The following is a 144,179-nucleotide window of genomic DNA, read 5'->3' as shown; positions in this document are numbered from 1 at the left end:
GTCTCTAGATGCCGCGCGCCAGCCGGAGAACTAACTACCCCTGGTAGAAGAAAACACAGTCCTGGCTTGCCTCCAGAGAATGTCCCCACAGGAGATAGCAGCCCCCCACATATAATAACGGTGAGAGCAGATGAAAAGACACACGTAGTATGAAAGCAGATTTAGCACAGAGAGGCCCGCTAACTAAATAGCAGAAAGATACAACAGAGGACTTCGCGGTCAGCTGCAAAACCCTTCAAAACACCATCCTGAAATTACCTTAACTCATGTGACAACTCATGCCACTGGAGTGGTAATTTCAGCCCAATAAGAGCTTCCAGCTGCAGAGATTCACATAAGTGCAAACTGGACAAAACATACAAAAATAGACTTAAGGACTAAAGTGTCCGACTTAGCTGAGCAGAAAACTGGGAGCAGGAACATGCAACAGAATCACTCTGGAAACATTGATGGCCAGCATTAGAATGACTGAGGAGCAAGGTTAAATAGGATACTCCCACATCCTGATAGGAACAGGTGAACTGAGAAGGCAAAGCTTGCAGGACACCAGTACCACAAGAGACCACCGGGGGAGCCCACGAACCGAATCACAACAGTACCCCCCCCCCTTAAGGAGGGGGCACCGAACCCTCACAAGAACCACCAGGGCGATCTGGATGAGCCCTATGAAAGGCACGGACCAAATCAGAAGCATGAACATCAGAAGCTGTAACCCAAGAATTATCCTCTTGACCGTAGCCCTTCCATTTCACCAGATATTGAAGTCTCCGTCTGGAAACACGGGAGTCCAAGATTTTCTCCACCACGTACTCCAATTCACCCTCAACCAGCACAGGAGCAGGAGGCTCAACAGAAGGCACAAGTGGTACCTCATACCTCCGCAATAATGACCGATGGAAGACATTATGGATAGCAAAGGATGCTGGGAGGTCCAAACGAAAAGACACAGGGTTAAGAATTTCCAAAATCTTATAAGGACCGATGAACCGAGGCTTAAACTTAGGAGAAGAGACCCTCATAGGGACAAAACGGGAGGACAACCACACCAAGTCCCCAACACGAAGACGAGAACCAACACGACGATGGCGATTAGCAAAACGTTGAGTCTTCTCCTGGGACAACTCCAAATTGTCCACCACCTGCCCCCAAATACGATGCAACCTATCCACCATGGTATCCACTCCAGGACAATCCGAAGACTCCACCTGACCAGATGAAAAACGAGGATGGAACCCTGAATTGCAAAAGAAAGGGGAGACCAAAGTGGCAGAACTGGCCCGATTATTAAGGGCAAACTCAGCCAACGGCAAAAAGGAGACCCAGTCATCCTGATCAGCAGACACGAAACACCTCAAATAAGTCTCCAAGGTCTGATTAGTACGTTCCGTCTGGCCATTTGTCTGGGAATGAAATGCAGACGAAAAAGACAAATCAATGCCCATCCTGGCACAAAACGCCCGCCAAAATCTGGACACAAACTGGGATCCCCTGTCGGAAACGATATTCTCCGGAATACCATGCAGCCGAACCACATTCTGAAAAAACAGGGGCACCAACTCAGATGAGGAAGGCAGCTTGGGCAAGGGCACCAAATGAACCATCTTAGAAAAGCGGTCACACACCACCCAAATGACAGACATCTTCTGAGAAACAGGGAGATCAGAAATAAAATCCATAGAGATGTGTGTCCAAGGCCTCTTAGGAACAGGCAAGGGCAACAACAACCCACTAGCCCGAGAACAACAAGGCTTGGCCCGAGCACAAACATCGCAAGACTGCACAAAAGTACGCACGTCCCGAGACAGGGAAGGCCACCAGAAGGACCTAGCCACCAAATCTCTGGTACCAAAAATTCCCGGATGACCTGCCAACGCAGAAGAATGAACCTCCGAGATGACTCTATTGCTCCACTCATCCGGCACAAACAATCTACCAGGCGGACAACGATCAGGCCGATCCGCCTGAAACTCTTGTAAAGCACGTCGCAGGTCTGGGAAGACAGCAGACAATATCACCCCATCCTTAAGTATACCCGTAGGTTTAGAATCACCAGGGGAATCAGGTTCAAAACTCCTAGAAAGGGCATCCGCCTTCACATTCTTAGTACCTGGCAGATACGAAACCACAAAATTAAACCGGGAGAAAAACAACGACCAGCGCGCCTGTCTAGGATTCAGACGTCTGGCCGACTCAAGATAAATCAAATTTTTGTGATCAGTCAAGACCACCACCTGATGTTTAGCACCCTCAAGCCAATGACGCCACTCCTCGAATGCCCACTTCATCGCCAAAAGCTCCCGATTACCGACGTCATAATTTCGCTCGGCGGGCGAAAATTTTCGAGAAAAGAACGCACAAGGTCTCATCACTGAACAATCTGAACTTTTCTGCAACAAAACCGCCCCCGCTCCGATCTCGGAAGCATCAACTTCCACCTGAAAAGGAAGAGAAACATCAGGCTGGCACAACACCGGAGCAGAAGAAAAACGGCGCTTAAGCTCCCGAAAGGCCTCCACAGCAGCAGGAGACCAATCTGCAACATCAGCACCCTTTTTAGTCAAATCAGTCAAAGGCCTGACAACGCTAGAAAAACCAGTTATGAATCGACGATAAAAGTTAGCAAAGCCCAAAAATTTCTGAAGGCCCTTAAGAGAAGTCAAAAAAAAAAATGAGACAAAACCAGCTCACCTACTAGGCATTTGTTGTGGGGAAGCCCGGATGACGTGCAGTCTTCACGTGAGGCAATAGAACAAATAGAGGAGAAAATCCAGCTTCCAAAAATATCAAAATTTATTAAAGATAAAATCCAAAGTCCAAAAACATGGTTCACAGGAGAAGAAATAGCAGCAAGCTACATGTTTCGAACAATAAGTTCTTTTTCAAAGCTGCTCACCATGCACCAGAGTGAGGTTTAAATAGCAGCTGTGAAAATCACAGAAAATCACTCCACCACCTGATGCAGCAGTGATTATATACAATAAAAACGCAAAAATATCACAAAAAACATCACAAAAAAACAAAGAAATATATAATATACATATGTGAAATATATAGTACAACTAGACAATGTGAATCTCTCAGTAATGAAACATGATTTCCTTGCGAGCATTTAAGCCCATGGGATGGCAAGTGTTAAGGTAAAACATCCAATAAGCTTCACGCGTCATAAGACGTCTCTTCAAGTCTCCTCCTCTGGCTGTCACTCCAAGCCTCTCAATGCCGACAACCCGAAGGAATGCAGTATTTCTTTGATGACTGGTGATAAAATGCTTAGACGCATGAGACACAGAACGATTATTATTAGTGGACACAACAATATCAGTGATATGTTCAGAGATACGCGTCTTTAACATGCGAGTGGTACAACCTATGTAACTTAATTTACATTTCATGCATGTTATCATATAAACCACATTCTTACTATTGCAGTTAATAAATTGCTGGATTTTATGTTCTTGTTTATCACTGCTATCAGTAAAAGAATGCGTGACAACAGAATGGGCACATGTGCGACATTTAGAAGCACCACAGTGATAAAAACCTATATGGTGTAACCATGTATGGGAGACTTTACTAGATTTAAATAGGCTGGGTGAGAGAATGTCAGACAAAGTGGTAGCCTTTTTTGCAATCACCTGACAGCCTGAAGATAGAATTTCAGAAAGAATCTCGTCCTCATATAAAATAGGAATGTTTTTCAAGATAAGAGATTTAATATCGTTGTATTGAGGACTATATTTGATAGAGCAAAAGGTTTTTTGATTTTGATACACTTTTTTCTCCTTATTTTTTGATACCAGCATATCGCTGCGTTTTTTTTGTTGTACTATATTTTTAGCTCTATCAAGAGACCAATTAGAATAGCCTCTTTTTTCTAATTTTTTACAACACAGATCGGTCTCTTGCTTTAAAATACTGGCATCATTACAATTCCTGGTTATTCTGGTAAGCTCGCCCACTGGTATGGACTTTATTGTATGTCCAGGATGGCTGCTGGACGCATGTAAAATGCTATTGCCAGAGAGGGGTTTATGAAATGTGGAGGTGGTAATAACATGGCCCACAGTACTGCACAGTGTCAAGTCCAAAAAAGAGATCATGTGCGGATTATGACTGCATGTGAAGCGAAGATTGAAGTCATTAGAATTGAGATGGACAAGAAACTCTGGTATGGCAGACACATCGCCACTCCAGATGAGGAGTAAATCGATTTTATCTTTAATACATTTTGATATTTTTGGAAGCTGGATTTTCTCCTCTATTTGTTCTTAAGAGAAGTCGGTTGCGTCCAGTCACAAATAGCCCGAACCTTCACAGGATCCATCTTAATAGAAGAGGGGGAAAAAATGTACCCCAAAAAAGAAATCTTCTGAACCCCAAAAACACACTTTGAACCTTTAACAAACAGAGAATTGGTCCGCAAAACCTGAAAAACCCTCCTAACTTGTTGAACATGAGATTCCCAGTCATCCGAAAAAATCAAGATATCGTCCAAATACACAATCATAAATTTATCCAGATATTCACGGAAAATATTGTGCATAAAAGACTGAAAGACCGAAGGGGCATTTGACAGACCAAAAGGCATCACCAAATACTCAAAATGGCCCTCGGGCGTATTAAATGCGGTTTTCCACTCATCCCCCTGCTTAATTCGCACCAAATTATACGCACCGCGAAGATCAATCTTAGAGAACCACTTCGCCCCCTCAATGCGAGCAAATAAATCTGTCAGCAATGGCAAAGGATATTGATACTTGACTGTGATCTTATTCAAGAGTCTATAATCAATACAAGGTCTAAAAGAACCATCACTTTTAGCTACGAAAAAGAACCCCGCTCCAAGAGGAGACGAAGAAGGACGAATATGTCCCTTTTCCAAGGACTCCCTAATATACTCTCGCATGGCAGCATGTTCAGGTACAGACAGATTGAATAGACGACCCTTAGGAAATTTACTGCCAGGGATCAAATCTATGGCGCAATCGCAATCTCTGTGAGGAGGAAGAGAATTAAGAGTAGATTCCTCAAAAACCTCACGATAATCAGACAAAAACTCAGGAATTTCAGAGGGAATAGATGAAGCAATGGAGACCAAAGGTGTGTCCCCATGATTTCCCTGACATCCCCAGCTTAGTACAGACATTGTTTTCCAGTCAAGGACTGGGTTATGAGTTTGCAACCATGGCAATCCCAGCACCAACACATCATGTAGATTATACAGTACAAGGAAGCGAATCACCTCTTGATGGTCTGGAGTCATACGCATAGTCACTTGTGTCCAGTATTGTGGTTTATTACTAGCCAATGGTGTAGAATCAATACCCTTTAAAGGTATAGGAACTTCCAGAGGCTCTAGATCAAACCCACAGCGCCTGGCAAGGACCAATCCATAAGACTCAAAGCGGCGCCAGAATCACCATACGCATCCGCAACAATAGAAGATAACGAACAAATTAGAGTTACAGACAAAATAAACTTGGACTGCAAAGTGCCAATAGCAGAGGATTTATCAACTTTCTTTGTTCGTTTAGAGCATGCTGATATAACATGAGTAGAATTTCCACAATAGAAGCACAAATGATTTTTGCGCCTGTAAATCTGTCGTTCGCTTCTGGACAGAAAGCTATCACATTGCATACTCTGTGGTGCCTCTTCAGAAGACACCGCCAACTGGTGCACAGGTTTGCGTTCCCGTAAACGCCGATCAATCTGAATTGCCATTGTCATGGACTCATTCAGACCAGTAGGCGCAGGAAACCCCACCATGACGTCTTTTACAGCATCAGAGAGACCTTCTCTGAAAATTGCCGCCAGAGCGCACTCATTCCACTGAGTAAGCACAGACCATTTTCGAAATTTTTGGCAATATATTTCGGCTTCATCTTGCCCCTGAGAGAGGGCTATTAGGGCTTTCTCAGCCTGAATCTCCAAATTTGGTTCCTCATAAAGCAACCCCAAAGCCAGAAAAAACGCATCCACATTGAGCAACGCAGGATCCCCTGGTGCCAATGAAAATGCCCAATTTTGGGGGTCACCCCGCAGTAAAGAAATAACAATTTTTACTTGCTGGGCAGGATCTCCAGCAGAATGAGATCTCAGCGAAAGAAACAATTTACAATTGTATTTAAAATTTAGAAAACAAGATCGATCTCCAGAAAAAAAACTCCGGTATAGGAATTTTAGGTTCAGACCGAGGAGCATGTAACAAAAAATCTTGTATATTCTGAACTTTAGAGGCAAGATTATTCAAATTGGTAGCCAGACTCTGGGGATCCATATTTCAACAGATAAAGTCTGAGCCATTCAGGGGTTAAGAGGAGAGGAAAACAGGAGACTGCAATTAGAGCTGGAGTGCAACTTCAGAGGACGGAAAAAAAAAAAAAAAGGTTTCACACAGTTCCTTTTCTCTCCTGCTTCAGCCTATAGATTAAACATTCGGGCTGGCCATACTGTTATGGTTTCCAATGGCAAGGAAACATCAGAAGCATAGAATAAACGGACAAGCTCTCGGGTGATGGAAACTAGAGCTGACCGCGATGCTAAACCTACACACCACACTAGAAGTAGCCAGGGGGCATTCCTGCGTTGTCTCTAGATGCCGCGCGCCAGCCGGAGAACTAACTACCCCTGGTAGAAGAAAACACAGTCCTGGCTTGCCTCCAGAGAATGTCCCCACAGGAGATAGCAGCCCCCCACATATAATAACGGTGAGAGCAGATGAAAAGACACACGTAGTATGAAAGCAGATTTAGCACAGAGAGGCCCGCTAACTAAATAGCAGAAAGATACAACAGAGGACTTCGCGGTCAGCTGCAAAACCCTTCAAAACACCATCCTGAAATTACCTTAACTCATGTGACAACTCATGCCACTGGAGTGGTAATTTCAGCCCAACAAGAGCTTCCAGCTGCAGAGATTCACATAAGTGCAAACTGGACAAAACATACAAAAATAGACTTAAGGACTAAAGTTTCCAACTTAGCTGAGCAGAAAACTGGGAGCAGGAACATGCAACAGAATCACTCTGGATACATTGATGGCCAGCATTAGAATGACTGAGGAGCAAGGTTAAATAGGATACTCCCACATCCTGATAGGAACAGGTGAACTGAAGGCAAAGCTTGCAGGACACCAGTACCACAAGAGACCACCGGGGGAGCCCACGAACCGAATCACAACAGGTACCCAAGTGATGAAGCAATAATCAGAGAGACGGACTGCTCGTTGTCTTTCCAAATAATCTTGTTAATGGGGGGTTAGGGTGTTTCTTTTATAGTACAAGATCAAAGGAAAATGAGGCATTACACAATAATCTGGCAGAAATGTGAGTCATACAATGGATTGTCAAACACATCCTGGGATACGAGATAAATTACATAAGAGAATGTGGGGGTACTTCCCTCATGTCATTGTGTTCTAGTTCAAAAGTTGAAGTTCTCATGAGAATCTGGCTGAAGGAATAGAGTTTCTGGGTGGTTACAGACCATATCGCTAAATTTGACATACAACAACATATCTTTGACAATTTCTGGGAATCTAAAACTGACCACCGGCAGAATAGAAAGTAACCACTTCCTTCACAACTCTCCTCTATCATCTGATCTACCTTGCCCTAGCTAATCCCTTCCTATTACTCAGGTCTGCAAGACAACCACAGCCCTTGCTTCACAAAATATATGGCTTCTCCTATGGATATCATGGGATACCAGTCTTGCTGCGTATCCATTCAAATTATACTTGTAACAGACCTTCTGTTACTTCTAACCCTGTTCCTATCAGGGGATTATTATGAGGGGATGATATAGATACATTTTTATGGCATTATATAATATAATAATAATAATAATTTTTATTTATATAGCGCCAACATATTCCGCAGCGCTTTACAAATTATAGAGGGGACTTGTACAGACAATAGACATTACAGCATAACAGAAATCACAGATCAAAACAGATACCAGTAGGAATGAGGGCCCTGCTCGGAAGCTTACAAACTATGAGGAAAAGGGGACACCAGAGGTGGATGGTAACAATTGCTTTAGTTATTCGGACCAGCCATAGTGTAAGGCTCGGGTGTTCATGTAAAGCTGCATGAACCAGTTAACTGCCTAAGTATGTAGCAGTACAGACACAGAGGGCTATTAACTGCATAAAGTGTATGAGAACATGACGAGAGGAACCTGATTGTTTTTTTTTGGTTTTTTTATGAATGGGCCACACAGGGATGGTTAGATTAATGCATTAAGGCGGTAGGCCAGTCTGAACAAATGAGTTTTTAGGGCACGCTTAAAACTGTGGGGATTGGGGATTAATCGTATTAACCTAGGTAATGCATTCCAAAGAATCGGCGCAGCACATGTAAAGTCTTGGAGACGGGAGTGGGAGGTTCTGATTATTGAGGATGCTAACTTGAGGTCATTAGCGGAGGGCACGGGTAGGGTGGTAGACTGAGACCAGAGAGGAGATGTAGGGTGGTGCTGAGCCATGGAGTGCTTTGTGGATGAGGGTAGTAGTTTTGTACTGGATTCTGGAGTGGATGGGTAGCCAGTGTAATGACTGGCAGAAGGTAGATATAATAATATCTAAATAATAATACAATATAGACATTTATATTAGTATATTAAAATATGTGTTAGAAAATAGAATATAGTTTTTATTTGTTAGTATAATTCATAGAGTCCATATTGTTAATGAGTCTTTGTAAGTTCTCTGTCGGTTCTTTATCTTTTATCAGACCATTGGTCTTCCGCAATACATCCAACCAGCCAGATCTACTGAAGTTTGCTTGTTGCAGAATATGTATTCACGTTGGAGTGCAGTTATAAAGGTAGTTATCATTTGGGTTTGCTTTATTATCAAAGTAGTCATCACTTGAGTTTGCCTTATCTCAGAGTCAGCATCGATTTTACCTTTACGTTTACCTGGAAAACAATTACAATTAGAACTGAGAATTTTCTTTAAAAGCATAACAAATAACTTTATCATCCCTTTATCATTTCAACTTGTTCTATATCATGAGTAACTCATTAGTCCAGAAGTATCCATATAGTGGCAACAGGCAGGTCCTACCACCTGACAGAATCCTCCTTGAGAGGCTGTGAGATAATTATGTACCATGGAATGCAGATTAAAAAATAACTATAAGCTGTTTCATGTAGGCTGATTCAACATTTAGAGCATCAAATAATCAGTTATACTATCAAAAATGTCACCTAGTCGATGCATTAAAAAAACACATATTCATAGATGCCTACCTTTAGAAGCTGTATGAAATTAATTTGAGTTAGCTGAAGCAGGTACAATGGTCAGGCGGTGCACAAAATAATATTTTTCACAGATAAATCTTTTCTAGCTCCAAATTTAGCATTTTTATAAGGGTAACAATAGAAATTGCTCCATACAATTTGTTGTGCAATTTCTCCTGAGTGCGCAGATACTCAATATGAGGAGGAAAATAACTGGGAGCATGGCAGGGTTTGGAAGGGAAGGAGCGCCATTTGACTTTTTGAATGTAAAATATGCTTGAATAATTAGCGGTTGCCATGTCACGTTTGGAGAGCCCCTGATGTGCCTAAACAGTGGAAAACCCCCACAAGTGACACCATTTTGGAAACCAGACCCCCTAGGGAACTTATCTAGATGTGTATTGAGCACCTTGAACTCACAAGTGCTTCCCAGAAGTATATAGTATAGAGCCGTGGAAATAAAGCAATCAAATTTTTCCAAAATAAATATTTCCTAGCTCCATATTTTGCATTTTCGGAAGGGTAACAGGTGAAATTGTGCTAATTAAAACCTGAATTGAACCTGAAGGGAACTGAAGGTAACTGGCCAGTCACTGCAAACAATGTTTCCGTTTGTTTTCACTTTTACCCCTATAATAATAATAATAATACTAATAATAATTTTTATTTATATAGTGTCGGGACCACACTCAGTCGGAGCAGCCTTTGGAAGTGGGGAATCACCAGAAATAATACACAAGACACGTCTCGTATAGTATATCACTGGGAAGTCTCTGAAGCACGCCTGCCTTCAAGGTGCTATCCCCTCTTTATATAGTTGTACAGGTAGTTTCAGTGGTTATACAAGTTTTGCTTGTTTAAACAAAGAGAGAAAAGAGAAGACAAAAAAAACAGTTTCGGCTATGTGATAGTTTCACAACAAACAAAACAGTACAGTTTCGCCTAAGTGGCAGTTTCACAAACAAAAAATAGGATTTCACACTATAGCTAAAATGTCCTTGAATGGACAGGTCAATATTGATCACAAATTCTTTTTGGTTCATTGAGGTAACCATTTTTGTTTCGCTCTTCACAATCCCCCCTTTGACATATTCCATTCAAAACCTTGTCATATAGACGATTATTTTAGTCATTATTTTTGTGATATTACAAAAAAAAAAATTTATATTCTCGCATCCATTACACAAAATTTTGTTTGTGCATACCGAGATACCCTTGAGTACAACCTTAAATAATACATATATAATTACAATAACTATAACTGTATGTATTAGGCTTTGCATAATCCCGGTAACCCACCCACCGATCCCCCTGAACCAATTGGCCGGGTTAAGAAAAGAAAAGGTATCTGACCACCAGCTATCCTTATTTTGGTCATTGTCTTTGTCATACTGATCCCTGAGTCGTTGTACGTCTTCTAATTTAAATCTCATACTCATAGTACTATTCGGGTCTATATAATGACAGCAGGTGGGTCCGATGATTTGACACATACCCCCTTGTGAGGCAGTTAGGTAATCCAATACCAGGGTATGTTGGTTAGTGACTATTATAAGCTGATACTGTACAGCTATACTAGTATTTAATATGTCCAATATATCCCAAATCTGGTCATCTAGATCAGTGATTTTCAACCTTTTTTGAGCCGCGGCACACTTTTTATACTTAAAAAATCCCGAGGCACACGACCAACCAAAATGGCACAAAATGGTGCGTCCAGGTTTGAGATGAAAGTCTGCAGTCATTCTATGTGACTGCAGGCTTCTGAATTCTCACAGCGCAAGCACTGCACACTTTCAGGATTCTCCCTTGCCGGTGGCCAGAGTGGACGGTCATGACAGCACAAGTATGTGATTTGGATACTTCTGGTCACATTCTAACTAGACGTGTCCGGCCTCAGTCAATTCATTTTCATTGAATGAGGCCACACATGTCTAGTCAGCACGTGACCGCATGTATGTAAATCACCAACATCAGAGAATTATGATAGCAGTGTGCACTGTGAGAATTCAGAAGTCTGCAGTCACATAGTATGACTGCAGACTAATCACAACCTTGGACATCCCCTTTAATGTTCCTAACAAATAAAAATGAGAATTAGTATCACAAAAAAAACACATTTACATCCATGTACCTGATAGATGACGTTGTTTGTGGAGTCGCCTCTTTCTTTTCATCTTCACCTTGTCCAGATGCCATGATGACTCTTCTCATCCACCGGCAGAGCTCGTTTCTGCAGACTTCCATCTTCTCCTGTCTTCTGCAGCACATCCCGACACAACACCCTTAAAGATAGCAGTGTTATTATAATGCTCCGGAATAACAATATCTGCCCTAGGCTGAGCCTCTGAGTAAATAATTGCCCCTCACTTTATTCCCAGCACATAATATGACCCTCACTGTCCCTCTTATGGTACATGCCATCCACACTACCCTCTCTCTCTTTTCCATACTTCACACTGCCTTCTCATACGGTGTCCCTCATAGAGAGCCCAGTCTCTCTACTGTGCCCCTTCATTACACTCCTCCTACTTGGCATACTGTCTCCTCCTGGCTGTTACCCTCACACTACTCAGTATCTATTATGTGTCCACTCACACTTTCATCCCCCCATACTGTCTGCACACATTTCTAATAGCCTCCTCCTGTACATCCCCCCCCCCCTGCTAACATACCCCTTTGCTCTCTCCATATTTCCTCCTCACACATTCCCCCCTCACACATTCCCCCGACTCCCCATACTGTCCTCACACATCCCATCACCGTTGCTCCCAGTACTGTCAGCACACATTTTTCCCCTCGCTACTGTGTCCACCCCCATCTCCCCACTCACCCCCACAGAATATATCCACTGCCCTTCCGATAGAATAAATCCATCCCCTTCCACAGAATAAATGCACCCTGCCCCACACATGCTAAATAAATTCCAGCCCCCCCCCCACGTACACACTGAATAAATCCCCCACACACACTGAATAAATCCCCCCACACACTGAATAAATCCCCCCCCCACACTGAATAAATCCCCCCACACTTAATAAATCCCCCCACATACTCCCCATAAACCCACCCCACGCTGAATCTTCGGTGTCTTCAGCTCCACAGCACAGGAGCACTTACCACCAAGTCTCTTCTTTCTCCTGCGCGCCGGATAGTGACGTCAGCAGCGTGATCACATGACTTGATCACGCTGCTGGCGTCGCTCTGACCCGGCAGTCAGAGCCTCAATTGTACTCGCAGCTGGTAGATGTCTGCGAGTACAATTGATCTCCGGGATCCGGCGCGCTGCAGCTTCTCTGTGCCGGCTGTCAGCTTGACAGTCGGCACAGAGAACAGCTGACTCCCGTTCCCCGCGGCACACCCGACCATGTGTCGCGGCACACTAGTGTGCCGCGGCACACTGGTTGAAAAACACTGATCTAGATAATCCGTGGCTCTAACTAATTTATCCCACATCTGTGTTAACATAGGATAAATAAAAATGGTACTAGCAATTTTGTTGGGAATTCCCATTTGTACTATATGTGGCCTCCCCGAGGGACGTGGTGAGTTATCTGCAGCTCTTTTATACAGTGTGTGCTTGGGCACGGCTTGCATATTCACTTGTTTGTTCGAAATTATGAAAGTAGCCGGGGTTAGGCGTCCTAATGTACAAGTACCCTTTATACCTACGGGAAGCCATTTATATGCTCCTTCTCCGCATATCCAAAATGTACCCTCAGGCAGATCCCACAAAGCTGAGTGCTGCAATACCAATCTGTGAGCCAAATCCACAAAACTAGATACATTCTGAAGCATACACCAAGAGGGTTTTTGTCCCAAGGGGCTACAGTACCCGGCTGCGGGATTCCCACATACATGCATTCCGTTGACATACTCATCGGATTCATTACAAACCAGGTTCCCCGGCTTACTTGTACAACTGTTTGCATCACCTTGGGGGAACAACTCGGAATGTTCCCATTTTCTATTATGTATGTACCTTTCCAATACTGTAGGTTTGAAAGCATCAGAGGAAGGGGTGGTTGTACTGAAACTGAGCTGTAGATTTTCAGTGGGGACCTGTCCTAAATCAGTTAATCCAGTCTTATTCCTAGGTACCCATGCTCCTCCTCTGAGTGCTAAATATTGTAAGTTGCCTATTTTTCCTGTAAGATTGCCCTGCCACCAAGGAAATTCTACCCATCCCACAACTGGTATGGCGATTGTAGTATTCCATAGTCTAGTATTGCCAGGTTGGTTGTTGGCCAGGTTGTCTGAACAATTAGGCCAAGCGAATATTTCTTCAGCTGACACGGGAACTGCTAGAAAAGGTATACTTGTGGCTGATACTGGTGAATGGGTACAGATCCAACAATCTGCCAGGGGTTGCGTATTATTTAACAAATCATGCACTAATTTTCTATGATGTTGTACGAATCTATTGTTCAAAGGGGCTAGAGAATTCAATCTTTCCCATGCCTCCGTTGAGGTTAACATTATTAACATCAATATCATGAGTCTTATACTGCTTTTTTGCAATGGCTTGCATGTATCCATGATGCCTTTCCTTCAAGCTTGACTGCTGTTGGAGTTGTTAACAGGACTTGGAAAGGTCCGTCAAATCTCGGTTCCAGAGTCTTTCTGGTGTGTCTTTTCACGTAGATTTGATCACCAGGTTCCAACTTGTGGCCTCCTTCGAGATTTTCTGGATCTGGAAGGGAAGCAAAAACTTGCGAATGCACTTTAGTTAAACGTTTTTGTAATTCTTGTACATAAGCAGTTAAAGTCTCAGTATTCAACATCAGTTGTTGTGGAAAATAACAACCCAAGTTTGCTGCTCTACCAAAAAGAATCTCATGTGGTGACAGCTTAGCCTTCCCCCTTGGGGCGTTTCGGATGGAATACAGGGCAAGTGGTAGACACTCGGTCCAAGGCTTTCCTGTTTCTGCCATGGCCTTCTGGATTTTTAATTTTATTGTTCCATTTAATCTTTCCACTTTACCTGAACTCTGTGGGTGATACGGAGTGTGAAACTGGTTTTCTACTCCCAACATTTTCATAACATTCTGGAATATTTCTCCAGTAAAATGGGTACCCCTATCTGACTCGATCACCTCAGGCATGCCGTAACGGGGTATCAGTTCATGTGCTATTTTAATGGCAGTAGTTTTTGCTGAGGCTTTACGAACTGGATAAGCCTCTGGCCACCCTGAGAACATGTCCACACACACAAGCACATATTCGTATCCATTGTACCTAGGAAGCTGGATGTAGTCGATCTGGAGTCTTTGAAAGGGATACAGTGGTCTTACATGATGCTTGGTTGGGGTTTTAATGGTCTGACCTGGATTGTGTGCCAGGCATATAGCGCATGCAGCACACATGTTCCGAGCGAAATTACCAAAGCCTGGAGCCAACCACCTTTCTTTTACCTTGAGCGTCATACCGTTTGCCGATACATGCGTAGGTAGGTGGAGGTCACTCGCCACTGCGGGGTACCAGGCTCTGGGTAAACACAACAAAGTTCCTTTTTTCCATAATCCTTGCTGATCTTCTGCCCCTTTTTTCTGCCACTGCCCTCGTTCTTCATTGTCTACCTGTTTCTGAGCTTCCTTCAATCTCTCCTCATCATCTTCAGAGCTATCTAGTGTGTGGGCATGATGTAAGGGTTTACGTGCTGCCTGTTTTGCTGCTTTGTCGGCTTTATCGTTACCCCTGGCTTCCTCGGTGTCGAGTCTCACATGTGCAGCTACCTTTATCACCGCTATTTCTTTAGTTTCTTGTGCTGCCTCCAGAATCTGTCTAATGAGGGAGGCATGTTTAACAGGTTGGCCTGAAGCAGTCATATAACCTCTGGCTCTCCATATTACGCCAAAATCGAAAATAATGCCATGTGCATATCTAGAATCAGTGTATATGTTTGCTGTCTGATCTTTGGCTATTTTTAGAGCTTCAACTAATGCCGTAAGTTCTGCTTCTTGTGCAGACTGATTAGCAGGGAGAGGTTCTGCTTTCAGCACTTCATGCTGAGTTACTACCGCATAACCTGTATGAAATTGTCCATTCATATCTGCATATCTACTGCCATCTATGAAAAGTTCAAATGTAGCATTACAGAGTGGCTTGTCACGTACATTACGTAAGCCCTGAGTCTCTTGTTCCATTAATTGTACACAATCATGCATTGACTCTGATGGGTCAAAGGAGTTGGAGAGTGCAGTTTCCTCAGGTATGGTACCCCCCTCAGACTCTAAAGGGAGCAAAGACGCGAGATTAAGAGTCTGAACCCTGGCAAAGGAAATGTTGGGCGGCAGTAGTAGGGAACATTGGAGACGGAGGTGTCTGGCCATTGAAATATGTTTAGGTTGGACCTGGTTAAGAATGCCATGTACATCATGAGTGGTCTGAACTAGAAGTGGGTGATCAAGAACAATCTCAGAAGCTTTATCTAATAACAGTAAAATTGCGGCTACTACTCTTAGGGTACCGTCACACATTGAAATTTCCATCGCTACGACGTTACGATTCGTGACGTTCTAGCGATATCGTTACGATATCGCTGTGTCTGACACGCTACTGCGATCAGACACCCTGCTGAGAATCGTACGTCGTAGCAGATCGTTTGGAACTTTCTTTCGTCGCTTGATCACCCGCTGACATCGCTGGATCGTTGTGTGTGACAGCGATCCAGCGATGTCTTCGCTTGTAACCAGGGTAAACATCGGGTAACTAAGCGCAGGGCCGCGCTTAGTAACCCGATGTTTACCCTGGTTACAAGCGTAAACGTAAAAAAACAAACAGTACATACTCACCCGTCGGTGTCCTTCAGGTCCCTTGCCGTCTGCTTCCTGCTCTGAGTGCCGGCCGGAAAGTGAGAGCAGATCACAGCGGTGCTGCGCTCTGCTCTCACTGTACGGCTGCACTCAGAGCAGGAAGCAGACGGCAAGGGACCTGAAGGACACCGACGGGTGAGTATGTACTGTTTGTTTTTTTACGTTTACGCTGGTAACCAGGGTAAACATCGGGTTACTAAGCGCGGCCCTGCGCTTAGTTACCCGATGTTTACCCTGGTTACCCGGGGACTTCGGCATCGCTCCAGCGCCGTGATTGCAACGTGTGACCGCAGTCTACGACGCTGGAGCGATGATTATACGACGCTGCGACGTCACGAATCCCGTCGCAGCGATGAAAATTTCAATGTGTGACGGTACCCTTACACAAGAAGGTGCGGCTCTAGCTACAGGGTCCAGATGAGCTGATATGTATGCCACAGGTCTCTGTTTGTTTCCATGTTTTTGTGTGAGCACCCCTGTAGCATGTGAGGATATCTCAGCTGCCATCAATTGAAAAGGTTTAGTGTAGTCTGGGAGTCCCAAAGCCGGAGCTGATACCAGTGCTGTTTTCAAAGAGGAAAATGACTGTTTAGCCTCTTCACTGAGTGAATATGGCGTGTTGGCAATACAGTCATATAAAGACTGCATGAGTTGACTTGCATGTATGATCCACTGTCTACAGTGTGAAACAATACCCAGGAAAGCACGCAGCTGTTTGTGATTCCTGGGTTCAAGCATCTTACGTATGGCTTCCGTACGTTGAGGTGTGAGGTGTCTGATGCCCTGTGATATGCAGTGACCTAAGAACACGACTGTTTGTTGACAAGCCTGGAGTTTCTGTCTATTTACTTTACAGCCTTCTTGCGCTAGGAAAATTAAGAAATTAACAGTTGAGGTAACTGCCGTCTGCTCATCAGGGCAACAAATAAGTAAGTCATCTACATACTGTAGAATGACTACTCCTGGTTCTGGGGTGAAATTTTTCAGCCATACCTTGTGGCAATCTTGTCCATGCTAATTGTTTACCCTTGAATGTAAAGGCAAACAAATGCCAACAGTTCTTATGTAGTGGCACAGAAAAAAATGCGTTTGATAAGTCAATTACCGTAAAATATGCAGCAGTGCTGGGAATTTGAGACAGTAAGGTATGAGGATTCGGTACCACAGGGGTGACCGGTGCCAAAACCTTATTGATTTCCCGTAGGTCGTGCACCATGCAATATTTCACCATAGTTTCTTTGGAGGAAACTTTCTTTTTAACAGGATATAAGGGTGTATTGGCGGGTGATCTGATTTCTACCAAAACACCTTGTAACACATAATCCTGAATTTGTAGAGAAATCGCCAGTTCTTGCTGGGCGCTGATGGGGTATTGCCTAAGCTGAGGTAAAATGGTTCCCGGGGCAGTTTCTAACAGTATAGGAGCTACTGATAAGAATCCTACATCAGTGTCTCCTTTTGCCCATAGGCTGTCAGGAACCCGAGACAAGTCAATTTTTGCTTGTTGAGTGTAAATTTCGGGAAAATCCTCCATTGCCTGTATTCTAACATATTGTTCCAGAGTTTCTGCATCTTCAGGGATGGTCAGCATAACTGTGCCATTTTCTCTAAAATGGATGTTTGCATGCATTTTACTTAAGACATCAGTACCCAACAAGCAGGTAGGTGCACCTTTAGCAAATAAAAATTTGGATACAAAGGTTTTAGGGCCAAAGCTCACATTTAAAGGTTTTGTAAAGGGCAACGCCTGAATTTTACCATCATACCCTTCTGCATATGTTACCTTTGAGGATATATTGTCAGGATATGGTAAAAAGTCTTGATTTAAAACGGAGGATGTTGCTCCCGTATCTATCAGAAAAGGTACATTTTTACCCTCAACCTCAACTTGTATTATTGGTCTTCTAGAAGGAAGAGAGACCTGCATAACCTTCAGTCATTCTGAGCTGTCTGTTTGATCAGGCGCTGGGTTATTTATCCTATTTTTGGGTACAAAGGTTCCTGAATCTATATCTGCTTTTCTCTTCCTACATTCCCTTTGGAAATGTCCTGGCTTCTTACAGTAATGACAAGTAAACTTTTGATTAGCAGAGCCAGTATTAGCCTGTGCAATTCTTACTGGCTTAGAATTTTCCCTTAAGTCCATTTCTATCCCTACAGCTTTCTGTCTAGCCAGGTGTGGGTCTTCCAAGGTTCTCCAATCAGGGGTTGCGGCCTTAAGCTTTTCCTTCACTTTTGGAGACAATCCATCTATAAAGGTTTTTGTAACTAACCTCATCATTCCTGAAGCGGTTAGATCCATGCCTTCATCTCTGAAATTATTTTCTACACTTAGATAATATTCGTCTACTGATTGTCCAGATTTCTGAGCCACCACTCCCGTTGTTCCTCTCTGCCTCTGTTTTTCCCTCATAAAAACCATTAAGTGATCTACAAATTGCGTACCTGATTCTATCGTTTGTAAGGCACCATCTCCTGCCTGGGGCCTATGTACCTGTAGATTTGCTAATAGCTCCTGGAAGAGTCCAGGAGTCATTTTCATTCTACATAATTCTTCTCCATCTGCCCAAACTCCAGCGTGAGTCTGCATAATTTGCTGTATATATTGTGCAAATCTAACTGGACACTGGGTGGGATCTGGTGCGTTATGCAAGAGAGACATGCCTTCAGCGGGGGACCAAGGGAAATATTGTCGAGTTTGGTGATATCTAGTTCCCATTACTCCGTCAGCACCAGGTTCCCTAAAGGGTCTTGGTACTACCGTAACAGGGGCAAGTACAGCGCCATGTCTAGGTGTACCACAGGCTAGGCAATCATTTCTCCAGTCTGGATTTTGTTGTCCACAGTGCGGACATACCCATCCTCCTGGTCCGGCTAAACTTTGAGGTGGTGTTTGGAGAAAAGATGGGGCATGTGGGTTAAGGTATGGGGGTGGGGTGTTCTTATATTCCACATTTTGTTTTTCTCCATAGCCTGCGGGTCTAATACACCACTTTTTATTCTGTTGATTATATGTCCATCCCTCTTTTTCTGCTACCCTAGAGACATCAATCAACGCTTGGATCTGATCTATCCATTTCTTGTCTCTGATTATGCCTTTTTTTTTTTCCTGAATTCCTTCCCATTTTTTTCTACTAAAGGCTTCTGCCTTAGTAACTCCAAACTTACTAAAAATCTTTCTCAGCCCCTTAGTGGCATCTTCACCACTTCTCTCCTTTATGATAGTATAGATATCTAATTCTTCTGGTTCCGACTTTGTTTGCTTATTCCCCATTTTCTTATCCTGAGCTTTTTTCTTTTCTTGCCCTAGGTGGCGTTTGGGTATGAGAATACCTCGTTACCTTCTTCCTAAGGAGCTAGGATGTTTTTTTTTTTTCAATAATGTTTTTATTAAACTTTCTTAACAATACAAATATAAAATTTAGACAAAAAAAAAAAGAAAAATTTGCACATTCTTATATCAATCAGTCAATGTTACGTTACATCACGAGCAATACAATGTAAGTAAATAGAATAATTTGCATAAACATAACAAATAAGTAAAATGGCTAATTTGAAAGATCTGTTCTTGGTCCTTAATATCTGTCACTGCCATATTTTGACGTTATGCCGGAATGGGCAAAAAAAAAAAAAAAACCACAGAGAAGCATGAGGAAAATACTTAGGAAAATAAAGGGGGGGGGGGGGGGAGGAGAACACCTGAGGAAAATGGAGGAAGGGGGAAGGGGGGAGAGCACACGGCTTCCACTCCCACATCCGCAGGTTCATATGTCCCAAACCGCAAATCATCCTCACAGAGGCGGACGACCTGCTATTGTTTGTTCCAAGAACTAAGTAGTCATCTTAAAACAATCTCTGATTCCTTGCTTAGTGTGAGCCGGAAGAATCGCTATAAATGGTTCCCATGTGTCAAAGAATGTCTGAGTTCTTTTCTCTTTCTGGAGGGAAGCGTCTATCCAGTCCATTCTAAACAGAAAAGCAAGTTTCTCTAGGAAAAGTCGCAATGTGGGCACTTTAGGCGCCAACCAGTTGGAGCTAGGATGTTTAACGGCTTCTGCGTACCGTGTTGATGTAAGAAAATCCTGATTCCTACACCTATAGCAAACAACACAAATGCAACCAGACAGAGGATCAAAATACAACGTATCTTGTCCCAGGCTAATTTATCTGTCCTGTGCTCATACTATCATACACTTATCCGTCACCAGGTTTTCGTCAAAGACAGGATCAGAGATTGAACATAGGCGCGGAGGTCTCCCCGAAAGGACGCAACCACGTTGCCCAGTGGGACAGTCACTTCTTCTGTTTCAACACCCTGGGCGGCTTATAGGGCTATTCCCAACTTCCACACACCTTCTATTCACATTCACTCTCATTCAATGCCGTACTCCGTGAGGTGGTCAATTCCTAAGTAGTTCAAGAACCCGAGCTATAGGTATCCTCCTCTACTAGAACTACCCGCTAAAGGACACGACACAGAAAATCTTACGGACAGTGCAGGGCAGATATAAGAGATCTAACAGTGTCTCTTACCTGGCCAGGTTTTTTTTCATCTGCCGTCCATTATCCCAGATTCTCTTTTCGTTCGTATTCTGCCGGTGTTCTTGAAGGAGTACACAGACCTCGGGTCCCTGTTCAGGCGCCAGGAAATGTCGGGACCACACTCAGTCGGAGCAGCCTTTGGAAGTGGGGAATCACCAGAAATAATACACAAGACACGTCTCGTATAGTATATCACTGGGAAGTCTCTGAAGCACGCCTGCCTTCAAGGTGCTATCCCCTCTTTATATAGTTGTACAGGTAGTTTCAGTGGTTATACAAGTTTTGCTTGTTTAAACAAAGAGAGAAAAGAGAAGACAAAAAAACCAGTTTCGGCTATGTGATAGTTTCACAACAAACAAAACAGTACAGTTTCGCCTAAGTGGCAGTTTCACAAACAAAAAATAGGATTTCACACTATAGCTAAAATGTCCTTGAATGGACAGGTCAATATTGATCACAAATTCTTTTTGGTTCATTGAGGTAACCATTTTTGTTCCGCTCTTCACAATAGCGCCAACATATTCCGCAGCGCTTTACAACTTATAGAGGGGACTTGTACAGACAATAGACATTACAGCATAACAGAAATCACAGTTCAAAATAGATACCAGGAGGAATGAGGGCCCTGCTCGCCAGCTTACAAACTATGAGGAAAATCGGAGACACGAGAGGTGGATGGTAACAATTGCTTTAGTTATTTGGACCAGCCATAGTGTAAGGCTCGGGTGTTCATGTAAAGCTGCATGAACCAGTTAACAGCCTAAGTATGTAGCAGTACAGACACAGAGGGCTATTAACTGCATAAAGTGTATAAGAACACGATGCAAGGAACCTGATTATGTGTTTTGTTTTTTTTTTTCTATTTTTAATAGGCCACACAGGGATAGTTAGGTTAATGCGTTGAGGTGGTAGGCCAGTCTGAACAAATGCATTTTTAGGGCACGCTTAAAACTGTGGGGATTGGGGATTAATCGTATTAACCTTGGTAGTGCATTCCAAAGAATCGGCGCAGCACGTGTAAAGTCTTGGAGACGGGAGTGGGAGGTTCTGATTATTGAGGATGCTAACCTGAGGTCATTAGCGGAGCGGAGGGCACGGGTAGGGTGGTAGACTGAGACCAGAGAGGAGATGTAGGGTGGTGCTGAGCCATGGAGTGCTTTGTGGATGAGGGTAGTAGTTTTGTACTGGATTCTGGAGTGGATGGGTAGCCAGTGTAATGACTAGCACAAGGTAGAGGCATCGGTGTAACGGTTGGTGAGGAATATGATTCTGGCAGCAGCATTCAGGACAGATTGGAGCGGGGAGAGTTTGGTAAGAGGGAGGCCGATTAGTAGAGAGTTACAATAGTCCAGACGGGAATGAATAAGAGAAACAGTAAGAGTTTTTGCAGAGTCGAAAGTAAGAAAAGGGCGAATTCTAGAAATGTTTTTGAGATGCAGATAAGAAGAGCGAGCCAGTGATTGGATGTGGGGGGTGAATGAAAGCTCGGAATCAAGGATGACCCCAAGGCAGCGGGCATGTTGCTTTGGAGTAATGATTGAACCGCACACGGAGATGGCAATGTCAGGCAAAGGTAGGTTAGTAGAGGGAGAGAACACAAGGAGTTCAGTTTTTGACAGGTTCAGTTTCAGATAGAGGGAGGACATGATGTTAGAGACAGCGGTAAGACAATCACTGGTGTTTTCTAAGAAGGTCGGAGTGAAAGCAGGAGAAGAGGTGTATAATTGGGTGTCATCAGCATAGAGATGGTACTGGAACCCTAATCTACTGATTGTTTGTCCAATAGGGGCAGTATATAAAGAGAAGAGGAGAGGGCCTAGGACTGATCCTTGAGGAACCCCAACAGTAAGGGGAAGGTGAGAGGAGGAGGAACCAGCAAAACATACAGTGAAGGATCGGTCAGAGAGATAGGAGGAGAACCAAGAGAGAACGGTGTCCTTGATGCCGATGGAGCGGAGCATAGTGAGGAGGAGCTGATGATCCACAGTGTCGAATGCTGCGGAAAGATCCAATAGAATTAGCATGGAGTAGTGACCATTAGATTTAGCTGTTAGTAGGTCATTAGAGACTTTAGTGAGGGCAGTTTCAGTAGAGTGTAAAGAGCGGAAGCCAGATTGAAGAGGGTCGAGAAGAGAGTTATCTGAGAGATAGCGGGTAAGACGGGAGTGGACCAGGCGTTCCAGGAGTTTAGAGATGAAGGGAAGATTAGAGACAGATCTATAATTAGCGGCACAGTTTTGGTCGAGGGAGGGTTTTTTAAGTAATGGATGTATGATGACATTCTTAAATGAGGAGGGAAAAATACTGGAAGTGAGGGAAAGGTTGAATATTTTTGTTATGTGAGAGGTGACAGCCGGGGAAAGGGACTGGAGGAGATGTGACGGAATGGGGTCACTGGTGCAAGTGGTCGGGCGAGAAGATGCAAGGAGCCTGCTTACTTCTTCTTCAGTAACTGGTTCAAAGTCAGAGAGTGAACTAGATGCAGTGGGGGAGGGAGGACAGTGCCTGGTATGAAGAGATTGGGAGATGATTTCCTGTCGAATGTGGTCAATTTTTTCTTTGAAGTAGTTGGCCAGATCGTCAGCGCGGAGATCTGTGGTTGGGGCCTGCTCTCTTGGGTTGAGTAGGGACTGGAAAGTGTCGAAGAGACGTTTAGGGTTATTGGACAGTGAGGTGATGAGGGTGTTGAAATAGGTTTGTTTGGAGAGGTGAAGGGCAGAGTTGTATGTTTTTATCATGAACTTATAATGGATGAAATCTTCGGGTAGATTAGATTTTCTCCACAGACGTTCGGCGCACCTGGAGCATCGCTGCAGGAAGCGTGTTTGCAGCGTGTGCCACGGTTGTCGTCTGTGTCGAGTTGCTCTATGTATAGGAGGAGCAGCTTCATCCAGGGCACTTTGCAGGGTTTCATTGTAATGGTTCAGAGCAGAATCAGGACATGAGATGGAGGAGATTGGGGCCAATGAGGACTGCAAGTTCTTCATAAGTTTCTGGGTGTTAATGGCCTGTATGTTTCTATAAGTGTGGAAAGTGGGGGTGACCTGAGCGGGATGGCAGTTCTTGATAGAGAATGAAAGAAGGTTGTGGTCAGAGAGCGGAAGAGGAGTGTTTGTGAAATCTATAATCTTTCACTTTCTGCTACCTCCCCCAATCCCCACACCAAGTAAGGAACTGTTCATCTCCTCTTCAATCCTCCCCATCCATCTCACCTCCTCCTCAGAACTGTTCCTTAACATACAATCCTCTGTCTCAAAGCTCAGGCAGCCCCCTCATGCCCTCTCCTGCTCCCACCTGCTAACACTATCTCTGCTCCTTCTCACTGCTGGTGATATCTCTTCAAATCCTGGTCCTCCTCACCATATTCCCACAGTCACTTCTACCTCCCATCCACGCTCCATCACAAACTTCCGTAAACTCTCTATCCTTATACCCATTCGCCCAGCCCCCACTTCCCCAGTCCCACTAACAGGAGCTCTGTGGAACGCTCGCTCTGTCTGTAACAAGCTTTCCTACATCCATGATCTCTTTGTTACTACCAAACTTTCCTTCCTCGCCATCACCGAAACCTGGCTCACCCCTTCTGACACAGCCTCCCCTGCTGCACTCTCTTACGGTGGCTTCCACCTTTCTCACACACCCCATCCCAGCAGCAAGCATGGCAGAGGAGTTGGTTTTCTCCTGTCAGATAACTGCTCCTTCACCCCAATCCCACTGCCACCCTCTGTTACCCTCCCTTCCTTTGAGGTGCACTCTGTGCGCATCTAATCCCCCTCCAACCTCCAACTGGCTGCCATTTACCGCCCCCCAGGGCCAGCCACCACCTTCTTTGACCACTTCACCACCTGGCTACTTCATTTCCTTTCTGCGGACATCCCCACTATCATCATGGGCGATTTCAACATCCCCATTGACACTTCCCTCTCAGCTGATGGTCAAAGATGGTCACACACTGAACCTCATCTTCACCCGCCTCTGCTCCCTATCTAACACCTCTCTAACTCACCTCTTCCACTCTCTGACCACAACCTTCTCACATTCTCATCTCTCTCCACTCCATGTCTACAATCTCCACCCGACAAACTTTCACACCCTCGCAGAAATCTTAAACATCTTGACCTACATTCATTCTCCGAATCCCTCCTCCCTCTCACAGACATAAGTTCCATACACAATGCGGATGATGCTGCCTGTCACGCCGCTGCCGCCTCTCGCCGCCTCTTCCCATACTTACTTGTCCTCGGCGTCGCGGCGCGGCTGTTCCTCTGCAGCGTCCTCCTCTCAGCGCTCCCTCTCTCCTTCTGCTGGTCGGCTTGTGCGCACGCGCGCCAGGTTCAATTCCGCGCGTGCACACTTCTAAACTTCTTTCCTACGCCTCCTGCTCTGTCCTCTCTATCACCTTGGAGGACTTTCACCCGGAGGTAATGCGCAGCACTCCTATTTATATCCGCCTCTTCCTCTCTCCTGTGCCTTTGGTCGTTTGTGCTACATTTTGCCCTAGGCCCTCTCTGCGTTCCTGTGTTCAGTGCTTGTCTCCTGATCTTTTGTTTTCTCTTCCTTCGTCCAGTGCCCTGCTTGTTCCTGTGTTCCTGTCCAGTGCCTGCCTGTCTGCCAGCTCTTCCGTCCGTCCAGTGCCCTGCTTGTTCCTGTGTTCCAGTCCAGTACCTGCCTGTCTTCCAGCCCCTCCGTCCGTCTGTGCCCTACTCATTCCTGTGTTCCAGTCTGTTCCAGCCCGTCTTCGTCCGCGGTACCCTGTTTGTCCGTTACCTGTGTTTCTTGCTCCGTATCCGCCAGTCCTTCCACCCGGCTCGTTCCAGTAGTTCCTGTCCAGTCCTAAGCCTGTCTCCACGTCCTCAGTATCTTCCGAATCCTATACTCCTGTGGTATCCTAGTTCGTCTCTGTGTCCTAGCCTCCCCTGGGTTACCTTTCCTTGCCCCTACTCCTTCCCTAGCCTCTGTCTCCTTCTCCAGCTAGGAATATCTTCCTTTATCTTGGTCCCCCAGCTCCCGTGGCAATAGTCCCTCTCGGGCCTGTCCCTAACTCTCCCTGTATAGGGGGAGGTCCATCAGGTCAACTCGTCCGTGAGGGGTTCGTTGTCACGGTCCAGAGGGTCCACTCCTTTTCGCTCTAAAGAACGTCACAGTACCAAAGGCCATGGACCCCGCTGGTGTCTCGGCCACTCAGAAAGAGTTGCTTTTTTTGCGAGAGAATCAAACCAGGATCATGTCCTTTCTAAAAAGTTTGGAGTCTCGCCTAGCAGCTTTACAATCTTCGGATCCTGGCAATGCCTCTCAGTTGGCTGCTCTTCAACAGGAGCTCAGCCAACAACGGGACACTCAGTCCCATATTTTGAGTTTCATGGCTTCTGTGGATGCTCGTCTCTTGTCCCTCCAGGGAGCCACTTCTGCTCCTATTTTGGCATCTGCGCCGCAGCCTTCACCCCGCCTTGCCAGGCCTCCTCGGTATAGTGGAGACCCAAAGTCTTGCCGCGGCTTCTTAAATCAATGCCAATTGCACTTTGAGTTGTCTCCACTACTCTATCCCACTGATCGAGCTAAAGTAGCCTTTGTGGTGTCCCATTTGGAGGGCGAGGCTTTGGCTTGGGTCAATCCTCTCTGGGAGCGAGACGATCCCTTGGTCACCCAACTTAACTCCTTCTTTGATGCCTTTCGCAAGGTATTTGATGAGCCTGGTCGGTTGGTTTGTACCACTGAGTCTCTTTTCAATCTCCACCAGGGTACTCTCTCCGTAGCTCAATACGCCATTCGTTTCCGGACGTTGGCCTCTGATTTAGGCTGGAACAACGAGGCTCTGGTTGGCGCGTTTTGGCGTGGCTTGTCCTCTCGGATTAAAGATGAGCTTGCAGGACGAGACACTCCCACCATCTTAGACGACCTCATCTCCTTGGCAATACGGATAGACTTGCGTTTCCAGGAGCGCTCTCGTGAGATTGTCAGGGAGAGAAAACCTCTCCGTCCGTCTACTGCCACACGAGGTGCTTTTTTCCCTCATGCTGCTATGTCTGCTCCTACTGCTTTACCTGAACCTATGCAGGTTGATCGTCTCAAGCCTGCCGAGCAACGTCGCAAGGAGAGACTTGCTCAAGGTCTTTGTTTTTATTGCGGCAGTGCCTCCCATCTCCTGCGTTCCTGTCCTTCGAAGCCGGGAAACGCCTCCACCTAGGTCAGGTAAGAGAGGTCTCCCTAGCTACATGCAAATCCTCTCTACCCTTGATTCTATCTATTATTTTGCATTTGGGTTCTTGTAAATTTTCTTCTGAAGCCTATATTGACTCTGGAGCGGCTGGGAATTTTATTCAACTTGAGCTAGTTAACAAACTTGGAATTCCTGTTAGGTCCTTGGAGACTCCTAGACAAATAGCTTCTGTCGATGGTAGGCCATTGCAGGAGACCGTCAACCTGGTCACGGAGGAGGTTGATTTTCAGATTGGAGCTCTACATCGTGAGAAATTGGTTTTCTTTGTCTTACCCTCTCTGTCTCATCCGTTTCTTTTGGGGCTTCCCTGGCTCAGAGACCACGAACCCACTCTGGGCTGGCGTACTGGGGATGTTTTACGGTGGGGGCAGTCGTGTCAAAATAGATGTCTACTCTCCATCAAACCTACAAATGTTCTCCGGTCCACTGCAGTCTCTGAGGATATACCGTTGGTCTATCGCTCCTTTTCTGACGTTTTTAACAAGAAGGAGGCGGAAGTTTTACCACCACATCGTCCCTATGACTGTCCCATCGATTTGGTCCCAGGTTCCTCTCCCCAGAGAGGTCGTATTTATCCTCTATCCCCTACTGAGACGCAAGCCATGTCCGAGTATGTCCAGGAGAATCTTGCCAGAGGCTTCATCCGTAAGTCTACCTCTCCTGCTGGAGCTGGTTTTTTCTTCGTCAAGAAGAAGGATGGTTCTCTACGTCCCTGTATTGACTACCGAGGCCTCAATAGTATCACAATCAAGAATAAATATCCTCTCCCTCTTATTTCCGAACTTTTTGACCGCCTGCGAGGGGCACGAATTTTTACCAAGTTGGATCTCAGAGGAGCCTATAACTTGATTCGTATCCGTTCGGGAGATGAGTGGAAGACAGCGTTTAACACCAGAGATGGCCATTACGAATATTTGGTCATGCCTTTCGGCTTGTGTAATGCACCAGCAGTTTTCCAGGAACTAGTGAATGATGTCTTTCAGGACTTGCTGTACTCCTGTGTCGTTGTATACCTGGATGATATTCTCGTATTCTCACCAGATCTGTCTTCCCATAGGAGAGATGTCCGGCAAGTACTTCTGCGTCTGAGAGAGAATCGACTTTACGCAAAACTTGAGAAGTGTGTCTTTGAACAGTCATCTTTACCCTTCTTGGGTTTCATCATTTCTGATGCTGGTTTGCGTATGGATCCAGAGAAAGTTTCTGCGGTTCTCAATTGGCCGCGTCCTCTCGGAGTTAAGGCTATTCAACGATTTCTGGGATTCGCAAATTACTACCGGCAATTCATTCCTCATTTTTCCTCGTTGTCTGCTCCCATCTCTGCCATGATTCGTAAGGGTGCTAATCCTCATTTATGGCCCCCGGAGGCTGAAGAAGCTTTCCATAACCTCAAGCAAGCTTTTTCCTCCGCTCCTGTTCTTCAACGTCCTGTAGCCAACAAACCTTTCGTCCTGGAGGTAGATGCTTCTGCTATCGGAGCTGGAGCTGTGCTCTCTCAAAGATCCTCTTCTGGTCATCTTGTACCCTGTGGCTTTTTCTCCAAGATTTTCTCTTCCTCTGAGAAAAATTATTCCATCGGAGATAAGGAACTTTTGGCCATCAGATTGGCATTGGAGGAGTGGCGGCATCTTCTAGAGGGAGCTCTACATCGTTTTGTGATCTACACAGATCACAAGAATTTGGCTTACATTCGTTCTGCTCATAGATTAAATCCCCGACAGGCCAGGTGGGCCTTGTTCTTCGCCCGGTTCGACTTTGAGCTTCGTTTTCAGCCTGGTCATAAGAACTCAAGAGCCGACGCCCTGTCTAGGTCTTTTCTGTCGAAAGACGTTGAGGAGGAGCCTACTCACATCATCGATCCGGCCAGAGTCATCATGGTAGCTCCAGTTTCTCTCTCTCCTCTGCCACCAGGGAGGACGTTCGTCGCCAAGAGAGATAGAAAACGCATCCTCCTTTGGGGTCATGCCTCCAAACTAGCCGGACATGCTGGTTTCAAAAAGACTTTGCATTTGATTTCTCGCCACTATTGGTGGTCTACTTTGTCTAAAGATGTCCGAGGTTACGTTGCCTCTTGCCCTTCCTGTGCCAAGAATAAAATTCCTAGACATTTGCCTTCCAGGCTTCTACATCCTCTACCGATACCTTCTTCTCCGTGGCAACATTTGTCGATGGATTTCATCACTGATCTGCCTAGCTCTTCTGGCTGTACCGTTATTGTTGTGGTCATGGATCGCTTCTCGAAAATGGCTCATTTTATCGCTCTCCCTGGTCTACCTTCTGCTCCCGAATTGGCGAAGATTTTCATTCTTCATATTTTTCGCGCTCACGGTCTACCCCAACATATTGTTTCTGATCGAGGAGTTCAGTTTACCGCCCGATTCTGGAGATCCCTTTGTAAGTCTATGAACATTTCCCTGGACTACTCTTCATCTTATCATCCTCAGTCCAACGGCCAAGTGGAACGCACTAACCAGACTTTGGTGACGTATCTCCGTCATTTTTCTAATGCCCATCAGAATGATTGGGTGGACTTACTACCGTGGGCCGAATTTTCTTACAATAATCATCCCAGTGAAGCTTCCAACAAGTCTCCATTTTTCATCGTTAATGGTCAACATCCTGGTCTTCCTCTACCGGTTCCTCCTGTCTCGGCCGTACCTGCAGCAGATCTTCTGTCTAGTGAGTTCTCCAGGATTTGGCAGGAGACCAAGTCCGCTCTTGAGTCAGCTCAACTTAGGATGAAGAGACATGCCGATAAAAGACGTCTGGATTCTCCTATATTTCATCCCGGGGATAAAGTCTGGCTTTCTTCCAAATTTGTTCGTCTGAAAATCCCTTCTCATAAGCTGGGTCCCCGCTATATAGGTCCTTTTGAGGTGTTAACACGCATTAATGATGTTTCTTATAAGCTTAAGTTGCCCGTCTCTCTCCGCATTCCCAATGCCTTTCATGTGTCTCTCCTCAAGCCTGTAATTTTTAATCAGTTTCATCCTTCTACTCTTTCCTCCCCCTCTCCTGTTTCCGCAGATAACGTCTTTGAGGTAAAAGACATTCTTGCCGTTAAAAAACTGAGAGGTAAAAATTTATTTCTGGTTGATTGGAAGGGGTTCGGTCCCGAGGAGAGGTCCTGGGAACCCTTGGAGAACATTCAGGCTCCTCGAATTCTGGCTAGATTCTGGTCCAATCTTAAAAAGGGGGGGCGTAAAGGCGGGGGTACTGTCACGCCGCTGCCGCCTCTCGCCGCCTCTTCCCATACTTACTTGTCCTCGGCGTCGCGGCGCGGCTGTTCCTCTGCAGCGTCCTCCTCTCAGCGCTCCCTCTCTCCTTCTGCTGGTCGGCTTGTGTGCACGCGCGCCAGGTTCAATTCCGCGCGTGCGCACTTCTAAACTTCTTTCCTACGCCTCCTGCTCTGTCCTCTCTATCACCTTGGAGGACTTTCACCCGGAGGTAATGCGCAGCACTCCTATTTATATCCGCCTCTTCCTCTCTCCTGTGCCTTTGGTCGTTTGTGCTACATTTTGCCCTAGGCCCTCTCTGCGTTCCTGTGTTCAGTGCTTGTCTCCTGATCTTTTGTTTTCTCTTCCTTCGTCCAGTGCCCTGCTTGTTCCTGTGTTCCTGTCCAGTGCCTGCCTGTCTGCCAGCTCTTCCGTCCGTCCAGTGCCCTGCTTGTTCCTGTGTTCCAGTCCAGTACCTGCCTGTCTTCCAGCCCCTCCGTCCGTCTGTGCCCTACTCATTCCTGTGTTCCAGTCTGTTCCAGCCCGTCTTCGTCCGCGGTACCCTGTTTGTCCGTTACCTGTGTTTCTTGCTCCGTATCCGCCAGTCCTTCCACCCGGCTCGTTCCAGTAGTTCCTGTCCAGTCCTAAGCCTGTCTCCACGTCCTTAGTATCTTCCGAATCCTATACTCCTGTGGTATCCTAGTTCGTCTCTGTGTCCTAGCCTCCCCTGGGTTACCTTTCCTTGCCCCTACTCCTTCCCTAGCCTCTGTCTCCTTCTCCAGCTAGGAATATCTTCCTTTATCTTGGTCCCCCAGCTCCCGTGGCAATAGTCCCTCTCGGGCCTGTCCCTAACTCTCCCTGTATAGGGGGAGGTCCATCAGGTCAACTCGTCCGTGAGGGGTTCGTTGTCACGGTCCAGAGGGTCCACTCCTTTTCGCTCTAAAGAACGTCACACTGCCGCTCTATATAACACCACAATAGCTGCAGCTTTGGAATCTGCTGCCCCACTTACACATACCAAAGCTCGCAAAATCAACAGACAGCCCTGGCACACCAGCCTGACCAAAGAACTGAGGTGAGCTTCCAGGGCTGCTGAGCGCAGATGGAAAAGATCCCACTCCAACGACCACTTCATTGCATTCAAACAGTCCCTCACTACTTTCAAGACCACACTCACCACAGCTAAACAAACCTACTTCTCATCTCTCATATCCTCCCTGTCTCACAACCCTAAACAGTTATTCAACACCTTCAATTCTCTCCTCCGTCCCCCAGCACCTCCTCCCTCCCCACTTATCTCAGGTGAAGACTTTGCCTCATTTTTCAAGCAGAAGATTGATAGCATCAGAGACAGTTTTGGTCAACAAGCCCCAGAGCCCTTCCTCCCGACTTCCCAGCCCTCCACCTCCAAAACCAACTTCTCCACCATTACAGAAGATCAACTCTCCACTCTACTCTCAAGATCGCATCTCACCACCTGTGCACTTGACCCGCTCCCATCCCACCTCATCCCAAACCTCACCACAGTCTTCATCCCAACCCTAACCCATCTCTTCAACCTATCACTAACAACTGGTGTTTTCCCCTCAAGCTTTAAACATGCCTCCATCACACCTATCCTCAAAAAGCCCTCTCTTGACCCATCCTCTGTATCTAGCTATCGCCCTATATCACTTCTCCCTTATGCCTCCAAACTACTGGAACAACACGTCTACCTTAAACTGTCCTCCCATCTCTCTTCTTGCTCCCTCTTTGACCGCTTACAATCTGGCTTCCGGTCACACCATTCCACTGAAACTGCCCTAACTAAGGTCACCAACGACCTCTTAACCGCCAAGAGCAAGCGACACTACTCTGTTCTCCTCCTCCTCGACCTGTCGGCTGGCTTTGACACAGTGGACCATTCCCTATTATTACAGACCCTCTCATCCCTTGGCATCACAGACTTGGCCCTATCCTGGATCTCATCATACCTAACAGACCGGACATTCAGCGTCTCCCACTCACACACCACCTCCTCACCTCGCCCCCTATCTGTCGGAGTCCCGCAAGGTTCAGTCCTTGGGCCCCTGCTCTTCTCCATTTACACCTTTGGCCTGGGACAGCTCATAGAATCTCATGGCTTTCAGTATCACCTCTATGCTGATGACACACAGATCTACATCTCTGGACCAGATTATCACCTCCCTACTAACCAGAATCCCTCAATGTCTGTCCACTATTTCATCCTTCTTCTCTGCTAGATTTCTGAAACTTAACATGGACAAAACAGAATTCATCATCTTTCCCCCATCTCACGCGACCCCCCCAACGAACCTAACCATTACAGTAAATGGCTGCCCACTCTCCCCAGTCCCACAAGCTCGCTGCCTCGGGGTAATCCTTGACGCTGATCTCTCCTTCAAACCACATATCCAAGCCCTTTCCACTTCCTGCCGACTTCAACTCAAAAATATTTCACAAATCCGTACATTCCTCAACCAAGAATCTGCAAAAACCCTAGTCCATGCCCTCATCATCTCTCGCCTTGACTACTGCAACCTCCTGCTCTGTGGCCTCCCCTCTAACACTCTCGCACCCCTCCAATCTATTCTAAACTCTGCTGCCCGACTAATCCACCTGTCCCCCCGCTATTCCCCAGCCTCTCCCCTCTTGTCAATCCCTCCACTGGCTCCCCATTGCCCAGAGACTCCAGTACAAAACCCTAACCATGACATACAAAGCCATCCACAACCTGTCTCCTCCATACATCTGTGACCTCGTCTCCCGGTACTTACCTACACGCAACCTCCGATCCTCACAAGATCTCCTTCTCTACTCCCCTCTTATCTCCTCTTCCCACAATTGTATACAAGATTTCTCTCGCATATCACCCCTACTCTGGAACACTCTACCACAACACATCAGACTCTCGCCTACCATCGAAATCTTCAAAAAGAACCTGAAGACCCACCTCTTCTGACAAGCCTACAACCAGCAGTAACCACCGATCAACCAAACCGCTGCATGACCAGCTCCATCCTCACCTACTGTATTCTCACCCATCCCTTGTAGATTGTGAGCCTTCGCGGGCAGGGTCCTCACTCCTCCTGTACCAGTTATGACTTGTATTGTTTAAGATTATTGTACTTGTTTTTATTATGTATACCCTTCCTCACATGTAAAGCGCCATGGAATAAATGGCGCTATAACAATAAATAATAATAATAATAATAATATACAAGCAGTTCTCAATATAGTTTTGTGTTAATTAGTGTTCTAAAAGTTTGTTCATAGCTTGATTTTTGCACTAACTTTATGTTGTTGTCTGTTTTCCAGTGAAAAGCATGAACTTATCAAGAAGAAGTTGTCTTAACGATCCAGACTCATTCTGTTACATTTGTGGTGAATACACACTGCCAAAACATAGAAGAAACATAACAGACTTCGTAAAAAAAGTGTATTTTGCCTATTTTGGGGTTATGCTTGGGGACCAAGACAAGTTTTGGGCACCACACATAGTGTGCAAAGCATGTATCGAATTATTACGAAAATGGAGCAAAGGACAAAGAAAAAGCTTCAAATTTGGTGTTCCAATGGTGTGGATAGAGCCAAAAAATCATCATGATGACTGTTATTTATGGTAAACACAGGTACAGGCACATCTTCACAATGAGGGACAGGCCTTCTTGCAGATTCCATGTTACTCCCATTTTCGTTTCTTATGCTTATTGAATCCTTGCACTTGCACTGCACAGAAATAACAGTCATCATGATGATTTTTTGGCTCTCTCCACACCATTGGAACACCAAATTTGAAGCTTTTTCTTTGTCCTTTGCTCCATTTTCGTAATAATTCGATTCATGCTTTGCACACTATGTGTGGTGCCCAAAACTTGTCTTGGTCCCCAAGCATAACCCCAAAATAGGCAAAATACACTTTTTTTACGAAGTCTGTTATGTTTCTTCTATGTTTTGGCAGTGTGTATTCACCACAAATGTAACAGAATGAGTCTGGATCGTTAAGACAACTTCTTCTTGATGAGTTCATGCTTTTCACTGGAAAACAGACAACAACATAAAGTTAGTGCAAAAATCAAGCTATGAACAAACTTTTAGAACACTAACATTAACACAAAACTATATTGAGAACTGCTCAGTTCAAGTACTAATCCAAAGAAATTAATGAGATGATGCGTCGCATTTACCAACAAGTGCTATAAATAAGATACCAAAAATGTCATGGGCATGTAACAGCAATATAGGAGGCGGCGCACAGACGCAAAAGGGAGATGATGGACGGCTGGGAGGTGGCTGAAATAGGGGGAGACGCCATACCTCTGGGACTCAATACAGGTATGGGGCGCAATTTATAAAAGTCAATATTTCAGTGTTACTAGGGATCAGAACCATAAGAGCCACCTTCACAGAATGCAGCCTTAGTGCTGCTGAAGGTGGCTCTTTTATTTAAAAACGCCCTGGTGGGGTGACAAGTTCCTTTTAAGAAATGATTCCTGCACAGCACAGCTAGTGTTTATAGTGGTGGTTTCTAGAACAAAAAAAACCTGTGAATTGGTGAATTATTAAATTATTATAGCTGGCTACAATACATGCAGCATAATAGTTTTTGAGGCATGACAGATGTCATTTTACAGGTATTCAGACTGTGACTATCACCTTTATTATGGTTTACTTTTCACATTCCCCATGATGAGATCCTCATTGCAGGATGTCTAGTGACTGTTATTTTGCTTTAGTTGCAGTATTATCGATCATAATTTGGTAGAGTTGCATTGATAAAATTATTCTGTTGGAGCTCTGGAATTGTGTTACTTGTAGGCACAGTCTTTCCATAATAATAATATTCTTTATTTTTATATAGCGCTAACATATTCCGCAGCGCTTTACAGGTTGCACACATTATCATCACTGTCCCCGATGGGCACACAATCTAAATTCCCTATCAGTATGTCTTTTTTTTTTTAATGTGGGAGGAAACCGGAGTGCCCGGAGGAAACCCACGCAAACACGGAGGGAACATACAAACTCTTTGCAGATGTTGTCCTTGGTGGGGTTTGAACCCAGGACTCCCGCGCTGCAAGGCTGGAGGCTATCCAAGGCTATCCACTGCGCCAACGTGCTTTCCATATCATTTAGAAATGGTTGATGGCGGTTGAGTCCATATAAGGTGTCAAATGGCCTCTTGGTGGCGGTTTAGGAGTCATATGGAAGTTGCGGACAAGATAAGACGGACTCATTTTAACTAATGGAGGTAAAAACCTCATGGTGGTGAACAGGCTATGCTTTGGTGGCCAGCCTCAAGGACGTTGTATGGTAATGTCAATCAGGGGCTGGCACATTGGTGCCCTGAAAGTTTACTGCCTATGCTTGAATGGCAAGCCAGTGTGTGCCACCACTTTTATGGCTCTCTGTCCTGGTGCTATATGTCAGACAGCTGGGGGTATCACAGTACTTGTGAATCCCAATGTACAAGCACTTCACCTGACTCCTACTGTGGTTGTTTTAATCTTGTGATTTAAATAAAGCTGTGGCCAGTTTGACAACCAAAAAGAGTGTGTTTTGTGTATTTATTCTAGTGCCTAGGTTTACTGTAGTTATTGTTGTTTTCGTTTCAATAGATTTTTATTTAGAAACTTATAAAACTAAGTTTAAATATTTTCCCGTGCAAGGGACTATAGAATAACAAATTCACAAACATAACAACAACTAATATAAGGGGGAGACAAGACAAAGACAGGGTAAGGTACATAGGATTTATCTAAATAATATTTAAAATTACGTCAGCAAGCAGTCTCCGATAGATAAGACAATTACATAAATCGTTCTTATGGAGTCTTTATCATAACTCTTTACAGGTTTCAATCATTTCACAATTGATTATGGGGAGAGTCTCAGTGCCTGAACAAGTCGAGTATCTGAGTGATGTTCTATCCAGGGCTGCCAAATCTTAAAGAAAGAGTCCCACGTGTCATTCCTTGTTGCTTCTATTCTCTCATACAACATAATATCATTCATTTTCTCTTTCACCGTATGAATAGACAGACGTGATTTCCACTGTACTGCAATATGAATTTTAGTAGCCATGCATAAATAGTTTATTAACTTCTGAACGCTTTTCGAGGTCTGGGGTGGTCTGGCTCCTAATAAAAGGAAAGAGGGATCTAGATCAACTGGTCCTCCAAACATCTATGTGATTAAGTGTTTAACCTTTTCACAAAGTCCAGTTACTACCGTACATGTCCACCAAATATGTTTCATGTCACCAGTTATTCCATAACCTCTAAAACAGTCTCCCGAGATATTAGAGAAGATATTGTGAATTTTCTCCGGTACATAAAAAGTTCTATGTAGTAATTTTCGGGAGGTCTCCACAAGAGAAGTCTGATGGCTACCCCTTGAAAGAGTGTCACAACTACGAAACCACTCATCTAATGGCTTTTCAGACGCCAGATCCTCCTCCCACTGTAGAATGTACTTCAGTTTTTCATAGTCTTGTGGGGAGTTTAAAGTATGGTAGATCAAAGAGATTGTTCCTCTACCCATTGGGTCATTCAGACATTTATTTTCAAAGATTGTCGGCTTAAGGGTGCTACCGCTTGGGAGGAACTGTTTTGCAAAATGAAATATCTTGTTTAACCGCATGACCTCCCTATTTGGATGATCAAGTTTCTGAACAAATTCTTGTCTTTCAAGTAAAACATTAAATGGGGACCATAGGTGTTTAAGTGTACGAATACGAATACCTTTCAGTATCCACCAAGAAAAAATCCCTGGCTTAATACCTGGTGGAAACATTTGGTTTTGTAGGATAGCTATTAGTGAAGAAGGATGCGACTGTAGTTTATATTTGAACCGGACTTTCCTCCAGAGGAGCAGCGAATGGACCGTAAAGGGCGCCACATTCTCTAGTCCCCTTGGGAGTCGGTCAATGGTCCACATTAAACCTGGCAAAGAGTATGGTTTAGAAAGAAATGATTCTAAAGTAACCCATCTCAGACTATTAGGGTGTACACACGTATTCATTAATTGAGCAATCTGTGCTAATTTATAGTAAAGTATAAAATTAGGTAGGGAAAAACCTCCTTCCTTTATATGGCGACACATGAGTTCTTGCGCAATTCTGGGTCGCTTTCCTAACCAAAGGAACTTTATCAGGGAATGTTCTAGCTGTTATTATAATCAGGAGGGACCTAAATAAATATAAGAAACGAGGTAGTGATTTCATTTTCAAAGCATGTAATCTACCAAGCCAGGATATCGTCATTAAAGCCCATCTATCCAGATCTTTCTGAAAGTTTTAGATTAGTGGGGTATAATTCCATCTAAATAAGGTAGATCTTCTGGCTGTTAGATTAATACCTAGATATGTTAGATAGTGCTCATTTTGTATAAACCCAAAGTGGGACGCTATATTAGTTTGTTCTGTTTTAGAAAAATTAACGAATAAGGCCTCGGACTTGTCAATGTTAATCTTCAGCCCTGATATTTTCTCAAACTTTTGGAGAAGGGAAAACAAGTGTGGAAGGGTAGTGTGGGAATTTATCAATGTTAATAAAAGGTCATCTGCTAAGAAATGACTCCAATGCGGAAGGTGATTGCGGGGCTGAATATAGTTTCTGGTAGTAGTCATTAAAGGTGTTATAAATGACATCGGGGTAAGCCGAAATCTGACCCATAGGATCTTTTATAGCGGATATTATGTTAAGTGACTCTAAGCTTTTGTGCTAGCATCCTATTAGGCTTATTGGAATGTTTGTAGAACATAGCTTTGGTCCAAGTTAGGGCCCTTTCCGTTTTGGTAGTGAGGATGGTGTTTAGCTGTTGTTTCGTGTCTTGAATCTGTTTATATAAATATATGGATGATGAGAGGTATGGTTGTTTTAAGATGGAGTGGGGGATCCGTCCCATATCCAAAAGTCTATGACAAAACTTGACCAGAAAATTTGACAGAGCTGCTGTAACTAACGATTTTTTTGGCCTTCCAGATTGTGCATGTAGGGAGGAGAACCAAGTTGATGCTCTCTCCTGCACATCTGGGCCAGAAAAGTCAGGGCTGTCACCAGTGTTGCAGGGAAAAGAGATTGTTGACCGGAGCAGTACAGGGCACCTGACTGATGGGGGCGGGGCAGGTCGGTCTTAAATAGCAGTCTGAGCGGGAAGACAGGACACTTGGCGGAGACCGAGCTTGCGAGTAGTAAGGCTGGTTTCACACTTGCGTTTTTGTCTGCAGCGTTTTTTTCCCCTATATTTAACATTGAAAACGCATGCGTTTTTTTGTTTGCGTTTGGTCGCGTTTTCAAACGCATGCGTTTTTTTTCCTGCATGCGTTCATTTTCAAAAATGCAACCTGTAGTATTTTTTTGCCGCGAAAAAACGCATGCGTTTTTTCGCGGCAAAAAAATGCATTGCTGTCTATGTAAACGCATGCGTTTTTAAGCACATGCGTTTGTTTGCGTTAAAAACGCATGCGTTTTTATAGAAAAAACCCAGAAAACAGACTGAAAAGCCACCCACCACCATCAAGGTGATAAAAGGGATCCAAACCCTAACCCTAACTCTACCCCTAACCTCACCCCTAACCGTTTAATGAACATTTTCTGACAGTCATAGTGCCACGTATTTAAGTGCCACGTATTTAAGTGCCACGTATCACTTATTTCAGTGCCATGTATTTCAGTGCCACGTATTTCAGTGCCACGTACCACGTATTTCAGTGCCACATATTTCAGTGCCACGTATTTCAGTGCCACGTATTTCAGTGCCACATACCACGTATTTCAGTGCCACGTACCACGTATTTCAGTGCCACGTATTTCAGTGCCACGTACCACGTATTTCAGTGCCATGTATTTCAGTGCCACGTACCACGTATTTCAGTGCCACGTATTTCAGTGCCACGTATTTCAGTGCCACGTATTTCAGTGCCACGTACCACGTATTTCAGTGCCACGTATTTCAGTGCCACGTATTTCAGTTACGTTTAGGGGTTAGGGGTAGGGTTAGGGTTACAGTGACCAGGACATTCTTCTAATAAAAAGCTACCCCTAACCCTAACCCTAGTTAATTCTACTATTAGTGGATTTTCTAGTTGATTTTTTCATGGGGGAAAAAAAAACGCATGCGTCAAAAAAAACGCGGCGTTTTGCCGCGATTACATGCGTTTTTTCACACATGCGTTTTTTTAAAAAACGCATGCAGATAAAAACGCAAGTGTGAAACCAGCCTAAGACTGTTAACTCCCTCTTCACGGACCCACGCCCGCTAGCTGTGCCTATACCCCCATCTAGCCAGACTGCAGACACTTCCTACCCTCTGCCCAGAGAGACTTCACCGGGTAGTGACCAGGATAGAGTACGGACCTTTGCTCCTCATCTGCGGGACCGGATCAGAGATATCTCATGCCACCTGAGGCGCCGCCGTAGGATCGTCCAGTCGCCTTCCTCCAGCACACAGAGACTGATAAGTTAACCTGTTACATTCTATTGCATTTGACTTTCCCCCTATCCTCCAATCACATTCCTTACTCCCTGCTTGTACCATTACTGTTCCTAAACATAAAGAACCTGTTAACCCTTGTTCTGACTCCTGTGTGTCACTGCATCCAATGCACCAGCTAGCTTCCCACAAGTGGCGTAGATGGCAGGATGCAGTCCAATAGCATGCAGGCAAAAGACGAAGCAGTTGGGGGTGGCCTGAGGACTAGCCTTTCCTTGGGGGCCATGCTGAGTAATTTGCCCAAGTTCACAGGGAGCAACACTGCTTTGGAGCTGGACTAAGCGCCTTAGAGGCATGATGAGAATGCACCCCATGACCCCCACGCTGGAGGTTGAGGTGGCCATTAAGGGCCTGAAGGAGAAGCCAGGGATTCAGTAGGGTTACAGACCCCACGAGACCGGGATACCTTTAATAAGGTGCTACAGATCTTGGAGGAGACCCACAGGGACCCCACAGACGTAGAGGAACTGAGAACACAACTTTTTAGTAGTATGCAGAAGGAGGAGTAGACCGTGATCCAATATATGAATTCCTTGCAAGAGCTACAAACCGCAATTATTAGGAAAGACGGCAGGGGAGTAGGACCCACAGACATAATGCTACGAGACATCCTAGTGACAGGCTTGAGAGACGTGCTGAAAAAACAAGCCCTGCGAGAACGTGTACGGGTGAACCCCCAAGTGACATTCCTTAAAGTAGGGAGTGAGGCACACGTGTGAACAGGAGCAGGGCGTGACAGTCCCGGTGAGGAAGGTCCAGAGCGAGGGGGTGTCCGTAAATGCTATTGCTGAATCCCAGTGGGTAGAAGAACTGAAAAGAGAACTTCTGAGTGTGAAAGTAGAACTGGCTGACATCAAGAGAAAAACGGAGGCTACCAGTAACCCTTCAGAGGGCAGGGAGGGCCCGGAGCCCCGCCATGACTCCAGAATACCTCGCCGGCGAGGCTTACCACGTGTTACAACTGCAGAGAGAGTGGACACATTGCACGGGAGTGCACTCCTCACATAAGAGTGACGTCTCGTCGCCCATTAAACTTGAGGGCTCCGAGCTGGGGGGGCACCGCCCGGAGACAGAACAAGTAAGGAAGAGCAGTGGAAGTCCCGCAAGTTTAGTGTCAACATGCCCCGATATGGGCAGAAATGGACGGACGTGCAGTGCGATGCCTGGTGGACACGGGCTCGCAGGTGACAACGATGCCAGAGTCTTATTACCGGAAACATTGTCCCCGGGCAAACCGACCCAAATGGGGCTCTGAGATAAAATTAATGTAGGCCAACCAACTATCCATCCCGGCCGCAGGAGTGGTATAAATGCAAGTATCCATCTGTGGAAAAGACCTGGGACGGAAAGGTGTGGTACTGACACAGAGAGGCGAACTATGTTTGGAAGCGTTCTCCTCAGAGACCCCTCTAACGAGACTTTGAAACAATGGGGCCCACACACACCTCAGAGGAGAATTTTCCAGCAACCGACACAAGTGGTACAAGCCTAGGAGTCCAACTGTGAGGGGGAATGTTAGGGAAAGTAATTGTTCCAGCTTCAATCAAGATTGTACTTCCACCAGGACAAACAGCGCTGTCCCTGCCCTTTTGTGCTTGTGTCTCCCTGGAGGGGGTGGAGGTCCAAATTGAACCATCCTTTTCTGAACAACTACCCACGGGACTCCTGGTGGCGTATACGTTGGCCATTGTAAGGGAATGAACTGTTCCAGTGCGGTGCATTAACTTAGATCAGGCCATTACTGTCATTCCCAGAAGTGTGGTGGCCTGAATCATGAACCTACTGGAAGAAGTAATGCCCCCTCAAACAGTACAATTGGAAGTACAACCTAGAGACCCCTGGACTGTGTCAGTAAACTCCATCTCAGTGTCACAACCTCATTACATCAAGGAAGGCCGTTCATATTGGAACAAATGTGGGCTGAACTGGCCGAACTCGAACCCGCTCAGGTACAACAGGTAGAAGCTCTGCTGGGGAAGTATAAGGTAGTCTTCCACAAAGATGACTTTGGCTGCACCGCGGCCATTGCACATGAGATACCAACTGGAAGTGCCACGCCTGTTATGATCCGGTGACCTTGGAGCCGCATGAAACTTTCTCTGGAGTAGGTGGAAAGTGTACTGACCGCAGATCCTGAACTAACACCGCAACTAGAAGTAGCCGTGGGGTGTGCCTAACAAATCCTAGACACCTCGACACAGCCGGAGGACTAAATACCCCTATAGATGGAAACAGGAATACTACCTTGCCTCAGAGCAGAACCCCAAAGGATAGGCAGCCCCCACGAATATTGACTGTGAGTAGGAGAAGAAAAGACACACACAGGCAGAAAACAAGATTTAGCAAAAGAGGCCACTCTAGCTAAATAGGAAAGGATAGGACAGAATACTAGGCGGTCAGTATTAAAACCCTTCAAAAAATATCCACAGCAGATAATACAAAAAATTCCACAATCTAACTAAAGACGTGGAATGAATATCTGCAACCCCAGAGAATCCAACAAGACTGAGAAAATACTGACACAATCTGAGCTGGACAAGAAAACACAAAAGAATAGCACTGAATTATGAAGCACACAGCATGTGTGCCACAGAAACAAAACCAGACACTTATCTTTGCTGATTTGGTAGAAAGGCAGGAGGAACCAGGCAGAGATCCAACACCTCCCAACAACAATTGACAACTGGCAAGGACTAATGAATCCTGCACACCTAAATACCCCAGTCAGAGCTGCAATCAGCAGAAACACCTGACCAGGACTGAAACCCAGGGACAACTGCATTACCACCTACCACCACCGGAGGGAACCCAAAAGCAGAATTCACAACACACGCCCATATGAGAGTGTTACCAACAAATTCCCCCAGTTGTACCAGAAAGTGAAAAACATGCTGAATCAGATGTTGCAGGCCGGTGTGATCTGGGAGAGCCAGAGTCCGTGGACTGCCCCAATTGTGTTGGTGCAAAAGAAAGATGGCACCTTGCGGTTTTGTGTGGACTACCGAAAACTTAAAGCCTGTACGGTGAAGGACTCGTAGCGCTGCCCCAGATTGAGTAGTCCCTGTCTGCTCTGGGGAAAGCCAGGTTCTTCTCTACACTGGACCTCGCCAGCGGCTACTGGCAAGTCTCCATGTCTGAACAAGATCGAGCAAAGACTGCCTTCATTCTTCCTATGGGTCTATACAAGTTCAACCGCATGCGTGTTTGCCTAGCAAATGCTCCCGGAAATTTCCAACGTCTTATGGAGAGGTGCCTGGGGGAATTGAAATTTGAGTCGACACTTATCTATCTGGACAACATTATAGTCTTCGCAGCTTCATTTGAGGAACATCTGCAAGGCCTGCAACAAGTGTTGGCCCGACATCAGAAGCAAGGACTAAAGATGAAGCCCCAGAAGTGTCATTTCTTCCGCACAGATTGAATACCTGGGTCATGTACTTTCTGGCGAAGGGGTGGAACCCTGCAGAGAGAAGGTCGCTGTGATTCAAGACTTGCCCACTCCAGAGACCATGAAAGATGTGTGGGCGTTCCTGTGACTGACTGGTTATTACAGGTGGTTGGTGAAGAATTTCGCTCAACGGGCAAAGCCATTTCAGGAACTGTTGAAGAAGGTACCTCCTGGGGGCAAGAACTGGAAAATCTGTTGGCAGAAAGCTCAAGAAGAAGCCTTCAAAGATCTCAAAAGGGCACTCACAGAAGCTACCATCCTGTCCTGAGTGGATTTCTCTCAAAGGTTCATTCTCCACACTGATGGGAGTCTGCTGGGACTTGGGGCTGTGTTGTCGCAATGCAGGATGGAAGAGAGGTGATTGCTTACGCCAGTCTGTCCCTTCACGATTCCGAACGCAATCCGGACAATTACAGTTCCTTCAAGTTGGAGCTGTTAGTGTTGGTGTGGTGTTGTGAATTTACTTTTTGGCTCCCTCTAGTGGCTACTAGTGATTTGACTCTGGGTTTGTCAGTCATTCCTTTTATGCTCACCTGGGTCGTTAGGTCAGGGGTGTTGCTATATAAGCTCCCTGGACCTTCAGTTCAATGCCTGGCAACGTTGATATCAGAGCTAATCTGTAGTGCTCTTGTCTACTGATCCTGGTTCCTGCTTGATTAAGCTAAGTCTGCTTTTTTGCTTTTTGCAATTCGTTATTGTTTGCATTTTTTGTCCAGCTTGTATATTATCTGTATCCTGACCTTGCTGGAAGCTCTAGGGCGGCTGGTGTTCTCCCCCCGGGCCGTTAGACGGTTCGGGGGTTCTTGAATCTCCAGCGTGGATTTTTGATAGGGTTTTTGTTGACCATATAAGTTATCTTACTATATTCTGCTATTAGTAAGTGGGCCTCTCTGTGCTAAACCTAGTTCATCTCTGTGTTTGTCATTTCCTCTTACCTCACCGTTATTATTTGTGGGGGGCTTGTATCCTACTTTTGGGGTCCTTTCTCTGGAGGCAAGAGAGGTCTTTGTTTTCCTCTTCTAGGGGTAGTTAGCTCTCCGGCTGGCGCGAGACATCTAGCGACCAACGTAGGCATGTTCCCCGGCTACTTCTAGGGTTGGCGTTAGGAGTAGATATATGGTCAACCCAGTTACCACTGCCCTATGAGCTGGATTTTTGTACTTTGCAGACTTGCTGATATCTCTGAGACCCTCGCCATTGGGGTCATAACAGTTTGCCAGGCCAGTACTAAATGTTAAATGCATTGCAGAAGTGGGATTATAAGAAAGAAAGTTCTGAGTTTTTTTCTCTCTCTCATTTTTTTGTTTTTTTCTTTTCCCCTTTACCTTTGAGTGGCTTGTGATTGCTGCAGACATGAATGTCCAGACCTTGATTACAAGTGTGGACCAGCTTGCTGCTCGTGTGCAGGGCATACAAGATTATGTTACCAGAAATCCTATGTCAGAACCTAAGATACCGATTCCTGAACTGTTTTCCGGAGACCGATTTAAGTTTAGAAATTTCAGGAATAATTGTAAATTGTTTTTGTCCCTGAGACCCTGTTCCTCTGGAGACTCCGCTCAGCAAGTGAAAATTGTTATTTCTTTTTTACGGGGCGACCCTCAGGATTGGGCTTTCTCGCTGGCGCCAGGAGATCCGGCATTGGCTGATATTGATGCGTTTTTTCTGGCGCTCGGTTTGCTTTATGAGGAACCCAATCTTGAGATTCAGGCAGAAAAAGCCTTGCTGGCTATGTCTCAGGGCCAGGACGAGGCTGAGGTGTATTGCCAAAAATTTCGGAAATGGTCCGTGCTGACCCAGTGGAACGAGTGTGCATTGGCTGCAAATTTTAGAAATGGCCTTTCTGAAGCCATTAAGAATGTGATGGTGGGTTTTCCCATTCCCACAGGTCTGAATGATTCCATGGCCCTGGCGATTCAAATTGACCGGCGGTTGCGGGAGCGCAAAACCGCAAATTCCCTCATGGTGTTATCTGAACAGGCACCTGATTTAATGCAATGTGATAGAATCCTGACTAGAAATGAGCGGAAAATTCATAGACGCCAGAATGGCTTGTGTTACTACTGTGGTGATTCTGCACATGTTATCTCAGCATGCTCTAAGCGTCTTACTAAGGTTGTTAGTCCTGTCGCCATTGGTAATTTGCAACCTAAGTTCATTCTATCTGTAACTTTGATTTGCTCACTGTCATCGTATCCTGTCGTGGCGTTTGTAGATTCAGGTGCTGCCCTGAGTCTTATGGATCTGTCATTTGCCAAGCGTTGCGGTTTTGTTCTTGAGCCATTAGAAAATCCTATCCCTCTTAGGGGTATTGACGCTACGCCATTGGCAGAAAATAAGCCGCAGTTTTGGACACAGGTTACCATGTGCATGACTCCTGAACATCGGGAGGTGATACGTTTTCTTGTTCTGCATAAGATGCATGATTTGGTTGTTTTGGGATTGCCATGGTTACAGACCCATAATCCAGTCTTGGACTGGAAGGCAATGTCAGTGTCAAGTTGGGGCTGTCATGGAATTCATGGAGATTCCCTGCCCGTGTCTATTGCTACTTCTACGCCTTCGGAAGTTCCGGCGTATTTGTCTGATTATCAGGATGTCTTCAGCGAGTCTAGGTCAAGTGCATTGCCTCCTCATAGGGAATGTGACTGTGCAATAGATTTGATTCCAGGCAGTAAGTTTCCTAAGGGAAGACTGTTTAATCTGTCGGTACCTGAACATACCGCGATGCGTTCATATATCAAGGAGTCTCTGGAGAAGGGGCATATCCGTCCTTCTTCTTCCCCTCTTGGTGCGGGATTCTTTTTTGTGGCTAAAAAGGATGGATCTTTGAGGCCTTGTATTGACTATCGGCTTTTGAATAAGATCACTGTCAAATTTCAGTATCCTTTGCCGTTGTTGTCAGACTTGTTTGCCCGGATTAAAGGTGCCAAGTGGTTCACCAAGATAGACCTTCGTGGTGCGTACAACCTTGTGCGCATTAAGCAAGGAGATGAATGGAAAACCGCATTCAATACGCCCGAAGGTCATTTTGAGTACTTGGTGATGCCATTTGGGCTCTCTAATGCACCTTCAGTTTTTCAGTCCTTTATGCATGACATTTTCCGGAAGTATCTGGATAAATTTTTGATCGTTTATCTGGATGATATTCTGTTTTTTTCTGATGATTGGGACTCGCATGTGGAACAGGTCAGGATGGTTTTCAAGATTTTGCGTGAAAATTCTTTGTTTGTTAAAGGCTCAAAGTGTCTCTTTGGTGTACAGAAGGTTCCCTTTTTAGGGTTCATTTTTTCCCCTTCTGCTGTGGAGATGGACCCAGTCAAGGTTCGAGCTATTCATGATTGGACTCAACCCTCGTCAGTTAAGAGTCTTCAGAAGTTCTTGGGTTTTGCTAACTTTTACCGTCGTTTTATCGCTAATTTTTCTAGCGTTGTTAAACCGTTGACGGATATGACCAAGAAAGGCTCTGATGTGGCTAACTGGGCTCCTGCTGCCGTGGAGGCTTTCCAGGAGTTGAAGCGCCGGTTTACTTCAGCGCCTGTTTTGTGCCAGCCTGATGTCTCACTTCCCTTTCAGGTTGAAGTGGATGCTTCGGAGATTGGGGCAGGGGCCGTTTTGTCGCAGAGAGGCCCTGGTTGCTCTACTATGAGACCTTGTGCCTTTTTCTCTAGGAAGTTTTCGCCGGCAGAGCGAAATTATGATGTGGGCAATTGGGAGTTGTTGGCCATGAAGTGGGCATTTGAGGAGTGGCGTCATTGGCTCGAGGGTGCTAAGCATCGTGTGGTGGTCTTGACTGATCACAAAAATCTGATGTACCTCGAGTCTGCTAAACGCCTGAATCCTAGACAGGCCCGCTGGTCATTGTTTTTCTCCCGTTTTGACTTTGTGGTTTCGTATTTACCAGGTTCTAAGAATGTGAAGGCCGATGCTCTGTCTAGGAGCTTTGTGCCTGATGCTCCTGGAGTCGCTGAACCTGTGGGTATTCTTAAGGAAGGAGTTATCCTGTCAGCTATTTCTCCAGATCTGCGACGTGTGTTGCAGAGATTTCAGGCTGGTAGGCCTGACTCTTGTCCACCTGACAGATTGTTTGTGCCTGCTAAATGGACCAGCAGAGTCATTTCCGAGGTTCATTCCTCAGTGTTGGCAGGGCACCCGGGAATTTTTGGCACCAGAGATCTGGTGGCCAGGTCCTTTTGGTGGCCTTCCTTGTCAAGAGATGTGCGGTCATTTGTGCAGTCCTGTGGTACTTGTGCTCGAGCTAAGCCTTGCTGTTCTCGTGCCAGCGGGTTGCTCTTGCCCTTGCCTGTCCCGAAGAGACCTTGGACACACATCTCTATGGATTTCATTTCGGATCTTCCGGTGTCTCAGGGCATGTCTGTCATCTGGGTGATATGTGATCGTTTCTCCAAGATGGTCCATCTGGTTCCTTTGCCCAAACTGCCTTCCTCTTCTGATCTGGTTCCTGTGTTCTTCCAGAACGTGGTTCGTTTGCACGGCATTCCTGAGAATATTGTGTCGGACAGAGGATCCCAGTTTGTTTCCAGGTTCTGGCGATCCTTTTGTGGTAGGATGGGCATAGATTTGTCGTTTTCGTCCGCTTTTCATCCACAGACTAACGGACAAACGGAACGAACTAATCAGACTCTGGAGGCGTATTTGAGGTGTTTTGTCTCTTCTGATCAGGATGATTGGGTGACCTTCTTGCCGTTGGCTGAATTTGCCCTTAATAATCGGGCTAGTTCTGCCACCTTGGTTTCGCCATTTTTCTGCAACTCTGGTTTCCACCCTCGTTTTTCCTCGGGACATGTGGAGCCTTCTGACTGTCCTGGGGTGGATTCTGTGGTGGATAGGTTGCAGCGGATCTGGAATCATGTGGTGGACAACTTGAAGTTGTCACAGGAGAAGGCTCAGCGTTTTGCCAACCGCCGCCGCGGTGTGGGTCCCCGACTTCGTGTTGGGGATTTGGTATGGCTGTCTTCTCGATTTGTTCCTATGAAGGTCTCCTCTCCCAAATTTAAGCCTCGATTCATTGGTCCTTACAAGATATTGGAGATCCTTAATCCTGTATCCTTTCGCCTGGATCTTCCGGTGTCGTTTGCCATTCACAACGTATTTCATAGGTCCTTGTTGCGGCGGTACGTTGTGCCTGTGGTTCCTTCTGCTGAGCCTCCTGCTCCGGTGTTGGTTGAGGGCGAGTTGGAGTACGTGGTGAAGATCTTAGATTCTCGTCTCTCCAGGCGGAGGCTTCAGTACCTGGTCAAGTGGAAGGGCTATGGTCAGGAGGATAATTCCTGGGTGGTCGCCTCTGATGTGCATGCGGCCGATTTCGTTCGTGCCTTTCACGCCGCTCATCCTGATCGCCCTGGTGGTCTTGGTGAGGGTTCGGTGACCCCTCACTAAGGGGGGGGTACTGTTGTGAATTTACTTTTTGGCTCCCTCTAGTGGCTACTAGTGATTTGACTCTGGGTTTGTCAGTCATTCCTTTTATGCTCACCTGGGTCGTTAGGTCAGGGGTGTTGCTATATAAGCTCCCTGGACCTTCAGTTCAATGCCTGGCAACGTTGATATCAGAGCTAATCTGTAGTGCTCTTGTCTACTGATCCTGGTTCCTGCTTGATTAAGCTAAGTCTGCTTTTTTGCTTTTTGCAATTCGTTATTGTTTGCATTTTTTGTCCAGCTTGTATATTATCTGTATCCTGACCTTGCTGGAAGCTCTAGGGCGGCTGGTGTTCTCCCCCCGGGCCGTTAGACGGTTTGGGGGTTCTTGAATCTCCAGCGTGGATTTTTGATAGGGTTTTTGTTGACCATATAAGTTATCTTACTATATTCTGCTATTAGTAAGTGGGCCTCTCTGTGCTAAACCTAGTTCATCTCTGTGTTTGTCATTTCCTCTTACCTCACCGTTATTATTTGTGGGGGGATGGTATCCTACTTTTGGGGTCCTTTCTCTGGAGGCAAGAGAGGTCTTTGTTTTCCTCTTCTAGGGGTAGTTAGCTCTCCGGCTGGCGCGAGACATCTAGCGACCAACGTAGGCATGTTCCCCGGCTACTTCTAGGGTTGGCGTTAGGAGTAGATATATGGTCAACCCAGTTACCACTGCCCTATGAGCTGGATTTTTGTACTTTGCAGACTTGCTGATATCTCTGAGACCCTCGCCATTGGGGTCATAACAGTGTGGGCTATGATGGAGAGATTCGCAGAATATCTGTCCGGCTCTTAAGTGCTGGTGCAGACAGATAACAACCCGCTTGCGCACCTGGAGAATGCCAGACTGGGGGCCTTGGAACAGTGGTGGGTAGCCAGAGTTGAAAAAATTCCGTTATAAAATCGCCTAAAGAAGGGGGTCAGAAAATACCCAAGCCAATGCCCTGTCCCAGAGGAAGAGTACCAGACCCGTGTGGGACAGAGATGAAGAGCTAGAGGATGAAGAGGTCCCTAGATTTTGGAGGTCCACCAGGACGGTGGTGGCAACGCAGGACAGATACAGTACAGACCAAAAGTTTGGACACACCTTCTCATTTAAAGATTTTTCTGTATTTTCATGACTATGAAAATTGTACATTCACACTGAAGGCATCAAAACTATGAATTAACACATGTGGAATTATATACTTAACACAAAAGTGTGAAACAACTGAAATTATGTGTTATAGTCTACGTTCTTCAAAGTAGCCACCTTTTGCTTTGATGACTGCTTTGCACACTCTTGGCATTCTCTTGTTGACCTTCAAGAGGTAGTCACCGGGAATGGTTTTCACTTCACAGGTGTGCCCTGTCAGGTTTAATAAGTGGGATTTCTTGCCTTATAAATGGTGTTGGGACCATGAGTTGTGTTGTGCAGAGGTCTGGTGGATACACAGCAGATAGTCCTACTGAATAGACTGCTAAAATTTGTATTATGGCAAGAAAAAAGCAGCTAAGTAAATAAAAATGAGTGGACATCATTACTTTCAGTCTGAAAAATTGGGGAAACTTTGAAAGTATCCCCAAGAGCAGTGGCAAAAACCATCAAGCGCTACAAAGAAACTGGCTCACATGAGGACCGCCCCAGGAAAGGAAGACCAAGAGTCACCTCTGCTTGTGAGGATAAGTTTATCCAAGTCACCAGCCTCAGAAATCGCAGGTTAACAGCAGCTCAGTTTAGAGACCAGGTCAATGCCACACAGAGTTCTAGCAGCAGACACATCTCTACAACAACTGTTAAGAGGAGACTTTGTGCAGCAGGCCTTCATGGTAAAGGAATGGACATTAGACCAGTGGAAATCTGTGCTGTGGTCTGATGAGTCCAAATTTGAGATCTTTGGTTCCAACCACCGTGTCTTTGTGCGACGCAGAAAAGGTGAACGGATGGACTCTACATGCCTTGTTCCCACCGTGAAGCATGGAGGAGGTGCGATGGTGTGGGGGTGCTTTGCTGGTGACACTGTTGGGGATTTATTACTATTATTTCCTTCATCCCATCCCCTACCTTCCCATCCATCACCATATATGCACGGTATATAACCACGCATTAGTCTCCCTGTTCCATTATGGAATTTTGTTAAAATTTCATGTAGAATGATTTTCTATTTTGTTGTTCTGTTTTTTGATGTTAATGCAGTACACTGAAGGTGGTCAATAACACTGACCGAAACGTTTGTACAAGTGGCTGCCAATAAAAATTATGACATACTAAAGTTGAGTGCCAAAGTTTATTTCTGTTAAATATCAGTTTGAGCAGGAAGACAGGACACTTGGTGGGACCGAGCTTGTAAGACGTTTAACTCTCTCTTCATGGACCCACGCCCGCTGTGCCTATACCCCCAGCTAGCCAGACTGCCAATGCTTCCTACCCTCAACCCAGAGACTTCCTCACCGGGTAGTGACCAGGATATAGTACGGACCTTCACTCCACTCACCACCGCGGAGGCACCGCTTAGTCCCATCCTTGCGGTGCCTGAGGACCGGCCCGTGTCTGTGTCCGCTGGACTGTGTGTTGCTACTGCAGCATTGCTCACTGAACTCTCTGCTTCTTCTTTTGTGCCGCCAACCATCACCTCTGCCTCACTGTGTGCACGGATCAGGAGATCGCGTGCTGCCAAAGAACCCGGAGGATTCGTCGTCGCAAGAAGAAAGTGCATTGCTCATCTGCGGGACTGGATCAGAGACATCTCGTGCCGCCTGAGGCACTGCCGTGGGATCTTCCAGCCGCCGGATCTTCCAGCCGCCTTCCTCCAGCGCACAGAGACTGATAAGTTAACCTATTACATTCTATTGCATTTTACTTTGCCCCTATCCTCCAATCACATTCCTTACCCCCTGCGTGTACTATTACTGTTCCTAAACATAAAGAACTTGTTAACCCTTGTTCTGAATCCTGTGTGTCACTGCATCCTACGCATCTGCTAGCATCCTACATGCAGACGTATTTGGCTGAGCCATGTTTTCACCAATCTTTACTGTAGACCATAAGCATTGCATTTTGGCAAACTCAAATCCTCTGAGGGCCGTGCCACACACATTTATAACTAAAGTGCTTAATTACAGACATCAAGTCACAGTGCTCAAGTTGACTAGACAACTGGGCCACCTTTCATTACAAAATGTAGGCATCCCAGTACTCCAGGTTTCTCAGCAGCAATTCAGAAAGACAAAGTCAAATTAACAGCAGGTAAGAGGAAGCTTCAAGACCTGAATATCAAATGTGCCATTTATATCCCGGCAAGATTCGCTTAGCTCACAGAACCAGTTTCACAATACAGAAGAGGTCTTTAACTGTATGTAACACTGAAGCTTTGGGAACCATTAACCACAGAGAAGATGGCCACAGGATGAGTGGAATATACAAAGGGCTTCTTACCATTCTATTTGTATATATCTTACTGGGCTCTGCTATACTGCTGCGCCATGCACCTGCTCTGCTATAAGATATTACCTTTGCTGTTCATCAATCTAGAAGCAGAGGCAAGTGACATCATATAAATGTGTATTATGGAGATTTAACTTGGAATAGAGGATGTGGCAGGACTGTCCTTTTCAAACATGTGGAAGCTTCCTGCTTCTTTGACCAAGCCCCTTTCAACTCTCTATCCCTGCACTAATCATGTCTAATACAGTGCAATGGCAATATACATTGACATGACAGATTTAAAACATTTCACATTACACAGTACATATGAGACATGGCACATTATCCCAAATAAACATAAGGAAACCATTCAGATGCCGCACGGGCTACATGTGCCTGGTATGCAGGAAGGCACGTGAGGTTCTTGCCACCTTCTTACACTCCACGCTCCTTGAAATATGGTCATCCTCGACCATAGTGGCACCTGAAAACTCAAAATTGCATATAAAACATAAGTAAGGTCAATACAGTCTCGATTTAACACTTCTGGTGGGTCAACCTGGCTCTACTCGGTTAGAGCCCTGGAACAGCAGAGTTCAGTTTTTTCAATGTGGGTCTACCTGACCCCGGCCCCTGGTTCCTGGGACCCAGACACATACGGTGTCAAACAACAACAGATCAGGCCTACGGGCCAGTGCTTTCATGCTCTGGGTAGCCAAACACAGGAAGTTACTTACAATACATGTCCCAGTGGCCAATTCAGCAGTCCATTCAGTCCTGACCCAGCTCGCTCCTCGGGTCCTCCTGATCAAGTTCTCCCCCTCCCACGTTTAACCAGCCCACGAGCTTAGCAGCAAAATTTGTGGACAAACTTGAAGGAGGAGGAAAAACAAACACAGTCCTTACTTGGTGACCGTGATGGCCACTCCTGACTCCTCAGTCCTTTAGCGCCATACAGGGCTCCCTGCCCTCTCAGGAATGCAGAACAGTCCCTGGTACTTTTCACGGGTGCAACCGGCACAACACAAAATTTTTCTTTTGGAAACAGGACCACATCATTTGATGCCAGATATCGGAGCAGCATAATGGGCTGCATTCAGGCCCTGCACCACTACGTACATGTGGCCCAAAGATTCACTGAAAGAGGATTTCCCGCTGTTCCTTCTGCTTCTCACACCCTTCAGCTGTGAGCCCACGGTCTCCAGAGCTTCCGGCTTCTTTCCTCCATCAGTGGCCGGCTCTGCAAACTTGGAGCCTCCCACTCCTGTGACCTGACTGTGACCACCAATTTCTTTGAGGGCGACTCTTCCCTCTGGCTTACTGTGGGGGTAGCGACCATTGCAGGAGGCTCCATATAACACCGCACTTCCCTCCTCGATGCTGGAGAGCACTTTTACTGCCACTGCATAAGGTCCCCGGGATGGAATAGGTGCGGGGACTGGGTTGAGGGTAAGCATCGAACTCACTGTGACTGCATCCAGCTGCAACGGTTCTCCACTGCGGTCGCTCAAACTCAGGATCATGGCTGCAACGGTCCCTCTTTCCACTGCTTCCGCCTTCTCGACTGCTTCTCCACACCCGCGGTGCTCCTGCTCCCAGCATTCCTCCACGGTATTCAGACAGGTATCTCACTGGGCAATGGCGTCTCTCTTCCAGACAAGCCATCTTATACTTCTGGGTTCCACCAATTCATGGGCGGTATCCCACTTGGCTGTTCCACCCATTTCCTTGAGTTCTGATGTACAGGTGGGAACTTCCTCTTCGCCTGCACCCATTTAAGAAGGGCCTCTTTCACAAAGGGACATGGCTTTCTTCTTTTTGGCGCTAAGATGCTTCTTTGACATCCAAGAAAGGCAACCTTATCCTTAGTTCTTGCACCAACGGCCACCATCTTCTAGGTAGCGGTTGGCGCCATCTTGCAATCTGTCAGCCGCCATCTTTAATTCCTTCATGGCGGGCAAAATATCACAAATCTCAGGTTCAAAGTCACTGTCAGCCGCCATCTTTAATTTTTTCATGGCGGGCAACAATTCACACATCTCAGGCATTTCCTCCATCAGTCTTTAGGTTGAAGGGCTGATGAGGTCGGATCCTGCCAAATATGCCAAGTGTTACAAGGTGGCCCAGGGCGGTAGTCCCAGCCGAGTCATCTAAGTCACAGTCAGTAGACACCCTGGGACCTTGTACATAAAATAGACAGGACAGATGCAGCCGCCAGACAAGTTACCTCTTCTCCTCAGTCACTGCAGTCCAGACAATCAGGATCCAGGAACACAGTTATAATCCAACAGGGAAACTATTTTGTAGGATAAACGGGGTAAGAAAAAGGTAGTAGCAGTAAATATAGCAAAACTTCCTGTTTTTTCCCTATTCCTCTTCACTGCAGTGTCAGCAGTAGTGGAGATGCTTCCGTTGCCAGTATCTGGACACTTACAGTCCCTTCAGCGGAGCACTCACACAGTCTTGGTGTAATACTATTGTAGGAACTCAAGGATTCTGATAGCGTGGGGCAATGAACAGACAGAGACGGGTTTCTTTAGTGCAAATAGTGTATTTGTACAACAGCAATAACACCCAAAACAATATACTGATAACCCACAGTGTCCTGGAATGAAACGAGTCCTTGAAACATATACAGAAATCGGCGGAGTTCTTAACCCCTTCACCCCCAAGGGTGGTTTGCACGTTAATGACCGGGCCAATTTTTACAATTCTGACCACTGTCCCTTTATGAGGCTATAACTCTGGAACGCTTTGACGGATCTTGGCGATTCTGACATTGTTTTCTCGTGACATATTGTACTTCATGTTAGTGGTAAAATTTATTCGATATAACTTGCATTTATTTGTGAAAAAAACGAATATTTGGCGAAAATTTTGAAAATTTCGCAATTTTCCAACTTTGAATTTTTATGCCCTTAAATCACAGACATATGTCACGCAAAATACTTAATAAGTAACATTTCCCACATGTCTACTTTACATCAGTACAATTTTGGAACCAAAATTTTTTTTTGTGACGGAGTTATAAGGGTTAAAAGTTGACCAGCAATTTCTCATTTTTACAACACCATTTTTTTTTAGGGACCACATCTCATTTGAAGTCATTTTGAGGGGTCTATATGATAGAAAATACTCAAGTGTGACACCATTCTAAAAACTGCACCCATCAAGGTGCTCAAAACCACATTCAAGAAGTTTATTAACCCTTCAGGTGTTTCACAGGAATTTTTTGAATGTTTAAATAAAAATGAGCATTTAACTTTTTTTCACACACAATTTATTTCAGCTCCAATTTGTTTTATTTTAGCAAGGGTAACAGGAGAAAATGGACCCCCAAAGTTGTTGTACAATTTGTCCTGAGTACGCTGATACCCCATATGTGAGGGTAAACCACTGTTTGGGCGTATGGCAGAGCTCGGAAGGAAAGGAGCGCCATTTGACTTTTCAATGCAAAATTGACTGGAATTGAGATGGGACGCCATGTTGCGTTTGGAGAGCCCCTGATGTGCCTAAACACTGAAACCCCCTACAAGTGACACCATTTTGGAAAGTAGACCCCCTAAGGAACTTATCTTGATGTGTGGTGAGCACTTTGACCCACCAAGTGCTTCACAGAAGTTTATAATGCAGAGCCGTAAAAATAAAAAATCATATTTTTTCACAAAAATGATCTTTTTGCCCCCAATTTTTTATTTTCCCAAGGGTAAGAGAAGAAATTGGACCCCAAAAAATGTTGTGCAATTTGTCCTGAGTACGATGATACCCCATATGTGGGTGTAAACCATTGTTTGGGCGCATGGCAGAGCTTGGAAGGGAAGGAGCGCCATTTGACTTTTCAATGCAAAATTGACTGGAATTGAGATGGGACGCCATGTTGCGTTTGTAGAGCCCCTGATGTGCCTAAACATTGAAACTCCCTACAAGTGACACCATTTTGGAAAGTAGACCCCCTAAGGAACTTATCTAGATGTGTGGTGAGCACTTTGACCCACCAAGTGCTTCACAGAAGTTTATAATGCAGAGCCGTAAAAATAAAAAATCATATTTTTTCACAAAAATGATCTTTTTGCCCCCAATTTTTTATTTTCCCAAGGGTAAGAGAAGAAATTGGACCCCAAAAAATGTTGTGCAATTTGTCCTGAGTACGCTGATACCCCATATGTGGGTGTAAACCATTGTTTGGGCGCATGGCAGAGCTTGGAAGGGAAGGAGCGCCATTTGACTTTTCAATGCAAAATTGACTGGAATTGAGATGGGACGCCATGTTGCGTTTGGAGAGCCCCTGATGTGCCTAAACACTGAAACCCCCTACAAGTGACACCATTTTGGAAAGTAGACCCCCTAAGGAACTTATCTTGATGTGTGGTGAGCACTTTGACCCACCAAGTGCTTCACAGAAGTTTATAATGCAGAGCCGTAAAAATAAAAAATCATATTTTTTCACAAAAATGATCTTTTCGCCCCCAATTTTTTATTTTCCCAAGGGTAAGAGAAGAAATTGGACCCCAAAAAATGTTGTGCAATTTGTCCTGAGTACGCTGATACCCCATATGTGGGTGTAAACCATTGTTTGGGCGCATGGCAGAGCTTGGAAGGGAAGGAGCGCCATTTGACTTTTCAATGCAAAATTGACTGGAATTGAGATGGGACGCCATGTTGCATTTGGAGAGCCCCTGATGTGCCTAAACATTGAAACTCCCTACAAGTGACACCATTTTGGAAAGTAGACCCCCTAAGGAACTTATCTAGATGTGTGGTGAGCACTTTGACCCACCAAGTGCTTCACAGAAGTTTATAATGCAGAGCCGTAAAAATAAAAAATCATATTTTTTCACAAAAATGATCTTTTTGCCCCCAATTTTTTATTTTCCCAAGGGTAAGAGAAGAAATTGGACCCCAAAAAATGTTGTGCAATTTGTCCTGAGTACGCTGATACCCCATATGTGGGTGTAAACCATTGTTTGGGCGCATGGCAGAGCTTGGAAGGGAAGGAGCGCCATTTGACTTTTCAATGCAAAATTGACTGGAATTGAGATGGGACGCCATGTTGCGTTTGGAGAGCCCCTGATGTGCCTAAACACTGAAACCCCCTACAAGTGACACCATTTTGGAAAGTAGACCCCCTAAGGAACTTATCTTGATGTGTGGTGAGCACTTTGACCCACCAAGTGCTTCACAGAAGTTTATAATGCAGAGCCGTAAAAATAAAAAATCATATTTTTTCACAAAAATGATCTTTTCGCCCCCAATTTTTTATTTTCCCAAGGGTAAGAGAAGAAATTGGACCCCAAAAAATGTTGTGCAATTTGTCCTGAGTACGCTGATACCCCATATGTGGGTGTAAACCATTGTTTGGGCGCATGGCAGAGCTTGGAAGGGAAGGAGCGCCATTTGACTTTTCAATGCAAAATTGACTGGAATTGAGATGGGACGCCATGTTGCGTTTGGAGAGCCCCTGATGTGCCTAAACATTGAAACTCCCTACAAGTGACACCATTTTGGAAAGTAGACCCCCTAAGGAACTTATCTAGATGTGTTTTGAGAGCTTTGAACCCCCAAGTGTTTCACTACAGATTATAACGCAGAGCCGTGAAAATAATTTTTATTTTTTTTCTCAAAAATGATTTTTTAGCACCCAGCTTTGTATTTTTACAAGGGTAACAGAATAAATTGGACCCCAAAATTTGTTTTCCAATTTGTCCTGAGTACGCTGATACCCCATATGTGGGGGGGAACCACTGTTTGGGCGCATGACAGAGCTCGGAAGGGAAGGAGCGCCATTTGGAATGCAGACTTAAATGGATTGGTCAGCAGCCGTCACGTTGCATTTGCAGAGCCCCTGATGTACCCAAACAGTACAAACCCCCCACAAGTGACCCCATATTGGAAACTAGACCTCCCAAAGAACTTATCTAGATGTGTTTTGAGAACTTTGAACCCCCAAGTGTTTCACTAAAGTTTATAGCGCAAAGCCGTGAAAATAAAAATTCTTTTTTTTTTTCACAAAAATGATTTTTTAGCCCCCAGTTTTGTATTTTCACAAGGGTAACAGGATAAATTAGACCCCAAAAGTTGTTGTCCAATTTGTCCTGAGTACGCTGATACCCCATATGTGGGGGGGAACCACTGTTTGGGTGCATGACAGAGCTCGGAAGGGAAGGAGCGCCATTTGGAATGCAGCCTTAAATGGATTGGTCTGCAGGCGTCACGTTGCATTTGCAGAGCCCCTGATGTACCCAAACAGTACAAACCCCCCACAAGTGACCCCATATTGGAAACTAGACCTCCCAAGGAACTTATCTAGATGTGTTGTGAGAACTTTGAACCCCCAAGTGTTTCACTACAGTTTATAACGCAGAGCCGTGAAAATAAAACATCTTTTTTTTCCCACAAAAATGATTTTTAGCCCCCCAAATTTTTATTTTCCTAAGGATAACAAGAGAACTTGGACCCCAGAAGTTGTTGTTCAATTTGTCCCGAGTACGCTGATAACACATATGTTGGGGTAAACCCCTTTTTGGGCGCACGGGAGAGCTCGGAAGGGAAGGAGCACTGTTTTACTTTTTCAACGCAGAATTGGCTGGAATTGAGATTGGACGCCATGTCGCGCTTGTAGAGCCCCTGATGTGCCTGGACAGTGGAAACTCCCCAATTCTACCTGAAACCCTAACCCAAACACACCCCTAACCCTAATCCCAACGGTAACCCTAACCACACCCCTAGCCCTGACACACCCATAATTCTAATCCCAACCCTAATCCAAACGTAAATGTAATCCAAACCCTAACCCTAACTTTAGCCCCAACCCTAACTTTAGCCCCAACCCTAACTTTACCTCCAACCCTAGCCCTAACCCTAACCCTAACCCTACCCCTAACCCTAAACGTGACTGAAATACGTGGCACTGAAATACGTGGCACTGAAATACGTGGCACTGAAATACGTGGCACTGAAATACGTGGCACTGAAATACGTGATACGTGGCACTTAAATACGTGGCACTGAAACACGTGGCACTGAAATACGTGATACGTGGCACTGAAATACGTGGCACTGAAATACGTGGCACTGAAATACGTGGCACTGAAATACGTGGCACTGAAATACGTGGCACTGAAATACGTGGCACTGAAATATGTGATACGTGGCACTGAAATACGTGGCACTGAAATACGTGGCACTGAAATACGTGGCACTGAAATACGTGGCACTGAAATACGTGGCACTGAAATACGTGATACGTGGCACTGAAATACGTGGCACTGAAATACGTGGCACTGAAATACGTGATACGTGGCACTGAAATACGTGGCACTGAAATACGTGGCACTGAAATACGTGGCACTGAAATACGTGGCACTGAAATACGTGGCACTGAAATACGTGGCACTGAAATATGTGATACGTGGCACTGAAATACGTGGCACTGAAATACGTGGCACTGAAATACGTGGCACTGAAATACGTGGCACTGAAATACGTGGTACTAAAATATGTGGCACTGAAATACGTGATACGTGGCACTGAAATACGTGATACGTAGCACTGAAATATGTGATACGTGGCACTGAAATACGTGGCACTGAAACACGTGGCACTGAAATACGTGGCACTGAAATACGTGGCACTGAAATACGTGGCACTATGACTGTCAGAAAATGTTCATTAAACGGTTAGGGGTGAGGTTAGGGGTAGAGTTAGGGTTAGGGTTTGGATCCCTTTATCACCTTGATGGTGGTGGGTGGCTTTTCAGTGTGTTTAAATGCATGCGTTTTTAACGCAAACAAACGCATGTGCTTAAAAACGCAAGAAAATACTGCAGGTTGTATTTCTGAAAATGAACGCATGCAGAAAAAAAACGCATGCGTTTGAAAACGCGACCAAACGCGTACAAAAAAACCGCATGCGTTTTCAATGTTAAATATAGGGAAAAAACGCATGCTTTTTTTGTGCAAAAAACGCTGCAGACAAAAACGCAAGTGTGAAACCAGCGACGCTTTTTATAGCAAAAAAGTTTTTGCGTCTCCACATTTTGAGACCTATAATTTTTCCACATTTTGCTCCACAGAGTCATGTGAGGTCTTGTTTTTTGCGGGACGAGTTGACGTTTTTATTGGTAACATTTTCGGACACGTGACCGTTTTTGATCGCTTTTTATTCCGATTTTTGTGAGGCAGAATTACCAAAAACCAGCTATTCATGAATTTCTTTTGGGGGAGGCGTTTATACCGTTCCGCGTTTGGTAAAATTGATAAAGCAGTTTTATTCTTCGGGTCAGTACGATTACAGCGATATCTCATTTATATCATTTTTTTATGTTTTGGCGCTTTTATACGATAAAAACTAAAATATAGAAAAAATAATTATTTTCGTATCGCTTTATTCTCAGGACTATAACTTTTTTATTTTTTTGCTGATAATGTTGTATGGCGGCTTGTTTTTTGCGGGACAAGATGACGTTTTCAGCGGTACCATGGATATTTATATCAGTCTTTTTGATCGCGTGTTATTCCACTTTTTGTTCGGCGGTATGGTAATAAAGCGTTGTTTTTTGCCTCGTTTTTTTTTTTTTTTTCTTACGGTGTTTACTGAAGGGGTTAACTAGTGGGGCAGTTTTATAGGTTGGGTCGTTACGGACGCGGCGATACTAAATATGTGTACTTTTATTGTTTTGTTTTTTTTATTTAGATAAAGAAATGTATTTATGGGAATAATATATATTTTTTTTTTATTATTTATTTAGGATTTTTTTTTTTTTTTTTTTTACACATGTGGAAAATTTTTTTTTTAACTTTTTTACTTTGTCCCAGGGGGGGACATCACAGATCATTGATCTGGCAGTGTGCACAGCACTCTGCCAGATCGACGATCTGCTGTGCAGGGCTGCAGGCTTAACAAGTGTCTGCTCTGAGCAGACACTCGGTAAGCCACCTCCTTCCCTGCAGGACCCGGATGCCGCGGCCATCTTGGATCCGGGACCTGCAGCCAGGAAGGAGGTAGGAGACCCTCGCAGCAACGCGATCACATCGCGTTGCTCCGGGGGTCTCAGGGAAGCCCGCAGGGAGCCCCCTCCCTGCGCGATGCTTCCCTATACCGCCGGTACACTGCGATCATGTTTGATCGCGGTGTGCCGGGGGTTAATGTGCCGGGGGCGGTCCGTGACCGCTCCTGGCACATAGTGCCGGATGTCAGCTGCGATATGCAGCTGACACCCGGCCGCGATCGGCCGCGCTCCCCCCGTGAGCGCGGCCGATCGCGTATGACGTACTATCCCGTCGGCGGTCATACGGGCCCACCCCACCTCGACGGGATAGTACGTCAAATGTCGGGAAGGGGTTAAGGCAGAGTCCTCAGCAGGGTGAGTGTGATAGGTGACGTGGTGCAGATCCAAACACTGGCGGCACAGAAAGAGTCAAATCCAGGTATGAAGTAAATACAGGGAAGTCCAGAACAAGTTCACAAGTTCATCCCAGGTGTGGCATGAACACGGGTAAGTCCAGAACTAGTTCACAAGTTGATCCCAGATGTGGCATAAACACGGGTAAGTTCAGAAACAGGTTCACATTTAAGTATTATACTGGTGTTGTTTCCAACAGCTCCCACCGGGGGGAGTAAATGAAGGATTAAATAGCAACACACAGTCCCGAAACAAAGTTCCAAACACACAGTTCTTACCAGAAGGAGTGAACCGAGGGTTAAGTTCCAAGTCAGCAGACTAATAATAACATAGAGAGTGTAGCTTACATATGCAGGAAATGTCCAGAGCCAGAGACACACTCAAAACCAGCAGCTGAGCTGAAGGAGAACAGAATCAGAATGCTCCAGCAAAGAGGCTGACACCTGACCCGGGTTTTAAACAAACAAACAAGAAGTAGGGCAGACAAAAAAAGCAAACTTCATCTTAACAAAGGGCAAAATCATTCACAAGGTGACTTAGAAAACCCGGAATACTGACACTCGGTGCCTGACAGTCATGGAAGCAAATTTTTTCCCCAGCAGGGGTGTCCCTTCTGTCCCGCCAGGGGACACACTCATGCCCCAGACGGGGGCTCCTTCTGATCCGGATGGGGACGCACATATGCCGGAATCTAGAGGCTTAAAGTCCCTTCGGCGGGGCACCTATGTAGGCCTGTGGCCGCTTCACTGCCCGTCAGTCCGGGGACAGCACTTTCTCTCCCCTCCAGGGGAGTCTTTTGTCTCCAGACACAACTGGAGACAAAACTGGAACACAACTTGCCACGGCCATGCCTGGCCAGGCCCTGCTGCTGGAAGCAGAGCTTCCTGCTTCTTTGAGGCTGCTAACCCAGCCCCTTTCATTAACTCTCTCTATCCCTGCACTAATCATGTCTAATACAGTGCAATGGCAATATACATTGACATGACAGATATAAAACATTTCACATTACACAGTACATATGAGACATGGCACATTAACCCAATTAAACATAAGGGAACCATTCAGGTGCCGCACGGCTACATGTGACTGGTATGCAGGACAAACACAGCACAAAGACAGAATTTAAGGTGTTGGTGAGAGGGAGTAGGAATAGGTGTTGGTGGTGACATCTTTCAAAATCTAGTATACGATTTATTATCTGCTTTGGAAAATGGAACATTTAATGAAGTTAGGTCCGGACCACTTACTGTTTGGCTGATCCATATCTCTGTAAAGAAGCCCTCACTTTGTATACATCTGGGTGGAAAACTGGACCCCACCTAAACTACTACATCTAGATGGGTTTGAAAATTGGACGTCATCAGTTATTACAAGACTCAGACATCTATTGTACAATAATACTCTCTGTTCATCTCAGCAATTACAGGAGGAATAGAATCTCCTTACAGATGAATTTATTGTTATATTCAGACACAACAAACTTGTAATGCACAAAACAGGATTAAGAAACTTTAAATGCAGTCAGACATGTTGCTGAACACAATAGCAAATTCAGGGGGAACGTCTGGAATGATTTCTGGACTTTATAAAATGTCGCCATCTGAAAATTTGGAAAATTATCCCCTTGTAAGTGTGGGTAAATGGAAAAGGGACATGGGACCAGTTACTGATGACCAATGGACAAACATCATTGAAGTGGTCAGATCTATATACAGTACCTAAGGGAAAGTAGCAGTCTGTCATAATTATATTATCCATAGGGGATATATGACTCCTCTTTTTCTCCACAAAGTTTGAATACGTATGGAGGCTAAAGGTCTGGAGTGCTGCGGGATTATAAATACTTTTTTTTTTTAGTTAAGTTATTACAAATTTGTAATCATAATTATCAGGTTTGGTTGAGGTGTTTTTATTAGGGAATGTAGAAGAGCTGACACTGAACACACACGATAAAATTGTGGTAGGACATTTATTGTTTCCTGCACATTAATTGATAACATTTATATACATTCAGACAAACCCTCCTACAAAATGAGATTAACAAAGTCATTACTACAGGACTGCATGAAAAAGCGATTTATTCTTAAAGAAACGCTAGAGCCAAAAAATGAGAGAATTCGGGCCCCATGGCTGGCTACTTCGGGCTTGGCTTCCAGCGTGTTTGGCCTTCTCTACTCGGTATAAAGAGACTCACTGATCTGGTTGATATGCAAAGCGTTTGAGTAAAATAAAAACTACTAAATATGAGGACATTGTCTAATCTACAGAACAGACCAAAATTTGGACACACCTTCTAATTTAAAGATTTTTCTGTATTTTCATGACTATGAAAATTGTACATTCACACTGAAGGCATCAAAACTATGAATTAACACATGTGGAATTATATATTTAACAAAAAAGTGTGAAACAACTGAAATTATGTCTTATAGTCTAGTTTCTTCAAAGTAGCCACCTTTTGCTTTGATGACTGCTTTGCACACTCTTGGCATTCTCTTGATGAGCTTCAAGAGGTAGTCACCGGGAATGGTCTTCCAACAATCTTGAAGGAGTTCCCAGAGATGCATAGTACTAGCTGGCCCTTTTGCCTTCACTCTGCGGTCCAGCTCACCCCAAACATCTTGATTGGGTTCAGGTCTGGTGACTGTGGAGGTCAGGTCATCTGGCGTAGCACCCCATCACTCTCCTTCTTGGTCAAATAGCCCTTACACAGCCTGGAGGTATGTTTGGGGTCATTGTCCTGTTGAAAAATAAATGATGGTCCAATTAAATGCAAAACGGATGGAATAGCATGATGCTGCAAGATGCTGTGGTAGCCATGCTGGTTCAGTATGCCTTCATTTTTTAATAAGTCCCCAACAGTGTCACCAGCAAAGCACCCCCACACCATCACACCTCCTCCTCCATGCTTCACGGTGGGAACCAGGCATGTAGAGTCCATCCATTCACCTTTTCTGTGTCGCACAAAGACACAGTGGTTGGAACCAAACATCTCAAATTTGGACTCGTCAAACCAAAGCACAGATTTACATTGGTCTAATGTCCATTCCTTGTGTTCTTTAGCCCAAACTAGTCTCTTCTGCTTGTTGCCTGTACTTAGCAGTGGTTTCCTATCAGCTATTTTACCATGAAGGCCTGCTGCACAAAGTCTCCTCTTAACAGTTGTTGTAGAGATGTGTCTGCTGCTAGAACTCTGTGTGGCATTGACCTGGTCTCTAAACTGAGCTGCTGTTAACCTGCGATTTCTGAGGCTAGTGACTCGGATAAACTTATCCTCAGAAGCAGAAGTGACTCTTGGTCTTCCTTTTCTGGGGCGGTCCTCATGTGAGCCAGTTTCTTTGTAGCGCCTGATGTTTTTTGCCACTGCACTTGGGGACACTTTCATAGTTTTCCCAATTTTTCGGACTGACTGACCTTCATTTCTTAACCCCTTCATGACCTTGGGATTTTTCATTTTTCCGTGTTCGTTTTTCACTCCCCTCCTTCCCAGAGCCATAACTTTTTTATTTTTCCGTCAATTTAGCCATGTGAGGGCTTATTTTTTTTGCGGGACGAGTTGTACTTTTGAACGACATCATTGGTTTTAGCATGTCATGTACTAGAAAACGGGAAAAAATTCCAAGTGCAGTGAAATTACAAAAAAAGTGCAGTCCCACATAGTTGTTTGGCTATTTTGCTAGGTTCACTAAATGCTAAAGCTGACCTGCCATTATGATTCTCCATGTCACTACGAGTTCATAGACACCTAATGACTAGGTTATTTTTTTACCTAAGTGGTGGAAAAAAATTCCAAACTTTGCTAAAAAAAATAAATAAAAAATTACGCCATTTTCCGATACTCGTAGCGTCTCCATTTTTCATGATCTGGGGTTGGTTGAGGGCTTAATTTTTGCATGCCGAGCTGGCGTTTTTAAGGATAGCATTTTGGTGCAGATACGTTCTTTTGATCGCCCGTTATTGCATTTTGATGCAATGTTGCGGCGACCAAAAAAACGGAATTCTGGGGTTTCAAATTTTTTTCTCGCTACGCTGTTTAGCGATCAGGTTAATGCTTTTTTTTAATTGATAGATCGGGCGATACCAAATATGTGTAGGTTTGATTTTTTTTTATTGATTTATTTTGATTGGGGCGAAAGGGGGGTGATTTAAACTTTTATATTTTTTTTATTTTTTCACATTTTTTTTTTACTTTTTTTTTTTTTTTTACTTTTGCCATGCTTCAATAGCCTCTATGGGAGGCTAGAAGCAGGCAGAGCACGATCGGCTCTGCTACATAGCAGCGATCTGCTGTTCGCTGCTATGTAGCAGAAAATCAGGTGTGCTGTGAGCGCCGACCACAGGGTGGGGCTCACAGCTGCCGGGGATCTGTAACCATAGAGGTCTCAAGGACCTCTATGGTTACAGTACTGAAGCATCGCCGACCTCCGATCATGTGATGGGGGTCGACGATGCCGTCATTTCTGGCCGCCCGGCCGGATGCGGTAGTTAAATGCCGCTGTCTGCATTTGACAGCGGCATTTAATTAGTTAATAGGCGCGGGCAGATCGCGATTCTGCCCGCGCCTATTGCGGGCACATGTCAGCTGTTCAAAACAGCTGACATGTCCCGGCTTTGATGCGGGCTCACCGCCGGAGCCCGCATCAAAGAGGGGCTTCTGACCTCAGACGTACTATCCCGTCCGAGGTCAGAAAGGGGTTAAAGTAATGATGGCCACTCGTTTTTCTTTATTTAGCTGCTTTTTTCTTGCCATAATACAAATTCTAACAGTCTATTCAGTATCACTATCAGCTGTGTATCCACCAGACTTCTGCACAACACAACTGATGGTCCCAACACCTTTTATAAGGCAAGAAATGCCACTTATTAAACCTGACAGGGCACACCTGTGAAGTGAAAATCATTCCCGGTGACTACCTCTTGAAGCTCATCAAGAGAATGCCAAAAGTGTGCAAAGTAGTCATCAAAGCAAAAGGTGGCTACTTTGAAGAACCTAGAATATAAGACATAATTTCAGTTGTTTCACACTTTATTGTTAAGTATATAATTCCACATGTGTTAATTCATAGTTTTGATGCCTTCAGTGTGAATGTACAATTTTCACAGTCATGAAAATACAGAAACATCTTTAAATGAGAAGATGTGTCCAAACTTTTGGTCTGTACTGTATATATCATTGTATAAAGAACGCTGAGATTGGGAGTTAGGAAGAAGAGGGAGAAGGAAATATTGGGCATTTTTGGAAGGTTTAAGGGGAGATGTTGCAATACTCTTCTCCATATAGTGAATAAATATGTAGCTGTGAAATATTCAACGGAATATTGCATTTAATTTTTAGATAACAAATGTATATGAATAACTTCATATTTTTTAATTCACATGTAAATTATAACTTTGTAGTTTATTTCTTAGTCATTACTTTGACTCGCTGTTATGTGTTTTCTTGCAAAGTTTGTCAAAAATATATGGCTTATACCTGTGTGAGTTTTCCTTTGCAGTCAATAAATTGTAATTTTCAAGAAAAACATTTCCCACCTTTTAGGTATGATAATGGCTTTTCCCTTGGGGAGATATTAGATGTTTATCAACACTCCATTTGTTGGTAAAATCTTTCTCAAATTCTGAACATGAAAAAGGCTTCTCCACTGTGTGAGTTCTCTGATGTGTAACAAGATATGAGCTATCTGCAAAATATTTCCCACATTCTAAACATGAAAATAGCTTCTCTCCTGTGTGAGTTTTCTGATGTTTAACAAGATATGATTTATTTGCAAAACATTTCCCACATTCTAAACATGAAAATGGCTTCACTCCTGTATGACTTCTCTGATGTACAGTAAGACGTGATCTATCTGCAAAACATTTCTGACATTCTGAACATGAAAATGGCTTCACTCCTGTGTGACTTCTCTGATGTCTATTAAGAATTGATTTTTCTGCAAAACATTTCTCACATTCTGAACATGAAAATGGCTTCTCCCTTGTGTGAGTTCTCTGATGTGTAACAAGATCCGATTTACATGCATAACATTTACCACATTCTGAACATGAAAATGGCTTCTCCCCTGTGTGAGTTCTCTGATGTGTAACAAGATCTGATTTACATGCATAACATTTCCCACATTCTGAACATGAAAATGGCTTCTCCCCTGTGTGAGTTCTCTGATGTGCAACAAGATATGATTTAGTTGCAAAACATTTATCACATTCTGAACATGAAAATGGCTTCTGCCCTGTGTGAATTTTCTTATGCTTATTAAGAGTTGATTTATCTACAAAACATTTCTCACATTCTGAACAAGAAAATGGCTTCTCTCCTGTGTGAATTTTCTGATGTTTAAAAAGTTCCGATTTATATGCAAAACATTTACCACATTCTGAACATGAACATCTCTTCTCCATTGTGTGCATTTTCTCATGTTTAAAAAGAGTTGATTTATCTACAAAACTTTTCTGACATTCTGAACATGAAAATGGCTTTTTGCCTGTGTGAATTTTCTGATGTCTAATAAGAGATGATTTCTGGTTAAAATTTTTCCCACATTCTGAACATAAATATGGCTTCTCCCCTGTGTGAATTCTCTCATGTGCAATTAGTTTTGACTTAATTGCAAAACGTTTCCCACACTCTGAACATGAATATGGGTTCTTCCTTGAGTGAACTCTTTTTTCTGTAACAAGCTCTAATTTTGGGTTAAAATATTCCTCACATTCTGAAGAAAATCTTTGCTCCTCTTTGTTAGTTTTTGGATGTGTAACAAAGGAAGTTTTGAGGGAAAAACTGTTTTCAAATTCTAAACTTGAAAATGGCTTGCTTGATGTAAGAGCAGTTAGATTATTGTCATCTCTTTTGTGACTTTTATTTTCCTTAATCGTCTGTGATGAATCAAAAGATAGGACTTGTTTAAAAGTATCAGATGATAGATCTTTGCTGTGAAACGATGACTGCATTTCTGGAATAGTGGCACAGACGTCAGGTATATCTTGAGTGATATCAAGGTCATCTGATTTAAAAATCGAAAATGTCAGCTCTCCCCCTGATTTCTTGGTGCAGTCACCTGCCAAGAATAAAGATTATTTTGAATAAATTATGCTGAATTATACTTTTACAACATTTCTAAAATACCCAAAGAAATTGAAAGTTATGTAAGAAATGTCATGCTGTGACGGTCTTTAGCAAGGGAGAGGGGCCTCAAACTGTCCCTGGATTTGGGAACCTAACTACCCCATCCCAAGGGTATTCTTGAAGGTAGAGAGGCCCGGGTCTCCAACCTTACTATGCTCCTGTTAAACCCTGATCTGTCCCCTCCCCCACACCTATGAGGCATGATATAGAAATGTAAAATAAGCAAGACACAAATACAAAATAGGAATACCGTATATACTCGAGTATAAGCCGATCCGAGTATTAGCCGAGACCCCTAATTTTGCCACAAAAAACTGGGAAAACTTAATGACTCGAGTATAAGCCTAGGGTGGAAAATGCAGCAGCTACTGGTAAATTTCAAAAATAAAAATAGATACCAATAAAAGTAAAATTAATTGAGACACCAGTGGGTTAAGTGCTTTTGAATAACCATATTGAATCAGGAGCCCCATATAATGCTCCATACAGTTCATGATGGCCCCATAAGATGATCCATATTAAAATATGCCCCATATAATGCTGCACAAATGCTGATTATGGCCCCATAAGATGCTCCATACAGATATTTGCCCCATATAATGCTGCACATGGCCCCATACAGATATTTGCCCCATATAATGCTGCACATGGCCCCAATAAGATGCTCCATACAGATATTTGCCCCATATAATGCTGCACATGGCCCCATACAGATATTTGCCTCATATAATGCTGCACATGGTCCCATACAGATATTTGCCCCATATAATGCTGCACATGGCTCCATACAGATATTTGCCCCATATAATGCTGCACATGGCCCCATAAGATGCTCCATACAGATATTTGCCCCATATAATGCTGCACATGGCCTCATACAGATATTTGCCCATATAATGCTGCACATGGCCCCATAAGATGCTCCATACAGATATTTGTCCCATATAATGCTGCACATGGCCACATAAGATGCTCCATACAGATATTTCCCCATATGCTGTTACTGCGATAAAAAAAAAATAAAAAAAATGACATACTCACCTCTTAGGCCCCCGGCACTTGCTATATTCACCTGCTCCGCGTTCCACCGTCGAGGCCGCTGTGTCTTCCCCGTCCTCTGCACTGACTGTTCAGGCACACTAATCGCGTTATCGCGCCCTCTGACCTGAGCGTCGTGGAACGGGGAGCAGGTGAATATCGCACACTGCGTTATACTCACCTGCTCCTGGCACGGTGTCTCTGGTTCTCCGGCGCCGGCAGCTTCTTCCTGTATTAAGCGGTCACATGATACCGCTCATTACAGTGATGAATATGCGGCTCCACCCCTATGGGAGTGGATTCGGTTCCATATTCATTACTGTAATGAGCGGTACCATGTGACCGCTCACTACAGGAAGAAGCTGCCAGTGCCAGAGAATCAGGGACACCGTGCCAGGAGCAGGTGAGTATTATTACACAGCTGCCGCTCCCCCTCCCCTGCCGACCCCTGGGTATGACTCGAGTATAAGTAGAGAGGGGCAATTTCAGCCTAAAAGGGCTGAAATTCTCAGCTTATACTCGAGCATATACGGTAATATAAAACCACTATCCTACAAAAGCACTCACCAACAATAGGGAGGAGGATAGGGATAGGGAAGAATAAACTAAATAGGAATAGGGATCACGAGATAAACTCAAGTACAACAGAAAAGTACAGATCACTACTACTGCAACTCCACTCCAACTACTCAGCTTTAGCACAGGAAGACAAATCTTTCACCGGCAAGGACTACATGCCCAGAGCCAGTATATATAGATAGCGTAAATGGTAAGTAGTTGCAGTTAAGAACAACCAGGCTGTATGGTCTCAGCCAGAATGTAAAGAATCCTTAACCCTCTCAGCACTGAAGGAAGGAAATCCATTTAAAATAGGACATGAATCACACCATCTCTAAAGAAGACCTTCAATTCATTACCCAACGTAACCGTCTAACTCCAGGTTTTCCAGGGGTATGTCAAAACCCCCTCTTTTACGAGGGACCACTGGTCCCTTGGTACCAGGTTTATCCGGATGGGCTACATGTAAGGACCAAATTAGTTTACTGTCATTAACCTCAGATACTGGTACCCACATTCTCTCTTCAGCACCATACCCCTTCTAGTGCAACAAATATTGTAAAGATCGGTGTACCACATAGGAATTCACAATTCTTACCACGTTGAACTCCAAATAACCATCAACAATAACCGGTGGCAGCAGCAATGGCGACAGCTCCACCGCCACAGGATTAATTACGGCGACCACCTTGTAAGGACCAATAAATCTAATAAATAATAATAAAACCTAATTTCTAATAGGGAATTTTCAGTTTAATATGTCTGGTAGACAGCCATATCAAATCATTCACTCCCAGGTCCGAACCTGACAACCGTTTCTTATCCGTCATGCATTTGTGTCTGTCCCCCAAGATTTTAAAGTTGTTTTTAACACCTTGCCATAAAGATAAGAGAAGAAAATCATTCCTCTCCTGGAACATCTGAAGTCCCCTCTGTACTGAAGGTACAGAACTGCGAATGGAAGCCATATGCACCTAAAAATGGCGACTTACCATTGGACTCACTGCAATGATTGTTCAAGGCAAACTCAGCTAATGGTAAAAAAAGATTGCCAATCCCCCTGATTATCTGATACAAAACACCTAAGGTATGTCTCCAAAATCTGGTTTAAACTTTCAGTCTGACTGTTAGTTTGAGGATGGAATGCAGAAAAAAAGGATAGATGCATCCACAGGACGACAACAAAATGCACTTTAGAATTTAGATACAAGTTGGGTCCCCGATCTGACACCACATCAGTGGGAACACCGTGAAGCTTCACGATCTCAGTGACAAACACCTAAGCCAGGGTCTTCGCATTAGGAAGAGCAGGTAAAGCAATGAAGTGTGCCATTTTAACCCCTTTCTGACATCGGGCGTAAATGTACGCCAATGTCAGACTCCCTACCTTTGACGTGGGCACCGGCGGTGAGCCCATATCTTTCCCATCACGTCAGCTGTTTTGAACAGCTGACATGTGCCCGGAATCGCGATCCACCCACGGCTATTAACCCGTTAAATGCTGCTCTCAACATCTGACAGCGACATTTAACATGTGCTTCCGTCAATCACGCTGGAAATCCGCCCACCGGTGACCGCCGTCACGTGATCAAATAACCTTTAAACCATTTCTAATTCACAATGCCCGCAACAAAAAGAACAGATATACCTAGGAAGGTCTGCAACACCGTCTCCTCTCCCCGACGTGCGTTTCGCCACTGGCTTCTTCCTGGGGGCATTGCCAGGTAGAAACCAGTGGCAAAAGGTGCGTCAAGGTGTTCCAGACCTTTCTAGGTATATCTGTTTGCTCATTTTGTTGCAGGAATTGTGCAATAGAAATGGTTTAAATGTTACTTCATTCCCCTTTCACTGATGGTCATTTTCTTACAGATGGGGTTACTTTAATTTACTATTTACATTTGTTTAAACGTAACGTGACCTACCTGCTATTTCTATCTTATTATACATACTGTGAGTTACTGATATACACTGTGTTCCAAATTATTATGCACATAGAGTTTAGGAGTGATAAGGTTAGAATTTGTTTGTTTGTCATTTAAACTCATTGATCGTGATGTGTGTCAGGGCTCTTTATTTATCACTGAAAGCAATTGCAGATACCTGTGCAAATTAGTTTGGCAGGTGTGTCCAAATAAAGGCAAGACTACTTAAAGGGAACCTATCACCCCGTTTTTTTCGGTATGAGATAAAAATACTGTTAAATAGGGCCTGAGCTGTGCATTACAATAGTGTAGTTTGTGGACCCCGATTCCCCACCTATGCTGCCGAAATACGTTACCAAAGTAGTCGTTTTCGCCTGTCAATCAGGCTGGTCAGGTCGGATGGGCGTGGTTTCTTCCCCCAGAAGGTCGCATGTCCAAGGTCCCGAATCCTGCACAGGGGTGTGAAAATAGCAGCGATGTCCGTTATTCCATTGGTGATCGGTGGGCGCGGCCATCTTGCTTTGGCCGCGCGTGCGCAGAAGCGGCGCTCTGCTGGCCGCGGCTTCAGGAAAATGGCCGCCGCGATATCCATCTGCGCACGCGCGGCATCCCGCGGCCATTTTCCTGAAGCCGCGGCCAGCAGAGCGCCGCTTCTGCGAACGCGCGGCCAAAGCAAGATGGCCGCGCCCACCGATCACCAATGGAATAACGGACATCGCTGCTATTTTCACACCCCTGTGCAGGATTCGGGACCTTGGACATGCGCACACCACTACGCCACCAACGGAAAACTACGCAATATCTGGGGGAAGAAACCACGCCCATCCGACCTGACCAGCCTGATTGACAGGCGAAAACGACTACTTTGGTAACGTATTTCGGCAGCATAGGTGGGGAATCGGGGTCCACAAACTACACTATTGTAATGCACAGCTCAGGCCCTATTTAACAGTATTTTTATCTCATACCGAAAAAAACGGGGTGATAGGTTCCCTTTAAGAAGGCTGTTCCACATTATTAAGCAGCCTACATTTTTTGCCAAAATGGGAAAGAAAAAGGATGTGTCTGCTGCTGAGAAGCAACAAATTGTGGAGTATTTAGGTCAAGGCATGACTACAATCAACATTGCCAAGACACTTCATCGTGATCATCGCACAATCAAGAAGTATGTAGCTGATTCCCAGCACACACGTGTGCGTGCTGATAAGGAAAAATTGAGGACTCTTTCCAACAGGCAAATGCGTAAGGTTAAAAGAGCAGCTGCAAAAATGCCTTGACATAGCAGCAGACACGTTTTTGAAGCTGCTGGTGCCTCCAACGTCAGCAGAACAACAAGATGCAGGGTCCTTCAGAGGTTTGCAGCTGTGCATAAGCCATCCTGTCGACCATCTCTATCCAGTGCAACAAGCAGAAACGGCTCCAGTGGGCCAAACGATACATGAAGACTGACTTCCAAACTGTTTTGTTCACCGATGAGTGCCGTGCAACGCTCGAAGGTCCAGATGGATGGAGTGGAGGATGGACACCCCATGAAAACACGGCTAAGGCGCCAACAAGGAGGAGGTGGAGTAATGTTTTGGGCTGGAATCATGGGGAGAGAGATTGTCGGCCCCTTTATGATCCCTGAAGGGGTAAAGATGAACTCCATAATCTATGTGGAGTTTCTAAAACAACACTTCCTGCCATGGTTCAAGAGGAAGAACCGTGCTTTCCGCAGCAAGATCATTTTCATGCATGATAATGCACAGTCTCATGCTGCACAAAACACATCTGCATCTCTGGCTGCTATGGGCATAAAAGAGGACAAACTTATGGTGTGGCCACCATCTTCCCCTGACCTCAACCCCATTGAGAACCTCTGGAGCATCATCAAAAGGAGTGTCTATGATGGCGGGAGGCAGTTCATATCTAAGAAACAGCTCTGGGAGGGTATTCTGTCCACATGCAAAACAATTGAAGCAGAAACCATCCAAAAACTGACAAATTCAATGGACGAGAGAGTTCAGAACCTTCTTTTGAACAAGGGGTCCTACGTGCAAATGTAACATCACCTAGAATAAAGTTTTCACTTGAAAACTGTTTGATTTCATTCTGTAATAAGCTGATAATGCTTATAACTTCATAATTGACCATTTTTTTGTTCAAAATAAAAAAAAAGGTTGAAAACTCTGCTGTGCATAATAATTTGGAACACGCATTTTGAGTGTTTATTTTTTTTTTTTAAAGACACTGTTTTCATAGGCAGTTTGTTCCAAAACATTGCAATTATACTAGAATAGTAGATGACTGGAAAATAACAATGACTGCAATTCAGATAGGTAATTTAGAGAAAATATGAGGAAATATTATTTGCATAATAATTTGGAACACAGTGTACTAGGCATGTATACCTATTACTACTTAGGCTAACCACTAGGGTATTACAGCAATATATTGGATTCAGGGCATTAAAATTGATAAAGCACTAGGCATTTTCTATTTGCACTAATAAACTGATTATCTCAGTTACCATTTTGAGCTATATTGTTTCCAGTCATACTTATTTTCCAATCATACTTATTATCTTGTGACGCCTTTTAGAATTGTATAGATCCTATTTCTGGTATACTTATTTCCATAATTGATTGTGATCTATTTATGGTCTGGGCCGTCTCCTAGGTAAGGCACTCTGCTGTTTTAGCATTCATGCATTTAGTTTTAAATTACTAATAAAAGTTAATTTTTATTCAAATCAATCTCTTCATTTCCCCATGTCTATTTTTGCACTGGGGTTTGTGGACAAGGCATGGTAAATTGTAGAAGAGCCCTAGAGAGACAAGTATGTAGGGTCTTTGAATGCACACAGACAAAACACGAAGACACAAAGTCAACTATATCCCAATGCAACCTTGGCCTCGAAAAACGTTGAGAAAGGAGGCCAAGGTTGCTTTACTACTTGGACGACCAACCAGAGCTGAGCTATAGCGTGCCCCTAAAACTTTGAGGTGCAGATGCAATAGTACAATTTCCCTGAGGAGTAAGCAGGAGCATCCCTCTGATCCTTCAATACCTCTCCCTCCAGCTCAGAACCCACGGCGGAGACGACCACTCCTTCTTGTTAAATTGGAAGAGTCTTCCGACTACCACCCCATGGAAGCTCTGAGATAAAGCATCAAGTTTGACTTTCTTAATTTCAGGACGGTAAGTGACATTAAACATAAACCTGGTAAAAATAGAGACCATCAAGCTTGTCTAGGATTAAGACGTTTAGTGGATTTGAGGTTTAACAGATTTTTATAATTAGTAATGTCAGTGACAGGATGGACTGCCCCCTCCAAAAAACAACGCCGGGGGCGTGACCGGATGTGGAGCTGAGCGGACGTGCGAGGCTCGAGCTCCCTAACCGTCAGCTATCATAAGTGGCCCTAAGCACAGTGGAGTGACCGGAGGAGGTCAGATCGGGAGATAAGGGAGGCGGTGCGGGAAAACGGAGCGCAGCAGAAATGACACGAGGGAGAAGGAGGGGGCAGACGCTGAGCAGGGTCCCGGTCTTTGAAGCGTCGGGTAGCCGGATCCAAGATGGCGGCCGCAGGTCTCACCACGCGGTCGCCGGCAGCAGCAGGTGTAACAGCAGTGTGCTGCAAAGGTCAGAGCTGCACACTGAAACACTCCATCAGCCCCACACTCCCAACAAAGCTACAAGCTCCCTGACCACGAAGCTCCCTGACCACACAGACATATTCCCCCCCACTGCAGTCCCTGCTCCTCCCCCCTGCTACGAATGCTGAAAGTCCAGAGCCTGAAGATTAAGGCCATGTGCACACGTTAAGTATTTTTCGCGTTTTTTTCGCGTTTTTTCACTATAAAAACGTGATAAAAACGCGAAAAAAACGCTTACATATGCCTCCTATTATTTTAAGTGTATTCCGCATTTTTTGTGCAAATGTAGCCTTTTTTTCCGCGAAAAAATCGCATCGCGGAAAAAAAAGCAACATGTTCATTAAAATGCGGAATTGCAGGGGATTCCGCACACCTAGGGGTCCATTGATCTGCTTACTTCCCGCACGGGGATGTGCCCACGATGCGGGAAGTAAGCAGATTATGTGCGGTTGGTACCCAGGGTGGAGGAGAGGAGACTCTCCTCCACGCACTGGGCACCATATAAGTGGTCAAAAAATAAGAATTAAAATAAAAAATAGTCCTATACTCACCCTCGATGTCTTCCCGCCTCCACTGCATGCTGTCGCTTCGGTTCCTGTAGCTGGTGTGCGCCGCGGTGAAAGACCTGCCGATGAAGTCACTGTCCTGTGATTGGTCGTGAGCGGTCATGTGACCGCTCACGTGACCGTGACGTCACGGAAGGTCCTGTGCGCACAGACCAGCTATAGGAAGAGGAACGGACGCCGCTGAGGAGATCGTCTGGGTGAGTATAAGCATTTTTTTTATTTTTTAATTATTTTTAAACATTCTATCTTTTACTATAGATGCTGCATAAGCAGCATCTATAGTAAAAAGTTGGTCACACTTGTCAAACGCTATGTTTGACAAGTGTGACCAACCTGTCAGTCAGTTTTCCAAGCGATGCTACAGATCGCTTGGAAAACTTTAGCATTCTGCAAGCTAATTACGCTTGCAGAATGCTAAAAAAACGGAAAAAAACGCAAAAAAAAAAAATGCGGATTTCTTGCAGAAAATTTCCGGTTTTCTTCAGGACATTTCTGCAAGAAATCCGCAACGTGTGCACATACCCTTACAACTACCAAACACAGCCGGGACCATCCCCTCAATCTCTCTTATCAAAGATTCCAATTCCCACACTCAGATCCCTGCTGGGAGACTTGAAACAAGCCAATCATACGGATATCACAATGGCTTTCACTGCGCTACATAAAGAAATTACGCAGATTGGCGACAGAACCTCACACATAGAAGGGAAACTAGAGAGATATACCACGGCGCACAACCATATAGTAGACGCGCATAATGAAGCAAACGAAGAAATCATGGCCTCACACTAAACAATATCGCTAGCGATCCGTGACGTTGCAGCGTCCTGGATAGCGATATCGTTGTGTTTGACACGCAGCAGCGATCAGGATCCTGCTGTGATATCGCTGGTCGTTGATTAAAGTCCAGAACTTTATTTGGTCGTCAGATCGCTGTGTATCGTTGTGTATCGTTGTGTTTGACAGCAAAAGCAACGAACGATGCCAGCAATGTTTTACAATGGTAACCAGGGTAAATATCGGGTTACTAAGCGCAGGGCCGCGCTTAGTAACCCGACGTTTACCCTGGTTACCAGTGTAAAATGAAAAAAAACAAACAGTACATACTCACCCTCTGATGTCTGTCCCACGTCCCTCGCCGTCCGCTTCCTGCACGGACTGTGAGCTCCGGCCGGCCGCAAAGTGAAAGTACAGCACAGCGGTGACGTCACCGCTCTGCTGTTAGGGCCGGCGCTCAGTCAGTGCGGGAAGCGGACGCCGGGGGACGCGAAGGTGAGTATGTACTGTTTGTTTTTTTACATTTTACACTGGTAGCCAGGGTAAACATCGGGTTACTAAGCGCGGCCCTGCGCTTAGCAACCCGATGTTTACCCTGGTTACCCGGGGACCTCGGCATCGTTGGTCGCTGGAGAGCGGTCTGTGTGACAGCTCTCCAGCGACCAAACAGCGACGCTGCAGCGATCGGCATCGTTGTCTGTATCGCTGCAGCGTCGCTTAGTGTGACGGTACCTTTAGACTACATGCACACATTGCAGATTTACCTGCGGATTTTTCTGCACTCTGGGCAGAAAACGCAGGTGCGTTTTTGATGTGTTTCTTTGCGCGGTTTTGATGCGGTTTTTTAATGCGGATTTGTATGCGTTTTTGAAAGCTTAATAAAGATCTCTTATTGAACAAAAAAAAAAAAGATTTGTGATGCCATTTCTTGTCCAACCTCCTCTTTTACATTTGTCCAACCCACAATCCATTACACACAGATAGATAGATAATAGATAGATACAAGGAATTAGATAGATAGATATAGATAGATAGATATGGGATAGACAGATAGATCTATAGATAATATCTATCGATCTACGTATAGATCTATCTCATTCCTTCTATCTATCTACCTATCGCATTCCTTCTATCTATAGATAGAAGGAATGAGATAGATAGATAGATAGATAGATAGATAGATAGATAGATAGATAGATAGATAGATAGAAGCAATGAGATAGATCTATAGATTCATAGATATATCTATTCATATATCTATGGATAGATATATCTATGGATAGATATACCTATGAATAGATATATCTATGGATAGATATATCTATGGATAGATGTATAGATATATGGATAGATATATCTATGTATCTATAGATATATCCGTCTATCTATAAATAGATCTATAGATAGATCTATAGATATATCTATCTCTATACATATATCCATAGATATATCCAGAGATATCCATCCATAGATATATCAATAGATATCCAGCTATAGATATATCCGTAGATATATAATAGCAAGGCCGATGCTTATTAACGAACAATATGTTTAATTTTGATTTAAAAAAGGGCAAAAAAATGTCTTGGGCTCCCGCGCAATTTTCTACGCCAGAGGGGGAAAGCCGACGGCCGTGAGCCTTATATTTGTAGCCTGGGAATGGGGTAATACCCATGGAACTTCCCAGGTTATGAATATCAGCCCGCAGCTGTCTGAATAGCCTTTATTGGCTATTAAAATCGGGGGACCCCAAAAAAAATGACGTGGGGTCCCCCTATATTTTATAGCCAGAAAGGCTATGCAGACAGCTGCAGGCTGATATTCATAGCCGAGAGAGGGGCCATGGATGTTGGCCCCCCTGGCTACAAATACCAGCAAGCAGCCACTCCAGAAATGGCGCAAATGTAAGATGCGCCAATTCTGGCACTTAGCCCCTCTCTTCCCACTCCCGTGTAGCGGTGGGATATGGGGTAATAAGGGGTTAATGTCACCTTTGTATTGTAAGGTGACATTAAGCTCGGTTAATAATGGAGAGGCGTCAATAAGACACATATCCATTATTAATCCAATAGTACGAAAGGGTTATAAAAAATATACACAGCCAGAAAGAAGTATTTTAAGATTCTTAATTTCACCATACTTACCATACTCAATCGCCTGCAAAAAATTAAAAATAATAAACCAACCGTATATTCCCTGTCCGACGCAGTCCTATTAATAACGAGTGTCCCACGACAATCTCCCCTATAGAACAGTGACATCGGGTGATGTCACTGCTCTATAGACCTTCAGTGACACACTGACAGGAGAAAATGGCTCCTGCAGTGCATCACTGAGGTTACCTTAGTTCAGGCTCTCACTTTATGGCAATGCTGTGTTGAAATTTTCCCACACAGCAGTGCTGCAAGTGACAGTATAAACTATACTGTACTTACAGCGGCAGATGGATACAGTGCGGAAGGATACCTTCCGTCATTATATCCCGGAGCCCCTGGAGAACGGTCGCATCAGCTGATGTGGCAGCTCTCCATGGGAGATCGTCGCGGGACACTCGTATTGATTGGATTTTTATATTGTTTGTTTATTATTTTAATATTTTTTACAGGTGATCAATGGCTTCAGGATCAAGGTGATTGGTGAGTATGTACTCTGTTGTATGTACTGTATGTCTATGTGTGTGCTGTATGTACTGTATGTTGTATGCTGCATGTTCTGACTGTATGTTGTATGCAGTATGTACTGTATGTTGTATGCACTGTATGTACTCTATGGAGTATGTACTCTATGTTGTATGTACTGTATGTTGTATAAATTGTATATGTTATGTTCTGTATGTACTGTATGTTGTATGTACTGTATGTTATATGTTGTAAGTTGAATGTTCTGTATGTTGTATGTACTGTATGTTATATGTTGTAAGTTGAATGTTCTGTATGTTGTATGAACTATGTTTTACGTTCTGTATGTACTGTATGTTGTATGTACTGTATGTTATATGTTATATGTTGTATGTACTGTATGTTGTATGAACTATGTTTTACGTTCTGTATGTACTGTATGTTGTATGTACTGTATATACTATATGTTGTATGTACTGTATGTTCTGTATACACTGTATATTGCATGTACTGTATGTTGTATGTACTATATGTACTGTATGTTGTATGCAGTATGTACTGTATGTTGTATGTACTGTCTGTACTGTATATATGGGTATGTGTTTTTTTTTTTTTTATTTTACATTTAAGACATTAGCTGGATGATGGGACTACTACTGTCCCATCATTGGCTAATGTGTCAAGCACTGTCACTGTAGCAGGCATAGCCGGATGGGACTTGTAGTCGCATCGGACGATGCCTGCACAGACACACACGCACACAAAGACACCCTCCCCGCACAGCCCTGCCGACCCCGCGCACAGCCCCGGCATACCCCGCACACAGACACGCAGACTCCGCCCACACAAATACACGCACACAGTAACCGCCGACATTCCGCCCACACACTTCCCTCTTTCTGGGCCGCAGCGTTTCTCGCACCCACATCCGCAGCAAAACCGCTGATCTTTTTTACATCTGCGGTTTTGCTGCTGATGACCCCTACTCAATGCAAGTCAATGGGTGCAGAAACGCTGCAGATCCACACAAAGAATTAACATGCTGCGGAAAAAACACTGCTGCATTTCCGCGTGGTTTTTTTCCACAGCATGTGCACAGCGGATTTGGTTTTCCATAGGTTTACATGGTACTGTACACCACATGGAAAACTGCTGTGGATCCGCAGCGTCAGAAACCCTGCGGATCCGCGAGTAAATCCGCAACGTGTGCACATAGCCTCAGAAGATCGATCCAGGCGCAATAACCTACGTTTCAGAGGAATCCCTGAGAGCGTGTCAGTGGATACATTAAAAGGAGTTTCTAATGGACTTTTTTACAATTCTAGTGCCGTCAGCAGAACAGAGAGACCTGCTGATTGACAGGGCACATTGGATCCCCAAACCAAAGTCTGCTCCTGGCTCCGCACAGGGAGACGTGATAGCCAGGCTGCACTTCTACCACTTCAAGGAGGCAGTGACCAAGGCAGTGACAGCAAAGCAAGAACTTCCAGAAAGATTCCAGAACATCCTAGTGTTCTGCGACAACCCTGAACAGGAGGCGGGAATTCTCATCCACAACCAAGATTCTGCGGGAAAACAATATTGTCTACAAGTGGGGATATCCAGTAAAGCTCATCGTGTCGAAAAATGGAGTTTCACATGTCCTCGTTCTCCCAGAGAGGCCATGACCCTGCTCCAGGAATGGTCCCTGACGTCAGTGGATAAAGACACCAGCTCCCCACTAAACAAAAGACCCCCGACGCTGAACAAAGAATGGACCTGATTCTCACGCAAGTACTCTGTAACTATATGTATCCCCTATGTGCCTATGCCAGGACAACATACTGCTATTTTTTTTTTTTGCCTTGCTGGCAAGTTTAAGGGACATGAGAATAACGCTTTCGTTTTTTCTATTCTCTCCCCTCTTTAATACTAGATAGGAACGATTATCCAGTTGGTTCACTTAGAACCGGACTCTGAGTTGTACAAGTTGTACTTGTTGCAGTTGTGGTTAATTACTTTAACCCCTTTGATTCCATTATTATTATCCTGCATTTGGTGACTGATTGAATTTTTTTTTCTTTTTTGTAACCGATGGTATTTCAAATATCTAGCATTAATGCGAAAGGTCTAAATAGCCGTTTCAAGAGATCGTTATTATGGAAAGCCCAGGCGCTCAAAGCAGATATACTATGTGTCCAAGAAACTCATTTAAATCGTGAAGATACACATAGATTACAACATAAAAATTACCCCCATATCTATGTGTCATATGCGGCAAAAAAGAAGAGTGGGGTAGCGATTGCAATAAAAGACACTATAGCGTTCTGGATGATGAAGGCAGATATGTAATATTGATACGTAATATCAATAGTAAGATGTGTACAATTGCATCTATATATGCACCCAATTCAGGTGAAATCACTTTTATTAAAGACCTTAAAACCATATTATCCAAAATAAAACAAGGATCCCTGGTAATCTGTGGAGATTTTAACATCATCCCGATCCCTAATATAGACAAATCTTGGTGTTCAAAAAAAAGTCCCAATCCCATGCATTGTCCCAGTGTCTTATGTCAGAAGAATTGTATGACACGTGGAGGGTCCTTCATGCTTCTGAACGGGATTATACATATTACTCCCACCCACATAAAGTATATTCAAGAATAGATCTAATAGTAGTGGATAAATGGCTCCTGCAAAATATACAATCAGAAAAAATTGGGAACATAACCTGGTCGGACCACGCTCCTGTAACATGCCAAATTAAAGAGACGTATAATAATTTAACTTATTCCCCGTGGAGAATTAATACCTTCTTAATAGCCTCAGATAATATCCCAACTAAACGACCTTCTCCAGGAATTTTTTAATATCAATAGTACCCCCAACATATCCCCGACCACAGTGTGGTGCGTCCATAAGGCCTATATAAGAGGGCGGCTAATACAGATAGCAGCGCAACACAAAAAATTAAGAATGCAATAAATAGAAGAGCTTAATAAAAATATAGCAACACTGAAAAACATCCATAAACATAGCCCCTCACCCACGGTATATAGAAAACTACAAAATGCAAGATACAAACTATATCAGCTATTCCAATATAAATAGGAGCGTAATTTGAGGAGGAATAAAGCAAAATACTATTGGCAGGGGAATAAAGCGAGTAAAATACTTGCCAATAAAATTAAAGCGAGATTAACAAAGCAAAAAAATAGTCCACATACAAGATGATCACAAGAACAAAATACACAACCCTAAAGAAATTGCTAATACTTTCGCAAGATATTACTCCTCACTCTATAATCTCAAGACCGATAACCTTATCCCACAACCCAACGCTGAGATAATTAATAATTTCCTGAATAGCATATCCTTACCCCAAATCCCAGATGATAAATTGATGGCAATAAATCAACCTATAAGCCAAAAAGAAATCCAACAAACCATTCAAACAACAAAAAATAATAAATCCCCAGGACAGGATGGTTTAACTAATGAATACTTGAAGTTATTCAACCAAATATTGTCCCCACATCTATTATTAGTTTTCCAAAATATATTTGAAACGGGCAAAAAAGGAGAAGAAATGTTACAAGCGCCTATATAATCCCCCCAAGCCAGGAAAAACGCCCGACCACCCAAGTAATTTCAAGCTAATATCACTTCTAAATACTGACCACAAGCTGTACTCCAAAATCTTAGCAAATAGAATCTACGATGTGATCCCTTCCCTGGTTGGATTTATCAAATCTAGACAGACATTGGAAGGCACCAGACGAATGATTGACCTCGTCCATGAGGCGGAGAGGGACCGGATGCCTTCTCCGCTCCTATCCCTGGACGCGTTCGATCGGGTGCATTGGGGATACCTGCTTGAGCTTCTAACCAGATTCGGATTTACGGATAATATTGTTAAAGCATTCACTCTGCTCTATTCTCACCCATCAGCGTCAGTTTCTGTCTCTGGAATGATGTCATATTAACTGGACGAGACATGGGTTTCCGCTTATCACCTCTTATATTCGCTTTGGCGATTGAGCCTCTAGCGGAGAAAATTAGATCACACTCGATGATATCAGGAATTCAGGTGAATAAAACAGAACACAAAATAGGTTTATTTGCGGACGACATCATTCTAGAGTTTACAAACCCGACCGAGTCATTACCGGCAGCAATGCAAATAATCGAATCATATACTAAAATATCATATTATAAACTAAACGTGTCTAAATGCCAGGTATTAAACCTAACCCCATTCATAAAACACCCAAAAAACTTTGAGAATAAATACCCTTTTAAATGGGAAAATGACAATATTGAGTATTTAGGTATTCGGCTGACACTCTGAGCAGATAAAATGTTATCATTGAATTATGAGTCTCTAAGGAAGAAAATCCAAACTGACATGTTACGCATGAAGAAACACGAACTATCATGGCTGGGCAGGATTGCGTCGGTGAAAATGTTCAGTCTCTCACAAATACTGTATTTGTTCCGCAATCTCCCAGCCATATTCCCAATGAAAATATTAAAAGAGATTCAAACAATGCTTTTATAATAAATAAATAATAATAATTTTATTTATATAGCGCCAACATATTCCGCAGCGCTTTACAACTTATAGAGGGGACTTATACAGACAACAGACATTACAGCATAACAGAAATCACAGTTCAAAACAGATACCAGGAGGAATGAGGGCCCTGCTGCTCGCAAGCTTACAATCTATGAGGAAAAGGGGAGACACAAGAGGTGGATGGTAACAATTGCTTTAGTTATTTGGACCAGCCATAGTGTAAGGCTCGGGTGTTCATGTAAAGCTGCATGAACCAGTTAACTGCCTAAGTATGTAACAGTACAGACACAGAGGCTATTAACTGCATAAAGTGTATGAGAACATGATTTAGGAACGTGATTATGTTGTTGTTTTTTATTAATAGGCCACACAGGGATAATTAGGTTAATGCGTTGAGGCGGTAGGCCAATCTGAACAAATGAGTTTTTAGTGCACGCTTAAAACTGTGGGGATTGGGGATTAATTGTATTAACCTAGGTAGTGCATTCCAAAGAATCGGCGCCGCACGTGTAAAGTCTTGGAGACGGGAGTGGGAGGTTCTGATTATTGAGGATGCTAACCTGAGGTCATTAGCAGAGCGGAGGGCACGGGTAGGTTGGTAGACTGAGACCAGAGAGGAGATGTAGGGTGGTGCTGAGCCATGGAGTGCTTTGTGGATGAGGGTAGTAGTTTTGTACTGGATTCTGGATTGGATGGGTAGCCAGTGTAATGACTGGCACAAGGTAGAGGCATCGGTGTAACGGTTGGCGAGGAATATGATCCTGGCAGCAGCATTCAGGACAGATTGGAGCGGGGAGAGTCTGGTAAAAGGTAGGCCAATTAGAGAGTTACAATAGTCCAGACGAGAATGAATAAGTGAGACAGTAAGAGTTTTTGCAGAGTCGAAAGTAAGAAAAGGGCGAATTCTGGAAATGTTTTTGAGATGCAGATAAGAAGAGCGAGCCAGTGATCGGATGTGGGGGGTGAATGAAAGCTCGGAATCAAGGATGACTCCAAGGCAGCGGGCATGTTGCTTTGGAGTAATGGTGGAACCGCACACAGAGATGGCAATGTCGGGCAAAGGTAGGTTTGTAGAGGGAGAGAACACGAGGAGTTCAGTTTTTGACAGGTTCAGTTTCAGATAGAGGGAGGACATGATGTTAGAGACAGCGGTAAGACAATCACTGGTGTTTTCTAAAAAGGTCGGCGTGATAACAGGAGAAGAGGTATATAATTGGGTGTCGTCAGCATAGAGATGGTACTGGAAACCAAATCTACTGATTGTTTGTCCAATAGGGGCAGTATACAAAGAGAAGAGGAGGGGGCCTAGGACTGATCCTTGAGGAACCCCAACAGTAAGGGGAAGGTGAGAGGAGGAGGAACCAGCAAAACAAACAGTGAAGGATCGGCCAGAGAGATAGGAGGAGAACCAAGAGAGAACGGTGTCCTTGAGGCCGATGGAGCGGAGCATAGTGAGGAGGAGCTGATGATCCACAGTGTCGAATGCTGCGGAGAGATCCAAGAGAATTAGCATGGAATAGTGACCATTAGATTTAGCTGTTAGTAGGTCATTAGAGACTTTAGTGAGGGCAGTTTCAGTAGAGTGTAAAGAGCGGAAACCAGATTGAAGAGGGTCGAGAAGAGAATTATCTGAGAGATAGCGGGTAAGACGGGAGTGGACCAGGCGTTCCAGGAGTTTAGAGATGAAGGGAAGATTAGAGACAGGTCTATAATTAGCGGCACAATTTTGATCGAGGGAGGGCTTTTTAAGTAGTGGATGTATGATGGCATGCTTAAATGAGGAGGGAAAAATACCGGAAGTGAGGGAAAGGTTGAATATTTTTGTTAGGTGAGAGGTGACAGCCGGGGAAAGGGACTGGAGGAGATGCGACGGAATGGGGTCGCTGGTGCAAGTGGTCGGGCGAGAAGATGCAAGGAGCCTGCTTACTTCTTCTTCTGTAACTGGTTCAAAGTCAGAGAGTGAACTAGATGCAGTGGGGGAGGGAGGACAGTGCTTGGTATGAAGAGATTGGGAAATGATTTCCTGTCGAATGTGGTCAATTTTTTCTTTGAAGTAATTGGCCAGATCGTCAGCGTGGAGATCTGTGGTTGGGGCCTGCTCTCTTGGGTTGAGTAGGGACCGGAAAGTGTCAAAGAGACGTTTAGGGTTATTGGACAGCGAGGTGATGAGGGTGTTGAAATAGGTTTGTTTGGAGAGGTGAAGGGCAGAGTTGTATGTTTTTAACATGAACTTATAATGGATGAAATCTTCGGGCAGATTAGATTTTCTCCACAGACGTTCGGCGCACCTGGAGCACCGCTGCAGGAAACGTGTTTGCAGCGTGTGCCACGGTTGTCGCTGTCTGTGCCGAGTTGTTCTATGTATAGGAGGTGCAGCTTCTTCCAGGGCACTTTGCAGGGTTTCATTGTAATGCTTCAGAGCAGAATCAGGACAAGAGATGGAGGAGATTGGGGCCAATGAAGACTGCAAGTTCTTCATAAGTTTCTGGGTGTTAATGGCCTGTATGTTTCTATAAGTGTGGAAAGTGGGGATGACCTGAGCGGGATGGCAGTTCTTGATAGAGAATGAAAGAAGGTTGTGGTCAGAGAGCGGGAGAGGGGAGTTTGTGAAATCATCCAGTGAGCAAAGCCGGGAGAAGACCAAATCAAGGGAGTTTCCATCATCATGTGTTGGAGAGTTAGTATGCTGCGAGAGGCCGAAAGAGGAGGTTAGAGATAAAAGGTGAGAAGCAGATGGGGAGAGGGGAGAAGCAATTGGGATATTGAAATCACCCATGATGAGGGTGGGGGTGTCATAAGAGAGAAAGTGTGGAAGCCAGGTGGCAAAATGATCCAGGAACTGGTGAGAGGGGCCGGGAGGACGATACACCACCGCCACTCGCATGGAGAAGGGGACGTAGAATCTGACAGCATGGACCTCAAAGGAAGGGAATACAAGTGAGGGTACTTGGGGGATAACTTGGAAGGTACATTTGGGTGAAAGGAGCAGACCAACGCCTCCACCTGCTCTGTTGTCTGATCTTGGGGTATGAGAAAAGTGTAGTCCACCAAATGAGAGAGCAGCAGCAGCGGTGGTGTCTGACTGCTGGATCCAGGTTTCAGTAAGAGCCAGGAGATTAAGAGAGTTAGAAAGGAAGAAGTCATGAATGAAGGAGAGTTTATTACACACAGAGCGAGAATTCCAAAGAGCACAATTGAAAGAGACAGAAGGCATGCATGGAATATTAATAAGGTTAGAGGGGTTTCTGGGTGTAGCAGTTGGGAGGTTTGACTGGCTATAACATGGGGGGCCGGGGTTCGGAGAGATGTCTCCAGCAACTAGGAGAAGGAGGATAGAAAGAGTGAGCAGATGGTTAAGTGATTTGTGAGAGCGTCTCTTGTGTTGGATGGTGGGACTGAATGGATCTGTACTGTTAAGCAATGTGAACAGAGCATGAGTGCTATACATAGGAGAGGCCAGGACAGAGGGGCCAATATGGATGGAGTGTAAAGAGTTGATGCAAGGGCGGTGATTGTGTGTGAAAGCAGCAGCCATGATATAGATTATACAAATACATATGGTGAGTATTTGCTGTGTGCCAACTGAATAGGGAATAGATTTTGATTGTCTTACCTGTCTCCTGCCCTGTCTAACTGCCATGTTATAACTGCTGAATACTTAGAAAAAAAAAGTACTTTGAAAAAAAAAATGTACATGAATAATAGTGCACGAATGCCCCCTGCATGAATGCTTCCCCAAGCTATATCTACATCTTTTAAAATAAATTTTGCAAGAGAAAAAAAACGAGAGTCCAAGGGGACACGCTTTACATCCCTATGAGTAAGGGTGGCCTGGGATGCCCCTCAGTGGTCCGTTACTACAGGGCCGCATTATTCGATCAGTTACGATTCATGTAGAATAATAATGATGATCGGCACTGGATAGCAATTGAAAAACATCTGATGAGAACCTCCAATGTCTCAGCTTTTTACCATGCACATCAAACTATAGTCCCAAGTAGAAACCTAAAAATATCACCAACAATAGACGCGGCTCTGGAGCTATGGAGAGCGCTGACTAATAAAATAGGACTTATACAAACCGCATTCCTCAAAGCTCCCATAGAGACACTGGAGTATTTTATCCTTGGAAATTAATCACTAATGACCATTGTTAATGTTGTTCTCATTGCGATTTTTGGTTTTATTGTTTTGTACCTTGTATTTGGTTAAATAAAAATTTATCTGATTTAAAAAAAAAGAATATACTGTCAATAAGATGTAATGCTTGACACAATTTGTAAATAAAATTTAAGTTTCAAAAAACAACGCCACTCCTCAAAAGCCAACTTGATGTCCAAACATTCTCTATCGCCTATGTCATAGTTCCTTTTGGCTGACGACCATTTTTTTGGGGGAAAAAGGCACAGGGATGCAGTTTAGATCTTTGAGACTACACAGGCCTGACCCCTACCTCAGGTGCATCAGAAATAAATGGTTGGGAAACATTGGGTTAAAAGAGTACAAAAGCAGTGGAAAAGCATTTCTTCAAAGAAGAGAAAGCCTGATTAGCACAGTTGGACCACTTTGAGAAGTCCGTAGCTTTCATTGTCATGTCTGTCAGGGGTTTGACCATCGACGAGAAGTTTTTTCATAAACGTCCGACAATAACTATCAAACCCCAAAAAGCATTGAAACGCTTTTAAATTTTCTGGCACATCCCATTTCAGAACTACATGGACCTTATCAGGATCCATACGGAAACCTGCAGCAAACACTAGAAAACCCAGGAACTGCACCTCTTATATGGCGAATACACATTTTTCTAATTTGGAGAACAGTTTATTATCCTACAGAACCTGTAACACCTGTCTGACAAGTACTTGAGGTGACCTGAGATCAGGTGAGTATATCAAAATATTGTCATGGTACACATCACAAACCTACCCACAGGGTGATGAAAAATGTTTTTAACACAATGTTGGAAAATGGCTGGGACATTAGTCAAACCAAAGGGCATGACAAGGTTTTTAAGGCCCCGTCTCACTAAACGATTTACCAACGATCACGACCAGCGATATGACCTGGCCGTGATCGTTGGTAAGTCGCTGTGTGGTCGCTGGGGAGCTGTCACACAGACCGCTCTCTCCAGCGACCAACGATCAGGGGAACGACTTCGGCATCGTTGAAACTGTCTTCAACGATGCCGAAGTCCCCCTGCAGCACCCGGGTAACCAGGGTAAACATCGGGTTACTAAGCGCAGGGCCGCGCTTAGTAACCCGATGTTTACCCTGGTTACCAAAAAAAACAAACACTACATACTCGCCTTTCGGTGTCCAGGTCCCTTGCCGTCTGCTTCCTGCTCTGACTGAGATCCGGCCGTACAGTGAGAGCAGAGCGCAGCGGTGACGTCACTGCTGTGCTCTCACTTCTCACTGTACGGCCGGCAGTCAGTGAGAGCAGGAAGCAGACGGCAAGGGACCTGGACACCGAAAGGCGAGTATGTACTGTTTGTTTTTTTTGGTAACCAGGGTAAACATCGGGTTACTAAGCGCGGCCTTGCGCTTAGTAACCCGATGTTTACCCTGGTTACCAGTGAAGACATCGCTGGATCGGTGTCACACACACCGATTCAGCAATGTCAGCGGGGCCTCAACGACCAAAAAAAGGTCCAGGCCATTCCGACACGACCAGCGATCTCGCAGCAGGGGCCTGATCGCTGGTACGTGTCACACATAGCGAGATCGCTATGGAGGTCGCTGTTGCGTCACAAAACTTGTGACTCAGCAGCGATCTCGCTAGCGATCTCGCTATGTGAGACGGGGCCTTTATAATGCCCTGCCCTTCAGGAGTGTTAAAGGGCGTCTTCCACTTATCCCCCTCCTTGATCCTAATCAGATTATAGGCTCCCCTGATGTTCAACTTGGAAACCATTTTGCCCCAACAATCTGATTAAAAAAGTCAGGAATGGGTGGGAGCAGATACGGGTCTCGGATAGAAATTCAGATTAACTAATGAAAATGTAAACAGGGAATGCAAGCCCCCAACAAAGGAGAACCCCGCCACTACGAGCAAAGAGGAGGGTTCAATATGTCCCTTAGCAAGACTCTCATAGATGTAATCTTTCCTGGCCTGCCTTTCAGGGTCAAACAGATTGTATAATCTGGTTTTGGGTAATTATGTTCCAAGAAGGAAGTTTATGGTGCAATCCTATACACGGTGAGGAGGCAGCTCCTGACGCCCCTCTTCTAAGAATACATCCACAAAATCAGCCAGAAATGAGGGTATGGTTTTAGTAGAAGCAGTAGAAAATATTACCGTATATACTAGAGTATAAGCAGGGGCATAGCTAGAGCTTTTGCCGCCTGAGGCTGTTCCCGAGTTTGGCGCCCCCCCCCCCCCCCCGGCTCAATACACACAAAGGTCTGCTTACCTGACCGCGCTCCTGCTCTCTCCACGCAGCTGAAGCGTGCACTCGCCGGCAACTGACAATGACGTCAGACGCCGGCGACATGCACGCTGGGACTGACGTCAGCTGCCAGCCTCAGATTGGCTGGCGGCTGTTAACTATTGACGTGCGGGCGCGGGCCTGCACGTCAATAGCGTTAAACAGCTGCAGCCTGCAGCGCCGGCCGCGGCCTGGTGACCCACCCCCGCATTGTGCCGCCCGGGGCGGCCCGCACCCCCCTTCCTACGCCACTGAGTATAAGCCGACCCGAGTATAAGCCGACCCCCCTAATTTTGCAACAAAAAACTGGGAAAACTTATTGACTCGAGTATAAGCCTAGGGTGGGAAATGCAGCAGCTACTGGTAAATTTCAAAAATAAAAATAGATACCAATAAAAGTAAAATTAATTGAGACATCAGTAGGTTAAGTGTTTTTGAATATCCATATTGAATCAGGAGCCCCATATAATGCTCCATGCACTTCTTTATGGCCCCATAGATGCTCCATATAATGCTCCATGCAGTTATGACCCCATAGATGCCCCATATAATGCTCCATGCAGTTATGGCCCCATAGATGCCCCATGCAGTTATGGCACCATAGATGCCCCACATAATGCTCCATGCAGTTGTGGCCCCATAGATGCCCCATGTAATGCTCCATGCAGTTATGCCCCATATAATGCTCCATGCAGTTCAGTATGGCCCCATAGACGCTCCATATAACATTGTGCCACATTATGCTGCTGCTGCACAAAAAAAAAAATAATTACATACTCACCTCTCGTCGCTGCCCGCTGCTCCTAAACGTCCCGTTTCTCCGCACTGACTGTTCAGGCAGAGGGCGGCGCGCACACTAATACGTTATCGCGCCCTCTGACCTGCACAGTCACAGCAAGAGGACAGGAAGACGGGGCGGCGGTGGAATGAGGGAAGGTAAATATGACATGCTCACCTGCTCCGGCGCTCCTGAAGCGGTCCCTGCATGTCCCATGGTGTTTGGCGCGGCAGCTTCTTCCTGTAGTGAGCGGTCACATGGCACCGCTCATTACTGTAATGAATATGCGGCTCCGCCCCTGTGGGAGTGGAGTCCATATTCATTACTTTAATGAGCGGTACCACGTGTCCGCTGAAGAGGGGAAGAAGCTGCCGCGCTGATCACCGTGGGACATGCAGGGACCGCGTGAGTATTTGACAGGCGTCGCTCCCCCTCACCCGCCGACCCCCCCGCCGACCATGACTCGAGTATAAGCCGAGAGGGGCACTTTCAGCCCATTTTTTGGGGCTGAAAATCTCGGCTTATACTCGAGTATATATGGTACTTTTGCAGAAATCACTCCACTTAATTTATCTGGACTGCTAGTCAATAACCGGATTGCGCACAGTTAGCCAGGGAAATCCTAACACAATAGGAGTAGTGAGACCTTCTAAGGCATAACAAGAAAGGAGCTTCCTGTGAAGAGCCCCTATGCGCAGATTCACATTATGCACAACGTGCGTAAAATTTCCCTGACCGAGAGATGCAGATTCAAGAGCAAATATGGGGATGGACTTTGCCAGCATACTACAGGAGAGACCATGCTCCCTAGAGATCCGAGCATCCACCATATTAGCTCCCACCCCACTATCCAAGAGGATAGATATCTTCTCAGTTTTGTACTGGGGTAGGTTGACTCACTCGACTTCTTATAGAGGTAGACACAGGAACAGTCCGCTTGGTTTATTGCAATCCTCATAAACCACGCCACCAAAAAAAGTAAATACAGCCTTTGTCTGGCAGAAGGTAAAGCAAAAAGTAACAAGTCCATACAATACTGCTGGTTAGCCCACCCAGATGAGATTCCAGCTTATGTCCTTTAGCAAAGGACATTCAATCCAGGAGATCTAAAATCCCCATACATCCAGCTTTCCTTAACACAAAAACACATCTCTAGAGCTTGCACCTCCAGACCACACTCAAATTGCTCTAGAAAGCTGGGTATTTATCCTCTGGACTCATCTCACTCTACAGCTGTTCAATCATCCTAGCACTAAATAGGATCATCCTAGCACTAAATAGGCTGATTAACCCCTCTCATCACTTAGTGTGCTGGATGACTTTTCCTAGGCTTATATTACTGAAGCTAACAACCTCAGTGCTACATATCTCCCCTATAGTACTTTGCCAGTGACTTTGTCACAGTACATACAACCACTTCTGCAGGTAAAAAAAAACCTGAGATACACATGTGGAGGAGATATATACAGCGAGGTTGTTATCTTCCATCCAACCTGGGGTAAGAAGTTTTTTGACAGCTTTCTGGTGCCTTGGTAAAGAACAGACCTCAATGAAATGACCCCTTTGACCACAAAAAAACACAACCCCGCTGGAGACTCATACCGAGGGGAGGCCCCTTAACTGCATCGGTTTTTCAGATCACATAGGGAGGACTTTGGTTTTAGGGAGTACCATAGGGGGCGGAGTCACAACAGGTCTATCCCTGAGGCGTCTATCTACACGTATGGCCAGAACCATGGCGGCCTGTAACAACTCAGCAGTTTCGTAAAGCGTCTTTTAATCTTTCAGACAGGCACTGTCAAAACTGACTCCTAAGAGCAGGATCACTCCACCGGGTGTCGGTAGCCTATCTACGAAACTCTGGGCAAAATTCCTCTGCTGGTCTGTCTTCCTGAAGTAGGGAAATAACAATCCCAACCAGTTGCTCCTCACTCCCACATGAAAGCAGACAAAGCCTAAAATAAAGATTGCAGACTTCACTGAAAGAAATTAATTGTTTAAGTGATAAGAAAATGTCCCTAATATTAAATTAACAAAATTTCACTGACTAATCCAATTGGAGTAATACATTTTAAAATTTAACTTATTCATCAAAAGTAATTTCGTCCCCCAAAAATAGCTTTTGTAAATTTCCTTGAACATATAATTGGCTGTTTAAGCCTTTTAAAGTTCTAAAAATATAAAAGGAAGTTTGAAATATGCTGCCGATGTAAAGAAGAAATACGATAAATGTTATTTATTAGATATTTTGTGTGGTATCACTAATTGTTTTAACGGCATACAAAATCAATCTTTGAACTTTTCTAATTCTCCACACTCTTGGCAAATTTCCAATTCTTTCTTCATGAAATTCAAAAAGTTACCACTAACTAAAAGTACAATGTTTCGTTGAAAACAATATAAAAATCTTAGAATCACTTGGATCAGGCTAAGCATTTTATAGTTACCGTATTGTTCGGACTATAAGACGCACCCCAAATTTAGGGTGAAAATTGCAGAAAAAAAGATTTTTTATAAGATGGGGATCCGTCTTATTGTCCGAATTTACAGTATCTTACCTGAGGGCTGGCGGTGGCAGAGCAGGGTCACAGGAGGCATGGTGTCGGCAGAGGTGGGGTGATGTGGTACGGCGTGCACCTGAGCAGGGTCCCTTCCTGCTTAGGTGGGCGACGCCACGGCCTGGTGTCCATGGGGGGTTGCAGCAGTGGTGTGGCGATGGCAGAGGTGCGGGGATAATGAGCGGTATGGCGTGAGCAGGTTCCCTTCCACAGGTGAGGTGACGCAGCGGCCCGGTATCCAATGTGAGCAGCAGAGCCGGGTTAATCACCGGTTTCTCGGTGGCGGCGGCCATCTTCCTGAGGCCGCGCGTGCGCAGATGGAGTGATCTGCTTCCCGGGGCTTCAGGAAAATGGCCACGCGTGCGCAGATGGAGATCGCGGCGGCCATTTTCCTGAAGCCGACATCTAAATCTGCAAACTCGGCTTCATGAAAATGGCCGCCACGATCTCCATCTGCGCACGCGTGGCCATTTTCCTGAAGCCCCGGGAAGCAGAGCACTTCATCTGCGCACGCGCGGCCTCAGGAAGATGGCCGCCGCCACCGAGAAACTGGTGATTAACCCAGCTCTGCTGCTCACATTGGATAGGGACCCTGCTCACGCCATACCGCTCATCATCCCCGCACCTCTGCCGCCGCCGTACCACTGCCGGTAAGCCTGCATTACGACTATAAGAAGCACCCCCCATTTTCCTCACATTTTTTGAGGGGAAAAGTGCGTGTTATAGTCCGAAAAATACGGTATTTTATAGTTATTTACTACATAAGGGAACACATAATACCAACCAACACAATAAAGTGCTAGCTAAGCTCATAAAATATACAATTTATTGGAAATATTAAAACAAGGGTCTTTTAAATGTAGTGGTTGCGTCGCATGCCCGGTTATGGCAACAGGTTCAACCTTGGTGAGTCAAAAAACAGGGAAAGAGTACCATCTATATCACTTCATCAATTGTAGAACAAAGGGGGTGATATACAGGGCGGTCTGCACATAAGGCCTTGAATATATAGGCAAAACCATAAGGGAATTCCGAAGACGAATAGGAGAACATCTGAGAGACATTGCTCTGAAAAGAGACACTCCTCTAGCAAGGCATATTAACACCAGACATGACGGGAGAATTACTGATTTGTCGTTTATGGGGATTGACAGGGTTGCACCTCCAAGGAGGGGCGGCAATTGGGATCAGATGTTGCTACAATGTGAGGCTAAATGGATCCATCGCCTTAAAACTCAAACCCCGGATGGCCTTAACGAAATCCTCACTTACAGCTGTTTTCTCTGATAAAATTCTATACATTTCACCTTAGTTGTGCACCTACTTCCTTCGCTTTTTTCCTCCCCCTATGTGTATCATGTAGGATAGACAGGTGAAGAATAGGGCTAGCCGCCGAGGAATGGGGGCGCCATTTCTCGTTTTCTATCCCTAGGGTGCCAACCTCCATATGATAGGTAGGAGTTGAGGATAGGGTCAGTGTTAGTACATTATTTTTTGAGCGGTGGTATAGGCAGGCACATTTTTCCATCTATCTTCCTTCCTTGCACTAAGGGATAAGGTCTTACTGTATTTACATTCTCTTGACCATTTCCCCAAGGGTAGGATTCTGTATTATTGCCCATCTGTTTGTCCTCTGTTTTTGGGTGTGTGAACTCGCTAGGACATTTTATTTCGCTAGGACCACGTGTCTTTTGAATAATTCTCCAGCACCCTTTTTCCGTATCTTTCTCCCCCTTTTTTTCAGGTAGATAGCACATGCCATTAGATATGTATCCTCCCTCCTTTCTGGAGGTTATGTTAGGATTAAGTTTTTGTTTCAACGTTTATGCCGATGGTGGACGTCTCGGCAATTTTTTTTTTTTTCCCCTCTTCTTTGAGGGTTGGTACTGGTATAGGATGTTTTGATATACGCTAAAGTATTGTGAGTACCCTCTTGCGGATCAGTATATCCGCCTGTTATAACACTCTGATTAAATAACTAATCTTACTGATTATTTTTTTATATGTTTCATCCTACATCTCCTCTACAACTTACGTCATACAGTGCGCCGACGGTTGGTGTATTATGCGGCTCACATAGGCGTTCCAATCTAGGACGCTGATATGACGTTAGCGGCTGAGCATCCCAGTGTATGCGTTCCACGCACATCTCCTTTACAACTTACGTCGTACAGTGCGCCGACAGTTGGTGAATTATGCGGCTCACATATGCGTTCCAATTGAGGACGCTGATATGACGTCAGCGGCTGAGCGTCCCAGTGTATGCGTTCCACGCTGGAGACGCCTTTTGTATGATGCGCCGACAGTGAAGGCGCACAGGAAATGAGTGGGCGCCGCTCGAACACGAGGAGCTAGAGGTGGCTTATTTAATAGACAGCGACACAGTAAGTGCGAGACCACCCCTCTTTTTTCCCCTGTATGACAGGTGTCCACACAAGATGAGGATTTAGCACCCGATTTGTTTTTTTTACTACATCTTCCCCTGATGAGTCTTGTAAACGAAACGCGTTGGGAAGCTTGAATGCCGGGGTAACATGTGTCCATGGTGATCAACGTGGGGTAATGTATGGAATGATTTGCCTCCCCCATATATTTGACACCGATATATTCCAGGGGCTTTTTTCCCTCGTCATGATGAATATAAGAGTATGAGGTGAGATTGTTCCCTTTTGTATTAGTGGTCTGAATAAGGGCTACTTGATATATGGATGGCTTAAGTTTTCGGCCACCGAATTCTTGTTATATTTAGGAGGCTGTCTCCTTTTTATTACGTGTATTTTGGTACGCATTTGTGTTTGCATATTGGGTCTGTCTTAATTTAAGTTGTCACTTAGGGTGTTTTTTTGTTGAAATTATAGGATACTTATTTTTGGTATAGTTCATCCCATTTTAATAATTGTCTATTAAAAGTTAGTTTTTAACTTATTAGTCCCACCCTGCTTTATTCAATTAATCTTTCAGACTGGTGATTATAGTTCAAATTATGAAATATTAAAACAATACAAGGTAAGTAAAGATTCAGATGAATGCAGAACATTCAAGAAGTGGGTAACAACTATACATATCTATATATAAGACATTCACAAGGTACCCAGACAGCCACGTGTGAGCCAAAGACTCAATTTTTAACAAATAGAATAGTATGTACTAGTAACGAAAAAATACATAGCAGGCATAATACTTATGCTATTAGTTTCACTTGAAGATATTTCTGTTTCCCGTTCTATGTGCTTGGCCACTACCAACAGTATCATTAAGAAAGGGGTTTCTATACCACTTTGTGGATGGGGAAATACTACTACAGCTTTATTTTAATAGAAGAGATGCGGTTACACTCTTATTAGATGGTTAGAAGAGTGACTCAAACATGCACACTCACCAAAAGTTAGGCTCATATATATGATTCATCCTGAATATTGGATTATCCATTACTTTCAGGACGGCTAGGTTATATTGGCCCTAAGGACTGGCTTTTGCTAAACAAACCCGTATCTATCGAGGCTGTCCCCAAACTCTGGGGGAGTCCCACCTTTTGTGAAGAGGATATACTTACATTGGTTATGCATGGTGCCTCACATCTATTCCTTCTCCATATACTGTTTGGATAGCGGGATCTTCCACTGATCCTCGCATACCATAGACTTAATCTCCCGTTGACGCCCACTCCCTCCCACTGTTCTGCCTATTGTCCGCTAATAGGCATGCAGGAAATCCACCTGGTTCTCTATACATCACCAATTAGGGTATGTTCTGCTGGTGCTTGTATGTCAGGAACCTCCTCACCCATTGACACCTATTCCCACCTTCAACTCAAACCACCGCCTACTGATGACATGCAGGGAATCCCTCTGAGCCTCTTCGCGTCATGGGTCACACTGATACTTTCTCCTGCTCATGGTTCAACCAATCGATGTCCCTGTAAGGGCTTCACTGGGAAATAGCGCCTATCGCATTGAAGGAAAAATTCCTCCATGGAACGGTAGGAGTTGTGTTGTGTCAGTTTTGTAAATGCAGGGATTATTTTGAGTAATTAATGACATCTTTACTGAGGCTACAAGTGATCTATGTTTTCATACAATCGGGAAGGGAATATTACCATGCGGGAGAGGGGTGGATACTATACTAATGGAATGAGCGTTGATGTTTGAACATGAGCAGGTGGACCTGGGTGATTGGCAGGCATCGATGGATGTTGGGGAAGTGATGCAAGATGCCGTCCAGCCTTGTAGGTGGAGTTGACAGGATATTTAAACCTGCATAGCATAGGGTCAGGGCCTTAACATTTAACCTGTGAAGCAGGCAGAGATCTGCCAGCAAGGGATGGTACTCTATAACCCGGGCTACCTCTTAGCATATAAGTCCCATTATCTGCTTTCTGGTTCAAAATTATGGAACCTGATAACACCTCCCAAAAAGAATATTGATGCTCCCCTGCCGACATTGGTAGACGAAATGCGTTGGAAGGGAACTACGAAACACTATTAGGGGCAGGACCACATTCGGTACTGTCCTCAACAGGAGACTTGCACGGGGCACAACAGGGTTAACCTCAAGCATAAGAATAACCCCTCACTGTTCAGTTTTCCCGTATAATACTTCATTTAATCGATGTGTGACGGCTTATTCAGGACATATGTGGGCAACACTGCACCATTTTATCAATGTGCACTGGTTTCATGAGCACCTTTTTGGTTTGTATTATATGTGTTTATATATTTGTTGGTTGGTGTGGAGTCAGACCAGGGATAAACAGCAGCATAGTGAGATCGGAGACTCAGGCCTCTCTACCATCAAGAGTACCCCCGGGACAGGGATAGTTAGGGTCCCAGTTCCAGGTATAGTTTGAGGCCCCCACCCCTACCTAAAACCATCACAGCGTGACATTAGCGTAGGGGCAGGAGCACACCGAGGACCTATGTTGTGGGGTCAGGCAGTGAGAATGCTGACGTCCCTGCATGGAGGGGGAAGGGCACACCATGCATGGAGCCTCACCCAAAGTGCCACATTGTAAATGTCATAGTTATGTGATATTCTAAGCTCAATAACTATACCTGTTTTTTTGTATTCATGTAGTTTTTCCACAAATACATTTGAATTTTCTACATCCATCGACCAATAAACAAGTTAGACTACAGAGAACGATCTGCTTATTTTGGTGACAGAAGAGGCTTATGATGTATGTTACATTGCCCAATGCGTGAACGTGTAAGAAGACAGAACACTGATTCAACAATAGATGGTTGCAGTACAATTTCTTATATAAATGCTCTAACTAATAGGAACAGTTTTGGGTGGAGAAGCATGCATGTTATAGAGGCAGAATTGTGACTTTTAATAGTGAGATGGTCAGACTACACGACTGATAAAGCAGTGACAGCCAGTGACGGAGGAGAATCTGTGATTTCTCTGCATTTAGTGGTTATTTACTCACCTGGGTAGTCATATGTAGGAATCTCCTCTTTACACCACTCATCACCCCTCACATATGTCCCTGTAGTATTAATTTGGGTCAGATCTTCACCCTGAAATAAATATTGTAAAAGTCACAGACAGATGGAGAAGTCACATCTATGATCAGCTCTAATCCTGCCATCTCCATCGTTCTCATTACACAAGTATAACACATATAATACTGGTGGATAAAACAAGACTGAGCACAAGACCTTCACAGCCGTCTACACATCATAGGGGAGATCTCATGACACCTTCTCTCCATCTACCTGATAATCCTGAGGAACATTGGGATTTTCTTGTTTACAGTCCTGTGGAAGAAGAGGACGGGGACATCTCTCTGGTGCTATCCTGTTACTCGATAGAACTGGAGGAAACACATACAGGGACTGAATTCATACTTTACATACAGATAATCATAGGTCATCTGTATTTAGTCCTGTCTATTACCCGGTGATGCGAGGGGCTGGGGAACGTCCATCATGACTTCCTTGTACAAATCCTTGTGTCCTTCTAAATACTCCCACTCCTCCATGGAGAAATAGACGGTGACATCCTGACACCTTAAGGGAACCTGACAGAAACAATGATACCATCATCCCCCCGATCCCTTCACAGCTTTACTGTAAAATGTCCCAGCAGTGTCACCTCTCCAGTCAGCAGCTCAATCATCTTGTAGGTCAGTTCTTGAATCTTCTGCTCATTGATGTCTTCATATATCATGGGGTGAGATGGAGGTCCAGTGATTGGGCTCAGGGATCTTTCCCATCCCTCAGACACAGGGGCCTGACAGCGCTCACTAGAGATCTTCTTCACTACTGTGTAATCCTGGTTATGGAGAGACACATTAATAAATCTCACTACAGACATTTCCAGAGTCCTCACCTCTCCAGTTCTGTCCATCTGTTATTCCCATAGATAAGAATGATGTAATGTGACATCATCAGAATCTCTCACCTCTCCTGTAAGCCGGAAGAGGATCTCTAGGGTGAGGTGGAATATCCTCTCCGCCATCTTGTCCTTGTCCATATCCATCCTTGACGAGTCAATCAGGAAAATTCTCTTATATAGAAGATCTCCACTGAGAGGATCCACTATTGTATGGACCTAAATCGGAAGAAGGTGACAATGTAACATCATAAAAGTTCCATGTAAAAACATGATTACAGGAGACAAGAAGGAGAACATATCAGGCGATAGAGCGTGTAGATGTTGTATTCTCAGATAGTATAAACTAGAATATCATATATATTACCCACTTGCTGCACTCATGACTTGGATGTGATTGTAAAAGGAGGTCTCCATTTCTCACAATCACTTGTCCATTCAACCACCACAATATGCTGAAAATGGGCTAAGTGCCCCCCACTGTCATCTCACACATCCATGCCACACTTCTCACAGCCACCACTTGCCATTTTGATAGGCCACCAAGACGCCTGCCCTGGGTGGCACACTAGCTCACATGTACAGCTAACTTTTTAAAGTCCCGGATAGGCACTTCTTGCACTTTGCCATACACTGGGTAAAAAAACAAGCTATACTTTTCCTCTTTGATGTGGGCATATTTAGAAAGGCAAGAAAAACTTATCAAACTTTAGACTTAATATATAAAAAATAAAGTACGGTGCTTAAAAAAATGACAAATGACATAAGATTTACAGACAAGTAAACAAGCTGCACAAAAGAAAACATTAAATACAGAAACATTTTTATTGTTTCAGATCTTTACCCTGAAACAAATATTGTGAAAGTCACAGACAGATGAAGAAGTCACATCTATGATCAGCTCTAATCCTGCCATCTCTACTGTTCTCATTACATAAGTATAAAACATGTAATATTAAAATGTTTTACTTTTTATAAAATTTGTTTCTCATCTCTTCATTGGGGACACAGAACCATGGGATAGTCTGCTGCCACTTTCAGGCTGACACTATTATTGCATTTAAATAAAATTGGCTCCTCCCCAGCAGACTATACCTCGCCTGCTGGAGCCAGGCTTCCTCAGTTTTGTAAGAAAACAGTAGTAGGAGAAAAGAAAAGAATTAAGTCAAGAAGAAACATAACTGTACTTCCAAACGGGCAACAGAGGTATTCCCAATGAAGACTACGAGAAACAGATTTTTACAATAAGTAAAAAAATCTATTTTTCTCATTTGTCTTATTGGGGACACATAATCATGGGACGTCCTAAAGCTGTCCCTAGGAATCTAGTATTAAATATCATGCCATTACCACCTAGTCTTCCGCCGTAACTCAAGCGGAAGTCTGGGCTACAGACGCCTGCAGTATCATCCTACAAAGACTTGCATCTGCTGAGACAAAAGTGTGCACACTGTAAAACTTAGAAAATGTATGCACCGATGCCAAAGTAGCTGCTTTACAATCTGCAATGCCGATGCCTGAAGAGGAACTGCCCAGGAAGCGCCTACCGCTCGAGTAGAGTGCACCCTAATCCTAAATGGGGCTACCCTAGCTTTAGCCTTCTAGGCCTGGATAATAGACATCTTGATCTAGCGGGCAATGGTTGCCCCTACGAGGGCCCTGTGGTATAACAAATAAAAAAAAATAAAAAAAAAATATGAATGAGGCGGTGGCCGATAAATATTAACTTACGGCTCTAACAACGTCCAACCTATGCAGAGCCTTCTCAATAGGATGAGATGGTGCTGGAAAAAAGGAAGGTAAAATTTAATTTTCTTTAAGGTGAACACTCTAAATTACCTTCGGGAGAAAAGATGGAACTGGTCTCAACACTATCTTATCCTGATTAACCATAAGGTAAGCGGCGGAACAAGACAAAGCCGCAAGCTCCGAGACCCTCCTAATAGAAGTAATGGCTATAAGGAAAGCTACCTTATAAGAAAGAAAAAGTGTAGAGATTTATCTGACAGACTCAAAAGGCAGAGACTGAAGAGCCTCTAAAACAAGATTAATATCCCAGGGGCCTAAGGGAGGGAGCCCAGTTGGGTGGTTTAACATGTGCCACTTCCTGGAGAAAAGTCTGGGGTATAGATGTCAAATCATACTGAAACAGAACAGCCAGGCCATAAACTGACCCCTGAGGAAGTTAAGAGTCAGACACCCTTCCAATCCTGACTCTTAAGAAAGAGAGCAGCACTGGAGAGGAAAAAGATATTGCTGACGTACTGGTAGACTCACATAAACGAAAACAGGCCCTTGAAGTGCGATGGAAGACTTGCAATCAGGATGTCTTCTAAGCTCTAATCATAGTCTGGATGACTGATTCAGCCAGACCTGCTGTTCTCAAAATTGCAGCTTCAACATCCACGCCATCAAATTGAGAGCTCGTAAAATTCAGACCTACATCCAGCAACAAATCTACCTGAAGACCTCTCTGCTGCGCCCTCTACTGCAGGTAGCTGCTGGTGACTTAGAAAGTCTTCTTCCCAGTTGTCCACTCTCGTATATGAACTGCAGAGGTTAGAGAAATGTGGTCCTCTGCCTAATCAAGAATCTCTGCAACCTCTGCCATAGCTGGTGGACTTTGTGTGCCCCCTGGTGATTGATATCGGCCACAGCAGTAGCATTGTCTGATTGAACTCTGATTGTCAACTCCTGGAGTAAAGCCCCCGTCACACTAAGCGAGGTCGCTAGCGAGATCGCTGCTGAGTCACAAGTTTTGTGACGCAACAGCGACCTCAGTAGCGATCTCGCTATGTTTGACACGTAGCAGCGACCAGGCCCCTGCTGTGAGATCGCTGGTCGTGTCGGAATGGCCTGGACCTTTTTTTGATCGTTGAGGTCCCGCTGACATCGCTGAATCGGTGTGTGTGACACGGATTCAGCGATGTCTTCACTGGTAACCAGGGTAAACATCGGGTTACTAAGCGCAGGGCCGCGCTTAGTAACCCGATGTTTACCCTGGTTACCATCGTAAATGTAAAAAAAAAAAAACCACTACATACTCACATTCCGGTGTCCGTCAGGTCCCTTGCCGTCTGCTTCCCGCACTGACTGACTGCCGGCCATAAAGTGAAAGCACAGCACAGCGGTGACGTCACCGCTCTGCTGCTAGGGCCGGCGCTCAGTCAGTGCAGGAAGCGGACGCCGGGGGACACGAAGGTGAGTATGTACTGTTTGTTTTTTTACATTTTACACTGGTAACCAGGGTAAACATCAGGTTACTAAGCGCGGCCCTGCGCTTAGCAACCCAATGTTTACCCTGGTTACCCGGGGACCTCGGCATCGTTGGTCGCTGGAGAGCTGTCTGTGTGACAGCTCCCCAGCGACCACACAGCGACTAAACAGCGACGCTGCAGCGATCGGCATCGTTGTCTGTATCGCTGCAGCGTCGCTTAGTGTGACGGGGCCTTAAGCGCTGCCAAAGTAAAAGAGACAGATGAATATCTCTGAGCTCCAGCTCATTTACTGCCTGCTCCAAAAACCCTCAACCATCAAGTGACAGAAGATTGCTCCCCAGCCAGACAGGCTGTTATCCATGGTGAGCACATGCCACTTAATGGGACGAAAAGAGTGACCCCGAGTTAACAGGGTGATGTCAACCAACACCTGAGAGACCTGCAACATTGAATGGGGAGACGAACAGAATGATCCGTGGACTGCATTTATCTGTCCAAAGAACCTAGGAGCGTGTTCTGTAGAGACCTTGAGCAAAATTAAGCAAACGGCACTGCATAAAAAATCGCCACCATCTTTCCCAGGACCATCATGTAAAATCAAAGGGATTGCCTGCCCGGTAGTTTAAAATTTCTGAGGGAAGACTGAAGAGATAATCTTTCTTCTGTAAGAACCATATATGTCTGAACTGTGTAGAGGACCATTCCCAGAGACCGGAGCCGCTGGGTTGTTGCTAAAACAGACTTTGTCCTATTGACAGTTAAACCAAATCGCTCCAAAGTCTGAAGAATGATTTGTTGGCTCAATAGATTGTGCGCAAAGGATGGTGCTTTGACAAGAATACCTTCCACCTAGAAGAAAACAATTATCCCCCTGGAATGTAGTAATTGCCATAACCGGGGCCAGGATCTTCATGAACACCCTGGGCAATGTGGCCAGCCCAAATGGGAGAGCCCTGAACTGATAACGAATTTGATTTACTGCAAAGCAAAGAAATCGCTGATGGGTTGGAAAAGTTAGCAAATGTAAGTAAGCGTTTTAAATATTTACTGAAGAAAGAAATTCCCTGGCTTCCATGGATGCGACTACTGACTGGATTGACTCCATTTTGAAGTGACGAAGCCAAACCTACATGTTCAGGCGCCTTAAATCTAAAATAGGCCTTACCGAGCCATCCTTCTTGGGGATAAAGAGTAGGTTTGAATACAACCCGCTGAAGTGCTCTGAAGTGGGAACACCTACAGTCACCCCTGCCTAGAGCAGGGAGCTATCGCCTGGTCTAAACTCTATTCTTTAACTCGAAGAGATGACCTCCCTGACCCAAAGCTTGCTGATTGCCTCCAGCCATGCCTCCTGAAAAAGAAGGAGGCGGCCATCCACCTGGAAAGAGTCCCCTATTGGGGGCCGCCCGTCAAGCATTGTCATTCCTGCCGCCTTTGGACCCAAAAGGCTTGGCTCCTTATCCAGAAGAGCGTCCGGCGGCAGTTACTTTAAAGGTAGCTCTCCTGAGCTCGTGGGAGACCTTTGGTCTAACCTGACGATCTGACCAGTCCGGCGCAGGAAATTGATAAAAGGGACGGACTTGTAAGGCCCCAACTCCTCTAAAAAGGACTTTGTCGCAAATGTTTAACCCATGCCATTAGCGTCTCGGAAACCCAGGTGGTAGAAAAGGCTTGGCAAAATGCAAAACCTGCTACCTCAAAAGAAGACATCTATATCTCTTTCCGTGGGGTCTCTAAAAGTGCATTAATCTTGGCAAGTATCTACCACTGATGGAATAGACCAAGCGGCCACCAGCTCTGCTGGGAAGGGATATAGCACCACCATATGGCTATGCTTTTGAAATGCTTTGTCTGGATGTTCCCATGCCCTCTTTGATACCTCTGCAAATTCCTCATGGTCATAAAAAGATCTAGTTAAGCGCTTATGCCTCCTAAAAAAAAAACTGTTTCGATAATGGAAGGGTCACTCCCAGAGAAGCGTCCACAGCCGACACTAAACTGTCCACCATTTCCCTTAGCTTCCACTTCTCATATGGATCTAGGACAGATTTTGCACAAGAACTGGATTTTAAACAATGAGGGGAATGAACTCCTTGGAAGGGGAAAATAAATCTGGGTGCCTCCCCTGTGAAAGTGACCAGGACAAGGAGGCAACCTGCGGCTGTCTGGACTGCTTTCACAACCAACCATATTCATATGGGGTGGCTAGAAGATGTGACTCACAGTGGCGATCGGAGCTCTTGAGGTAAAAGTAGTCACCGGTAATCATTCCACAACTGCAACCAGCATCTTGGACACCCTAGCTAGCTCAGCTACAGACTGAGCTAAATCACAAGAACAGGCAGGAGGGGCCAAATTCTCCTCAGATGTCATAGAGGTCCCCTATGCGGCTACAAGTATGGAAGCAGGAGGCGAACAGGCTGAACGATGGAAAACTTACTATTAAAAGACATATAAGCATAGTAAGTGACAAGTGCAAACTATGCTAACAGGCATGCACAGTGCTCTCTAGACTCGGACATTATGAGTGATAGAGAAAAGGTAGAAAGAAAATAGAAGACTCCATTAAATAGTGACACAAATAAGAAGGGGCAGAGCCAGAGAGACAGAAACCATGAGCGGCAAAACGTTGCCTTTGATTGGCTGCAAGACTGGCCTTGCTGATAAGCTGGAAGTAATCCGGCCGCTGATGATTGGCTCTATGCACATGCGCACGCTATGTGGGGAGGCGGTCAAAAGGTAGTTGGCTTATACACCTCAACACCAGCTCTTGCACCGACTGTGTCAAGATGCCTTAGTCCAGCCACACCTACGAGACAGGATACGGACTGAACAATTACAGTCTGTACTCTCTTTCGCTATATGGATAAAACCGAGTTCACAATTACACTCTTACCCTGAGACATCCATCTGAAAAACAAAAGCAAAATGGTTAGCGCCTAACCTAAGACAAGTCTGAGACAGACATTTCCTCCAACTGACACTACAAAGAACCAAGGAAGCCTTGCTCCAGCAGGCAGGGTAGTATGCTGAGGAGAACCAATTTTATTTCAATGCAATAATAATGTCAGCCTTCAGGTGGCAGAAGACCATGATTCTCTGTCCCTCAATAAGACGAATGAGAAAACAAGATTGAACACAACACCTGCACTGTCATCTACACTTCATAGGGGAGATCTTATGACACTGTTTCTCCATCTACCTGATGATCCTGAAGAACAGTGAGATTTTCTTGTTTACAGTCCTGTTGAAGAGGATGGGAACATCTCTCGGGTGTTGTCCTCTTATTGGATAGAACTGGAGGAAACACATACAGGGACTGAATTCATTCTTTACATACAGATAATTACATGCCGTGTGTATTCAGTCCTGTCTATTACCTGGTGATGTAAGAGGCTGGGGAACCTCCATCATGACATCCTTGTACAGTTCTTTATGTCCTTCTAAATACTCCCACTCTTCCATGGACAAATAGACAGCGACATCCTGACACCTTATAGGAACCTGACACAAACAATAATACCGTCATCCCCCGGATCCCTTCATAAAGTTACTGTAAAATGTCCCAACATTCCCAGCAGTGTCACCTCTCCAGTCAGTAGCTCAATGATCTTATACGTGAGTTCTTGCACCTTCTGGTCATTGATATCCTCATGTATCTGGGGGTGAGGTGGAGGCCCAGTGATTGGGTTCAGGGTTCTTCTCCATCTCTTAGACAAAGGGGCCTGACAGCGCTCACTAAAGGTCTTCTTCATTACTGTGTAATCCTAGTTATGGAAAGACAGATTAATAAATCTCACTAAATAGATTTTCCAGAGTCCTCACCTCTCCAGTTCTGTCCATCTGTTATTCCCATAGATACGAATGGTGTAATGTGACATCATCAGAATCTCTCACCTCTCCTGTAAGCTGGAAGAGGATCTCTAGGGTGAGCTGCAATAGCCTCTCTGCCATCATTTTCACGTTGTCCATATCAAACCTTGCTGGGTCAAACAGGAATATCCTTTTATATAGCAGATCTTCACTGAGAGGATCCGATATTGTAGGGACCTAAATGGGAAAATGAGCTAATTTAACATCATAAAGATTCAATGTAATAACACAATTAGAGCAGATCAGAAGGGGAACATATTAGTAGATAGAAAGTGTAGATGTTTTATTCTCAGATGGTATAAATTGGAAAGTCATAGTCATCACCCACTTGCTGCACTTGTGACTTGGATGTGATTGTAAAGGGAGGACTTTTCACAATCACTTGTCCATTCAACTACCACAATAGGCTATAAATGAGGTAAGCGCCCCCCACAGTCATCTCACACTTCTCACAGTCACCACTCGCCATTTTGATAGGCCACCAAGACACCTGGGTGGCACACTAGCTCACACGCACAGCTAACTTTTCAAAGCACCCAATAGGTACTTCTTGCACTTTGCCATGCACTGGGTAAAAAAAAAATTATATTTTTCCTCTTGGATGTGGGTACATTTAGAACAGTAAGGACAGACTGGAGAGGTGTGATGATGCAATGGGTGATGAGGAGTTTCTAGACACCACATGGAGTCAAGGCCATACGAGTGACATGGTCAGTTCAAAGGATAAAGCGTAGTAGTCACGCTGCCTCCTCCTGCTCCCTCTTCTGTTCAGTCTCGACCTATTCCTCACGCTCCCGAGCAACTTGGCTCCCCGTAAAGAGAAGATGTGATAGCGCCACCACCAGCAGTGACAACGAGCATCTCCACACCTTCCCATTGAAGCGTTCAGCTGTACATCCCCCAAACACTGGATACCATTTTCTACATGTGGCCTCACAAGTGGTTTTGAAAGGGCTAACAATACATTAGGAACAGAGGAACCACAGTATGTGGTTCCCTGTCTCCACTACTTTTCCTGGTGGGCCATCACCGGCCTGTACATTCATGCTGTGGACAAAATCAGGAGTTGGTTGGATGTTGTTTGAATGTTTCTCTGTTCATGTTGCCTCCTCCTCCGCTTCCTCCACCACCTCCTCATCCGGTCTGTTTAACACCTGCACAACCAACTTCAGCAGAGCCTGGGGGAAACAACAGCGGGCTGTTCTTAAACTCATCTGTTTTTGGGGAAAATCCCACACCGCGCAGGAGCGGTGGACAGGGAGCAAACAACAGACCGATGATTATTTGGAGCCACTGAACCTCAAGCCCAGCCTGGTGGTGTGTAATAAAGGGTGAAATCTCGTGGATGCTCTGGGCCTAGTGTGTTTGATGCATATTGCTTACCTGGGGTGTGTGCTGATTTTGGTGGTGCAGAGCTTCCTGAAAAATTACTCCGAGATGTCAGAGCTGCTGCAGAAAGTACAGGTCATTACTGCACACTTTAGGCATTCTCACCATGCTGCTGCTCGCCTGTCTGCGCTGCAGCGTCACTTCTGCTTTCCCTTTCACCACCTCATATGCGACGTACACACAAGGTGGAACTCCACCTTGCATATGCTGGAGAGTTATATACACTGTTATTTTTGGACTAGATGGTGGCCCGATTCTAAGGCATCGGATATTCTAGAATATGTATCTATGTATGTATGTATGCACGTACGTCGCACTTAGTACAGCCACGTAGTATATAGTAGCACAGCCACGTAGTATATAACACAAACAGCCACGTAGTATATAGCAGCCAGCCACGTAGTATATAGCACAGCCACATAGTATATAGCACAGCCACGTAGTATATAGCACAGCCATGAAGTATATAACACAGCCACGTAGTATATAACAGACAGCCACGTAGTACATAGCACAGAAACATAGTATATAGGACAGCCACGTAATATATAGCAGCCACATAGTATATAGCAGCCACATAGTTTATAGCACAGCTCACGTAACACAGACAGCCACGTATTATATAGAACAGCCACGTAGTATATAGCAGCCACGTAGTATATAGCAGCCATGTAGTATATAACAGCCCATACATTATATAACACAGCCCACGTAATATATAGCACAGCCCACGCAGAATATAACACAGGCCACATAGTATATAACACAGCCCGTGCAGTATATAACACTGCCCGCGCAGTATATAACACTGCCCACGTAGTATATAGCAGCCAGGCAGTATATACTGTAACACGGCCCACGTAATATATAGCACAGCCCACGTAGTATATAACACAGCCCACGTAGTATATAACACAGGCCACACAGTATATAACACAGGCCACGCAGTATATTAGTCTACGTTCACATTAGCGTTCGGCGCCGCAGCGTCGGGCGCCGCAGCGTCGCCGCATGCGTCATGCGCCCCTATATTTAACATGGGGGCGCATGGACATGCGTTGTGCTGCGTTTTGCGACGCATGGCCGCAAGCGTTGGGCGCAGAGAACGCAACAAGTTGCATTTCTTTTGCGTCCAACTTTCGGCCAAAAAGGACGCATGCGTCGCAAAACGCAGCGTTTTAGCGTGCGTTTTGTTGCGGTTTTGTTTGCGTTGTGCGTTGCGTCGCCGACGCTGCGGCGCACAACGCAAATGTGAACGTAGCCTTACACAGTCCACGTAATATATAGCACAGCCCACGTAGTATATAACACAGCCCATGTAGTATATAACACAGGCCACACACTATATAACACAGGCCACGCAGTATATTACACAGTCCACGTAATATATAGCACAGCCCACGTAGTATATAACACAGGCCACGAAGTATATAACACAGGCCACGCAGTATATAACACAGGCCACACAGTATATAACACAGGCCACGCAGTGTTTAACACAGCCCATTGTTGTGAATTCTGCTCTTGGGCTCCCTCCGGTGGTTGTTGGTGGTAGTGCAGTTGTCTTGGGGTTGTAATCCAGGGCAGGTGTTTCTGCTGATTGCAGCTCTATTAGGTATTTAGGTGTGCAGGATCCATGCTTCCTGGCCAGTTGTCCATTGTTCCTGGAGGGATTGCATCTCTCTCTGGCTCCTCATGCCCTGCTGCCAATTCAGCTAAGATAAGTGTCTGGTTTTTTGTCTCTGTGCACACATGCAGTGTGCTTGCAATTCATTGTGTTTTTTTCCAGCTTAGACTTTGTTTGGATTTTTCAGTCATGCTGGACTCTCAGGAGATGCAGATATACTTTCTATGTCTTTAGTTAGATGTAGTATATTTGTATTATCTGCTGTGGATCTTTTTAGGATTTTAATACTGACCGCTTAGAATTCTGTCCTATCCTTTTCTATTTAGCTAGAAGTGCCTCTTTTGCTAAATCCTGTTTTTCTGCCTGCGTGTGTTTTTCCTCTTATACTCACAGTCAATATTTGTGGGGGGCTGCCTATCCTTTGGGGTTCTGCTCTGAGGCAAGATAGAATTCCCATTTCCATCTATAGGGGTATTTAGTCCTCCGGCTGTGTCGAGGTGTCTAGGACGTGTTAGGTACATCCCACGGCTACTTCTAGTTGCGGTGTTAGTTTAGGGTTTGCGGTCAGTACAGGTACCACCTACTCCTGAGAAACTCTCATGCGGCTCCAAGGTCACCGGATCATAACAGCCCATGCAATATATAACACAGATCACGCAGTATATAACACAGCTTACGCAGTATATAACAAACTGCATGGCCTGGTGTAATGTGTAATCAACACATCAGCAAACATCAGTGTTCAGTGACCCTGCATCCCTGTTCTGCAAAGTTAACAGTACAATAATCTGTAGGAGCTGATATAAGAGGTAAATAACAACCATTCATCAATTTACAAATATCAATTCAGCCTACAAGAAGAGTCAACATATAGATAACAGTCTATGCCTACTGAAAACAGACGTTAGAATAATTGAGATTAAATGTTGTGTTGTAACAGCATGGCTGAAATGTGGAAAACCTTCCTCAGCATGCCGCAACATCCAGCAGCACCATCTGATACAGTTCGTATTAGCAGGAGGCAGCGTTTCTGTTATGCCTGTGTAGTAACTCACTCAGGATTAATAAGTTAAACACCACAAAAACCCAACTGACCGTGCTGGTTCCTATACAGACTAGATAACCTGACACTGCAATGCCTAGTGGGGACTGCAGGTATAGAGATAGCCCTAACCACAGAACTAGGAGATGGCAACTCAAACTTAACCTGCATAAACAGCTGTAGAGTTGTTTTACCTTCCTCCTAAAAAACAGCATGGAAGAGCAGAGTATGAATTAACTACAAGAGAAGTGTGCTGAACCAAGGAAAAAGGGAAAGATGTCAGAGTGAGTAAAGCAAATAACAAAATACAAAACAAAGAATAAAGCAATTACTGTTAACAAATATACAGTCTACAGCATACAAATATGTATTGTAATGCTGCGGTAGCACCGTATGCAGTGAAGAGGCAGTGACCCACAAAGTTCAAACACAAAAGTCTCTTTAATGTGTTACTTCACACATAAGGTGTATAGCATTTTATAGTAAACGTCATCAAAATTCAATACACACAGTTGCATCTCGTCTCAGTGCCCATTTCATAGCACTACACATCATATGGCTTTTAGATTGCAGTCCCTAAACACACTGGACTTCTCCTTGTCCAGTATCCGTAGGGCGACCGCACGCCATATTACAGTCTCCAACCACAGCTTCACATGTTGCAGACACTACACACACCAATCCTCCTCTGACTAGTTCCCGTGGGTGTCCTGCACCGCTGCATCTCAGCCCAGAATATCCTCCGGATAGCAGCCGGGCACCATATCCAGCTGTTTGCAATCGTTACACATACCAGTCCTCTTTCGGGCACAGGACATCCACCTCCGGAACACCTCCAGCCACAGGACTGTCTACATCAGACTCTTTTCAGGCACAGGACATCCACCTGCAGCACCTCTGGGCACAGAACTGTCCACATCCGAGACCAGTTACCATGGGCGTCTTGCATCGCTGCGTACGCTGTGGGTGCCAAGCTATTCAGCTGCCATGGTTGCTGGCTCCTCTGCAATATGCTGCTTCACACACACAGCCAGCGATCTGTAGGCCTCTACTCTGCACAACAGCACACACCAGACTGACACTGACGTTGCACCTGACACACCCATACCCCTTACTGGGTTTTTAACAAACAAACCTTTGGCTTTCAGCCACATGGAAAACCCTGACTGGAAATCCGTGAGTGCCATGCACACCTATGGACTTCATCCGTCTCCATGCACAATGGCGGATCTAAATGTTGCTTCTTTTAATGCAAAGGGACTCAATACCGCAGAAAAGTGAGCCCAGATTATCCAACATTTTCACCGGCATAAGGTACACATTGTTTGTTTTCAGGAAACACACTTCAAAGCCAGTAACCCACTTTTAATTAAACATAAGAATTACACTACCTTGCATTTTACCTTGCACTCTAAAGGCGTGGCAATTGCTATCCATAAATTCCTTACTAACCAAGTCATAGACTCTGCTGTGGACAGGGAGGCCAGGTACATTGTCCTCACCTTGACAGGAGATGGACAATTGTTTACAATTATTAATACTTATGCCCTTAACCAAGACGAAGCTACTTTTATTACCAATATAGTATGCAAAAAGAAAATGAAAGCGCACTCACCGGTATTGAACAATCAGAGCGGTTTATTCACATGAATCATTGGATCTGTTGAAGTGCTCATCTAGCACGAAACAGCTGTCATCCGTTTTGTATTCACAAACCCTCCCTGCACCGCATGATTTCATGTGAATAAACCGCTCTGATTGTTCAATACCGGTGAGTGCGCTTTCATTTTCTTTTTGCATACTATAGTGGAATTGTTTTTTCTAAAAGCAGCACCAAGGTGGAATCTCTGTAGTGGTTTTTTTTCTTGTTTGTTTTTTGACAAAAGGCACAGACGGTGCGTTTTTATACCCCTGGAGCATATAGGGTCTGGCGTATAGCGGCAGTGCGATTGCATTTTTTGCTTATTGTGGATTGTGGACTTTTATTACCAAGCTGGTTTGTACCGCTATACCTCTTATTAGAGGCACCGTGTGATTATGTGGGGTGTTATGATCCTAGTGGCAAGGATCGCAGGTCGGACTAGCTAAGTAACTGAACAGACTACTAGCTCTGGGGAAGTGGTAACTAGATTGACCGCAACCTGATCCTATCCGCAAACAACTATAGGCAGCCGTGGAACGTTACCTAAAAAATCCTAGACGTCTCGTCACGGCCTGAGAAACTGACTATTCCTAGAGAGAAAGTAAGTCCTCGCTTGCCTCAGTGGAAGACCCCAAAGATATAGAATAGCCCCCACAAATATTAACGGTGAGTTAAGGGGAAAGCACAAATGCAGAGATGAAATCAGATTTAGCAAATGAGGCCCGCTAATACTAGATAGCAGAAAATAGGAAGAGAACTGTGCGGTCAATGAAAAACCCTATTCAAAATATCCACACAGAGATTGCTCGAGCCCCCGCACCAACTAACGGTGCGGGGGAAGCAACTCCGTACCCCAGAGCTTACCAGCAAAAAGAAATCACATGTTAGCAAGCTGGACTAGACTCATCATACACAGAAATCATATTGCAGGCAGATGAGCAAAAAATATTCAAACAGAACTTAGCTTATCCTGAAGAGGCAGAAAACGAGATAATCAGGAGTAATCAGAATAGCACTGAATACATTGACAGCCGGCAACAAGTGGAAGTGAAGCAGGGCTAAATAGGAGCCTCCCTGGTGAATAACGAGGCAGCTGATCCAGCAGACCCGCAGGATAATAAACCAAACCACCAGGGGGAGCCAAAAAACCAAAGTCACACAATACCATCTGTGACCACAAGAGGGAGCCTGAAAACGGAGTTCACAACAGTACCCCCCCTTGAGGAGGGGTCACCAAACCCTCATCAAAACCCCCAGGGCGATCAGGGTGAGCCACATGGAAGGCACAAACCAAATCGGCCGCATGAACATCAGAGGCGACAACCCAGGAATTATCCTCGTGACCAAAGCCTTTCCACTTAACCAAATACTGAAGCCTCCGTCTAGAAATACGAGAATCCAAGATCTTCTCCACCACGTATTCCAATTCTCCCTCAACCAGCACAGGGGCAGGAGGCTCAACCGAAGGAACCACAGGCACCACATACCTCCGCAACAACGACCGATGGAACACATTATGAATAGCAAACGATGCCGGGAGGTCCAAACGAAATGACACAGGGTTAAGAACTTCCAAAATCTTATAATTACCGATAAACCGAGGCTTAAACTTAGGAGAGGAGACCTTCATAGGAACAAAGCGAGAAGACAACCACACCAAATCCCCAACGCGAAGTCGGGGACCCACACAGTGACGGCGGTTGGCAAAGCGCTGAGCCTTCTCTTGTGACAGCTTCAAATTGTCCACCACATGATTCCAAATCTGATGCAACCTATCCACCACAACATCCACTCCAGGACAGTCAGAAGACTCCACCTGACCCGAGGAAAAACGAGGATGAAACCCTGAATTACAAAAAAAAGGCGAAACCAAAGTAGCAGAACTAGCCCAATTATTAAGGGCAAACTCGGCCAATGGCAAAAAAGTCACCCAGTCGTCCTGATCAGCAGAAACAAAACATCTTAAATAGGTTTCCAAAGTCTGATTAGTGCGCTCGGTTTGGCCATTCGTCTGAGGATGGAAGGCCGACGAAAAAGGCAAATTAATGCCCATCTTAGCACAAAAGGTCCGCCAAAATCTAGACACAAACTGGGATCCTCTGTCGGAAACAAGTGGAAGTGAAGCAGGGCTAAATAGGAGCCTCCCTGGTGAATAACGAGGCAGCTGATCCAGCAGACCCGCAGGATAATAAACCAAACCACCAGGGGGAGCCAAAAAACCAAAGTCACACAATACCATCTGTGACCACAAGAGGGAGCCTGAAAACGGAGTTCACAACAGTACCCCCCCTTGAGGAGGGGTCACCAAACCCTCATCAAAACCCCCAGGGCGATCAGGGTGAGCCACATGGAAGGCACAAACCAAATCGGCCGCATGAACATCAGAGGCGACAACCCAGGAATTATCCTCGTGACCAAAGCCTTTCCACTTAACCAAATACTGAAGCCTCCGTCTAGAAATACGAGAATCCAAGATCTTCTCCACCACGTATTCCAATTCTCCCTCAACCAGCACAGGGGCAGGAGGCTCAACCGAAGGAACCACAGGCACCACATACCTCCGCAACAACGACCGATGGAACACATTATGAATAGCAAACGATGCCGGGAGGTCCAAACGAAATGACACAGGGTTAAGAACTTCCAAAATCTTATAATTACCGATAAACCGAGGCTTAAACTTAGGAGAGGAGACCTTCATAGGAACAAAGCGAGAAGACAACCACACCAAATCCCCAACGCGAAGTCGGGGACCCACACAGTGACGGCGGTTGGCAAAGCGCTGAGCCTTCTCTTGTGACAGCTTCAAATTGTCCACCACATGATTCCAAATCTGATGCAACCTATCCACCACAACATCCACTCCAGGACAGTCAGAAGACTCCACCTGACCCGAGGAAAAACGAGGATGAAACCCTGAATTACAAAAAAAAGGCGAAACCAAAGTAGCAGAACTAGCCCAATTATTAAGGGCAAACTCGGCCAATGGCAAAAAAGTCACCCAGTCGTCCTGATCAGCAGAAACAAAACATCTTAAATAGGTTTCCAAAGTCTGATTAGTGCGCTCGGTTTGGCCATTCGTCTGAGGATGGAAGGCCGACGAAAAAGGCAAATTAATGCCCATCTTAGCACAAAAGGTCCGCCAAAATCTAGACACAAACTGGGATCCTCTGTCGGAAACAAGTGGAAGTGAAGCAGGGCTAAATAGGAGCCTCCCTGGTGAATAACGAGGCAGCTGATCCAGCAGACCCGCAGGATAATAAACCAAACCACCAGGGGGAGCCAAAAAACCAAAGTCACACAATACCATCTGTGACCATCTGTGACCTGAAAACGGAGTTCACAACAGTGGGGATCTTAATGCCAATCATGACCCAGTGATGAACAATTCTAAAAAGAAATCTTATCTCTCATACACAGTAACTATGCATATCAAAAGGGATCGCCTTCAGCTACAAGTATGGACTCCAGGAGAATTCAACACCCTACTCATAGGGATTATAGCTTTTACTTCATTCCCCATGACTCTTACAGCCGACTGGACTACATCCTAATACAACATAGCGCCTTGCTGTGGCTGGTATCGACCAGTGTGGGTAATATCCTCTGTTCAGACCACGCACCTGTACTTTGCTCCCTTAAAATAACCTATTTTACCAAAAAAGGGTGGTCCTGGTGGCTTAAAGGGCCACTGTCACCCCCCCCCCCAAGCCGTTATAAACTAAAAGAGCCACCTTGTGCAGCAGTAATGCTGCAGTCTAACAAGGTGGCTCTTTTAGTTTTTGATTCATTTATTACCTCAATAAAGCGTTTTAATAAAGCATAGGCAGCATCAATAGTAAAAACTTGGTCACACAGGGTTAATAGCGGCGGTAACGGAGTGAGTTACCTGCGGCATAACGCGGTCTGTTACCGCTGGCATTAACCCTGTGTGAGTGGTAACTGCGGGGAGTATGGAGCGGGCGCCGGGCACTGACTGCAGGGGAGTAGGGAGGGACTAATCGGACTGTGGCCGTCACTGATTGGTCGTGGCAGCCATGACAGGCAGCTGGCGAGACCAATCAGCGACTTGGATTCCATGACAGACAGAGGCCGCGACCAATGAATATCCGTGACAGACAGAAAGACAGACAGAAGGACACACAGACAGATGGAAGTGACCCTTAGACAATTACATAGTAGATTATTCTAAATTGTGTAACCTCCTGACACACTAGAGAATTTCTCCTCAAAAGCCTCCTTTTGTAAAAAAATTGGGTATGGACATAATGGCTTGCCTGGAGGGCCCATTTTCTTATACTGAGATATTGGAAACGATAGAAAGTCTACCAAATAATTGAAGTCCGGGCTGAGATGGTTTTACAACTAAATTTTACAAAACTTATGCTGAACAATTGTCCCCCATAATATTAAGTGCCTTCAATTCAGACAAGTCCCCCTTTCCTAGGTAGTCCTCAATCGCGCATGTAAAGGTCATTCCCAAAAAAGGAAAGGATCCTTGGTCATATAAGAGCTTTAGCCCAATTTCTCTCCTAAATGTGGTTCTAAAATATTTACGTCAAAATGGTTCCCAATGGATTAAACCGCCAAGACAATTTTGTTTTCTCTAGCAAAATGGCACCGGCGCCTGCGCAGTAGCATCGGTGCCACCGCCGCCATTTTGATTAACAATTTTTTTATTTTTTATTTTTTACAACAAAACTATATGTGTAAATAACATGAAAATAGGCACCTTTGTCATGCTACAGCGCTGGCGCAGCCACCAACGCCTGCCTAATGAATCTGAATTTTTTTCATACCAATTTTCGTGATATGGGACTAGATAAGGGCATATTTTTTGTGTGCCGAGCTGATGTTTTTATTGATACCATTTTGGTGCAGATACATTCTTTTTTTTTTTTACTTTTTGCATACTTCAATAGTCTCCATGGGAGACTAGAAGCTGCAGTTATCCAACAAAAATAAGTCAAACCGCACCCAATACTGACATTGTCTCCATGGACATCGGGGCGCACGTCCACACCAGGGGGTCCATCCCAGTAGAAGAGTCCACGATAAAAATTAGAGAGAAGGACAGCGCCACACCAGGAAGTGACAGACAGCAATACACTTTATTCTGCCTCCTGCGGCAACGTTTCGGTCCGAGGACCTTTTTCAAGCACAGTACAGTCACATTTCAACCACCATTATATATCATTAGGACCACCCCCATAGTTAACAAACAACCAATAGGGGTGCCATGATCAGATAGAAAAAAACAACAATATTACAAACTCCATAGAAATACATAAAAACATTACAAAATATACAGCAATCTATATTCACCCCACCCACATATAAAAAATCACCCCTTGATCGCTCCCCTTATCACATCCCACCTCATAAATACAATATAAACGCTCCCGGCTTCCCAAATGTAAACACACTCCATCATCCTATTGGGGCAATGCATCGGCGGTTGCTATGGCTCCGTAGGTGTGTGCAGGATAGGCGCAGCCCAATCAGGCAACAGCGCTGATCCCATGTGACCGCACTGTACCCAGCATGCAGCGCCCACCACCGCACAGGCCCACAAATGCCACCACCACCGCGCATGTCCCAATGGAGGATCCGTCCACTGAGATCCCAATATAGGGCTTCTATGCACGCCGCCGTAGAGGAGATCATTGCGAACGCTATGTTCCACAGCGCTCATCATTGCGCAGGTCCGAATACAGTATCAGTGCGCATGTCCTTATTCAGAAGCCTCCCATCATAGTCCAGGAACGGCACTTCAGTGCGCATGTCCGCAATGCCATAGTCTCAATTGAGCTCAGTGCACAAGTCCTAGCTCCAATTCCACAAAAGGTTCCAGTGCGCATGACATACCGCATCCATAGCAATATAACTTTTGCTTCGTGCGCATATTCAAAAGAGTGGGACCACCGAAAGCGTTTTAATCCTCCAGAGCTAGATGATATATAGGTGCATCTAAATAGATATCGCGCCAAGTCCGTTATATATTGTGCATAATGTTCATGTTTTAGCATAGGCACTAGGAGTCCTCTTATTCCTTGGACCTTATTCAGACCCTGTAATGATACATTAAGAGAAAAAAAGCTGTTCCGATCGCACGATGCACATAATAAAAACAAACACATCACATATATGAATGACAGAGCATACATCATATATCACATCTGACAGTAGACACGGTATATGTTATATGTTACAATACAGCATGACACGGACATCTAAATATCCTTCTATTCTAACAAACACACTAACTAACATAGGTGGATACATAATATGTCATAAGTGTATATCAAAACAGATGACAACAATCAAAACACCTATCATATATACCATCATATTAGGGAGATACAGGGATACCCAATCTCACATATCACACATAATAAGGGGAGGTGGGGATACCTAATCATAGGGGGTATTACATCAGATACCACTTATTCTAAAAAACAAAACCAAAACAATAATATGGTTAAAAACAGTACACCAATGAGGACCCACAACCAACCCCACGAACGCTAAAGGAGACAACTCTGTTGGTACTCAATATTCATGCCTCTTGGAAAGAGCGTATCGAGCTCAAATATCCATTTTAGCTCTTTCTTTTTCAAAATGGAAACCCGGTCTCCACCTCGCCTGGGTACAGGAACATCATCTATAATCCTATATCTTAACTGATTGACTGAGTGTCCCATTTCATGGAAATGCCTAGGTACCGGGAGTTCAATACGTTTGGTTCTGATAGTGCTCTTGTGTTTGCTGATCCTAGTCCTAACCTCCATCGTGGTCTCCCCAACATAGTAGAGACCACATGGACAGCTAAGGACATAGACCGCAAAACTACTTTTACAGGTATATCGTCTCCGTATCTCATACTTTCTACCCGTATGTGGATGGCAAAAAGACGCTCCCTTCACCATGTTATTACAACATGCGCAATTAAGACATGGAAAATTCCCAAGACTCGGGCGACTCAAAGTGGTCTGTAGATCCATCTACATGGCTGTCCTGGAGGGCGAACACGTGTACGGATCGCAGTTCTGGAGCCGTGTCGGGGGCTGGCGGCGCTACATCGACGATATTTTCCTGGTATGGGATGGGGACCGTAGTGAACTTGAGCAGTTCCATCTTTATTTGAATAGTGTTCATCCTGGGTTGGGGTTCACTATGGATTGCTCGCAGTCTAAGATGCAATTTTTGGACACCTGTGTCTATAAATCTGATGGTCTCCTGCATACCGACTTGTTCGTTAAACATAAGGATAGAAATAATTTATTGCACTTTTCCAGTGAACATCCACGCCGTATGGTGGAATCCTTGCCATGGAGCCTACTGTTGCGAGTTAGAAGAATTGTCTCCAGTGACACTCTAGTTGAAGAGAGACTGAATGAAATGTGTCAAAAGTTTCTGGCTAGAGGGTACTCTAAGTTGGATTTGGATAAATTTAGAGCCAGAGCCTTATCCAAAGAGCGTGCTGAGCTCCTTAACCCTAAGGTGGAGGTTGTAACAAATAAGAGAATTCCGTTTGTTACGGCATACAATGGCTTTAGCAACTGGATCTCAGATGTCATACGGAGGCATTGGCCACTACTTAGTAGAGGTCATGCCAATGTTCATGAATTCCAATTACCCCCTCTACTCTCCCATAGGAGAAATCGAAATCTTAAGGATGAGCTGGTGGTGTCGGATGTTGGCAGCTCTAAAAAGGATCTACAGACCACTTTGAGTCGCCCAAGTCTTGGGAATTTTCCATGTCTTAATTGCGCATGTTGTAATAACATGGTGAAGGGAGCGTCTTTTTGCCATCCACATACGGGTAGAAAGTATGAGATACGGAGACGATATACCTGTAAAAGTAGTTTTGCGGTCTATGTCCTTAGCTGTCCATGTGGTCTCTACTATGTTGGGGAGACCACGATGGAGGTTAGGACTAGGATCAGCAAACACAAGAGCACTATCAGAACCAAACGTATTGAACTCCCGGTACCTAGGCATTTCCATGAAATGGGACACTCAGTCAATCAGTTAAGATATAGGATTATAGATGATGTTGGAGGTGGAGGTGGAGACCGGGTTTCCATTTTGAAAAAGAAAGAGCTAAAATGGATATTTGAGCTCGATACGCTCTTTCCAAGAGGCATGAATATTGAGTACCAACAGAGTTGTCTCCTTTAGCGTTCGTGGGGTTGGTTGTGGGTCCTCACTGGTGTACTGTTTTTAACCATATTATTGTTTTGGTTTTGTTTTTTAGAATAAGTGGTATCTGATGTAATACCCCCTATGATTAGGTATCCCCACCTCCCCTTATTATGTGTGATATGTGAGATTGGGTATCCCTGTATCTCCCTAATATGATGGTATATATGATAGGTGTTTTGATTGTTGTCATCTGTTTTGATATACACTTATGACATATTATGTATCCACCTATGTTAGTTAGTGTGTTTGTTAGAATAGAAGGATATTTAGATGTCCGTGTCATGCTGTGTTGTAACATATAACATATACCGTGTCAACTGTCAGATGTGATATATGATGTATGCTCTGTCATTCATATATGTGATGTGTTTGTTTTTATTATGTGCATCGTGCGATCGGAACAGCTTTTTCTCTCTTAATGTATCATTACAGGGTCTGAATAAGGTCCAAGGAATAAGAGGACACCTAGTGCCTATGCTAAAACATGAACATTATGCACAATATATAACGGACTTGGCGCGATATCTATTTAAATGCACCTATATATCATCTAGCTCTGGAGGATTAAAACGCTTTCGGTAGTCCCACTCTTTTGAATATGCGCATGAAGCAAAAGTTATATTGCTATGGATGCGGTATGTCATGCGCACTGGAACCTTTTGTGGAATTGGAGCTAGGACTTGTGCACTGAGCTCAATTGAGACTATGGCATTGCGGACATGCGCACTAAAGTGCCGTTCCTGGACTATGATGGGTGGTTTCTAAATAAGGACATGCGCACTGATAGACTGTATGCGGACCTGCGCAATGATGAGCGCTGTGGAACATAGCGTTCGCAATGATCTCCTCTACGGCGGCGTGCATAGAAGCCCTATATTGGGATCTCAGTGGACGGATCCTCCATTGGGACATGCGCGGTGGTGGTGGCATTTGTGGGCCTGTGCGGTGGTGGGCGCTGCATGCTGGGTACAGTGCGGTCACATGGGATCAGCGCTGTTGCCTGATTGGGCTGCGCCTATCCTGCACACACCTACGGAGCCATAGCAACCGCCGATGCATTGCCCCAATAGGATGATGGAGTGTGTTTACATTTGGGAAGCCGGGAGCGTTTATATTGTATTTATGAGGTGGGATGTGATAAGGGGAGCGATCAAGGGGTGATTTTTTATATGTGGGTGGGGTGAATATAGATTGCTGAATATTTTGTAATGTTTTTATGTATTTCTATGGAGTTTGTAATATTGTTGGTGTTTTCTATCTGATCATGGCACCCCTATTGGTTGTTTGTTAACTATGGGGGTGGTCTTAATGATATATAATGGTGGTTGAAATGTGACTGTACTGTGCTTGAAAAAGGTCCCCGGACCGAAACGTTGCCGCAGGAGGCAGAATAAATTGTATTGCTGTCTGTCACTTCCTGGTGTGGCGCTGTCCTTCTCTCTAATTTTTATCGTAGAAGCTGCAGTTGTCTGATCGCCTCTGCTACACACAGACGATGTGCAGATCGCTTGTGTATAGCAGAAATGCTCACTTGCTATGAGCGCCAACCGCTGTCCACCCTTCCTTGGACGTGGCCCTCGCTTTCACAAAATAGGATCCCTTTGTCCTATAGTGTCAAACAGACATTAAAAATAATTTATTCACCTTCTTTGAAGGGTATTGTGATTGACCCTGAGGGTCCTCTATTGCCCATCAGCGATAATCCAGGATTACCCCCAGGGTTATCTGAACACTCCTTTCTAAGAAGCTCCAGGAGATCACCCCTAAGACTCCTCCAAGATGGCGCCGTCCACACCTGTGCAGTAGCAGCTCTCGGAGATCACCTCTATATGCACTGACTGCTACTGCGCAGGCACGGGTGGCGTCATCTTGGAGGAGGACATTTTATTTCTTCTCCAGCAAGATGGCGCTGCCGGCGTCTGCGCAATAGCAGCTATCGGATCTCTATACACACGGATAGCTGCTACTGCGCACACGCCATTTTCACATTGATTTTTAATTTTTTTGTAGTTGATCGATAACATGAAGAACAATTATTACTAGGACACTAAACATGTGATTATGCTGCAGCGCAGATGCCACGGCCCTCACCTACCTGCAGAAGGGTTTTGTTATTTTCTTCAGTGTGTGAATATATTCATTATGTAAACTAGGGGGAGGTTAGTGAGGGATCAGTGACCTGTCAGCAGTCTGCATTATGAATAGCTAAGCAGAGCACCACATGAAGACCCCCCCACAGGCCGCCCCGGAGCACGAGCATATCATTAACACAAAACTGAAAATAAAGATTAAACAACAACCACAAGACAGATTTCATCAACCAAGGTATCATTGTAATCAGTATAACAGCACTGACCTGACACTGTCTGTAGGTTACTGTGCACAATACTGCTGACAAGTTTCCTTTAAAAACTTATTTGCCTCTCTAGGTAAAAGACCCGGATGCACCCGCCCCTTATTAACTTTTGAGAGAATGTGTGTGTCCACCTATACCACCCCGCATGCCATTGCAACTATCTATAAATTATTACTTCACATTTTTATGGGGTTTGGGAGAGAGAACTACTCAAAACTTTTACACATGATCAATGGATCAAATGTTTTTGTAAAATGTGTTGTGCAATTTGCCCTGAGTATGCTGATACCCCATATGTGGGGGTAAACGACTGTTTGGGCGCATGGCAGAGCTCGGAAGGGAAGGAGCGCCATTTGGAATGCAGACTTAGATGGAATGGTCTGCAGGAGTCACACTGCGTTTGCAGAGCCCCTGATGTACCTAAACAGTAGAAACCCCCCACAAGTGACCCCATATTGGAAACTAGACCCCGGAAGGAACTTATCTATATGTGTTGTGAGAACTTTGAACCCCCAAGTGTTTCACTACAGTTTATAACGCAGAGCCGTAAAAATAAAAAAATTATTTTTTAGCCCCCAAATTTTTATTTTCCCAAGGGTAACCAGAGAAATTGGACCACAAAAGTTGTTGTCCAATTTGTCCTGAGTACGCTGATACCCCATATGTTGGGGTAAAACCCTGTTTTGGCACACGGGAGAGCTCCGAAGGGAAGGAGCACTGTTTTACTTTTTCAATGCAGAATTGGCTGGAATTGAGATCGGATGCCATGTCGCGTTTGGAGAGCCCCTGATGTGCCTAAACAGTGGAAACCCCCCAATTCTAACTGAAACCCTAACCCAAACACACCCCTAACCCTAATCCCAACCCTAACCATAACCCTAACCACACCCCTAACCCAAACATGCCCCTAACCCTAATCCCAACCACACCCCTAACCACAACACACCCCTAACACTAATCTGAACCCTAACCACACCCCTAACAACACACCCCTAACCCTAATCCCAACCATAATCCTAACCACACCCCTAACCCTAATCCCAACCCTAATCCAACCATAAATGTAATCCAAACCCTAACTTTAGCCCCAACCCTAACTTTAGCCCCAACCCTAACCCTAACTTTAGCCCTAACCCTAACTTTAGCCCCAACCCTCACCCTAACTTTAGCCCCAACCTTAACTGTAGCCCCAACCCTAACCCTAACTGTAGCCTCAACCCTAACTGTAACCCCAACCCTAACCCTAATTTTAGCCCCAACCCTAACCCTAACTTTAGCCCCAACCCTAACCCTAACGGGAAAATGGAAATAAATACACTTTTTTAATGTTATTATTTTTCCCTAACTAAGGGGGTGATGAAAGGGGGTTTGATTTACTTTTATAGCAGGTTTTTTAGCGGATTTTTATGATTGTCATCTGTCACACACTAAAAGATGCTTTTTATTGCAAAAAATAGTTTTTGCATCTCCACATTTTGAGAGCTATAATTTTTCCATATTATGGTCCACAGAGTCATGTGAGGTCTTGTTTTTTGCGGAACAAGGTGACATTTTTATTAGTACCATTTTCGGGCACGTGACATTTTTTTATCGCCTTTTATTCCGCTTTTTGTGAGGTAGAATGACCAAAAACCAGCAATTCATGAATTTCTTTGGGGGGGGGGGGGGGAATTTATACCGTTCCACGTATGATAAAATTGATAAAGCAGCTTTATTCTTCAGGTCAGTAGGATTACAGCGATACCTCATTTATATCTTTTTTTATGTTTTCGCGCTTTTATAAGATAAAAACTATTTTATATAAAAAAATATTTTTGCATCGCTTTATCTGAGGAATATAACTTTTCTATTTTTTCGCTGATGCTGTATGGAGGCTCGTTTTTTGCGGGACAAGATGACGTTTTCAGCGGTACCATGGTTATTTATATCCGTCTTTTTGATTGCATGTTATTCCAACTTTTTGTTCGGCAGTATGATAAAGTGTTGTTTTTTGCCTCTTTTTTTTTTTTAAGGTGTTCACTGAAGGGGTTAATTAGTGGGACAGTTTTATAGGTCAGGTCGTTATGGACACGGCGATACTAAATATATGTACTTTTATTGATTTTTTTTATTTAGCTAAAGAAATGTATTTATTGGAACAATATTTTTTGTATTATTTAGGAATTTTTAATTTTTTTTATTTTTACACATGTAAAATTTTTTTTTTACTTTGTCCCAGTGTGGGACATCATGTTAACTAGTGTCAGATCGCTGATCTGACACTTTCCACAGCACTGTGTCAGATCAGCGATGTGACAGGCAGCACTGCAGGCTTGCCGGCGCCTACTCTGTGCAGGCGCTTGCAAGCCACCTCCCTTCAGGACCCGGAAGGAGCCCTGCGTCTATTTTGGATCCGGGGCCTGCAAGGAGGAGGACGTAGGAGACCCTCTGAACAACGCGATCACATCACGTTGTTCCGAGGGTCTCAAGGAAGCACGCAGGGAGCCCCCTCCCTGCGTGATGCTTCCCTATGCCGTCAGAACGCTGCGATCATGTTTGAACGCAGTGTTCCGGGGGTTAATGTGCTGGGAGCGGTCTGTGACCAGTCCTGGCACATAGTACCGATGTCAGCTCTGATAATCAGCTGACACCCGGCAGCGATCGGCCGCGCTCCCCCCGTGAGCGCGACTGATCGCCTATGACGCACTATCCCGTCCCTGGGAATTAAGTTCCAGGTCACCTCGATGGAATAGTACGTCATATGGGATTAAGGGGTTAAAGCAGAAACTAAAAAGAGAGAAAAAAAAAAAGAAAACCACCACAGGAGTGATGGTTTAAAAACCATGAAATAATCTTGCTAGTTATGATTCAGTTCACACTTGTCAGTCAGCACACAAACGGATGATGGGTTAAGTACCATGAAAAAAATCTTGCTAGTTACGATTCAGTTCACACTTGTCAGTCAGCACAAAAACGGATGATGGGTTAAATACCATGAAAAAATCTTGCTAGTTATGATTCAGTTCACACTTGTCAGTCAGCACACAAACGAATGATGGGTTAAATACCTGTGTGAAGAAGAGAAGAAAAGAGAGAACATCAGCTTCAATGCCATTGTCTAACTGCCAAGCACTTTATCCTATTGCACTTAGTATCTGTTGCACGCGTGACCCAGCACGCGTGCTATCCCAGCCAGAGCTAAATATGTATGAAAATATCATATATAAAATCTTATATATAAAATAAATCTTTATTACGTCATCTCTTGCAAGCCACTAAAACAGTGCTTCCCTGTCAATGGAATTCGATTACCCCCTCTTCTATGAACGAGTGGTTTGCTGAAACAGCCTTGAACCACCATATGGAAACCTTCATCGCTCAGACTCAATTTGAAAAGAACCATACGGCTATTAAATGGTTTCATCTCGGAGTCCTTTCTTTCTTCCCCACCGTCCATAAATATTCTGAAATAGGGCACAAATTGCCCACTGCGTTTTCCCTGGGTCTGTGCACCCTTATATGCAGCATTCCATTTCATTTCAGTATGATGCTGGATTCTCAGGTCCAAAGAAAAAAAGATATATCATATCGCATGAACATAGATTCATTCCACTTTGGAATGCATTGACATTTCGGGTCTTTACGTGTGAAGTCTGCGTTCCATGGTTGAACACGACACACTTCCGGTTCAACGTCATGTCCTGTCTGGGGGACGAGCTCGCCAAGAGACGCATTCCTGGACATGAATAAGCGTCGGCCCTAATCACCCATGCATGGGTTAGTGACAGCTGTCACTGATGAACTACCTCTGTACATCCATTGTCTGACATCCCTAGTGGAAACCACCAGCGAAACGCACATCAAGAATTAGCATTTGCTTTGAGGTATGTAATACTATATTATACATCTGCTCTGTATGAATGTCACTGTACATGTTCTTTTCTATATTGCACATTGACACTAATTCATGGTTTGGATGCGCAATATGTTGTCACACACTTTACATGCATCTATGTTCATGCAATATGCCATTATATATATATATATATATATATATATATATATATATATATATATATATATATATATATATATATATATATATATATATATATACACATACACAGTCCAGACCAAAAGTGTTTGGACACACCGTCTCATTTAAAGATTTTCGGTATTTGAAAATTGTACATTCACACTGAAAGCATCAAAACTATGAATTAACACATGTGGAATTATATACTTAACAAAAAAGCGTGAAACAACTGAAATTATGTCTTATATTCTGGGTTCTTCAAAGTAGCCACATTTTGCTTTGATGACTGCTTTGCACACTCTTGGCTTTCTCTAAATGATCTTCAAGAGGTAGTCACCGGGAATGGTCTTCTAACAATCTTGAAGGAGTTCCCAGAGATGCTTAGCACTTGTTGGCCCTTTTGCCTTCACTTTGCGGTCCAGCTCACCCCAAACCATCTCGATTGGGTTAAAGTCTGGTGACTGTGGAGGCCAGGTCATCTGGCATAGCACCCCATCACTCTCCTTCTTGGTCAAATAGCCCTTACACAGCCTGGAGGTGTGTTTGGGGTCATTATCCTGTTGAAAAATAAATGATGGTCCAACTAAACTCAAACCGGATGGAATAGCATGCCGCTGCAAGATGCTGTGGTAGCCATGCTGGTTCAGTATGCCTTCAATTTTGAATAAATCCCCAACAGTGTCACCAGCAAAGCACCCCCACACCATCACACCTTCTCCTCCATGCTTCACGGTGGGAACCAGGCATGTAGAGTCCATCCGTTCACCTTTTCTGAGTCGCACAAAGAGACGGTGGTTGGAACCAAAGATCTCAAATTTGGACTCATCAGACCAAAGCACAGATTTCCACTGGTCTAATGTCCATTCCTTGTGTTCTTTAGCCCAAACAAGTCTCTTGTGCTTGCTGCCTGTCCTTAGCAGTGGTTTCCTAGCAGCTATTTTACCATGAAGGCCTGCTGCACAAAGTCTCCTCTTAACAGTTGTTGTAGAGACGTGTCTGCTGCTAGAACTCTGTGTGACCCGGTCTCTAATCTGAGCTGCTGTTAACTTGTGATTTCTGAGGCTGGTGACTCGGATAAACGTATCCTCAGAAGCAGAGGTGACTCTTGGTCTTCCTTTCCTGGGGCGGTCCTCATGTGAGCCAGTTTCTTTGTAACGCTTGATGGTTTTAGCCACTGCACTTGGGGACACTTTCAAAGTCTGCCCAATTTTTCGGACTGACTGACCTTAATTTCTTAAAGTAATGATGGCCACTCGTTTTTCTTTATTTAGTTGCTTTTTTCTTGCCATAATATAAATTCTTACAGTCTATTCAGCAGGACTATCAGCTGTGTATCCACCAGACGTCTGCACAACACAACTGATGGTCCCAACCCCATTTATAAGGCAAGAAATCCCACTTATTAAACCTGACAGGGCACTCCTGTGAAGTGAAAACCATTCCCAGTGACTACCTCTTGAAGCTCATCAAGAGAATGCCAAGAGTGTGCAAAACAGTCATCAAAGCAAAAGGTGGCTACTTTGAAGAACCCAGAACATAAGACATCTTTTCAGTTGTTTCACACATTTTTAAGTATATAATTCCACGTGTTAATTCATAGTTTTGATGCCTTCAGTGTGAATGTACAATTTTCAGTCATGAAATTACAAAAAAATCTCTGACCGTGACGTCATGGCAGGTCCTTCTGCCATACGATCCTTGCTACCGGAACCTGCCGCTTGCACAGAGCGGTTACCGGAGGGTGGCGAGGAGAGGAAAACGCGGCGGAAGGCGAGTATATAATGATTTTTTATTTTTTTTAATTATTTTTAACATTAGATCCTTTTACTATTGACGCTGCATAGGCAGCGTCAATAGTAAAAACTTGGTCACACATGGTTAATAGCGGCGGTAACGGAGTGAGTTACCCGCGGGATTACGCGGTCCGTTACTGCTGGCATTAACCCTGTGTGAGCCGTGACTGCGGGGAGTATGGAGCGGCCGCCCGGCACTGACTGCAGGGGAGTAGGGAGGGACTAATTGGACTGTGCCCGTTGCTGATTGGTCGCGGCAGCCATGACAGGCAGCTGGCGAGACCAATCAGCAAATGAATAACCGTGACGGAAGTTGCAGACAGAAAGACGGAAGTACCCCTTAGACAATTATATATATATATATATATATATAAGATAAACAGAAGATGGATGCAAAGTATAGGAAAAAAAACAGCAAGGCAAAAGTCATTAGCTCGTTTGGGGGCAAAAAGGTGAAATCTGTATGGAATTTTCTTTTCGGCGGCGTACTATTAATAGTTAATGTAGTTAATGTTATATAATAGATGATTTATAAGACACCAGTGATAATAACCTGCACAGTTTGCTATTCTTGTAATATTTTAGATATGATGAAGCATTGCAACTATCTGTATTCCACACTGTAATTGATAATAACGAATGCAAACATGTGTATTGTACAGTTTATTCTGGAATTAATAAACTAATTTAAAAAAAAAAAAAGTCATTAGCTCAAAGCTCACAGACTTGCTCCAAACATCAATAGAAGGTCAGAACATCTAAATGAGTCTATCACCAGCAGGAAATGCCAGCTGGGGGACAGAATATAAAGCTGCAGACAGAAGGTGATAGGTGGATAAATGAAAATACCTGTGTTAGACTAGACAGACTGCAGCCAAAAAACTGAACAGAGTTGTGTTGTGTTTCCTGTGGCTTGACAAAAAGAGAAGTCGACAACAGAACTCAAGCTCAAGGGATCAAATTCAGGAGCATAACAGTTTGAACAACATGGTGGAATAGTATGTGTCCACACATCTCCACGTACTGAGTGATGGGTCTGGAACATTTAACTTTGGGGTATCCAAACTGGACTCATGGCTTGAGCTTGTCCTTTACGCCTTGGAGGTGCTGGCCTGCCCTGCGACAAGTGTACTGTTGGAACTTGTGTTTAGCACGGCAGGAAGTGTGATCACAGATAGGCACATCCACCTGTCCACAAGCAACGTGAGCAAACTCACATTCTTTAAAATGAACCAGGCATGGATCCCACAGGTATTGTCCGTACCTTTGGCTGAATAGAGAAGTATAGCAGCCGTACCCAGCCATTGTTAGACTCCACTACAGTTTGTTCTTTCTATTTTCCAGTCAAAATGTTTTGTGGACTCCCAAAATTAAAATAAAAACAAAAAATGAGGGTGTTTTGCAGAGTAACCCCACAGAGGCTTTCTTGCACAGTACTTCCGGAAAAAAAAGTCGGTGTTCGGTACTGAACACTAGATGTCTGGTATGAACCCGGAATTTTACAGTTCAGGTTCGCTGATCCCTAATAAACAGATTTGGTCGGAGTCCGTCAGTGACTACATCACCACCAGTCGCCTACATGGATGTTTGTGTTCATGTGGGAGTCGGGACAGACAGCCATTAGCCGAATGATCGCTCAGCCAACAGTTATCTAATGTGTATAGGGCCATTATTATCCCTGCCTGTCAGGATAATACTACACCGCACTACAGTAGTGCAGTATCACCTGAGCAATATCATTGGTCTGCATGATGTATCTGTGGCAAAAAGAGCTAGAGCCTCATCCATCTAATCTAACAGGAAAAATATATCTTTGTACCGTGTTATCCAGTAGATAAAAAAAATCATCAAAAATTAGAGTTCTCAATGGTTGATACCTTTTAATGGCCGACTGAAAACATGGTAACAAATATACTACAAACTGATGTAGAGACCGGAGGAGTCTGGATAGCGACTATTTGTTCCCATCTTTTCAGTCATTAAAATGCATCATCTACTGAGGACTCTCAATGGTGATTATTTGTTATTTGATCGGAGGAGCACAGAGGGGGAGAACTGTTCCCATCATCACATCCCAATATATCACCATGACAGCCGGGGCCTAACAATGGGGTCCTAGAACAGTGTCATTAAAAATAATAAGGTGAAGAAAAAGCTAAAATACAGCGACATTGTCTAAAGAACTAAAAAGTTCTGTTTCTGGGATAATCTGTCCCCAGAATGTCTCCATTACAATATACAGCCCACACCGCAGATAACTACCCCTCATACGTCTATAGCACCGGCCCACGGCACAGGGCCTCATCTCTAGACTTGGGAAACTGATCCAGGAGGTCGATGCTATTCCCGAGGTCATCTGTATCAGGAATGCGGAGAAGGGAGTATTTATTTATTAGCAGGTGAGGTGGGTGGTTGTGTAGTGTGGGGGGCATCACTGTGGGGACATTATACTGTGTGGGGGGGATGGCGGCACTGTGGGGACAGTATACAGTGTTCGGGGATAGCAGCACTGTAGGGACATTATACTGTGTGTGGGGGGATGGCGGCACTGTGAGGACATTATGCTGTGTGTGGGGGGATGGCAGTACTGAGGGAACATTATACAGTGTGTGGGGGGGATGGCGGCACTGTGGGGACATTATACTGTGTGTGGGGGGATGGCGGCACTGTGGGGACATTATACTGTGTGTGGGGGGATGGCAGCACTGTGGGGACATTATACTGTGTGTGGGGGGATGGCGGCACTGTGGGGACATTATACTGTGTGTGGGGGGATGGCGGCACTGTGGGGACATTATAATGTGTGTGGGGGATGGCGGCACTGTGGGGATATTATACTGTGGGTAAATGCTAGAGTGTATGGGCTCCTTCCAGGTGTGACGTCATTTCCGGGGGCGTGTTCTGAGTTCACATCATGGGCGTATTCCCTATTTACCAAGGTGGCAAAGAAAGCAGCATGAAAGCTTGTGGACGCCATGGCACATGGAGGTTAGTGGTTTCAGGGTGAAAAAATGCTACTTACTGATCGCTATTGGGGGGAGGCCCTGTGGTGGTCGACCTGCTTGTCTGTGTGGGGGGTGACCTGTGGTGGGATTTTGAGGGGCTCTGCTGCTGCGGGCTATTGTGGGGGACCCCTGTGGTGCGATTTGGGGGGGGGGGAAATGCTGCTGGCTGTTGTGGGATTTTGTGTGGGGGGGGGGACTGCTGCTGGCTGTTGTGGGATTTTGTTGGGGGGGGGATTGCTGCAGGCTATTGGGGGACCCCTGACCTACTTGTGGGGGGGGGGGACTGCTGCTGGCTGTTGTGGGATTTTTTTTTGGGGGGGGGGACTGGTGCTGGCTGTTGTGGGATTTTGTTTTGACGATGCGGCGACCAGCGTAGGACGCAGCTTGTAGCATTTTTTTTTTCCGCATCGTCAAAACGACGCATGCGGCGGCATCCGCATACAGCCGCACGACCTGCGTACCTAATGTTAAAGATAGGTATGGAGGTCGCATGCGGGCCGCATGCAGAAGTAGGCGGAGCTAGCGGCGGAGGTGCGGCCGAGGCTTCGCGGAGGAAGTCCGCAGCTTGCCGCAGATCAGGTAAACGCTAGTGTGAAACTAGCCTGAGAGATGCAGTAACCATGCAGAAATTTCCTCAAGCAAATCTGCAACGTGCGCACATAGCCTTAACCATTCAGCTACTTAAGTCACTTGACAGCAGCATTTAAGGGGTTTAAAAAGCCAAGGTCAGTGCCACACTGATTGTGGCTGATGCAGCATTTTGTCAGCTATGGCTACTTTCACACTAGCGTCGTGCACTGCACGTCGCTATGCGACGTTGCGGCGCACCGACGCTAGCTGTGAAACCGCCGCACAACGGGGGCAGCAGATGCAATTTTCCAACGCATCCGCTGCCCCATTGTGATGTGCGGGGAAGCGGGGGCGGAGTTCCGGCCGCGCATGTGCGATCGGAAAAGATGCTCACGACGCACCAAAAAACGTTACATGTAACTTTTTTTGGTGGTGACGGTTGCGACGTGTGGCACTGCGTCGCTAATACAAGTCTATGGAGAAAAACGCATCCTGCAAGCACTTTTGCAGGATGCGTTTTTTCTACAAAACGACGCATAGCGACGTGCAATACACGACGCTAGTGTGAAAGTAGCCTATATTGTACAGCCAACAGCTGCAGGGTTCCACCTGTCTGAGGATGCTATTCTCTTACATCTTAGATCAGTAAAAAGGTGTATTGGTCATTAAGGAGTTAAAGGGAATCTGTGACCAGGTTTTCCCCGTTAAAAAATAAATAAAAAAAATAATTGAAATGGTGTGCATGCAGCGTGTAAGTACACATTCACACTGGCCTCTGAACAGAAAAAAAACCAGACTGAAACATGATTGAATACCCTGCAGTAAATAAATAGCATAGTGCATGAAAATAATATAGGGTATTAAGTTAACTTTTTTTATGTAAAAAAAAAAAGCCGAAGCCATCCCACCACTTCACGGTGACTGTAATTTGGACAGTCCTAAGTCTAAAATTTAAAACATTACTATTTTGTCATGTGACATGCATGTGGATAAGGGATGAGAAGGATTGGGCCCACCTATTGGACACAGCAATGGGAAACCACATCAATATACACTGCTCAAAAAACTAAAGGGAACACTTAAACAACAGAATATAACTCCAAGTACATTAAACGTCTGTGAAATCAAACTGTCCACTTAGGAAGCAACACTGTTTAAAAATCAATTTCACATGCTGCTGTGCAAATGGAATAGACAACAGATGGAAATTATTGGCAATTATCAAGACCCCCTCAATAAAGGAGTGGTTCTGCAGGTGGGGACCACAGACCACATCTCAGTACCAATGCTTTCTGGCTGATGTTCTGGTCACTTTTGAATGCTGGTTGTGCTTTCACATTCGTGGTAGCACGAGACGGACTCTACAACCCACACAAGTGGCTCAGGTAGTGCAGCTCATCAAGGATGGCACATCAATGCGAGCTGTGGCAAGAAGGTTTGCTGTGTCTGTCAGCGTAGTGTCCAGATGCTGGAGGCGCTACCAGGAGGCAGGCCAGTACACCAGGAGACGTGGAGGGGGCTGTAGGAAGGCAACAACCCAGCAGCAGGACTGCTACCTCAGCCTTTGTGCAAGGGGGAATAGGAGGAGCACTGCCAGAGCCCGGCAAAATGACCTCCAGCAGGCCACAAATGTGCATGTGTCTGCACAAACGGTTAGAAACCGACTCCATGACGATGGTCTGAGTGCCTGACGACCACAGATGGGAGTTGTGCTCACAGCCCAACACCGTGCAGGACGCTTTGCATTTGCCACAGAACACCAGGATTGGCAAATTCACTACCGGCGCCCTGTGCTCTTCACAGATGAAAGCAGGTTCACACTGAGCACATATGACAGACGTGACAGAGTCTGGAGACACCGTGGAGAGAGATCTGCCTGCAACATCCTTCACCATGACCGGTTTGGCAGTGGGTCAGTAATGGTGTGGGGTGGCATTTCTTTGGAGGGCCGCACAGCCCTCCATGTGCTCGCCAGAGATAGCCTGACTGCCATTAGGTACCGAGATGAGATCCTCAGACCCCTTGTGAGACCATATGCTGGTGCATTGGGCCCTGGGTTCCTCCTAATGCAGGACAATGCCAGACCTCATGTGGCTGGAGGGTGTCAGCAGTTCCTGCAAGATGAAGGCATTGATGCTAAGGACTGGCCTGCCCTTCCACTAGCCCTTAATCCTATCGCACACATCTGGGACATCATGTCTTGCTCCATCCACCAATGTCACGTTGCACCACAGACTGGCCAGGAGTTGGCGGATGCTTTATTCCAGGTCTGAGGACATCCCTCAGGATAACATCCACCGCCTCATTAGGAGCATGCCCAGGCATTGTAGGGAGATCATGCACGCACGTGGAGGCCACACACATTACTGAGCATCATTTCCTTGTCTTGAGGCATTTCCACTGAAATTGTATCAGCCTATAACTTCATTTTCCACTTTGATTTAGAGCATCATTCCAACTCCAGACCTCTGTGGGATATTAGTTGTGATTTACGTTGTTCCTTTTTAGGTTTTATTGTTCTCAACACATTCCACTATGTAATGAATAAAGATTTACAACTGGAATATTTCATTCAGTGATATCTGGGATGTGGGATTTTAGTGTTCCCTTTATATTTTTGAGCAGTGTATATTAAGGTTTTTAATATTAGTTAGGACTGTCCCAATTACATGCACCACGAAGTGGTGGGATTGCTTTTGCAATTTTTTTTAATCAAAAAAACGTGTTAACTAAGTACCCTATATTTTCTTGCACTATAGCCGTTTACTTACTACATACAGGGTATTCAATCATTGTTTCTGTCCCCCCCCCCCAAATAAAGTACGACCACCATCTATATGCACTTATATACAGCATTCTAGAATGCTGTGTATATATAGTAGGCCCACTGCCTGTATACCCTTATATACGGCATTTTATAAAGCACAAACACTATCTGTATGCCCTTAAGATAGTGGCATATTAGACTTGCCTAGCCCCATCCAATGGGCTTCGCTAGTATTAATCCGGTGCCTTCTCTTCTATCACCATCCTTCTTTCTTTGAGTCGATGCTTCCTGTGTCATCCACACGGTGTCTTCCATCGATCTCCTTTGCAAGCGCACTTCTTTCTGCCCTTTGTGGTACTTTGCTTTGTGCTTGGCAGAGAAATGTTCCTGCACAGAAGCATGATGAGGGAGGTTGTGTGGATGATGTAGAACACATCATCCACGGGAAGGACTGCGCCGGATTAAGACCAGCACCAAACATAACACCGAACCGCCCCGTAGGTGAGTATAAGAAGTTACTTACATTATGCACATTGGCTTAGGAACATATATACTCAAGTAGAAGCCGACCCGAGTATAAGCCGACCCCTCTAATTTTGCCACAAAAAACTGGGAAAACTTATTGACTCGAGTATAAGCCTAGGGTGGAAAATGCAGCAGCTACCGGTAAATGTCAAAAATAAAAATAGATACCAATAAAAGTAAAATTAATTGAGACATCAGTAGGTTAAGTGTTTTTGAATATCCATATTGAATCAGGAGCCCCATATAATGCTCCATACAGTTCATGATGGCCCCAGAAGATGCTGCATATTAAAATATGCTTAATATAATGAAGCACAAATGTTAATGGCCCATGACATGCTCCATAGAAACTTTTGCCCCATACAATGCTGCATAAAGGTTGATGGCACCATAAGATGCTCCATAGATTATGCCCCATGAGATGCTCCACTGATTATGCCCCATGAGATGCTCCACACATTATGCCCCATGAGATGCTCCACACATTATGCCCCATACGATGCTCCACACATTATGCCCCATATGCTGTTTCTGCGATTAAAATAAAAAAATCACATACTCACCTCTCTTCGCTCAGGCCCCCGGCACTTGCGATAGTCACCTTCCACATTCCACCGCTGCGCGCTGCTCTGTCTTCCATCCTCTGCACTGACTGTTCAGGCAAAGGGCGGCGCGCACACTAACTACGTCATTGCGCCCTCTGACCTGAACAGTTACAGCCAGAGGACGGAAGACAGAGCGGCGCCCTGCGGTGGAACGGGGAGAGGTGAACATCACGCAATGCTCACCTCCCCCCGTCATACTCACCTGCTCCCGGCGCGGTCCCTGGCAGCTTCTCACTGTCAGATGGTCTCCGGGAGCCGGCAGCATCTTCCTATGTTCAGCGGTCACGTTCCGCTCATTAAAGTAATCAATATGCGTCCAAATTCATTACTTTAATGAGCGGTACCACGTGACCGCTGAACACAGGAAGAGCTGCCCGGAGACCATAGGACACGCAGGGATCGTGCCAGGAGCAGGTGAGTATGTGACAGCTGCCGCTCCCCCTCCCCCGCCGACAATGACTCGAGTATAAGCCGAGAGGGTCACTTTCTGCACAAAAAAGTGGGCTGAAAATTTCGGCTTATACTCGAGTATATACGGTATGCACAGCACTCTAGAAGGGTGTGTATAAGGGCGTATAGGTGCTGGTGGTAGGTTAAACTTAGCATTTTTTTTGATGGTGAAAAACTTGTAATTTAAATATTGATGATGGCTGAACTGCAGGTGGTCTGTGTCGCTTCATAAGTTTAAGGCCGGGGTCACACTAGCATAGAATACGGATGAGCGCTATGTGAGAAAACATCGTATGGCACTCGGACTAGTGTTAATCTATGGGGCAGATCACATCTGTGATTATTTTTTCATGCCGAATCAGCATACGAGAACAATCGCAGCATAACTGACAGGGGCCCATACATTCTGATATCATCAGTAATATATACCTGACAGGGGCCCATACATTCTGATACCATCACTAATATATACCTGACAGGGGCCCATACATTCTGATATCATCACTAATATATACCTGACAGGAGCCCATACATTCTGATACCATCACTAATATATACCTGACAGGAGCCGTACATTCTGATATCATCAGTAATATATACCTGACAGGAGCCGTACATTCTGATATCATCAGTAATATATACCTGACAGGGGCCCATACATTCTGATACCATCACTAATATATACCTGACAGGGGCCCATACATTATTATATCATCACTAATATATACCTGACAGGAGCCGTACATTCTGATATCATCAGTAATATATACCTGACAGGGGCCCATACATTCTGATATCATCAGTAATATATACCTGACAGGGGCCCATACATTAAGCAAAGTATAAGGATGGCTGACAGCACTCACTCATTTGGGCGCTCGTTCCATATCCAGGGAACCCTCCTGGGTAAAACTTCAGATTCTCACAAAGGAACAGCGCACCACCGGGTGTAGTAATCCAAAAAAATCTTTATTCAGCCATAAAGCATCAAAGCGACGTTTCGACCATATGTTGGTCTTTTTCAAGCATGCTTGAAAAAGACCAACATATGGTCGAAACGTCGCTTTGATGCTTTATGGCTGAATAAAGATTTTTTTGGATTACTACACCCGGTGGTGCGCTGTTCCTTTGTGAGGGGCCCATACATTCTGATATCATCAGTAATATATACCTGACAGGGGCCCATACATTCTGATATCATCACTAATATATACCTGACAGGAGCCGTACATTCTGATATCACTACTGTAATATATACCTCACAGAGGCCCATACAGTCTGATATCATCACTAATATACACCTGACAGGAGCCCATACATTCTGATATCATCACTAATATATACCTGTCAGGAGCCCGTACAGTCTATATCTACAATAATATATACCTGACAGGAGCCCATACATTCTGATATCATCACTAATATATACCTGTCAGGAGCCCGTACAGTCTACAGTATATCTACAGTAATATATACCTGACAGGAGCCCGTACAGTCTGTACATACAATAATATATACCTGACAGGAGCCCGTACAGTCTATATATACAATAATATATACCTGACAGGAGCCTGTACAGTCTGTATCTACAATAATATATACCTGACAGGAGCTCGTACAGTCTATATCTACAATAATATACACCTGACAGGAGCCTGTACAGTCTATATCTACAATAATATATACCTGACAGGAGCCCGTACAGTCTATATCTACAATAATATACACCTGACAGGAGCCCGTACAGTCTATATCTACAATAATATATACCAGGAAGGAGCCCGTACAGTCTATATCTACAATAATATACACCTGACAGGAGCCCGTACAGTCTGTATCTACAATAATATATACCTGACAGGAGCCCATACAGTCTGTATCTACAATAATATACACCTGACAGGAGTCCGTACAGTCTGTATCTACAATAATATACACCTGACAGGAGCCCGTACAGTCTATATCTACAATAATATATACCTGACAGGAGCCCGTACAGTCTATATCTACAATAATATATACCTGACAGGAGCCCGTACAGTCTATATCTACAATAATATACACCTGACAGGAGCCCGTACAGTCTATATCTACAATAATATACACCTGACAGGAGCCCGTACAATCTATATCTACAATAATATATACCTGACAGGAGCCCGTACAGTCTGTATCTACAATAATATATACCTGACAGGAGTCCGTACAGTCTATATCTACAATAATATATACCTGACAGGAGACCGTACAGTGTATATCTACAATAATATATACCTGACAGGAGCCCATACAGTCTATATCTACAATAATATATACCTGACAGGAGTCCGTACAGTCTATATCTACAATAATATACACCTGACAGGAGCCTGTACAATCTATATCTACAATAATATATACCTGACAGGAGCCCGTACAGTCTGTATCTACAATAATATATACCTGACAGGAGCCCATACAGTCTATATCTACAATAATATATACCTGACAGGAGCCCGTACAGTCTATATCTACAATAATATATACCTGACAGGAGCCCATACAGTCTGTATCTACAATAATATATACCTGACAGGAGCCCGTACAGTCTATATCTACAATAATATATACCTGACAGGAGCCCATACAGTCTGTATCTACAATAATATATACCTGACAGGAGCCCGTACAGTCTATATCTACAATAATATATACCTGACAGGAGCCCATACAGTCTGTATCTACAATAATATATACCTGACAGGAGCCCATACAGTCTATATCTACAATAATATATACCTGACAGGAGCCCGTACAGTCTATATCTACAATAATATATACCTGACAGGAGCCCATACAGTCTGTATCTACAATAATATATACCTGACAGGAGCCCATACAGTCTATATCTACAATAATATATACCTGACAGGAGCCCATACAGTCTATATCTACAGTAATATATACCTGACAGGAGCCCATACAGTCTATATCTACAATAATATATACCTGACAGGAGCCTGTACAGTCTATATCTACAATAATATATACCTGACAGGAGCCCGTACAATCTATATCTACAATAATATATACCTGACAGGAGCCCATACAGTCTATATCTACAATAATATATACCTGACAGGAGCCCGTACAGTCTATATCTACAATAATATACACCTGACAGGAGCCCGTACAGTCTGTATCTACAATAATATATACCTGACAGGAGCCCGTACAGTCTATATCTACAATAATATACACCTGACAGGAGCCCGTACAGTCTATATCTACAATAATATACACCTGACAGGAGCCCGTACAGTCTGTATCTACAATAATATATACCTGACAGGGGCCCGTACAGTCTATATCTACAATAATATATACCTGACAGGAGTCCGTACAGTCTGTATCTACAATAATATACACCTGACAGGAGCCCGTACAGTCTGTATCTACAATAATATATACCTGACAGGAGCCCGTACAGTCTATATCTACAATAATATATACCTGACAGGAGCCCGTACAGTCTATATCTACAATAATATATACCTGACAGGAGCCCGTACAGTCTATATCTACAATAATATATACCTGACAGGAGCCCGTACAGTCTATATCTACAATAATATATACCTGACAGGAGCCCGTACAGTCTATATCTACAATAATATATACCTGACAGGAGCCCGTACAGTCTACAGTATATCTACAATAATATATACCTGACAGGAGCCCGTACAGTCTATATCTACAATAATATATACCTGACAGGAGCCCATACAGTCTATATCTACAATAATATATACCTGACAGGAGCCCGTACAGTCTATATCTACAATAATATATACCTGACAGGAGTCCGTACAGTCTATATCTACAATAATATATACCTGACAGGAGCCCATACAGTCTATATCTACAATAATATATACCTGACAGGAGCCCGTACAGTCTATATCTACAATAATATATACCTGACAGGAGCCCGTACAGTCTATATCTACAATAATATACACCTGACAGGAGCCCGTACAGTCTATATCTACAATAATATATACATAACAGGAGCCTGTACAGTCTGTATCTACAATAATATACACCTGACAGGAGCCCATACAGTCTGTATCTACAATAATATATACCTGACAGGAGCCTGTACAGTCTGTATCTACAATAATATACACCTGACAGGAGCCCATACAGTCTGTATCTACAATAATATATACCTGAGCCTGTACGGTCTATATCTACAATAATATATACCTGACAGGAGCCCGTACAGTCTATATCTACAATAATATATACCTGACAGGAGCCCGTACAGTCTGTATCTACAATAATATATACCTGACAGGAGCCCGTACAGTCTATATCTACAATAATATATACCTGACAGGAGCCTGTACAGTCTATATCTACAATAATATATACCTGACAGGAGCCCATACAGTCTATATCTACAATAATATATACCTGACAGGAGTCCGTACAGTCTATATCTACAATAATATATACCTGACAGGAGCCCATACAGTCTGTATCTACAATAATATATACCTGACAGGAGTCCGTACAGTCTATATCTACAATAATATATACCTGACAGGAGCCCATACAGTCTGTATCTACAATAATATATACCTGACAGGAGCCCATACAGTCTGTATCTACAATAATATATACCTGACAGGAGTCCGTACAGTCTATATCTACAATAATATATACCTGACAGGAGCCCATACAGTCTGTATCTACAATAATATATACCTGACAGGAGCCCGTACAGTCTGTATCTACAATAATATATACCTGACAGGAGCCCATACAGTCTGTATCTACAATAATATATACCTGACAGGAGTCCGTACAGTCTATATCTACAATAATATATACCTGACAGGAGCCCGTACAGTCTGTATCTACAATAATATATACCTGACAGGAGCCCGTACAGTCTGTATCTACAATAATATATACCTGACAGGAGCCCGTACAGTCTATATCTACAATAATATATACCTGACAGGAGCCCGTACAGTCTGTATCTACAATAATATATACCTGACAGGAGCCCGTACAGTCTGTATCTACAATAATATATACCTGACAGGAGCCCGTACAGTCTATATCTACAATAATATATACCTGACAGGAGCCCGTACAGTCTGTATCTACAATAATATATACCTGACAGGAGCCCGTACAGTCTGTATCTACAATAATATATACCTGACAGGAGCCCATACAGTCTGTATCTACAATAATATATACCTGACAGGAGCCTGTACAGTCTATATCTACAATAATATATACCTGACAGGAGCCCGTACAGTCTATATCTACAATAATATATACCTGACAGGAGCCCGTACAGTCTATATCTACAATAATATATACCTGACAGGAGCCCATACAGTCTGTATCTACAATAATATATACCTGACAGGAGCCCATACAGTCTGTATCTACAATAATATATACCTGACAGGAGCCCATACAGTCTGTATCTACAATAATATATACCTGAGCCTGTACGGTCTATATCTACAATAATATATACCTGACAGGAGCCTGTACGGTCTAGTGTCTTCACCAGTGAGCCGGCTAGACTGTATGGGCTGCAGTCAGGACCTGGCAGGAGCCCATATATTCTACTGGCTTTAATAATTTATACCTGACAGGAGCCCATACACTCTAGCATCTTCAGTAGTGAGCCGGCTACACTGTATGGGCTGCAGTCAGGACCTGGAAGGAGCCCATACACTCTAGGCTCAACCTTATACTGTGTCAGACAGGGGCGCTGTACTATGGAAGCAATATGTGTTTCCTGACTTCCGGTTCTTCCTAGTTGGGCCGTATGTATCTATCAGAGGAGAGGGAAGAAAGCGTTATAGTCCTTAGTAATGGGGAATCTCCAGCACCTACCTCCACCTGCAGAGCCAAATATTACATCTATTGTAGAGGCGAAATCCAAGAGGTCTAAAGGACCTTTGCTGACGTCATAGTCATGTGACGGGAAGATGTCGCCAGAAGGGGCGGGGTCTCCTTCAGGCCACAGTGAAGACCCGAGAGCAGGGAGTCCTGTTATGCTGAGGCTGCTGGAGAAAAGAGAGCTGGGAAATGAGGGGCTGCACACTGGACCCCTGTACAGGAGGCCGAAGCTGGTTTCTTATTCGGCAATTTTTTCTTTTCTGTTTTTTATAGGTTTAACAACAAATAATAATCATCACAATAATGACACACAATGCAGTGAGGAGCCCTGATGTGAATACACTTAACAACAGCTCCAAAAATTATAAACTGGCACAAAAATGCGCATCAAATGGCCAAAATCGACCAGTTCTGATGCCCAGAACCCAATTGGGCCAGGCTGGAGATACCTGGTTTTGATGTGGGGCGCCCTGTTCTATATGTATGCACTGTGGTATCAGTGGCCCAAAGTCATTTAACCCTTTCATTAACGCCCTTCGGTGCCCTTTGATGCCCATTTTTGTGCCAGTTTTATAATTTTTGTAGCTGTTTTTAAGTGTATTCACATCAGGGCTCCTCGCTGCATTGTGTTTTATTATTGTGATGATTATTATTTGTTGTTAAACCTATAAAAAAAAAGAAAATAAAAAATTGCTGAATAAGAAACTGACTAATAAGAACCCAACTTCATCCTCGTCCCTTGTACTGATAGGAATGAGGAGACAGGACTCGGTGTGAGGCTCTGAGGCTGTATTTTGGAAAGGGTTGACGAGGGGATACATAGGGATGAGGGGCTGTGTGGAGAAGGGGATGATGAAGGACTGGGTAGAAGGGGGGCATAAGGGGCTGTGCGTATAAAGGGGGGTGATGTTGGGCTGTGCGTGGAAAGGGGGGTTGATGAGGGGCTGTGCGGAGAAGGGTGATGTGGGGTTGTGCGGAGAAAGGGGTGATGTGGGGTTGTGTGGAGAAAGTAGGGGTGATGGGCTGTGCGGAGAAAGGGGGGGTTGATGGGCTGTGCGGAGAAA

The 144,179-nt window shown here is 44.6% G+C and overlaps 1 protein-coding gene across 3 annotated transcripts; it reads right to left on the bottom strand.

Moving 5' to 3' along the window:
* Positions 1 to 61,152: 61,152 nt before the first annotated feature.
* On the bottom strand, positions 61,153 to 143,230 carry LOC143766148 (uncharacterized). Of its 3 annotated transcripts, none has more exons than XM_077253611.1 (11): positions 143,110 to 143,230; positions 107,230 to 107,382; positions 106,920 to 107,099; positions 106,713 to 106,836; positions 106,535 to 106,629; positions 100,184 to 100,333; positions 99,875 to 100,054; positions 99,677 to 99,800; positions 99,496 to 99,593; positions 99,207 to 99,297; positions 61,153 to 68,262 (listed from the first exon to the last, which is right to left on the bottom strand). In XM_077253611.1, exons 2-11 carry the CDS (start codon positions 107,302 to 107,304, stop codon positions 66,743 to 66,745), a joined length of 2,637 nt encoding a protein of 878 aa, XP_077109726.1. In that variant the 5' UTR covers positions 107,305 to 107,382; positions 143,110 to 143,230; the 3' UTR covers positions 61,153 to 66,742. The 3 variants fall into 3 exon arrangements, with proteins under 3 accessions (XP_077109726.1, XP_077109724.1, XP_077109725.1); XM_077253609.1 differs by lacking the exon at positions 143,110 to 143,230 and adding an exon at positions 126,442 to 126,518; XM_077253610.1 differs by lacking the exon at positions 143,110 to 143,230 and adding an exon at positions 126,366 to 126,486.
* Between the last annotated feature and the right edge of the window lie 949 nt (positions 143,231 to 144,179).

The sequence above is a fragment of the Ranitomeya variabilis genome, chromosome 4, assembly GCF_051348905.1.
Source record: "Ranitomeya variabilis isolate aRanVar5 chromosome 4, aRanVar5.hap1, whole genome shotgun sequence".
Taxonomy (NCBI): domain Eukaryota; kingdom Metazoa; phylum Chordata; class Amphibia; order Anura; family Dendrobatidae; genus Ranitomeya; species Ranitomeya variabilis.
The sequence above is the reverse complement of the archived record's forward strand: the minus strand, read 5'-3'. Positions and strand labels throughout refer to the sequence as shown.

Excerpts from the sequence above, each read along its gene's own strand:
- LOC143766148 (XM_077253609.1), bottom strand. Across the intron at positions 100,334-106,534 it reads CTGTTCTTCAGGATCATCAG|GTCCATACAATAGTGGATCC; the intron begins GTAGATGGAGAA and ends CTTCCGATTTAG. Across the intron at positions 68,263-99,206 it reads TCCTACATATGACTACCCAG|GTGACTGCACCAAGAAATCA; the intron begins GTGAGTAAATAA and ends TATTCTTGGCAG.